The 144,179-nt window shown below is 34.0% G+C and overlaps 3 protein-coding genes and 1 pseudogene across 4 annotated transcripts; 3 read left to right on the top strand and 1 right to left on the bottom strand.

The window, feature by feature from the left end:
• The first annotated feature begins 45,994 nt into the window (after positions 1-45,994).
• On the top strand, positions 45,995-47,365 carry LOC111054267 (lipoamide acyltransferase component of branched-chain alpha-keto acid dehydrogenase complex, mitochondrial). Its single transcript, XM_022341255.2, has one exon. It carries the CDS (start codon positions 45,995-45,997, stop codon positions 47,363-47,365), a length of 1,371 nt encoding a protein of 456 aa, XP_022196947.1.
• Positions 47,366-58,965: 11,600 nt separating this feature from the next.
• LOC111054268 (protein obstructor-E) lies at positions 58,966-94,299 on the top strand. 2 transcript variants are annotated; one of them, XM_022341257.2, is made up of 5 exons: positions 58,966-59,110; positions 80,639-80,851; positions 83,484-83,672; positions 85,315-85,525; positions 92,913-94,299. In XM_022341257.2, exons 1-5 carry the CDS (start codon positions 59,053-59,055, stop codon positions 92,971-92,973), a joined length of 732 nt encoding a protein of 243 aa, XP_022196949.1. In that variant the 5' UTR covers positions 58,966-59,052; the 3' UTR covers positions 92,974-94,299. The 2 variants fall into 2 exon arrangements, with proteins under 2 accessions (XP_022196949.1, XP_022196944.1); XM_022341252.2 differs by lacking the exon at positions 92,913-94,299 and adding an exon at positions 87,345-88,853.
• An 11,821-nt stretch (positions 94,300-106,120) lies between these two features.
• LOC120352562 lies at positions 106,121-106,248 on the bottom strand (annotated as a pseudogene).
• Positions 106,249-107,149: 901 nt separating this feature from the next.
• LOC111054269 (protein obstructor-E-like) lies at positions 107,150-139,137 on the top strand. The gene is given in 6 exon segments (XM_039432349.1): positions 107,150-107,290; positions 130,635-130,862; positions 131,855-132,043; positions 133,531-133,578; positions 133,581-133,726; positions 137,995-139,137. Coding segments are annotated over 6 exon segments (891 nt in total). The 5' UTR covers positions 107,150-107,229; the 3' UTR covers positions 138,214-139,137.
• Positions 139,138-144,179: the final 5,042 nt, after the last annotated feature.

Here is a 144,179-nt window from a genome sequence, read left to right as displayed (position 1 = left end):
AGGGGGAAAGCTGGGAAACTGAAACTTGCTTCAATGAAATCAATGTGAATTTAGATGATAAAGTTGATAATTTTTACAGTAAACTAGTTAGCTACATAAAATCTTCCACTGATCAAATAAAAATTAAAAACAGGAATAGACCTCTAAAAAACTGGATCACTCCAGGACTTATTAGATCTATTAGGGAAAGAGACAAAATGCATAAAAAATTAAATAGTCAACCGTTCAATCAACAACTGCGGAATAAATACAAAACATACAGAAATACATTAAATAAACTTATAAAACAAACTAAATTCGATTATTATAGAAATAAAATATCGCTTTCCAAAGGTAATAGTAAGAAGACATGGGAATGTATTGAGGAAATTTTAGACAGAAAACGTGTGTATAAACCACCTGACATCGACCCGGAAACGCTGAATAAATATTTCTCTGAGGTAGGAAGAACTTATGCGGAGAGGATTGATACTGGGGATACATTGCAGTTGGTACATTCACAGAATTCACATTGTGATGCGACTAACACTCCAAATTCATTTTTTATGTACCCAACGAGCTCTGATGAGGTATTGCTTACTATTAAAGATTTAAAAACTAATTCTTCTCCTGGGGTGGATGGACTAGGAAATATATGCTTAAAAAATATATCAGAATACATAGCGAAGCCCTTGTCGATAATATTCAACAAATGATTTGAATTAGGCCATTTTCCATCTCATTTCAAAATTGCAAAAATAATCCCTCTGTATAAATCAGGTGCCGAAAAAGCTCCTGAGAACTACCGTCCCATAAGTCTTATTAGTAACCTATCTAAAATATTCGAGAAAATAATTAAAGTACGAATTATAAAATATCTAGAAAAATATCAATTTATAGCTGGTAATCAGTACGGGTTCCAGGAGGGTAAATCCACTGAAGACGCTATGACTGAACTGGTTAGAATAGTGACCGATAATTTCCAGAATAATAAAAAAACATTGTCAGTGTATCTGGACTTGGCTAAGGCCTATGATACCATTCCACACAATACCCTTCTGAACAAATTAGAGAGAATAGGTTTCCGTGGACCAGTTTTGAAGCTATTTAAAAGCTATTTGAGTAAAAGAATCCAGACTCTTGGTTCTAGTAAAGTTACACTGTCAGAATATGGCCTTCCACAGGGGACAGTAATCTCGCCGATTTTATTTTTGATCTATATTAATGATCTTTTGAGGATCCAAATGAATGGTTGTCATGCAATCTCCTTTGCTGATGATACAGCCCTAATATTTACAGCATCTAACTGGCGAGAGGTCAGGAGTTTGGCAGAATCTGGTCTGGCCCAAGTTAAGATGTGGCTAGATCACCACACTCTAACTTTAAATATAAGAAAAAGTGTTTTCATGATTTTCTCACCATCTGAAAGGTCCATACCTGCAGACATATTTCGTAACGGAATAAAAATTCACTCAGACTGCTGCGCCTATCATTATAACCATAGTGAAGGCTTACAGGAGGGAGGTGGAGACTGTGCATGTCAATCATTAGAGAGAGTGAGAGAGACCAAGTACTTAGGTGTGATATTAGATTCTCAACTAAAATGGAATACGCACATAAATAAGACTTGTCAAAAATTGAAACATATTATCCACAAGTTTTACAGATTGAACGGTCTGGGAGACTTATCTATTTTGAGATTAATATATTTCGATTATGCTCAGTCTGTATTCCAGTATGGGATTAGGGTTTGGGGTGGAGCATTGGACACACATTTCAACAAAATTTCCTTGATTCAGAGACATATAATAAAAGCTGCCCTTGGTCGACCCAGACGATACCCCACACATCTTATTTTTACAGAATTCCCAGTCTTAACAGTTAAACAACTTTATGTGAAAAATATTATACTTTATATAATTAAAAACAGAAACCTATTCACACCACAAATCAGAACTTATAATTTTCGAATGCAATCCAATTTCCAAATTAACAGAACTGACCTTACTGTATGCCGGAGACAATTCACATATATAAGCAATAGGTTGATCAATTTAATACCATCGAACCTAATTACAAGTAAGACAACAAAAACTAATATAAAAAAATAGCAGACTGGATCAAATCAATAAACATAGCTCATTTTATACACATATGAAGTTCTTTTAACAACTTTTTTTAAATAATTAGGTCCAAGTTCATTTCTTTTTTCTTTTTCACTTCAATAAATTTGTTAGTGTTGTATTTTGTTATTGATACTCGCTGCCAGCACACAAACCTTAGAGGTTTTGCAGGCAGCGCCTATATAATAAGTTTTATTATCAAAGTTTATTTTTATGTACCTATAGAAATTGTTTATATTAATGTGTAAAACTTTGTATTGTCTATTTTGATTTGTATTTTCGATATTATGGCAAATAAATTTGATTTGATTTGATTTGATATTTCCTGGACCATCTATTGACAATCAACAACTATGAAAAGATTGAATTCATCTTTGAAACACTGATTTATCCTATCTATTTTTTTTTAATTCAACACTTTACTGTTAGATATTACTACCAATTGATTGAGAAGATGTTTTGGGAATAATGAATGCTGCATGACTAAGCACATAGGAAGTCCGTATTCAGATGTAAATGAAAATATTGATTGTCAAATAAATTTCATGATTCACCAAATAAAGTAAAGTGTGACATGAGATACATTGACTTTTTGGCGGTACGAAGTTCGCCAGGTAAGCTAGTTGTAAATAAAGCTTCATTATTAATAGTCAACGCTGAAAAAAGACAGGCTCAATCACCAGGAATACTATAAATTCTATGAAGGACCATTAATTTTGAGTAGATTAATCACTTGCATTATGGACACTGGATACATTATGGACAATCAATACATTATGAAATTTATTAGCTACGAAATAAAAAACTCTGATTGAAGTGACCCCGACTACTACAATATGAATAACCATTTAGATCAAATATAAGGAATTACTCACATCTCTCATCCACTCGTACTTTTTGTTCACAAAATATTAACACAAAAATATGAGTTATATTGAATGAACTCACGGCTATTACACAAGATTGTCTTTTTCTGGCCGTGCTACAAATAAATGTAGGTTTATGTTTGACATCTTGTTTTTGTAATCTTGTTGTCTATTAAGAAATTTGCCAGAGTGATTTTTGTTTGCAATAAAATTTTAATTTGAAAAAAGAATTATCAACAAACTCCTATCCAAAGAAAATCTCTGTGCTCTATTCTAATCGGAATGTATGATACTCCATATATACAGCTGATAGAAGGCGCAAACCGAACTGGCCAAGCATACAACAATGGAATTACACGTGACAAGCTCGCGCTCTCAACGCAAAATTAATTTGATCAGCTGATTGATGAAACTATTTTAAGCTTTCCAATGATTACAACATAAATGTTAGAATATCATGTGTCAATTATCTGTTCCATATGGCGTTCACCTTACCATGTTCATAACATTACTAAATAGGATCCTTTTTCATCCTTTGAAAACCTTAGAGGCAAAATATCTCAAAATCCGTTCTTAGTGCGCGTCTAGCATGTTTGAAGAATATTTGTGCAATGTTTTGAGTCTGTAGGCCAATTAGTTTGAGCTGTAGTGTGATTTTACATGAAAATTTTCGAAAAATGCCCTCTCCTGGACCCCTCTCTGCTCATGGTCGGAATTTTTCTGCATAGATCTATTTTTTTTTTGTAGCTGAACAAAAAAGCTCCTTATGACTTTGCTGTGCAATGAGCGGTTAAAAAGTACAACATTTTTGGGGGGCACAGCTCCCTCAGGGGGGCAAATTTCTGAAAATCCTTGCTTAGTGGATGTTTTGAGGCTATCATCAACAATTGTGCAAAATTTCAAGTTTGTAGGCTCAGTAGTTTGGGCTGTGGTGTGATTTCAGTCTGTCGGGGCTTAGCTTTTTATAAATATAGAGAAGATATACATTTATATATAAAAGAATGATAATATTTTTCTTGCATTCTCCAAAAGATATAGCCAAAGTGATCTGAATTTGAACTCGTATCTGAAAACTTATTCTCATTGAAACTAAGTATTTCCAGGTGAATAGTACAGTTACTATATAAACATATATTTGATATATATAGTAACTGTAGTGAGTAGGAGAGAGTTGAGATGATATAATGCTCTACTGGTGAATTACATTTTTTGCAATTGACAATCAGCAGTAAGATTTTACAATATATAAAACAGTCCCCTATACCCAGATAAATATTATGAATATTAGAAAGAATTGTCAGTTGTCTTCTTCATTTTTTCATCAATCAGCATTGCAAATCTGAACCGTCATCATCATCTCCTTAGCATGGACTTGGAAATAAAAATAATTTTCACAATCAAGTAGAGCACAAAAGAAGTGGAAGGTGGACAGTACAGCATTTTCAATGCATTATAGATTGACAGATGATGTAAGGAGAAATTTGAAAAGAAACCGGTTCATAAATACTGTGTGAGTGTGTATGTGTGTGAGTGAGAGAGACAGGTGTATTGGTGTGAGTGTTTCCAAAGTGTGATGCAAGATCACACTTCACCTACAGGTAACATCTATGTAGCCTGTACTGAACCAATTATCCCAAAAATGAGACTGTCAATGGCAATTTAACAAGAAACAATTAGATTACTCATTTTTCGACCACAATATTTGACAGTTTGACAACCAGTGTCATCTTTGTTTCAAGGTACCTGGGATTCCGGACAGAATCCGGTCTAGGAAGAAAGTGGACTCATTACAATACACTTTTGAGGAGAAAATTATCTGTTGTCATAATTCCATGATTTTAATGAAAACTCCTGGATGAATGTTGAAGTTGAAATTGAAAATAATCAAATATAATATTGAGAGATGAAACACTGGATAAATCTCTTGAAAAACAATTACAATCACTCCAGTACTGAACAAGGACTCTACTACATAGAGAGTCATGACTGGCCTCACTACATTAACTTACATGGAAAGTCTTTAGCTCTACTACATCAATGGTCATATTTTTGTGTCGATGGAGAGAGTCAGTTTATCAAATTATTCCCCTGTCAATAGTGAGGTCCAGGTTATAATGGCAGTATTTGATCAACATTGGTGTTGCTATTCTTGTCTATCACTCCACAAACCAGATAGCGAGATCCTTTTCTAGCTCAGCATCGTTGCCAAATCGTTCTTCAACAATGTAGAAATATGATCAATAAGAATAATTATATTTAATCTCAATACCGTAATGGAAGTTTATTATTCAATAACTAAGAAAGGTTTTTCTTGATGAATAAAATATAATTGATTATTCTAAACAAGAATGAACAGTGTATATTACATCAGATATCATCTATTACCAGTATCATCTATCCTCTATAGATGGCAGCGGCAAGGCAGAAAATCGGCAACGTTGTTCTCCTATATTTTCCCACAGCCATTGTAACGTGGAACGTGGACCTCACTAAAGGCTAGATTTAATTATTTTTTGTTATTCTGATCTAGTCATTCTGTTTATCTAGTCGATACTCAAAAATATTACGGAGCTCCTGGAATTTTCCCAGAAATGAGGCTCATGTCAGTTGATAGGGCTTATAAATAGCTATCCATGGTATAAATTTGAAGGAAATCGTTAGAGCCGTTTTCGAGAAAACCGTGAAAAACATGGTTTTTTATTATCAGCCATTTTTCTCAATAATATTACGGAGCTCCTGGAATTTTCCCAGAAATAAGACTTATGTCAGTTGATAGGGCTTATAAATAGCTATCCATGGTATAGATTTGAAGAAAATCGTTAGAGCCGTTTTCGAGAAAAACGTGAAAAAACCATGTTTTTAGTAATTATCCACCATTTTTTCCGCCATCTTGAATCGAATTTTATTGAATTTCTTACTGTCGGATCCTTATGTTATAAGGACCATAAGTTTGAAATTTCAAGTCGATTGGTTAATTAGGAATGGAGTTATCGTGTTCACAGACATACACACATACACACACACACACACACACACACCACACACACACACACACACACACACACACCACACACACACACACACACACACACACACACACACACCACACACACACACACACACACACACACACACACACAAACACACACATACACACACACAGACCAACACCCAAAAATCATGTTTTTGGACTCAGGGGACCTTGAAACGTATAGAAAACTTGAAATTAGGGTACCTTAATTTTTTTGGAAAGTAATACTTTCCTTACCTATGGTAATAGGGCAAGGAAAGTAAAAATAAAGAAAACAATAATTATTATCATATGCATCCAATTTTGATGTATATTAAGTTACACACACATAGCATAGACAAATATTGTTTCCTCCACTCGATAAGCTATGTTCACATTCATCTCAGATTAGAATAAATAACCTTAAATTCTTCTACATTATAAAATTCATTCATACAGAACTATGCAACAGGAGATGGTACAATATTACGATCATTGATAGCTCTCATGATTGAGAGGTAGCCATTTGTGATTGTGGAAAGAGTTCGTTTAGTAGTATATAGGCCCCATATAGACCCAGTATTGATATAAATAAATGATATTGAGGATTATAGAAATTATGTAATCATCAGCTTAGTTGACTAAATTCACCTCCAGTTATCTTATTCACAATCTGATCAACAGAAAATAAAAGTACTAATATTTTTCATTGCTATACGGAAAGTTATTGCTGTATGTTATCACTTATAAATAGATAATTCACAAGAGACAGTGAAGTTTAGTATTGAGTGAGTAATAAGACTGGAACTAAACTTGTCACCTTTCACTGGCATGTCTGAAGACATCCAATCAGACTTCTGTTGATAGTGTTATTCATTGAAATAAAACAAATCACTATATTTCCACAAGTCACAAACAATTTGTAGTTCCAAGACCGCATTTCAAATAACATCGAAGCCGCTTTCAGTCTAGAATCTAGATCGTAAACGATATCAATTGATTAAAATTTTTACCATGAGCCTGTTTCAATTTCATGTCACATTGTTTCGTCTAGTGTCTAGAATAAACTTAAATCGTAAATCTATTGAATAATACATTAAATTCTCTCGTAAAACTATTCTTGACTTAACTTACTAAACTAAGTTTACTTACTAAACTATACCTACTTCTTTAACTTACTCGTGAATCTATTAATCATAAATTTCAATGGCTATCAATGCATTATAGTACCACTTCTAAGAATTCTCCATCCATCGACATCTATAATTTCCTCTTTTGCTCGTTATCGTATTTACATACGTGTCTCATCCTACTCAGATTTACTATTTTTCGGCTGAAAGCTCCTTGATTCGGAGTTTGAATGATTTGATTGAGTTGATCATTCTATCAATTTTCTCAGTAGCTGACTAGAATATCTTCGCTGTAAAATAATTCACATGATAATACAATCATTGACTTCTCTATTTCACATTTTTCAATCCCAATTGAAATTCACCTCCGATTCGCTTTATCACATCAGTAATCTCCAGTGAGATAATTTTATACATTTATGTGCGAAAAACTTTGATTTGAACTATCTGCTTCCCATTCAATTAAGTGGAAGTCCTTAAGTTAAAGTCGAATTCATTCACTCTTGGCTCAAATAGCTTGTTTACCTCTCAAAAATTGGGCCATTTTCGAATTTTATAAAAATCCTGGCTCTGTTCTAACTTCGAGTTCTAATTTGATCCATTTCCGAGACTGACAGTTTGTCATAGCATTTAGGTATTCTACAAAATTGGTATTATACCAATTAATAAATCCTGATGGCTGAAGTTGGAAATCCTATGAGACTCTCACAATTCCATAATCCATTGTCAATTGAGGTATTATTCGATCAACAATTCTAACTTTCTTCTTACAGTTTCTATCTTGGGTTCCATAGTTATATTCCAATTGAAGTGGTAGCTTTTTCCTTCTATGCGGTCCTATGCAAGTCAACATAAAACCTCGAGTAGGTCCTACCAGAGACAAATAAACAGAGATAACTAAACAGTATCTTTACTCTATAGTTCTACCTGAGGCAAATTTTCCCAAATATGAAACTCTTGTTGGAATAAGTGAACTTATAGTAGATTAGATGAGGTCTAAAATTATCTGTAGGTAGAGCAGTTAGTATTTTTTTCAAACAAACTTTCCAACGCAGTAGTGAAAGTACACCAACGCCCAAAACTCCATTTCAATCATTCGCTGAAGACTAAATACTTATATACTATAATATACCACTTATGTAGACACTACTAACTGCTACCATAAATTATGTCGTCAGTCGAGGGTCCACTCAAATACGCGTCTCGTCTCGCAAGCAAATAGAAATGTTTACTTGGTTCTTTCTCTCGCCGTTGCTCTCCTCTCGTCTCTTTTTCCTTTTCTTCGCTTACCTTTCCTCGATGTCAAGGTCAAGTTATAAGTGAGAGTGGAGAAAGGAACAATTGGTAATCTGTTTCCTCTGATCCTGATTCGTGTCACAGCTTGTTGATTACAGCGTGCAAGAGGTGGAGTCCCAACTCTGACCGTGCATTAGAGAATAGTCGGCAGGAAACCCTCTATGATACTGCATTTTCAAGTGTATCTTCTAGTATTTTCGTAGTATTATAGATTGAAATGAGCCTGTGAAAGAGTGTGAAGGTTTCCTATTACCCATTGCTTTTATTTGATAGTAAATTGAAATATGCAATGCATTTCATGAGAGCTAAGTTAGCCCAGTCAGCTTTCAGTGCCAACTAATTTTTTTTCAAATTTACTGTGAAATAAACATATAGTCCAGTCACTATATACATTGGTGCATGCAATTTATATTGTAGTTCTGATTTTTCAATATATTATTTGGGTACATAACAGAAGTCCAGAACCAATTTCAATGCAAAATTTCCTTGTGCTAGATACAGAGTGGCCCAAAAACTCGTATTTTCGGCTCATTTTCTGGTTTTCAGCTATTTCTGCCATATTGCTCTCGCCTTTTTTCTAGAATATGAAATTCTGAATAAAATGAGATCATTCAGAACTCTCTATCTCCAATGAGTACTGAGTTATGATTTTTCAAAAATGAGTGAAATTTGAAGAAAAAATCAATTTTGATGAATTTTAGTTTTTGATCAACAATATCTTCCGATTGTTACCATTTAGATGTATAATTCGAAATCACTCTGAGCTTATTTTTGTACTCTACAATCTGAGATCAGGTAGAGCGCTCTATCACATATAGATTTCTAGGTACACCTGACAACAATGTTCCTTGTATTGTGAAAAACAACTAAATTTTAGCTTCAACCATCATCACCAACTACATAGTCTCCACATTCATATTTTGCACAATGAAGTAAGTTTATAAGATTATGTTCTATGAGTATCACCCGTTAGATGCACTTCATTTCAGTATTTCCTAGAGGAGAGATGCGCTTAAGGACACCTCATGGATCAAAATTTCAAACACTTATATCTTCTGACACAATGCTCAGATTTCATCGTGCTACACTTCATTCTTCTCGGCTTGTCAAGACGGTCCAAAATCATTTGTGTTGTGACCATAAAGTATAGAATGTATAGGGTATTACATTCTATATTCTCTGGTTGTGACACTCCCTCTCAAAGAAGTGGTGCAGCTCATTGTAGCTGGGTAGCTTAATGCTAATGATGATGAAGTTTGAGAGAGAGTATGAGTAATTTGAATATGATTTTTTCAATTGCATTCTCTGGTTCAATACAATCATATAAATACTCCAATTTTCTTGGCATTTGCGTGCTCTGATTTAAAATAAGACTTTCCAATAAATAAAGGATGAGAAACAAAACCCAATCTCGGATAAGTATTGTTATATCGCCTATTTCAAGGTTATATTATCATTATGAGGCCTCACATTTTGCGCTCTTACTATAAAAGAAAACGCTCGCCAAGTTTGGAGCTTGACATGCGCCAATATTCGGTGAAATACAAAAATCGAATTCACTGAGACTTCTTCGTTCATAAATTCTATAACATTACATCCAAAATCAGCTTCCTTCGATCAGAGGAGATCAACCAATCAATTAATTCAATCAAAACCGAATTCCATCCAAGTGCAGTTCTGCCGTCAATGTGGAATGTCCGGTCCATGGCAAAGTATTCATGTTGAGTCAGCTACACAATAATAACAATGTCCAACAATAATAATCTAATAGTCCCGAGTTACAACAATCGTGCTATATACGCCCTATGACGTAACGATCTGACGGCAATATTCGTATTTTAGTGTCTTTACTAAGAGCTCGTTCTAGAGCAAGGCGGGTGGTATGAGAATCGACACGGCTTCGTATTGACAGCAAGCCAAAATGCTCGAATGTATGTCGCTTCTTGTAGGGAATCGAGTGTAGGAAAGAGAATAAGGCCCAGGGGCTCACTATTGGCCGGTCAGCGGGTGGTCCTCACCTGAAAATTATTATATATTGTACTATCATACTTCAAGCTATATACATATTGAAATCATATATGCTTGCTATTTCATATTACATTATTATTATTTTCTCTATACATTTTTACATCACATTCTAAGGTTTAAGGAGTAGCATATTGTTAAATAGCGTTAGTAGAATAGTTGACAGAGTAGTATGATCGTTCTGTCCACTTGGTTGAGTCGTTTACTATAAAATAGTAGTTGAGGTGGCCTGTAATCTATACCTATAAAACTAGAAGTAGCCTATATGATCCTTAATGATATAGATATAGTTCTATGCTGAGACCACACGTGATATTGACCATTGGTAACATGACCTTGGATAACCTCAGAATGAAGTAAAATGTGCTCCGAGCATCAATAGAATTTCTTAATTTAGGAGCAGCCATAAGTTGAAAGAGCTACCAAGGTTTAACGCTAAACATAATTAGTTACAAACCACCAGATGTGTTACAATCCGAGCTTAAACCATCAGATGATAATCATGCCACTGCCACTGGAGAAGTGGTGTTAGTAATATCTTAGTTTGATCGTGATTTCTTGAAAGTTATAACTAAACTATTTATTGAGGAACTAATAAGTTATTCCAGTAATGAGATCTGAAAATAAGGACGTAAGTGATTTACAAATGACCAACAAGAAAGATTAAACTCAGGTCTCCAGGTTTTTTGGCTAATGATAATAGTATTGTGCCTGAAATGATCTATTTATTTTTAAATTATAATTATTAATGATTAATTTTTATTTCATGCTGGAATTTTGCTTATTTTGAAAGTTTTGTTGAATTATTGTAGTATAGTCAACAAACGTGCTATAAAGTAAAATGTTTTGTGATTTACTGCTTATAGATACTTCTATCATAGTATTGCAATAATAAAAATATTTTAATTATTGTATGGTACTTTCTATTGTCATCCAATTGATAAAAAGTGTAATTATTGTATTTCGAAATTGTTTTGATGAAATAAACATCTTTATCTATATTCTATCTATTCTTTTGAGAGAAATGAGTATCCCTGATTAAAATTTATACAGATCATTCAAACTGAGTCAAAAATCTGGAAGCGGAAATGATGAAACCTCTGACATCTTAGCTTTGGTGTTTATCCTCATTTAATTATTGATTTCAGTAGAAGAAATTTAATGATAATCATAGGAAATTATCAAATCTGACTATTTATTTCTTTCAAAGTGGAAGACTCAATATTATCACAGAGAAGGAAGTGCATATCTATGATATTATTATAAGGGAATACACATTCATCTCATGTCAATAAAATGAGCAGAATGATGATAATTACTTCATAATATTCAAGTAGGCCTACTTTCAAAGGAAGAGTATTGATTTTTGCGGGGAAATTGATAACTCTTCTCCTTTAACTTACAACTGCCATGAGACTTCCATATTCAAAGAAAACATTATTCAAAGTGAAGTAGTAGGATAGATAATCGGGCAATCCACGTATTATGCAAGACTCAAATCACAATAAATATTGCATATAGAAAGGTTATTCTGAATAGCATAATTCTTGCATTTGGCTACCTGCAGACTTTTGAAATGGGAGGAAATGACTCTGTTTAAAGATGCCAATTAACGTCACTCTTGACATAACAATGACAAACTGTCACGTGGGTGAATAATTGATTCCCAATATATGTCGCCTACTCTCCATTATTATGCCAGTGGAAAAGGTGATGTAGCTTTCTTTCAAACTACTTTCATTGTATGATAATTATTATCATTCTTTAAACTTCTCGCAATGCTCTGGAGACGCAGTTATCTAATGTGAACTTTCTTCTCTCTAATAGTCACATCTAGTTCAATTCATCTTCATTCAATTTCAGTCTTCTTTCAACAACTCGCTCACATATTGATTCAATTAAGTATGGAGTGATTTTGATTAGCCTAGTGGAATAGTGCAATAACATATCAAAAAATGTTTGATATTTCTTTTTCACAGAATAAACGCAGTGTATGAAATATGCTGGTTTTATGAAACCAAATTAGGATGATATATTGATAGAAAGAGAATAAGTTGCTATTTGATTCATGAACATGTATAAATGAGTCAATAACTCTCTGAAGATAGTATAAGTGCTCTGTGCACTCGAAATTCGATTGAAGCAATTTTCAATTGCACTACACATAACTATAGGCTAACTTACCGCCAGAAAACAGAAATTAGCAATGGAGGTTTGATTCAATTTGCGAGGATGAACAACCTTAACGCCATATATGATGTGATTGGATATTGGAAGATTATAATTAGGAGGATTAAATTATGATTAGGATGAAAAGACTTAAGTGAACGAGTTCAACAAATAGTTTTCACTGTAATTCAATAATTTTTCGATACTTCCTTGATACCTTGAGTAGATTTTGGAATTATAAAGAATAGTATCGACTTCATTTTGAAATTAACTGTCAATTCTAACTCCAATATCACCCATTTTCTATGTCAACCTACTTCCTGGGTAGGGTACACCTTTTTTATTATGAAAACTGTCCTTTCAAGACAAATAGAAAACTATAATTATTATTTAACGAAAATCCTAAATAAATGCTGTAAATCACCCCCGAAGACCTCTGCTACTGCAGACATTGATAACAGGGTTAATAACAGCTAGATGGAAATTCGATGAGAACCACTATCCAAAAGTTAGTTGCCAGCCCCGGGAATCGAACCCGGTACCTCCTAATTGCTAGTCAGGAATGCTTACCCTTACACCAAACTGACAATCTCTGGATAGCAGCACTCATTTTATACGAAGCCATAGCGGCCAACCAGTTACAGATGGAATTAAATAGAGAATGCATTTATAGATTATTTAATTCCATCTGCATTCTCTATTTAATTCCATCTGTAAATAGAAAACTATTTATTGAAAGAGATGGCATAATTTTGTATCATCTTAGGATCCTCGCAGTTTACTAAAATGAAGTTTTGGTTTCAATGTGGAAGTTTTCTTAGAGAATATGACAACATATTTAACCCTCCACCTATTATATCAGAAACGAGCAGAGAATCTACTTGATTATTGTACACTTGGCTGGCAAGATATTTTTGATCGAGTTACGCAATTCATGATGTAAGCGTTGATAAATTATCTATTCGACCATAAATAACAGAAATTTTCAGTCGTTTACTTGTCCTTTGGGACTCAGATTAACGTTTAACCGGTTCCGTTGGCTTGATTATCGTACTCGAAATACCATTGAGAAGATGAGACTTCTCAAGACAAGAAGATGAATATGATGGCATGTCAAATCTAATTTCGAGATGAATCGGAACTTGCTCAGATCAAAGACATTTTAAAAGCGCGGGAATATTAATGTGTGTTTGAATATCTCAGTTCAGAATATTCACGTTAAACTTCAGACCTTGAATGTATTTTTCTCTTTTTCCCTATAGAAAAAACCGTCTCAATTTCAGAAATACTGAATCCTTTGATTCACCGTTTACAAGACAATGAGAGGAATAAGTAAAACTGTTTCTTGTGCAATGAAAACAAAGAAAAAGTTTACTTCACATAATTTTCAGATTTTAAAACTTGCAGGTATTTTCTAGCTCCAAATTATATAGAATAGAATATAAGTAGAATTGCTAGAGTAGTCTTTGAGAAAAACACTTCTTTACTCAAATATTATACTATTGGAAAGTCTTACCATAGGTGGTTCAGTAACACACTGGACAATCATTTCTATTCCAGCGAAAGGTTGCAACTGGCTAATATGATGAATGAAACAGAGACATTGGATTGTGGGAGGGGGTCAATACTATTATTATTAGAATGATTTTACATTGTGATGTTGGAAAGTTAAAAAACTCCCTACTGATTTTATTTTATTCACAAGCATATTATTATTTTTTGAAGCGATAAAACCTGCATGAGCTTCTTCTCATTCGGCTTTTGCTTGTATTGATTGAGTAATGGGAGCGATGAAGGTTTTAGGTGGGTTTCAAGCGGCCAGGGAGTCATTTAGAAGCTCATAACTGTCTGCTGGACTCATGTAGCAATCCTTCCATCGTTGTTCATTTGTTGAAAAATTATGTGACATTTTCTGTCATTCTAATATTTGTAACGAATCATTATTTTATTGCAATCTACATGGAAAACTGATTTCAATATAACAATAATTATTAATCACTTCTGCGAATATCTCTAGTTAGTTACTTTAGACATTTCATTAGATGAAGTTTCGGTTTGCGCCTGTTTGCCTGCTTTCTCAAACTAATAACTATTTGTTTATACATAGAATTACAATTACAGTAGAATTAGGAATATATTGTCAATATATTATATTGAATATATTCAATGTATAGATAAATAGATACTAGTTTACTATTCTCATGAGAGCATACTACTCGATAATACAATAACATTCTGACTGAGTTATATAAATTTCAGAGTTCTGTAAATCAGTAACACAGTAACACATTTCTTCATAACAAGTTTGGGTGTGGAAAATATAGTACGTGAGGATTAGTCAAGTTCAAACATCGAACTGTGCTGTGTTGACCAGCTTTACTTGTATTGCATGAGATTGCATCACACCCATCGGCTGCTATGAATGAAGATGCTCCACAACATTCAATTTGCTCCAGATTCGAGTGGAAACCAGTTTTGGCGATCTAGATGCGCGTGAAGCCCCTTATCGATCGACGTCCACTCTGATCATGCCCTTTCTGAAACAGAATTCACGCTTGAGCAACTAAATCAAACATTATTGTTGTGATTCTAGTTTGTTACTTTCAGTTTCAATTGATCATGTCTCCACTATGTTTCTCCCTTCCTTCAACTAGTTCTCGTTTTCTTTATCAACTCTTCTTCATTCTTCTATTCTCGCCTTGCGATTTCACCCGTTTTCTCTCCTCAATATCACCGTTATTAATTTTTGAACTCTAGTACGAAAGAGAACATTATTCAAGTGAATTGATGATTTCTGTTGTTTTCTTTCAATATTCTCTTCTCTCCTATCTACATGTCTACTTATTTGTTGCTATTGTATGGAGCATACTTTAAAATACGACAAAAAAAATCAACGAATAATCAAGAAGGGTTCACAGTTTTATGAGTTCCATTGATATTTTTCTGGTTCTCTCAAAAATCTTATCTACTAATTTTTTAATGTTCAAACTTCAATCTTTTGGGAAATTGTATGGAATGAACTTGAGAGTTTCTTTCCACTTGAAACTTCCTTCACCCCTGATGGTATTTTCAACCATGTAAGGTCTTTATCAACTTTACTATTACAGTAAGGTATTTCATCAATCTGAGATGAGCAAAATGAGATTGATTCAATTAATAATATTAAGATGAATAGTAAGAATTTCCCAATCAATCACAAAGTTCCAGTTACTCCATAATTTGTTGCACTTCCCTGTTAAATCACTTTTCATGATTGAGGTATCTCCTATTTCCTATTTATTTCAACAAACAAGAATCGACAAACTAATACCAGATAACTGCCTCATAGATTGCTATAGAGAATAGACATGAATTAGTTATTCTATGATGATACTCAAATTCATAGATGCAAACAGTTGTTGATCGAAAAGGAATTAATTTGCAGACAGAGCGATAGGTCAAGAGTCATTCTTGAGTGAGTTATGCAACAGAATTAATCGGGAAGGTGATGCTTGCATTCAATAATAAACGAATATAAAGCTTGCATCTGCTGTTTGGTGTTTGTAGGCTGCTCAAGCAACGTTCAACGACCCGTCCTTGTTCGAGCTCCTTGACATACATCCACTACAGCAGCTTTCCATCTTCATTGGCTTCCAGGATGCCACTAGACACCGATCTAATCTCTTTTATTTTTCAATAAACAAAGGCAAAATCTTACTCACTCAGTTCCTACTGAGACAGTCGTAAGCGTGAAGGGAATAAGCTAAATGCATGGATGTGTTAATAAATACGGAATCAATATTTGCTTGAATTTTCTTAATTCGACAGCTGTATGGAGGATATAATATTTAGGAAGAACTAAATCATGATGAATGTCAACTAAATAATGATGAATGTCAACTAAATCATGATGAATGTCAACTAAATAATGATGAATGTCAACTAAATCATGATGAATGTCAACTAAATAATGATGAATGACAAATTCAATCGCTCCAATTCTAATCTATAAGTCATATGAAAAATGTTGTCTTTTCTCCCAAGAAAAATCAATTATGAACAATTTCGGCATTCTCTCTAATATCTGAGTGACAGTGCTACCTGTATTTGCAAGATTGCAAGAGTTCTCTGATAACGAGGAGATAATTCTCTGTCACGAGAGTCCAAGAAACTGATGAAGTGATATGAATTTTGGAGCAGGCAGAGATGCCTGAATCCTGAACGGAAGAGAGAAATTATCTATCGGAATAGTAATTAATCAATAAAATAATTTTATTGAATGTCAATGTGACAGTCAAAAATTCTCTCACAATTTGTTTATGAATTGAGGGATAATGGAACTAAGTTAATGACATAATAAGCTTTTCTTTCATATGGTGCACAGTAGTATAATGAACAAAGGGAAGCAAGCTGACAGAAACTGACAATGGTTTTGAACTCATAAATATTTCACACTTCCGATTATGTTACGTAATTCTAATCCAAGATAATTTATGGAGGCGTCATTGGATGCCACTGATAATACTTTTACTTCTGTCTGTCTTTCATTTCCAGATCTCAAACTGATAAACAGCTTCCAGTCAAATCATGTGAAGATTTACTGTGATAAGCTATTTGAATTGCAATATGTGTCAATCCATTTGAGCAGCCGTTCATCAATAGTATTTCGCTGCATTTCACATTTCATTGAATAGAACTTTCGCTATAGAATGCAGAGAGGAAGTGCAGTGTTTATGCAATAAATTTGAGTATCTCAAAATCGAATACTCTGTCTAAGCAGTAGGAATACTCTGCTTTTCAGAATTTCGGTCATCTGAAGAATTTTAATTATCAGGTTACTGCTTATTTCAATCGAATTTTCACTGAGCTTGATCATAGCAATATTTCGATTTTGGCAAATAAAAAACTTACATAAGTTAATAAAATCAACTGTATTGAAAGAACAGTAGATTGTCAAATTTCACTAGAATTACAGACTTATTCCCAGTGGATTTGAATAGGCTATTAATGATTCTGATGTAGACAATCTTGTGCACCCTCAAAGCCTATTCCAGGGCACTCCTCCACAATATGCTTCACCCTCGGAACTGTTCCACACTTACGAAAAGGTAATACAGATTATAACAATAAAAATTATATATATGATGAGAACATATTAAATATCTTATTACAGAAATATAGGAGGTATCTGTAGTAAAAAAGGTATCTGTCGTAAGTTAAGTGAATTCCAATTGATCAAAATCGAGCTACATTAGAAATAATCCCAAACCCCGTCTGTGACTTAAAACACGCAAGCTCTACAATGCAAAGAGTAGTTCAAGATCATTCACAAAGGTTAACATCGATTGGAAACATCTAATTGTATGTTAAAGTGAATTATTGTTGTCAAACTGTCATGCTAACAGGACAAGTAGCCTACTAACGATACAAGCAAAGTAACAGAATCACTCCCATGGATGTTATGTGGGATGTATGGACAAGGACATGTGGATATGATTAATCATGTAAGTTGTAAGTTATAGTATGTTCTGGAAGTATATAATATGCTCCATTAAAGGCCATTTTTGAATTTTCAAATCCTGAATTTCAAAGATACTTGATTGAGTTGTCTGTCATTGTTACTAAAAACTCATTAAGTCTTATATTAAGTAATTGGGGTAGAAAGTATTCAATTACCTTGCTGGAATCGTTACTTACTCTCGCAGTACCTGTCCCAACATGAATGAATTGGATGAATCAGATCAATCATCTGAAAAGCCATCTCATAAATCAAAATAAAATTAATTGAGTTATATAATATGAGCTAATGTTCAATAAAATCCAAAAAAATTTACAAGTTTTAGTATTTTTCAGGTTTCAGGAGAAACATTCGGCATTACTATAGGCATTTCTATAGGCCTATAGATAGAACATCAAAAAAACATTGTTCAATAGGAATGTACCACGGATAATATAGAAAGGTCTATCGGTTTGATTAGGTTTTGTCTTCGTATTTATTTATTGACTTATTGTACAGTATTTGTACTAGACATCAAAAAACTGAGTGTGTTATCAGACTTAAAGAATAAGCTGGAACGTTCGCTCAAATTCATGACTTTACTGAGACAAATTCCTACCATGAGTATAGCACATATAACAATGGTAATATTCTATTTTATTCTAACAATAGTAATATTCTATTTTATAGCAAGTTCTCCAATATTATAATACGAGCACTTCATGCTTACCATCAATTTTCATCGCACCACAAATAAATTGAACCACATATTATATACATAGTAAGGTTTGCTCTACATTTCCTACAATAGAATTGCTATTTCAAGTCTGCATGGCTATTTATCTACTACACTAGAATTATTGTGGTTGCTCACCATCTGTCTCCTTCCTTGTAGTTCTGCGGTGAGAAACATCTTCATGCCTTCATTAAATAAGGCGGCAGTTGGCAGATAGTCGGCTGATTCATGCTAGGAACATCTCAAATCCTGAGTATTGTCTTAACACGTTTATTGAGTATGCTCAGCATAATTGCATTGCATGATCGCTGATAGTTCACCTACTTCAAGTCAGCTGTACGGTTTCTGGTAACTTGTGTTCATTTCCTTAATTTTGCTGCTCATCTCTGGTGACCTACTTACCTCTCAAGTTACGGAAGTTGGATGCTATTATTGGAGCTAGAATGTTAATAGTTTGACTGAACTCTTATCATGATAATTCTGTAATAATATTCATTAAGCCATAATAGTTTCAATGACTTGATTTGACTTGATCTTGATTTGCTTGCCATGTGGGGGGTCGAATACTCGAGTTTGAGGGGGGAGGGGGTTCAAAAGTTCTTCCCAAAAGTGCATCCCAAAGATATCAGCATTTATTGACATAACGCTTTTCTTTTTTCGGGATTTGGGATATTTTGTGGGTGTGAGTGATGATTTTTTGGAATAAAAGTAACCAGCCAAACCATTTCATTGTTATTCAATAGGTAGTCGATTACAATTGGATTTTGAAATTCATTGCACTTGAATGTCAATTATTGCATTAGATATTAGACGGCAACACAGATTTATCCAGTTTCACATCTTTCATTTGAACTCATATAATCATTCTGAATACAACTGGCATTTGTAGCTTCAGGTAGTCTTTACTCCACTTCGTATATCCAGAAGTGATTGAGAAATGTATCTAACCTGAGTTTTATACTCCATTGTTGAGCTACCAGTGAACGGGCATAATTTAAACGAATAACCATTGTACAATTGAAATCAAGTGAGCATTTTTACTGCGTCCATAATCACTAGTCGATATTGAAGTAGCAGCCCATTCACACAATAATAAAAACTGATTCCTAGAATCCTGATTCTAATCTTAAGCTTTTTCTGTTTGTTCCTATGAGTCGTATGAATCAATAAAAAAAACTGTATCAATTCTATTCTAGACCTGCTTTACTCAATCCAGATGAATGAACAGTCTATGAAAATGAGTTCATCAAGTTCTATTGACTAAGTAACAGAATGTCAATTATTATTAATTATAGGACGATATCATTGGAGAGAAGTACCGTTTGATGCATTATCTGTTTGATGGTTCTTCCGATTATAAGATAAGTTCAAGTGATAAGATTAATTTGATGAATCTAAGTCTATACTTACACCCAGAACACCCATTGAACGGGTACCGCTCGCTGGTTGGCTAATATCATCAACTTTTTGAAATGTGACAACAGGATTTATTTCGAGTGATCAAGATACATTCGAATTATGGTTCTATAAGTCATCTTTCCTCTTAGAAGATCCCACTGTACCCCCAACTATTGAAAAGTTATGGAATTAGTTTTAGCTCCACCAAAATAGTTCAGGAATTCAGGAATATTCTGATTACTTTCACTGAAGTTTTAGGTCCGGTTTCCGAGCTCGGGATTTAGCTAAGTTCTAGACTTCAAGCAGCTGGAGTGAGAAAATTAGCTTTCCAAAACGGGGCGTAGTCGCAGTTTTTAAAACACAAGAAGCAGTTTTTATTTTCTCATTTCTATAATTGGAAACGTTTTTCCTTGACGAAATTAAACATTTCTAAATAATTCAAAATAGCTGAAACTTTACACTATTTTCTCTTTATTTTATTTTGTATTTAATTTTCTAGTTTTTTTTTAATTTAATTCAACCGTGACTTTGACAATGACTACGACTACGCCCCGTTTCGGAAAGCTAATTTTCTTACTCCAGCTGTTAAAAGTCAAGAACTTAGCAAAATCTCTAGCTCGGAAACCGGCCTTAAAACTTTCAATTTCATAATCATTGGACAATCAACATGTCATTTCCACAAACTACATGACAACTGATGAAAGTCTCTTAGATTTGGAATGCAACTGAAAGCTACCAATAAAGCACTAGAATATAAAGGCAATGATAGTGGACAGGTATTTGATCATTGGCAGGGTGACCAAGAGAAGGTGCTAACTGTTTCCCTGCTGCTCACGCCAAGAATACTAATACTTTTTTGAGGAGCTATGAGCTGGCATCGTTGAGATCGTCGATTATTGGTTTACACGGTCGACAAAGTTTTGTTATGGAGTATGAGTATGGAGTATAGGTACAGAGAATCATGAAACAAGGCGCATGCTATAGGAACTATAGGTATGGTTTGTGATTATTGTCCATGTATTCATCACCACGGGTGGCAGAGGAAGCATATAGTCATGAGAGTAGAAGGGGAAGAAGTGTGGCACAGTGTATGCTTCTTGGATCGACCTTGTGAATGCGACTTTGGAGGCGATTGTGCGGAAGTGCAGACTGCGCTGTCCCAGGGCGATGCCCTCCAGGCAGCAGAGGAAGACGAGAAGGTGTGCCCAGCGCACACACATCCACCAAGAAGAAGAAGACGAAGAAGAAGAAGAGGAGGAGAAGTAGTGGAGGAAGAGTTGAAGGAGAAGAGGTGAAGAAGAGTGAGAAAGAGGTGGAGAAGTTGAAGAGATAAAAGAAGAAGAAGAAGAAGAAGAAGAGAAGTAGTGGAGGAAGAATGAGTTGAAGAAGAAGAGGAAAAGAAGAGTGAGAGAGAGGTGGAGAAGTTGAAGAGAGAAAAGAAGAAGAAGAAAAAGAAGAAGAAGAAGAGGAAGAAGAGGAAGAAGAAGAAGAAGAAGAAGAAGAAGAAGAAGAAGAAGAAGAAGAAGAAGAAGAAGACGAAGAAGACGAAGAAGAAGAAGAGGAGATGTAGTGGAGGAAGAATGAGTTGAAGGAGGAGAGGAGAAGAAAAGTGAGAAAGAGGTGGAGAAGTTGAAGAGATAAAAGAAGAAGAAGAAGAAGAACGAGAAGAGAAGTAGTGGAGGAAGAAGGAGTTGAAGGAGAAGAGGAGAAGAAGAGTGAGAAAATGGTGGAGAATTGAAGAGAGAAAAGAAGAAGAAGAAAAGAAGAAGAAGAAGAAGAAGAAGAAGAAGAAGAAGAAGAAGAAGAAGAAGAGAAGAAGAAGAAGAAGAAGAAGAAGAAGAAGAAGAAGAAGAAGAAGAAGAAGAAGAAGAAGAAGAGGAAGGAGAAGAAGAAGAACGAGGAGGAAGAGTTGGCAAAGTAGTTTGAAATAGGATTAAATAATAATGTTGTATACTGTTACTTATCTATGTATGTTACAATATAACAAATGATAAGGGGGAAGAGGTGGCCAGAATGAGGAGGAGGAGGAGGAGGAGTAAGCAGCCCATTCACTATTGACCAGTGGTCAATTTTATGATCCAACAAGCAATGTTTGATCCAACATTAGACTGTAAATGGGGCTCTTGAATGTTAGGATGTTGGAAGTGCAGTCGGACGAGTTTGATCAACTAGAGGTCCAATACGAAGATCCGTCATACGACTAGCATTCGTTTTCCATTGACTAGACTGAAATTGGAGAGCCAGTCCGAGCGTGCGTAGTGAAACATCCAACTAGTAGTCCTACAAGTAGTCAAACATTGTTAGAATACTAGTCGGATCTTCTTGTTAGGGTGCCTGTCCGTTACGAACGTTGGCGATCATTCTGGCTATTATTACTTTGTTGGTTGCGCTCCGGAACAATTGAATAGAGGTCTTTCCGAACCATGCTCTGAGGTTGGCCAACCAGGAAATTCTTCTCCTTCCTGGAGCTCTCCTGCCTCCTATTTTCCCTTGCAAGATGCTTTGCAATATTTCGTATCTCCCTTTACTGCGCATTATATGACCCAAATATTCAAGTTTCTGACATTTAATGTGGTTGACCAGTTCTGGGGCTGTATTCATCCTCCTCAGCATCTCATGATTGGTAATTCTATCTGTCCATGGAATCCTCAAGATTCTTCTGAAAAGCCATAATTCAAATGCATTGAGCCTGGATACTGTGTCCTCCTTCAGGGTCCATGATTCTACACCATACAGAAGCACTGAATACACATAACATTTAAGGAGCCTTAGCTTTGTACCTAGGGTGAGGTCATGGCTCCTGAAAACTGAAACCATTGTTGATAAAGCACTCTTGGCTTTTCCAATCCGACATCTAATCTCCTGAGAATTGTCCCATGACTCATTGATCATAGTCCCCAAGTAGGTGTATTGTGAGACTCGTTCAATTCTTGTCTGGTTGATGTTCAGGTTGACCCCTCCGATATTTTCTTTGCTAATGACCATGAGCTTTGTCTTGTTAGTATTTATATCAAGGCCATAGACTTCTCTTGTTTCTGTGATCCTATTCACTAAATTCTGCAGGCCACCAATTGAATCAGAGAACACTATGGTATCATCTGCATAACGGAAGTTCTTAAGTTTGACTCCATTTATTGAGATACCTTCATCTATGTCTCCAAGCGCTTCCCCAAAAATGTGTTCTGAGTACAGATTGAAAATAATTGGCGATAAGATGCAACCCTGCCTCACACCACGCAGGATCATCACCGGATCTGTATACTCTCCATCCACTCTGAGGACCGCAGACTGATTCCAGTAAAAGCTAGCTATTATTCTCAGGTCTTTTCCGTCAATGCCAGTTTTCTTCAGTATATCCATCATTTGCTCATGTCTAACATGTCTAACTAGTCGGATAGTAAATGCATTAGATTATATTTTTTATTTCTGTAGATCAGAATGAAATCTTGGCATTGATTCTAATATTATTATCACTTTTATTAAAGTTGATTATTAAATTAAAAGGAGGAAGACTAAGAGAACGAGCGAAGAAAGTAGGAAGAGGTGGTAGATGGGCAGAATAAGGAGAGCAGGTCTGAAAAGATGAGGAAGCAGAGCAGGTGAGGGAGGGGGAAGGAGGAGAGGGATGAGAAACATGGGATTAAGTAAAGGATGAAAATGAAGAAGGTGTAAGAAGACTTGGGGGTGAAGGATGATGAGGAATAGATTGAGGAGGAGAAGGAGGAGAAGAAGAAGAAGGTGAGGAGGAGGATCAATAGCAGGGAATAAAGAGAAGGACATGGAGGAAAAGAGGATTAACTATGACAAGGAATAGGTTGGGAATAAGAATTTGAAGGAGGAAGACGAAGATAATGTTAGAAGGAGGAGCTTGAGGAAGAGGAGGTAAGCTGGAAACTAGACGACCTAGCCGAAGTGTAGCAGCGGAGCATCAAGGCTGTTGAAGGTGATTTGCGTGCAGAATAATTGCACTAATAATGATGCAATGACAACTTCCCCAGTAGTCATGATCTGGAGCAATATGGCAAATGAGAACTGAGGGTGTGGTTTCTATCATATAGTAGGCTATAGCTTTCAACGATAGGTGATTCAGTCTTGCACTCATTTTGGGATTGGTTCGTGTATCGAAGAAGATAAGGGAAAGATAAGATTGAAGATTTCTCATCAGTGAGAAAATACCTAATTTCAAATATCATAGATGTAGTTTTCAACTCCACTTGGAATGAACCTTGTTTACTAAATAAGGAATATGTTAGGACTAGCTTCTAAATTTGACTTTCATATATTTTCCGAAAAACAATCGATGCATTTTATTGACAAGTATAGTGGAGGATAATCCTACTGAATTAAAATAGTCAGATAACGATAGGCCTTTGGATCCATAGTTTCGAGAAAAACTAAAATATGCTAAAATCATTTCCATATAAATATTCTAGCCGCAATTTTGAACCCCAATATGCATCGTACTTCTACTTGTCAGAGCAAGGGATGAACTATTTCACTTATTAAATAAGTAAGTTATCTTATTGATTTTCTTGTTGTGAATCTATCTAAATTAATTTTTTTCTTTAAATTGGACAGAAGGATCTAACAATGAATCTTGAACATCACATTTTTCAAGAGGAAAATTGGAGTAGTTATCCCATTAACATTATCCCTTCCGCTACTCACACACTAGCGTAGGAGGTAGAATGTAGGCTTTATCCTCAGCAAGATTGTTTTCAAATTCAAACACAAGTTTGGTCGTATAAAACAAATTACTGTTGATAAATAATTGAACGTGACAGATCAATAATTGAATTAATTTTCAATTCAGAAGCATGCGTAGGCTACAACGTCGGATCTAGAAAAAAGTTCCAATAATATTATATATTATTATACCATAATAATTATGTTGAATAATAATAATAGATAAGGAATCCAAATTAAATTATAATTAGTGTCGTTAACAATTACCGACTACCAAGACTGTAGACTGTAGAGTATGAAAATCACTCAGCTAGTTACAACTTGCTATTCTTATTACTGTGGTACATGTAAATCTGTTATGGTTTGGTTCTATACTTCCGCTACAATAGTCTCATATATACAGTATACTCCGATATATTTTCCATATTCTATGAAGTTTCATGTCTATTGGAGTAGTTGGGAGTTATAGTTACAGTTGAGGTTACAAAGCCACAGAGTTTAGTCTGTATACTTTGGTTGCTAATACAGTATTGATTGATATTCTTTGTTTATGCTTTTTTGAACTAGTCCAACATGAACTGATGCTGTTACTACCCACATATTCAATCATCATTAACTCAGCTCCATTAGTTATCCGCTTGAATACAACACAAATTTCATCAATAAATCAACAAATTCATTTAATAATATGTTTCTTGTGTCTGCTAGCTTGTTATTTGTTATTCAATTCCAATTTGATAATATTTCTATCAAGAACCAGCAAGACAGGAAGCCAGAGTGCGTCTGCGTAGACCAGCCTTGATCAGAGCAAAAAGAACATTCCAGACTTGTTAAACGTTAGACTATAGGCGTGCCTATCCAAACCAACCAGGAATGTCCGGAATGTATTGGACTAGTGTCATGATAACTATACACAATACACTGTAACTAGTTTTCAATGAAGCCTTCGCAGTTAACTGTTAGACTACTATCAGTTTATTATGGAAATATGACCTTTAAATTGAGTCGTTGCAGTGCAGAGAGTGCATGAACTATGCAACCAACGGCTCAGCTATTAACCTACCGGTTTCAGACGCCGTTTACTTGGAACCAATGATTAATCAAAATTATACTGATAATATCATTATAATTTCTTGTTCGTGAATTAATTTGATTGATAAAAAAGAATGTTATTAGAAGTTGCTGATTATTTGTGTAGAATTCCTTTATTATACAGAGAAGACAAGAAGAATTTGTAGAATCTACTAATTATGGAAATGTTCTTGATATACTTGGATAAATAATAGAAATGGATTAGATCATAGTGGGTAACTAGTCATCAAGACAAGTTTTGGAAGAGTTCACTAGTGCTTGTAGGTATAATGAACAACACTTAGTGTCTTGAATTTATGTCAAGATCATGGTAAGGGTGAGTTCAAAGAATATTGTGTGAATCAATCCAGGGTATGAACCGCATTGACTGAAAAATCTGCTCCCAATCTACATGGAATTCTCATATGCATTATAAATTCATATTTGTTCATTTTATCCACACATGCACAAAATCAACGCAATGATATACATCTATGTATTTACCATTCATTCATTGCACCTTAACATTCAAATTATTAAGGCAAGATTTGAAAGATGGTAGCATCCATTTACAAACAGGGAAGTTCCATTTTATGGAGAGGAATGTGGACCATTTTGGAACGTATTCAGATGACCAACATATGGAATTGAGAGCAATATAATGTAGAAAGCTTGATAGGTTGACTATATAGAGAAGCCTGAACCCCAAATAAATTCGAAGCAGATATTTTTAACCTTCTAGTGAGGGTGTGAACATTGCAATTTATTGTTCTTTCCTCAATCTTAAATAGACAAAACTTCCTAAATCTCCCTGTAAGGTGCAAACATGGTTTTGGGCCGTTCATTCATGTTGAATGGCTCAGCTTGTATATTCGATAGTACCTTATTTTATTTATTTAGAACAGTTGCTTTTTAGGAAATTATCCTATAGCAGGTTGGCATTATTTACAAAATTCAATTACAAAAGCAAACAAATCATTACAGAAAATATAGATCACATACTAATCTAAAGAGTTCATGACAATAATGTCTTAAATGAAAAATTTCATGGATATCACACTCATCACAGTACAATCAAAAGAAAAAAAAATCATAGTTCCTCAAATCATTGTTGGCACTTTAGACAGTCAAATCCACATCTTACTCGTTCAAACAGAATGAGCGAATTTTCAAGCACTGCTCCACAAAAGTCGATAAGATCTTCATATCTCGCGTCGTTAGTGTGGCGTGATTGCGGATCACGAGGTTCGGATCCAGTTCCTCAAATGCCGGAACTCTGCCAATGAGCCATGCTCGCGGTGCTGCATACTGTGGGCATGAGAATAGCACGTGCTCGACTGACTCCAGCTGTTGCAAGTTGCAGATGGAACACAACTGATCGGCTCTGATCTTATGGATGTTGCCCCTACTTGTGAGGTTGAATTGTCGTCTCGTGGCAAGTCGCAGCTGTATCATCAGCCTGATACAGTGAAAAGGCAGATTAAGACCGAAGTAAGCAGCCTCAGAATCATCAACTCCTCTCGGGACGTCAAAGAGGAGCGAAGCAGATCCATTGCACCTCTCAAGATCTTGAACTCTGAGCCTCATCTTGAAATCATGGAGTATGACCCTTTTATTCATCTGCCATTCTCGAACATCTCTGCTGAAGATGAGCTCTCCCCTGTTGACACCCTCCAGCAGCAACTTCAACTGGGACGCCCAATTATATCTGTGATCAACTGCACCCAGAGTAGATAATAATTGTGGGGACTGAGAAGAATTTTTGCGCAATTTCCCCCCCTCCCCCCTCCCCCACCCCCCTGAGTTTGCACAAATTCCCCCTCCCCCTCTCCCTCCCCCTCTCCTCTCCCTCTCCTTCTCCCTCACCCTCTCCTTCTCCCTCTCCCTCTCCCTCTCCCTCTCCCTCTCCTTATCTTATCTCCCCTCTCCCAGTGAGGACGAGGGGGATGAAGAGAGAGAGAGTGATCTTTCTCTCTCTCTCAGTGAGGGAAAAAAAATTTCCCTGAGGGAAAAAATAATTTCCCTTGTGAGGGAAAAAATAATTTCCCTGAGGAAAAAATAATTTCCCTTTCTACTGTCAGATTAAAGTGAATCCATCTAATAACTTATACTGTCAGATTAAAGTGAATCCATCTAATAACTTATACTGTAAAATTGCAAATAATTGGTTTGCTTTCCGCCCGACAGTTAAGAAAAATGTTCAATCAATAATATTTATATTGAAATTTTCTATGTGCTGTACAAACCTGCGGGAGTTACTTTTTTGGTAAGTGTGTTCTCCGAGAATATCTATAGTAAATTTAGTATGAACAAGCATTCCAAAAATGGCTATAGATATCCTCAGACCTATATCACTTGGTGTGGACAAATCATCATCATCAATATCGGTGCAGTTCTCTTAGGAAAATTCTATTTCCACTGACATTTAGTTCCCACGACCGAGAAAGAAAACTTTTAAGCTTATGCTTGTTTAGCACTAGAGAATACTCATTCGGCAATTTGATAATTTCCTTAAAGTCCCCCTCACTATCAATATCTATAATTTCAAGGTGAATTTCACCATTATCGGGAAATGTTACATTTGTTACTCTAAACCAATTGAAAAGAAAAAGGTCAAATCCCCAATTTGCTTGTGGGTCTGCATCAATTGAGAATTCATTAAAACTTGTGCAGTCAAAAATATAAGCAGTCATTTTCTCGTCTTATCAGTTCGAACGATTAGAACCAAATGACACCTCCTGCTGCAATTAACTTAATGGATACATACTACACTTTCCTTATCTAATGATGTTACGTAGTGAAATCCATCGCACATGCCAAGGTTATAGATAGAGAGAAATGGTGATTCGCCTCCTATGTGTTTCTCTCTCTCACACAAGCAGCAGACTGGCTTGCACCCAACTCGGGCCCCTGGCACGTTGCCGCTTTTCCTCTATTGCAAAAGCCATGTGTGTGATGAGAGAACTCGGCGAAGCTTGAGTATGTTCCTTTTTAATCCATCATTCGTATACTGCCAGATGTAAGTGAAACCATATGCCTCTCACCGCGTAGCGATCTCTGCATTACGAATGACGAGTAAAGGAGAGAATAGAAATCATGCCGTTCTCCACTTTGATCGGGCGTACGCTACTGCCAGTTTAAGTGAATCCATCATCCTCCTCGGCAGCTATGCGTTACAATGCTTACCGCTCGTTAAAGATTTTCTGTTTTCGGGGCTAATACAAAGCCAGCATATTGCCCAAGACCCATCTTAGATGTAATAAGATCTCCGACTTGCTCCTCAGTCAAATTATGTTGTTTAGCCTCTATCCAATTCATATTAAAACTAACTTTTGCGTAATTCCTTACAATATCATAGGCCATTTTGTGAATGAATAATTTAAGATAATCTATGAAAGCGGGTGAACATTGCAGTCTCATCACAGTTCCTTCCTCAGAAGTTGTAATCAAGGTTGCTATTTCATCGTGAACTATTTTCACAGCAAGTTCCAACTCATCTTTCTTAATAAAATCTTTTAAATCAGTTTTTTGTGCATACTGCTCTGTAATTTGTTTCATCAGAAGAGTAATACCATCCTTTGTAACGAATTGTTTAATCCCATCCAAAATATTAGCTTTTATTGCGTCTGCCATTCCGGATAATCTTTGTTCAAATTCTTCCTTAGTTATCGATTTACTAGTCAATTTCTGCAAAACAGTTTCTAAATATTGATTATCAATTACTGACGGTTGTGTTTCATTTACTTTAGTAAAAATTTCTGTACTAAGCTGTTTCAGTTTAGTATTAAGATAGTTTCTTAGGATATTATAAAGAATATAAAGCATAAATTGAACTATGATGAGAAGAAGAATAGACTTATTATACGTGCAAATGCAAATACTATGAAGATTGAAATTTATTCTGATAAGCCTATTGATTTAACACGTTCTGATTCGATTGCTAAGATACTAGGTTTTGATAATGTTGTTTTGCAAGCAAATAAATGGTATTATTCCAAACATTTGGTTAACATATCGAGCATTGACAGTATTCTTGTTGAATGTAATTTAGCATGTGGCAGCTATTCTAACGGAAAAGAAAAACATATAATCTACGAATTTTTGCCAAAGGTTCCTAGCGGTTATTTAATAAATGAAGTACCCTCTCCAATTATTTATGTACCTTTGAATACACGTCGAATTCAAACTATTAATGTAAAGGTAACAGACCAGAACGGATCGTTTATTGATTTCCGCGGAGATACAATTACAATTAGACTGCACATACGTGAAAAACAAAAGTAATGGGATATCTTATTTTCAACCCGCGTACACGTACTACGTGCAAGCATAATCAGGTCATTAGTAGAGAAAAGGTCGCGATAGCGTCAACATCTAGTAAAAATAATAATAGGGCATTATCAGCTAAAAGCGCGAGAACTTTGGAAAAATTAGGTTTTATAGTTGATTGGCGAAATGTCAGGAGGAGGGGCCGCAATTAGTGATATTCTGGATGTGGAGACAGAGCTTCAGTTTTATAATGACATAACCAAATTCCAATTTCATACACATACAGTGTATTCGGGTCAAGAGATAAAAAACTCTGATGAAGCTCGAATTGGAATAAATTCACTGGATGTGTATACTTTATCTTGTAAATCATTTATATTGATTGAGGGAACAGTTAGCTGCACAAAACCGGCAGCGCCTGCGATTACAGTAGCAGGGGAGGCGACTCAACCGGCTGGTGCGCCCATTGCGGCAGAGTATAAATTAAGCAGTAACGTAGTGGGCAACCTTTTTGATGAAATACGAAACGAATTAGCAGGTCAACAAATTTCCAAATCAAGATTAATTGGTTTAACTTCTACAATTAAAGCTATTCTTGTGAAGAACGCATCTGATAAAAACACATATCATTTAGCTGGTTTTGACAAAGCAGGATATGAGCTAACAGATAATAAATTCACTTTCTGTGTGCCGTTGAAATTAATCCTTCCATTTTTTGAAGATTTTCAAAGAATAATTTTAAACTTGAAACAAGAGCTTGTATTATTGAGGTCGCCCTCAGACCTCAATTGCATCGAGTCTGCAACCGGTACAGAGGTTAGTGTAAAAATTACTAAGCTCCAATGGCAGATGCCCTACATTACTTTAGAAGATCATGTGCGATTGAAATTTTTGAGACTGCTTGATGCTGACACTCCACTGAAATTAAGTTTCCGCCATTGGGAAATTTGTGAATTACCAAATTTGCAAAATTCACTTGTTCATTCTTGGTCAGTATGCACGACATCGAATTTTGATACTCCAAAATATATTATAATTGCATTTCAATCTGATCGAAAGAATAAAATTAAAAAATCAATATCTAATTTTGACAGCTGTGATATTTACAATGTTAAAGTATATTTGAATAGTGAGTATTATCCATACGAAAATCTGCTAGGTAAGAAGGAAGTTTTATACCGGATGTTCCTGGATTTCGCACCCTCGTATTATAATCATTCAATCAATAGCGAACTCGGAACAGAAATCGATTTTAAAACATTTTGTGAATCAACACCGCTGATTGTTGTAGATTGTTCACACCAACCAAGTCATTTGAAATCATCGACAGATGTTCGTATTGAAATGGAATTTAATAGTGCAGTACCTGCAAATACTTCTGCGTATTGCGTTTTAATTAGCAATCGTGTGATGGAGTACACGCCTCTCACGAGCATGGTGAAAGAAGTTCAGTAATTTGTTGATAGAGTGCATTACTGCATGCAATATTATATATAAGGTGTGTACTGCACCAAATGTAAGCCATTATCAGTTTTACCTTTGAACAGGAATCATGTCCTATTCTTTGTGTTCTGATATTTTGGACAAGCCACAAACTCGGACTGTTGGTATCCAGTGTGATCTCGATTCTGATATTTTGGAGAGTGAGAACGAAGCTCAAACTCAGACTGTACTTTGTGATCTTGATTCTGATATTTTGGACAAAGCTCAAACTCAGTCGTCAGTACTTTACGATATCGAATCTGATAGTTTCTATTATGAACCAAGGAGAAGCAGTACACCAATCCATAAGTCGGGAGAGGAGGTGGAAGAGGAGGTGGAGGAGCAGAAACGTGAGGAGGAGAAACAGAAAGGAGTGGACGACAAGCAGACGCCTACGAAAATTGCTACGGTTGATCTTCACTGGTTTAAACAAACTTGTAATCAAATTATTGTGAAAGAAATTGCTATTGTTGACGAGTGCAATAATTATGCTGTATTCCATTTCAAATCACCATTTGCAAAGATGGAATTGAGCGCAAAATTGTATAACGATGTAACATGGCTGGAACGTAACTATCATAAAATAAAATGGAGTGATGGAGATTTGGAATGGAATGAGACAATGATTTGTGATTACCTCGCAGGTTATGAAAATATTTTTACAAAAGGAACTGAGAAAGCAAAGTTTTTGAGAAGATTGCATTCTAACGTACAATGCATACCGGAGGACTTTCTCAAGCCCGATTTCAGCTTTTTCACCACTTCGTGGTGTTATGATGCATGTAAGATACATAAGTATAGACCCGATGGAAGGTGTGCTTTGTACAGTGCACAACATTATAATTCTTTGCTGTTTAAAAATATGTATCAAACAAATAATTTCTTGTGCGAGAATACTCGTATGAAAAGTATGAAATTGGCGCCTATGTATACGAATGCACAGAAAAGAAACTTTGCACGTTATGGATTCTTCTACAATGGAAAGGAATTACAGTGTGTTTATTGCTTGCATGCACTGAGATTGCATAAAGCTCGCACGTGTTGTCTGTCTACAATTATTAATGAAGAAAGACCGTTTAATTACTCTATAATAGTGCCCGCCTACACATAGTTTACTCCATTCGCTCGACAACTATGGATCCGACAAAGTGGTTAGCTGCTGACCACCAGTTGGAAGTGAGGTTAAAAAACTGCATAGACTGGTATGACGAATGCGAAATTGCAATTAAGAAATCATCTCGTGAAAATTATAGTTTGGCGAAACAATTAAAGGCTATTTTTCTAAGCACAGTTAATTTGAATGATATAAGAGACTATTTGTGCTATTACCGTCCACACAATTTGTCTATAGATAAATTAATTAAAATTGAAGATGAAGTTATGATGTATTGTTGTAGTGAAATGTTGTAAACAAATTTTTTAATTCAGATATTTCCTCGAACATTTTGTTTTAGTATCAGTGTAGACTTGATTGAGTGAGGTCACGAGGAGATACGCCCCCCTCAGAGACAACTGTGTTACAGCTAAGTGCACATTCCTACCTTATCAATTTTATTGTTCATAACTTAATCGAGGTCATGCAGTGTTTTAGCTTTGCAAAATTCAAAAAATTAACTCGCCTCTTGATGTCAATTTCATTCAATGAATTTGATTCTATTGCAAAAAATATTAAATTTTCAACAGGATTCCAAGGCGATGATGTTGATCTAGCGTTAACAAAAACAGAAAATGTACACTTTCCAATTTTATCTGAGATTTTCGAATTACTCGACATACTAGATACTGGCCATCTACATTATTGTAGTGCAAATGATTTCTCAACTATTGTTACAAATACCGATGAACTTTGGAAATGCTTGTATGACATTGCAGATAAAAAATGTAAAAGATCAACTTAGATCATTGACCTCTCTCTGTTAAAATATGTCAGACATCAATAAAGCTTGAGTATGTTCCCTCCAAGTTATATAGGTCTGAGGATATCTATAGCCATTTTTGGAATGCTTGTTCATACTAAATTTACTATAGATATTCTCGGAGAACACACTTACCAAAAAAGTAACGCCCGCAGGTTTGTACAGCACATAGAAAATTTCAATATAAATATTATTGATTGAACATTTTTCTTAACTGTCGGGCGGAAAGCAAACCAATTATTTGCAATTTTACAGTATAAGTTATTAGATGGATTCACTTTAATCTGACAGTATAAGTTATTAGATGGATTCACTTTAATCTGACAGTAGAAAGGGAAATTATTTTTTCCTCAGGGAAATTATTTCAGGAAATTATTATCAGGGAAATTGCGCAAAAATTCTTCTCAGTCCCCACAATTATTATCTACTACCCAGTCTTATCATCTCAGCCTGTCTAATGAAACAAATTTTTGGAAGACGATCATCATCCATTTTCAAAATCCGGATAACCCAGTTAATAGCCGCAGCAAAAATTAGGTAGGAAATGCAAACCTCCCCGACCTCCATGCGCAATGCTGCATTTGGGGTACACTGAGGCAAATGAAAAATCCTTCTGTAGAAGCTGGTTTGCACAGTTTCAAACTCATTCAAGAGTCGTAATCCCCATATGTGTGCACCATATTAGTATAAGTCAGTAGTACTGACTTGACCAATGCCATAAATATCTTCTTAATGCAAGAAATGGAGTTGGTTTTTGATTTTGCCAATGTTGAAACTGCATGACCGGCGGCTAGCCTTGACTTGCGAATGGACGCTCTAAGAGAAAGGTTTCCAAAAGAAGAACTGGAAATGGTGGATCCAAGGTAAACACAGGATTTAACAATTTCTATCTTGCTGCCATTGAAAAAAGAGAATCCCTCAACTGCTGCAGGTATTCGTCCACCTCTGCTGAATGGAACTATTTTAGTCTTCCCTTCATTGATCTTTAGTCTGTTGATGCTGCAGTATTCCTCTAGTGCATTAAGCTTTTTCTGTAGATCAACTGGAGAATGGGCAAACAGGATCAAGTCGTCAGCATAGAGCAGGAGCATCAAATCGGTTGATCCATCTATTGCTATACTATGGAGCCCCCTTGCTCTGAAGAACTCGTCGATGTCAGCCAAGAACAAAATGAACAATAGTGGACTGAGCGTTTCACCCTGAAGTACTCCTTCAGTAATTCCTATCTCATCTGAAAGCTCACCCTGAATCTTCACTTTCAGAGAGGCAAATTTTTACAGTTTTTGGATGATTCTCAGTAGTTTCGCACTCACACCCAATCTGAAAAGTTTCTCCCACAGCAGGCTATGCGAGATCGAATCAAATGCTCTCTGGAAATCCACCACGACAGCATACACTCTCCTCTTTGGCAGTCGTAGTTGAAACTGTACAGCTGACAGGCATACATAGACATTATCAAGGCATCCTCTTCCTTTTCTAAATCCTGCTTGGGTTTCAGGTATGAGGTTGAGGCTCTCTGCCCACAATTCAATTCTACCATTGATAATATATGTGAACAATTTTGTCAGGCAATTAACCAGAGCGATTGATCTGTAATTTCTACGGTCAAGGGAGTCACCCTTTTTATGAAGTAGGCTGATTAGCATTTCTGACCAGGCCGCAGGTAATTCCTCTCGATCCATAATTTTATTGAACAGAACTTCTATGTATAAGATCCAATTGGGTGGGAGGTCCTTGTAAATATCATTTGGTATCATGTCTGGTCCAGGGGATTTTCCATTCTTACTTCTGTTGATGCAGTGCAAGATCTCTTCAGTTTTAATGTATGCATCCATCTGACAGTGTGTAACGCCATGGAATACAATATTTACATAGCATCTTGGTGGGTAAATATTGGTCAAGAATTCGAACCATTCATTGATTTTTATCGGATTATCAGAAGTGACCCTTGTTCTGAGGGTGTGAACATTGCAATTTATTGTTTTTTCCTCAATCTTAAATAGACAAAACTTCCTAAATCTCCCTGTAAGGTGCAAACATGGTTTTGGGCCGTTCATTCATGTTAAATGGCTCAGCTTGTATATTCGATAGTACCTGTTATAATATATTATTATATGTGTGATATAATTAGCTGATAGAGCATGTCTCCATGTTGCTGTGTTTGTGCATAATATATTGGAGCAAGGCCGAGAATCAGGAAATACGCACCAAGCATTAATACATTGTGAGGGATATAGCTAATGTTATGTGTGTGAGAGAGAGAGAGTGAGTGAATGAGTGCGAGAGTGGGAAAGAGAAAAGGGGAGAAATCGCTAGAAAGAGATACAGTGAGAGCGTATGAGCGAGCTACAGTAAAATATAGAGAGAGTATATGTAAGAGACTGACACAACATTAGAGTGTGAGAGAGACACCAAGTGAGTGTGTAGAACAAATGTGTGAGAAGATACAAGAAATTGGAAAAAGGAGCCGACTCAGTTATTTACATGTTGAAGGATTGAAAGAGTCATGATAAACAAATTTTGGATTAATATGTCGAATTGGAGGTTGTGAGAGACAGAAGAAAGAAATGTTTAAAAGTCGAATGAGTGAAGGAGGAGAGGACAAATCGATTGTCGAGAGAGTGAAAGAGATGTGGAGTGGATAAACATGTGAGCTCTATTATGGAAAGCTAAGAAAATCCCAAAAATTGGTAGATCAATATGTGGAGGAAGAAGATTTCATGGTCACGCCAAGAAAAATATGAATAATAGGTTTACTAATTTCATAATCATTCAATGACATCATCAGTATCAGCCTACAATAGTGGAAAACGAACAATATTATAACTGCTCAGAACTGTTTTTGGAGATTATGTGCTTCTAAATTCAATTTTGAGGAAAATTGTTCATTTTTTGCGGAAGAACATTGCACTATTCATCGAATTGTAGAGAAAGGACTTTAGGATCAAGTGTTGGAGAAGGAGAGAATTAATTTTGTAGAGGTGGGAGAGAGTGAATGTTAATAGTGATGAATGAATGAACGAGTGAAAAAGAGAGAATTGGCTTCGACTGTGTTCTATACCGTTCATGCAACCAGCCACTTCTTCCGCAAACACAGGACCTCGGCAAGTGTGGAACTAGTTTGGGTTAGTCTGCTTGAGAATAACAGCTATGTAAGTCATTAGTACAGCCGGCAAGTGGTTGCTCGATATTTGAATATGTCCATGTTATACCGGACGATTACATAAAGAGGAATTCCGTAGGTAAACTTGGTCCGAAGTGAGGATATTATGTGGTTGCTGGACTAGAACACTACTTGTTGACGCCTGTGTGAGCCATTGAAGGTAGGCCTAGAGCAGGTGTTAATGAGAGACCGGTCAATGATTTGGCAGTAAAGGTTGCAAGTATTCATGTAAAATGGTATGAACCGTATGGGCCGTATTCATGCACGATACCGTACTAAAGTCTAGACCAGAACACTCTACTTCACTTGCCAAAGCCATCTATAGTGCGATAAGGTATAAGGAAGATCAATGATTTTTTCTGGAAATGGTGGTGCGACAGCCATGGAAACATAAGAAGCTGTATTAATCAATTCAGTGTTCATAAAATGGGATTAAGTTGAGTTTGACAGACGCTGTATATGATTTTTGTATCAATCAATCAATAAACAATCCTTTGTACTTGTTGCTGAGCAACATTTAGAACTCATAAGGTCTTCATTGCTTGGTTTGTTATAGGCAACAAAAATCAAATTCAGCTGAGATCAGTATAATATTAATGTTTTATTTAATACCCAATTACCAAAGCATTGATAAACTTTTTGTCTTGATTATTGAAGTCACATAAGTATCATCAGTAAGGAACTCTTGAAAAGTAAGTCAATTTGGTTGACATTTTCCAACTGAGAACAGAATGAGGAAAAATTAAGTATAAATAATTGTGATTGTCTATGCTATTGTGAAAAGAATTTATAATGGGAGGAATGAGATACTGCTGTACATAAGGGTACCAAAAAGGACATGATAGTCATTGGTTTGTAAGTAGTATCTATTTTCTAAGATTATTTTATACTATACATTCAGACAATTTTGAGTTTTTCAAAAATAACAGAATATTATCTAATTTGTTCATTTCTGACAATGAACTGAAACATTTATTTTTTATAAATCCCATGCTTGTATTTTAGCAAGAACTCAAGGAACACTGAACAATATAGAAATTTCCAATTTATGATAGTCAATCAATATTAATCAATTAGATTGAACAAGTTACATTGAATTCCAAGACTTCTGGTAATAGTAAATTGAGATGAATTGTTCAGTGGATTGTGGATATGATACTGAAAACTGAATTGTCGTCTGGAACAATGGGCTAAACATATATTATTTCTTTTGATAAATACTCAAGGCTGAACACGAATAATAATTTGAATAAGATACATGGATTAAACAATACACATTTGCTGTCATAATCTGATTTACATGATATTGATGATGACTCATCGCATACTTTTGGGTGCGGTGATAAGTTGGACCGAGTGTCTCGGAATTGCCAAGGACATCCAGTCTCACCATCTGAATCCGCTATGCACTTTTCATTACCGAGTTTTATTCCTGAACGAAATAGGTCACAATCACAAATTTCTACTTAATTTAGAATAAAGGATGACTGTACGCGATATCTAATAGAAAAGACGCAGACTAATAGGGAAATAAGAAATGAGAATCAATAATATCTTGCAAATCAGTTATATCATCTAATGAATCAAGTATTCCAAGTGAAGTTAAATTTCAGTCAAAACTTTTAACCTGAATGATAAATTTAATAAATTTAATCCAACAATTTGACCAAGTCATGCTCCAAGCATCACACTAGCCTGCTGGTGTTGTTATTACTTGATAATATCATAAAGAAAGACTACACAAGCAAATTCCTGAATGTTTATTCAATGGTAACGTGCCAGGATGATTTCTACGAAGTATGAATGACATAATGCCGTACTCATAGTCTAAACCTCTACACAAAATATGTAGAAACTCAGTATGAGTGTGAACGACGCCAATATAGTTCAATATGTACTTCACAAAAAAATAATATAAACTAACAATAAAATAATTCTCTGAATTCACGTAAATCACAACTCCTCTGTTGAATTGATTTATCCCACTTATCGATCATAAAGACTCAATTTTAAGAGATGCTCTTGGAATAAGTGTGAGAGTTCTGATAATCTAACCATCTCTACAACTTTTTTGACAAATATGGTACTTACATTATAGTCCAGGAATGAATTTGCGCAAAACTTAACTAAACTCTTATTAATTTATTGTCAGGGAAAAGTCTCTGAGAAAAATTAAAAAACAACATTCATGATAGGTAGTTTAAATGTGTGAATAAATAAACTTTCTTCAGATCAGATATTTCAAGGAACAATATCATTTAAAAAAAGCCGATTGTAACAGAATAACAACGGATGCAGTGATATTGGTGAATTTCACCTTTGTAGAGATTGGCAAACGTGTAGTGTAGCGCGTGCATGTATGTTGATGTGTAGAGGTGGATGTTCTTCAGCACAAATATCATCTTCAATGCTCCTCAATATTATTGCAACAGATTTTGTCGTGAATCACGATTAGAAGAATATCAAACGTATATTGTTGCGGTTTGACTCAGCCTTGAACTATATTTCTGTGCAGAAAGTTTGATTCAGCTCCACGAACAACAACCAACCAACCAACGGATCGTGGAGACATTTTTGTCGAGAAAATAATTATGTCTTAAAAATGAAAATGAAGATTGTAAATAATCCATGAATGAATAAGTATAGAAAGATCGGCAAGTCACGCCCTCCCTAGTAACGGTAATTTTCATAACTCTTGATGTTGCAAAAGCTCTTACTGTTTGTTTTACACAATTCTACTTGTATACTTTATTAGACATTAATCTGATTTGTGGAATTCGTTGGTGAATGATGGCAAATGATATCTTGTGATGTGTATGCTTCAAGCGATCAATCAAAACTAGTCTCATTGTACTTGAAAGTTATGTGAAAGAGGTGAGTAGCAAGAAACACTCATTAAGTATGGGGAACGTCATAATCAACACTCTACAGAGACGAATCTACAAGCAAGAAAAATTTTAAGATTTCTGAAATGGGATTTCAACTATATTTGTTTTATATAGGCCCCAGTGGGTTTAGTATTTAAAGATCTATTTGTACAAAATACGAATTTTCGTAGATCTACTTGCTCGTTGTTACAAGTAGACCTGACCTACTTGACGACTAGGAGGGGATCATAATAATAATATTGTTGTCAAATTAATATAATTTTTATGAATGGGTCCAAGTATCGTGGATTTCTGTTCGTGAAATTCAATTGAAATTGCTTCCCAATTGAATAGTATATTAACTAATTACCAACACACACACAATTTTTCGAATAATCCTAGTATTCAAAAGTGCACTTTTCTCTTCATATTCCAGTAATAACCAAAATGCGATTTCTCCTTCTTTTTTCGGAACCAAATAGGGTAGCAAAAGTTGAAATTAGAATTCAGAATATTGAAACAAGATGGTATAAAATCTCAAGTAGAACTTAAAATTTCTGGAAAATTACTAAACAGTGTGCCTTATTGATAAATCTTCAGTGAAGAAAAGTAAGCCTACGAAAAAAACACTTTCAAGTTCTCCGACGACCACCGACCACCCAAGGTGGAGATTCTTGTTCGTATCTCGTGGAATTGTTCGTATCTTGATGAATCTCGTTGGAGATTCATCCTCCGAAATGAAATTCAGAAATTTTCTCTGATAAAAGAAGTATAACAAGACTAGTAGGATAGAAGAAACATATACTATATTTGCATATGTGGCAAGTAATAAGTCAGTAGTGACTTGCGAACGATACAATACAATAGCAAGGGCAATAGATAGAGCGCGATACTACGGTGCTGCATGTTGCCTTGAACTCTCAGACCTTAGCATTTCCTTCCCTTCAACCCACAAGTTCAGTCTGCCATGTAAAAGCATACAGCGGTCAGCACTGAATCATTGTGCTTTCAACATCTATCGATTAGAATATTTATTTCGTCTCTTAGCACTTTTGCAAACCTATAAATTCATTCATTTTGAACCTGGAGTTTCGTTAGTTCTGGTTTGTTTGCGATAACAACACGCAAAATCAGGTTTCGCATTTAGATGTGACGAAATTTTCATAAATTAGAATTAATGTGTTCAAGTGCTATGTGCCAATGAGTTTGATTATATCGGTTAAAACGTATTAGGTGTGACCCTGCTTAACTTTCATACACGGATATACGAATATTTCGTAAAAGGCTTATCAAAGCTACAACTATTTGATATATTTGATGTCACATAGTACAATAATCGTGAATTTCTATGAGATAAAATTTGTAGTTTCTTTATTATAGTCCAGTCAACGAAAGATTATAGAGGGAAAAGTATGGAACACAATTTTCAACTCCACAAATCTTTTAAGGATAGTAAGAGGATTGACATATCAAAAGTCCTCACCCCTACCCCCTGTGCTAAAGGGGTGGGGGTGGTTTGAAAGTATCATTTTTCATTTTTCGCTTCTATCTCGGAAACTAAGCATCTTATGAACATTTTTGTTCTGTGCAAACTTGAAGCTTACAAAATAACCAACAAGTTTTATCCTCTACATTTTCTTCATATCTCTCATAGTTTCTGAGATATCCGCTCTTGAAGGTGAAATATTTTTCGAAAAACACTTCTGCCTTCAATTTTTTCATCTTTTCGGCCTTATAATTTTTGAGCGATTGATGAAAAAAATCTGTGCTGATTATGAGCATCAAATTATCTTCAATTTTATGTAGTTTTTCACTATTTTACGCACTTCCCTACGACTGTTGCAGCGGTTTCAGTGTTGAGAGTGAAATTTTCTGTTCAGCAACAATAGATCAGTTGACAATGAAATTTGGAGGGAATGTTTGGAACACAATTTTCGACTATGCAGCTTTGTTGACACAAGTTTGGAGGTGAGCATATCAAAAATCCCAACCCCTAAATCATGTGCTGAATGGATGAGGGTGGTTCGAAAGTTGCATTTTCCACTTATTACTTACATGCTTATATCTTGGAAACAATGTGTTCTATTGACATAATCAACTCCATAAAAATGAAGCTTAATAAATTTTCTACAAGTTTTGTTCGATAGAGGTTTTCGATAAATATGATACTTTTTTGAGATATTTATGTTCTAAAGAGATGCATTTTCGAAAAACAACTTATTCTCCCATTTTTTCGCTCTTTCAAGTCTTATAACTTTTCAACAATTGATGGAACAAGAATGTGCTAATAACAAGATGGTGGAGCATTAAATTATCTTTCATTTCATGTATAATTCGACCATTTAACGCATTCCCATACAACTGTTGCAGCAGTTTTAGTTTTGAGTGTCAAATCTCAAGTTTTACAACAAGTGAATTTCTTCGAATATCACTATTCTGTCATCATAAATTGGCAGTGTGCTTCAGTATGAACATTCATATTGAATACCTATTGGAACATAAACACATAGGGGGTGTTTCTAAACTTCCTACCAAACAAAGAATCTCAAAACTGAAACTGCTGCAACAGTCGTATGGGAATGCGTTAAATGGTCGAATTATACATGAAATGGAAGATAATTTAATGCTCTACAATCTCGTGATTAGCACATCCTTGTTTCATCAATTGCTAAAACTTGTTGGTAATTCTTTGAGCCTTAATTTTGCACAGAACACAAATGTTCATTAGATGCATAGTTTCCAAGATAGAAGCGAAAAATGAAAAAATGGTACTTTCAAACCACCCCCACCCCTTTAGCACAGGGAATAGGGGTGAGGACTTTTGATATGGTAATCCTCTCACTATCCTCAAAAGAGGTGTGGAGTTGAAAATTGTTTTCCAAACTTTTCTCTCTATGCTTTTATTTAAGCATTCGTTGCCTGGACTATCAGGAGTATAGAAGATTTGATCACATGTAGACAGAATAATATAGTTTACATCATTTTTATTTCCCATTTGGACGAACTATTTTTTTTTTTTTGAGATTTGATTCAGAATGAGATTGATAGATATCAAGTAGTTCGACAAATATATGATGCCTTTCATCGTTATTAAATTATTATTTTATTATAACAATCATAGTCTTGTGAATAATATTTTCATCCTCCATATTCGATTATTATAATAGGTTCAATATCACAAACTATTTTTATATAGTCTATAGTTCATAAAATAGTATCATAGTACCCTTTTTTAGAATTAATAAAAAATAATAGATTAAAAACACAAATTAAAAATACTAGTTTCGATGTTCCACATCATCTTCAGGTATTAAAAATCCTCTTTCTAATCTATTATTCTATATTAATTTCAAAAAAGTGTACTATAATACTATTTTATAAATGAAAATAAGTAGCCCTGAATACATACATTTTCAGCTTATAAGTCGAGTGAGGAACATATTAATAATGTGTGAATTAATTTCATCAACAATCAACAACTCAATTTTCACTTCACAAACGAGTGTTCACACTTTCAGACATACAATCCCATTCTAGAGGTCAATGAAAAGAGATTTGACCAATTGTACAGAGCTGATTGAATCAGAGCGATTGACTAAGGCGATGTTTCAATTATTGTTGGCTGGCAATTCATTTCAGAGGTTTAATGATTGAGTACTTTTGTTGAAGGTTCATTACATTGTGGGTGGGGTCATTGAACGATCCAGTCTCCTTTCATCAGCTAGACCTGGGTAGTCACTTCGGACAAATGCATGCATTCGTCACTCTCACTCTTTGTACGGGAGAAGGAATGAAGACGAAGATAAATTTAATTTGTATTGAATATCAATACTTTTTCACTATTAATTTCAAACTTGAATTTTAAAATACTCATAAATTGGAACTATTATAACTACACCTTTTCCAACTGTATTTGAGAAAGTATCAATAAATTGAGAATAGTGAATTTTATTTGAGAAAGTATAATTTCAATTTGAGAACATACGATTTGAAATCGAGAAGTTGTCAGTTGTAATATTGGGAAATGCTTTTAAAAAACCAGTACTTCCAGTACTTATATTTTCATAGCTGTACTCATATAAAATAATATGATAATATATTTAATATTTCAATAAAATGTTTAGTTTTTGAATAAAACATAGTTTTCAAGCCCCAATATCCATTGAAGAATTGCGAAGAGTGAATGTCTTGATCAAGAGATTCAATTGATTGATGATAGAGTTAAATTGTGCCGTAAACATAGAGAATTTGATCTTCATCGAGTGCAATGTTTCACAAAATTTTTGGAGACAAAAGTCGCGTTGCCAATACATACATAGGGATAATTCTCATTAATCATTCGTAAACAGTACAGGGGAAATACTTTCACCATTGAAAATATTAATTTCCCCCATGCAAAGCCTATGATAGTAATTGGAATACTGTGTACGTAGTACAGTATCCTTTCGGCAGTAGCTGCCTAATTTTGACCTTACTTCAACCTTATTTCAAAAACCGGAGCTGGAGAACTCGTTCATGAACTATTGCACTGATTTTGAAATCCCCAGCTTGTGAATTAGAGCTTCATAGATTACTCCGTAATGGATGAATGAGTCAGAATCAAAATTTTGAGACAGACAGCTCTGCTGAAATCATATGTCAAGGCGTAAGGCATTCTAGGTACATTGGCTAGTCGCACGCGACGTGACGTGTCATGACGTGAAGTGACATGAGTCTACTATACGAATGACTACACTATACAGAGTGGGTGAAAAGTCCGAGAACGGCTTAATATCTCATACACGAAGGTAATTTGACGATGGTGTGATTGGGGATCCCACTAAAATTGAAAATACTACTTTACTATGACTTCAAAAATCTCGTTCGCCATCTTGGATCAGCCATATTGAATGCAACTTTGTTTTTTTAAATAGGAAGGTGGTCATGTGATACATGATTTCGATACGGAATTTCAAGAAAAAATGAATGACGAAAACCGCATATCGATATCTCAAACCGTTTCGAAGATATTCACATTATTAATCAATACTATTCAAAGCAAAAAGGGAAGAAAAAAGTATGAGAACGGCTCAGTATCTGATAAAAAAATGTGATTTTAAGGTGATGAAACCTGTCAAAAGTAACCGTCGAATGAACCCACATGCAAACCCACTAATGGACAACGACTCGAGGATCTAGTCACCAGTAAGAACTCGCTACGCTTGTTTAAAGATAATGGATTAAATAAGACAGCCTATGGAATACTGTCTTTCAAGAATAAGCCACCAATATTGTTATAACGAATAAAAATATTTCCTGATAGAGACTTCTCAAGACGACAAATCACGCGATTTAACAATAATTATTATTGTATTATCTTGAAACTTGTCAAGGGTATCACAATAAACTGTGAATCCGTTTTTCGTCAATAAAATAGTGGTTATGACGGTCGAATGCATGGCTATTTTGTTTCGAATAGATTATGTAAATGAATAACCCCTGACCTGAATACTACTATCGTCAGACGATAACAGCACTCAAAAATTCATTCTGGTTTAATATCCATAGAGTACAATTATGATGGATGGGAAATTATATACTACTGAATATCCCTTTTCTCAAAATTGTGGTATTATTGGTGGAATCGGTAATAAAAAGGACACGGTTTCGGCAATTCACATTCTAAAAACTCCTCTATTCACTCTTCAAAATATTAAAAAACAGCAATCCTAAAAATAAATAATGTATAAAAGTAAAGTATAAGCGTCTAAGTAACTGTCAATAATAATATAGGTGTTTAGTACAATGTAGTTCTCAACGCAAATAAGAACAAAAATATATTTTACTGGACTTGATTTCCCCTGAATCAAATAATTATGTATGTCTGAGATAAAATAAAAATTTCATCCAGTTCCCTCTTATATTATATGACGCCATGTTCAAACTCATGTTTAAACTAATAATAGTGGTAGCACTTTAAAGAAAAGGCCTACTCATAATCTACATGTATTGAAAATTATTAACAAGAGTAATTGATAATAATTATATCAAATTGGACTATCCATTTGTCCAATTCTGTAGTCTACTAGAACGAGTATTCTTGTGAATAGAATTATTATAGTGGGGGAATGGAATTAGAATCAGACAGTGTATCTCCCAACTCCAAACACATTTTATTGAAACCAGCTTATCTTATCAAAAGACTAACTTCTTCGCGGTTATCAAAGTTCCTACAATAAGAAATGAATGAAACTCGATCAAGTAGTTCAATTCTTGTTTACAGTTTTGGCAACACTGTTTAACTGCTGCGGCCCGTCTAATGTTAATCATTGTCACTAGTTTCAGTCGAGACAATGGCGGCGCGTATATTTGTCATCAGTTGTGGCTGTCGTCATTTTCAAAAGCGCGCCGGTTTTTACAAAATTAATTCCGAATTCGGTTTTCGTTTTGGAAAACAACGCGGATTCCGTACATGTGCGGCGGACTTGAAAATAGTTCAGTTTTGCTTGTCGGATATCGGTGAAGGAATACGCGAAGTGAAAGTGAAGGATTGGCACGTGAAAATCGACGATAAGGTGGCTCAGTTCGATAAAATCTGCGATGTGGAGAGTGATAAGGCCACTGTTGAAATCACCAGTCGGTATGATGGGGTTATCACCAAGCTGTACCACGAAATAGACGATACTGCTAAAGTTGGGGAGCCCTTGGTTGACATAGAAATAGCGGACGATGTTAAATCTCCAATAAGTGAAAACAAAACACCAGAGAGCATTAGTAAAAGTGATGAGGAACCAACGAAAAAAATTGTCGAAGTAAGTCGAGAAAATGTGGAGGACAATGACGATGATTATTTGAAACAAATTCTAGCAAACAAATCATTAGCAACTCCAGCGGTACGTAGGATAGCTTCCGAGAACAAAATCAAACTCAATGAAATAAAAGCCACAGGAAAAAATAACAGAGTTTTAAAGGAGGACATTCTAGCACATTTGCAGAAAATCAAGTCACCCTCAATCAGTGAAACATCCACGGAGCCATGTGTGGTGAAACCTATAACAGGTATGACAAGGACTATGGTTAAAACCATGACAAAATCTAACGATATTCCAGTGTTCCATTTTAGTGACGAAATTGATGTCACGAAAATTGTAGAGTTGAGGAGTAGGATACACGAGTTAATTGGAGTGAAGTTCACATATCTTCCGTTTATCATGAAAGCGTTATCGAAAGGGTTGTTAGAGTACCCAATTTTGAATACTTCCATTGACGATAAATGTGAGAATATTGCGTTCAAATCGTTCCATAACATCGGTATAGCTGTGGATACTCCCAATGGTTTGGTGGTGCCCAATGTGAAGAACGTTGAAAAACTTTCAATTCAACAAATTTCCCAGAACGTTCAACGACTTCAAGAGTTGGGTAAAAGTGGAAAGCTTAGTGTTAAGGATCTTACCGGAGGGACAATTAGTATTTCAAATATTGGAGCTATAGGTGGTGTTAGTGGAGTGCCGTTAATACTACCACCAGAAGTAGCCATTATTTCGGTAGGGAGGATTCAGAAGTTACCGCGGTTCGACGAGAATGATAACGTTATCAAGACGCATATGATCAACTTCACATGGACGGCTGATCATCGTATAGTTGATGGTGCCACTGTGGCCAGGTGCTCACAGCTCATCAAGAAGTACCTTGAAAATCCTGAGCTCATCATGATGGACTTGTGAGTCGATTCAATTGAATTTAGGTCATCATAAATGCTCACAACTCTGGAGTACCTCATGAACTCTGAACTATTCATAATGAACTTTTAATTTGTGAGTAGAAAAAAATTCATAATTATTCATAAAATTTCGCGACTGGAAGAAACTGTTCATAAATGATAATTGAAAGCAATAAGAATTGTCATAGCATTACAACAATGATCAATATCGTAATAACTAAAGTGAAAATTAGATTCTGGAATCTGTAAATACACGAACTCAATAATATATTACACATCTTGATATGATGGAAAATGTTGATAATTGAAATTAAATTATTTCGAAAAAATGTTTAGTCCCATTCTCCCTGACATACTGGGTATCTGTGTAGCTCAAGAATACGACTTGAATGGGGTATAAGGGTTTAAATTATAATGATCGCCATGAATGAAAATATTGACATCAATTAACAATAAAGAGGAAGCATTCAAATATTTAGTTATAGAATATTCATAATCAACATCATTAATAACACGTAGGCATACTTCTATTCAGACCTTAGCATAATAATGCTCAATAGAACTCAACCAAAATATTCAAGAATATAACAATTGCTTCTCAACGAACAGTTTTGAGAACTGCAATAATCTGAGGTAGAATAGAGTGGATCTTATCTTGTTGGGTCTTTAACCTCAGTCACAAAATATTATAAGATTACAGGAGCGTTTAAGTTCAAGGTTATTGTACACTTTTTCAGTGATGAAAGTCCGCTAGAATTTTCTGAAATGTCACTAGATTTCTAGCAGTCCAACTCGCTTGTTGGTTCAATTAATTGTTTATATAGATTGAAAAGTATTGTTGAGTACAATAGGAAAAATACTGAGCAAGTCAATTCAACAAGTCTTGAAATATTTAGGTTCAGTTGTGTACGCCTATCAAAATAAATCGCGCTTTAATGACGTCATTCAACAGAACTAATGAACGAATTGATGACGATGACATCACTTTATCACGGTTGAATTTGATAGACGTACTTAATTGAAGAAAATTCCTCTGTATGAGAATAGAAGGAAAAATAAATTTAATAGAACGTAATTTCATGTACGATTAGGATTTTGCACGATGACTGATAACGTTCTTCTCAATCTGAGTTATCATTATTATTTTCTTATTTTGATCATCTATATGATAAGAGAGAGAAGGGTTGTGTTTGTTCGTATCGAAAGATTCAAAACATGTCAACTTGTGGATTGCATACCGGAAAAAAGAGAATGATTTATAACTCCAAATTTTGCACATACATTCTAAAAATATCAATCTCGTGCACCTCGAAGCCCAAATTTCAATTTTCCTTCAATTTTTCAGAATTAATGTCTAAATTCTATTCATGGAACAGGAAATAATATTGAAATGTCCATAACATAAAATCTAGAGAGAGAGAGTAACTTTTCGGAGCAATTGTTAATTTTGTCAGGTTGGCAGTAAGTTGAGGATGGTTTCTAATCACGATTTGAGTTCTGTCATTTTATAAGGTTAGCACCAATGCACCTAAAATACATTGTATTCTAGGTACCTTGGTTAGCACTAATAACTTATTCAAAATACATTTTATTAAAAAATAATTTGATTGACCACTGCTTCTATATTCTCGGCAATATAGATAATATCTCAATGTTTCAGAAACGAAATTTCATGACGGGAATTATCTTTTCATTCCCGTAGAGAAGCACGGGTGACCTGCTAGTCTTATATAAAATCTATTACCACATTCTGGCACGATATTTATCATAAGGGCAAACAATGTTGAAGCTTTTTCACTCTTCATAAAGTTTCAAAAGAGGAGCAGTCTTAGAAGATAGGAAATAACGTTTTACAACTTTGACTATAAGATAGTAGATGAGAGTAACATTCATAATTTACTGATAATTTGAGTCATTGTTCTATGTAGGAGATGGGAAAGGCAGGTTAGAAAAAGTGTAAAAATTTTAGTGTATCGTTGCTGAATGAAAAGTCAAGGGAATCAATTGACCGTTACTTTTCTATGTGCAAACTAATCAAAACTCATGAAACGTAGACCACGTACATGAAGTTTTGTGAGTTACGCTCATGAAGAGGAACCGTTAAAAAGAAACACTTATTTGGCCGCTTGGCTAGCTTGTCGCCAGTCACAACTCACAGTTTCCGGATGGAAAAAATACACTATGTTTGTATGCAAAAAAGCACCAGCCTACCCAGCAGAATGCAGCTGTTTATCCATATGGTTGAGAAGACTTGATAGATTTATAAAATTTATAAGGATTTGAATGAATTTTGAGGCAATCTGAATTGGTTCCAGTTTCCTTTGTACCAGTTGCCAGATCACTTTATTCTAAAATTGAGCGTTCATTGTGCAGTGGCTGAAGAATGTCTGTTCTCCGTTTCTAAGTCAAAGAAAATAGAAAGCCATATAACACACCTCTAAATTCTCAATATTGGCATTTTTCTCAATCTTGATTTTCATCTTGCAATATAATTTTTGTTTCCATTGGAACTTTTAGATAATTTGAATTTAATAATATCACTAAATTAATAGAGAGCTTTTTTCCAAAAAGATAACTAGACCCACAATTCACGAAAAATGAAGAGAACTGATAACTGATTGTTTCTTAAAAGTTTCTGATGAACACTGTTCAGTATAGAAAAACAATCAAGTTGGGAGAAACTCTCTCAATCCAAAACGATATTGTGATATCAGTTCACATTTCAGCTAATCAAATGAAAACACTATCTAGGAATATTCCAACATTGATTTGTTTGAGTTGACCCTTGGTTCACTCGTCCAATGGGAATACGCTCATTACTCTAACTTATAAATTCTAGTCACCTCCAGTCTTGTTGTCATATTCCACTTTAGTTAGTTAATTTTGATAGTTAACTTCGGAATGCATAAAAGTCGACGTAAACAGAGATAATAGTAAGTCCATGATAAAACCTACAACTGCCGATGATGCCTTGAGTATCCATTGATGATGCCTTGCCATCAACTGCCGATGATGCATTCAATAAAAGTACTGTATCTAGATAGAATAAGGTGATTTTGATAGTGAAAATGCTAATAGCTCCGATCAATAACAGAGAACATTGTCAGCTTTGAGAATTGATCTTCATCAACCTACTTCAAAATCTACAGATAATCTCTCAATGTTTATTAATTTCCAAGTTCACAACGACCCACGTCATCATTAAGAAAACATTTTCAAATTTGCATTTTTTAGTTTCTGTGAGGAACTTTTCTGGGTGTTGTAGCCTACCAGTTAATCCAGCAATCTCAGGGATCCAAATGTCATACAACTTGAAAATTTGTCCAATCTGTTCACAGTATGATTGAGCAGCTTCAAAATGGTATAACAACATTAAAATTTCGACCCAGTTATCAGTAATCGGATTTGTAAGATTATTTATGCGACACTTGGCAAAACCTTGACAGTTGTTGTCGACAATCGACACTCTGTCAAGGCGACAGAAACAATCAGCTTGCGCGAATTTCCAGTCACATAGGAGTATGTGGGTCACCACACACCAGCAATCAACAGACTGCACTGCAATGAACTTGATGCCATCTACTTCCTTAATGAACGTATGGTAATCAATGCGGAAAGGTAACATGCAGTCAACAATCTGTATTGGTGTTAATAATGATAGTAATGTTGACTTTGTTTAGGTAAGTGAGAAGGTATGTTTGCAAACTTTGTGTGATGACTGATGTCATGCACTTATGGAAGCGCGTTATTTATCATCTTCATATCAGATTTTCTGATATCTTCGATATAGTCTGCCGTCTTCATGGAACAGTAGGGGTATTCACAATGTTTTTATAGCCAGCTAAAGTGCTATTTGATAACTCTGGATTGTAAACGCCACATCTAAAACCATATTAGCTAACTGCAATAGCGGTCCAAGCGGATAATTTGTGTAACTCAGAATTTATAACCTCACTTTTGCTACCAAATATGACCAAAACAAAAATATGACCGCCGTTTTAACAGAGCTAGCTAGAGTAGGCGGACTCAAACCAGCGCTATCTGCTATCTCGTATGCTTATTTTTTTCTAATGTACTATTATAGCATTGAATTAACACAGACTTATTAAATAGCTGGAGTTAGCGAATAACTCGACTTAGCCAGCTTACTCCAACATTGTGAATACCCCTACTATATATAGTCCAAGAGATATTACTTTTAACATTAATAGGTAAAACTGATTTCTCCTTCCACAGTTTGCAGCATGGGCAGAGTAGTGGGGAGAAGTAAGCATCCTGCACACAATATTGGATACTGACACAAAAGTAGGAAGAATGCTGTTAGTGGGAGTGATTAGTGAAGGAAAGAGCATCGGGCCTCTCTGTCTTCCAGAAAGTGCCGTGTAGAAAGAAATATATCTCGGACTATAGTTTGAAGAGTTATCCCAAGAGTATATTTTGGTTGAAGTTTAGTATGTAGAGCTTCTTCAATCATAACATTAAAAAAAAAAAACGAAACGAGGGTCGTGGTTGATGCCCACATAAGCTATAGGCTTCTGCATGGGTAATTTATATAGAATGATGATGATAAATGGCAACAGCTTCAGGTAGGCTCCGAACCAACTGGAAAAGTTTTTTTTCCAACTTGGAAGACATTCAGCAGAATCGGCTCCTCAAGCAGTCATCTCTCCAATGAGAGTTGAGGAGCATGTGGCTTGACTTATCTGAGCGATACGATGATAGCAAGAACTGCTTCCCATGCATGTACTTTTCACCAGGTGTTTGTTTTAAGTAACTATGTAATCTGTATAAACAGTGTCTACAATATTATAAATAAATAGAAAACATTTCTAATGCATATTGTAAAGCGTTTTTTAACGGCTTCACATATGTAGAGTGAATCTTGTACTAATTCAACGGTGTAGAGGTTATAAATTTTGTAACTGCGTGCGTGGACGCTGAGTGTACACCAGACGGATTGACTCACTACAAGATTCAATACAATTGTCGGAATCGCAGGAGGCCTAAACGCTCGCTCACCCTTGATTCTTCTTATGACAGATTGTATGGTGATGAAGTTTTTATAAATAGTGTAGCGGACGCTAAACACTGAATTCGGATACCTTAAAATTATTACCTGTGAAGAATGAGCATACAAAATCATACAGGTCGAGCAAAAATCCCGATGTAGATAATTTACGGGACTGCGTCTCTAATAAGTTCTGAAGGATTAAAATATGGTATTTGGACCAAATATCATTCAGAATATATTTCGAGAACAGTCTTGTCGGGTTTTAAGCTCTATTGTAGGAAATTATATGATCTCTGGCTGCATCTGCTGTACTGTTGATGTATTCGCTCCTAAGTCGAGGTTGGTAACAGATAAAAGCTGATATATGAGCAGGTAAGGACAAAGAACAAATATCTCGATCTGACCCCACTCACTACATCCACTTAGACCTGTTCCAATATCCAGCTTAATTCAATTATTTCAATGATCGTATTCGATCGGTTCTGGATGATATAGAACGTATCAGACACAATAATTGACAGGCTTGAGAAATAATTGAACTCAGAAAACGAATTAACAAAATTGAAATATATTGTAATAAAATATATGATCTCGCAGTGCAGATTCAGAATATGATTTACAGATTGAAAGTGGTTTAACATTAACAAAAATGATTAGCAATTTTTTTGTACTTGCATGATGCCATGCAAGATCCGACAGAATTTTACAATTGATAAAATTCAACAGTTTTGAAAAAATAGTGAAAAATGAATAAAAAATGTTTTTTAAAATTGTTCGGGTCGTGGTTCTGGCAGCGGAGGATAGTTAATCAACTACAAATTCTTAGAAATTCTATATGAATAAATTCTAGGCTCTTAATAACTAAAAGCGCTTGTCGGCGTGGCCAATAATTTAACGAAGAAAATTTTATATTTTTCTGCACTGAAATATTTTCGAAGCGTAGATTGGGGCCCCTTTAAACTTATAACTCACGTGAAATTCCTTGGCGGTCGTGGTTTTCTTCTTTAGATCAAAATCGTTTGGTCGGCAGCAATCCAGGCTTCGGTCTCAGCACGTGGGGAATTTTAATTTAAATATCTCCTTCACCAAATTAATTAAGGGATAATTTAACTTTAAACTTTTAATTTATCGATTGATGAAAATAGATTTACAAATAACAAATAGATTAGCCTAAAATATTGGCTCACAAATAAAACATATAAAATCGAACGAAAATCTTACAGATAGGTCTTGGTAACTATAACGAGATCTGAACGGTGAGGATTACAAAGGGAAGTGCCGTCTTTTCTCTAAGCTTCTTGGCTAGAACCTTTCTTCTGAGAATCTCGGTGTAATAATTTGCATGAAAATTTGCCATTGGTAGAACGATTGTGACGTAGACGTGACGTCAGTGGCAAGCAGTAGAATATAATTCCTTTAATTACAATAATAACTCAATTTGTATAATTCTTACAACTGCTTAATCTCCTAGACATAGTTCCTCTCATACAATGTACATGTGCTAGCGTATATGATAAGGCAGGTTTGTTGTCTGATAGTAGATTAACATGTGTTGTTTTCAAACGATCACCCTTTTTGGTGCTATTTCTATGCGCTATGATTGGCTTAGGCTTGCCAAAGAGATTTAATCACCATGTGGTTCAGTTGAAGTAATAGTTAATAAATTAATATTCTTATACAATTTTTATTATGTTTGAGACTGTTATAATTAATTTCTGCCGTTTTATCAATAATATAATGTTCATGTTATGACCTAGTTAGTTACAATAATACTTGACATTATAATATATTTTTTTAAGTAATAAATAATTTCAACAATAATACATACATTTTATTTTTTATTCGAAATTCTTGGTCCTTTATTGATAGTTTTTACTTTTTTAGACATAAAATTATAGCTTGCATGAATCTAGCATGACATTTTAAAATTCGTTGAATCAGTCAGCTGTGTTTGGGCTGCTTTAAAACATCTGATCGGTAGTAAACAAAGTGTAACCTCAAATTCAATGAGCAATTCATAAATGGTTTGTGCTTTATTTGCAGAATAATTATAATTTTATTAAATAACTTTCTAAAAAATATTCAGTACAGAACGGTACTCTTATCTAATGTACAGTTACTGATAAGGAAGCTTTATCGCTCGGTCGCTAACCATTCCTATGTATAATTATGAAAAACTAAATACCAGAGTTAAAAAAGTCTATTCATAGGGGATGCTTGCAAAAGGTCCGGATCCATATCTCTTCTAAGTTACGATTGGTATTGTGAACAAAGAAGAAATTAATAGAAAACGTAATCTGTTAGCTAAGTTATAAGTCAAGGTTTCACAGGTAAATTAATTTTTCAATTGATCTGAAATCAAGATAATTTGAATCTGATCCGAAGAAGTAAGTTGAGGCTACTCTGAACTATACGGAAATCTCCTTAGAACTTGGATGTTATAAGAACTTCAACTTTATTCATGTACGGGAGTCACAGGGTCACTTATGGTAATTATAAACATAAATCGGTAATTAATACAAGTGAAATTTTGTAGTCTTGATTGAGTTCAGTTTCCTAGTAACTAAGACCGTATATTAATCTAGTTCCTGTAGTTAAACATTGTGAACGGGGAAATATCCAAGATGCTTTAGGAATACTGCCAAGTAGTTCATGTTAACTCTGTCAATGAAATATTATGCAAATCACGATAAAGCGATAATAAATTCAATTATAATGGGTAATTACCATTGGGTACCTCTTTTAAACTTTTTCACATAAACACATACTAGTTTCAGCAGTCCTGCGATTTTCAAGTGTCCTTTTTCAAAATAATTACTAAAACGAGATACTCCACGAAGAGCATAATTCTTTCATGATAATGAATGCTGAGACTAGTAGCGTTTTTGTAAAAAAGTTTAAAAAGTTTACTAGTTATTCCTATAATAATTAAACAATTCAAGTAAATTAAATTACTTCATTAGAAATTTATGAATTCAATTACGAACATTAATTCAGGAAAACTCAATTGATTTTGAAAATGTAATTCAAAATTCAAAGGATATTATTCAAGTAGATTATGCAAATGCAAATCACGATAAAGCAATAATAATTTATTATTTTACGAGAATGAAATCTGGAAACTAATTGTGTTTCAAAATAAAATTCAAAATTTTAATAATATTTATATTAAATTTTCCTGTACTGAAGAACCTATGTTGTATATTGTTTATACTCTTCCGTGTGGCGTTCAAGAAGTTTAGGACATTTAACTCATTATTTTATATTCCAAACTCAAACACAAGAGCTAAAACAATAGAATGAAATGGAAGAAGATAGAACAAGAATGATATGGAGCGAGACAAATATAGCCTGATTCTCGGAGAAACTGTACCATTTCTTGGTAATACACTAGATTATTTACAAACCAGTTTGTGGGAGATGATATCCTAGTTGATGGATGATGAATATGATAATCACCCAATTATCACTGATCGGTTTCATTATGGAGAAAGTTTATTATGTAAAGTGTAGAGATGTTCCATATTGAATTATGGAGTGAATCCACCAAGATGGTAATAAAACAATTTCTCTACAAGAATATGCAACCAAAATGCGTGAGTCATATTTACAATAATATTGATATTATTATTTAATTAATCACAACAAATTACGATAGATTAATGAAGGCAAGCAAGATTTGTACCCAAAACTGATTTTCTTTTAGATCTAGATAGTAAGATAGCAACGTAAATATTGATAAGTTATCATTATTGATATGTTTTTGCTAGAATTTATGAGCTCTGCGAATCAGAATAGTACAGTTTCTGCGGATAAGGCCCTTGGATGGAGGATAAGGAGCATTTAGATTTTCTTTCAAAGCTTGAAAAAGATTTGAATGCAGTATTAGACATTTCAACTTGTCTTCAACAACATTTTAAAAGCCCTGAAGCTCAATCACCAGACCACAACTCGGACTGAAAACCGGATATAAAATCTAAACAAACAAGATTAGGTTTATCTCAGGCGTTAAGAAGCTCCAGTCTATTTATTTTCCATTGGGTTCTAATTATTTATTTGTGGTCACTTTTGCGCGCTCTGTACAAATTAATGTAAATGCAGACAAGTTGAGAGATTAACAGTTGATAGCCTATTTGGATTAGTGAACAAATTGATGTCTAGATGTGAGAGCTTCTGAATTTTAGTTAAGAATATTGTTATTTTCAATGCTTCGTATTTGGTTTTCGATTTATGTAGAAAATTGAACCACGGAAATATAATCTTATGAAAGAGACTATTTATGAAAACTGTATAATATACTTGAATATAGAATTCAAATCAACATCAATAGAAAATGATCCAGTTGCCATTATTCGATAATGAATTTATTAAAGATGTCATTTTTTTAGTAAATTTTCGATTATTATAATAGAGCATGATTCACTAAGCGTTAGATTACGTTCAAGGAAGTTGAAAGAGAATATTGTATTAGATTTCCAATTGACGCAATTATGATAGTAATCAGTTGGATTAAGCAACATCGTGATGTGCCTTGATTAAATATATCAACTGTGCTTTATTATCACAACAGACTTATTATTTTAAAATTGAATGATTCGCTATTGTTTACAATAATACGAATAAAATCCAACATGATTGGGGTTGATTTTGAATGAGAGTATAAGAGATCCTCCCTTGAGAAGTGTTGAAGGGAGTTCACTTCCTCCATTGTGAAGGACAATTATTGAACTTCAATTATATTATTGTTAGGTGAGACATATGAGGGTTCAACTAAATTTCCTCCCAGAATTTACTGCATTTAATTATTGCATCTTTGCTGTTCTGTCATTTTTCTGTTCTCTATTTTCTTCTATTCTCTGATTGCATATGGAATATCACGTATTTCTGAATCAGTCGAGATAATGACTAATTTAAACTACATCCCACATTGTTTCTAGAATTCTTATAAAATTATCAGCAGAAATTACTAGTCATAATTATTATTACTGATTTGAATCGCAGAACTGACTCACCGCAGTTACAGGAACTTTAATTAAGAATTTAGTTAATCCCTGGAATTCTGTTGTTATGAATCACTAAAAACTGGTTGTGAATTTAAAATTGGAAATTTATTAACTCCGAAAGGAAAACAGTAATAATAGAAGAAACAACTTGTTCTGTGGAATCAATTATATGAGAAAAGTGATAAATCACTGAATAGAAGATACAGAAAATAGAGACTGGATTGGCAACACTACTGACTTATTCAAAAAATTTTTGAGTAATTATTACCGCTTGCAAATTATCAATATCAATATTACCATTATAAATATCTATTGAACTCTAGATAGTTTAAAGGCGTGGTAACATGAAATAGTTTTTCAAAAATGTCCAATAAATCAGGTATTAATATGACCATTTCACGTCTCAATATCACGTCTCAATATTATCAATATAGATATTGGGAGAATACATTTCAAAATATGATGATTACATTTATGATGATACAGTCATGATGATACATTTCAAAATAACTGATTAGTGACATACTCATTATGAGAATAATCAAAACTGAACTGCAGAGATTGTATGGAGTGAACGCTGCAGGCCACTTGATATGTCAAGTTCAAGTTACTCTGCGCAAAATCAATGAAGGGTGCAAGAGGAGAGACTCCTGGAGATTATTGATGAGGACCCAAAAATGTTCAATCTGTCGCTTGCGCATTCAACCAGTTACATACATCAGCAGCTCAACTCCACACTGGTTGAAGGCAAGGACTGAGCTCATTTTGCTGAACAAGTGTACTCTTTCAGTCGGGATGTTAGAATTTGCTCTCTGTATAATTTGAAAGTAGAGGAAGATGTACCATATTTTATAGCGAGATGTCCTGTTCTGGCTGAAATTCGGAGAAGGCACCAAGAAGAGGCTATTCTGTCTAGACTGGAATCACGATCACACCTAAATGGGCAGGATTGGCAGGCTCAATACTGGACAGGTACTTCTAGGATGCCTAGTAGTAATACCTGGTCCAGGAATTCAATGTCTCATTACATTGAATCCAAGCTCTCCAAAGAAAAAACTCTGAAATTTGAAATTTACCTTTTACTTGAAATAATGTTCAACTTTCCTCCCCATCTAAAGTGTGCCCATATTATAACTATTAATAATCTCCTCCATTCATCTTTTCATAGGAGATTATTATTAATAGTTATAATAAGGGCACACTTTAGATGGGGAGGGAAGTTCCTAATATATTAGAAAATCCTACATTTCACCATCGTGTGTCACTAATAATTAATCTACGACAATCTTGAGTAATAATTGATGGATAAATTTGAGAGTACTTCAATCGTATGTGTGCTCATATTATACATATTGTTGATCTGCATTATTGAATACAGTATTACAAACTGAGAAATTAATTCTAAAGTGGAATGGGAGATTCATAAACTATGATTATATCAACAGTAGGAAATCAAATCTTCCATCAATCACACGAAAATGATCTAAATTATTATTAATTGAGAAGTGAATTGAAGAAGACACCCCCGATGGAACGTGGTGAGCCGGTGAGAGTCGGCCGAAAAGTGAGAGAGTCTAGAGCGGAGGGGTGGAGAGTGGAAGGAGGTATATAAGAACCGGCTGACTACGGCAGCGCCCAGTCTATCTGAAGTGAGTGTGATTCCCTGGAAAGCAAAGCATGGCTCGAACGACGTTAGTGGTATTTTCAGCATTTGCTGCCGCATTAATAGCAGTTGGTATGTATTCAATCATTTCATAACATCCATATTGCATACTTACAATATTGCAATCATATTTACAATTGCCTCTGGCTTTAATATTATACAATTGCTTCAATTTGATAACATATTGCTGGATAGATAGCCTACAATCACTTCTTAGATGCCTTAAGATATTGTTATCCTGTTCCATTCAATATGTGAAATTTAAATTCCATCCTTACATCCATAATATCAACATAAATGACATTGATAAAAGTTTTTATTTGTAGCACATTGAATCTGAATTTTGTATAAATCATACTGCACCCTTGTAATTGAGAGCCTTTAACATTAATCAGAGATTATGATCTGGTTATGGACAATAATCTTGTGAAAATTTAGATTGCATTCTTGAAACATATGCCTAGTAACAATAAATTGACAAGAGGCTCTTGCAATCATAGTCAATCTAGTCGTAATATCGGTGAGAGTTGTTGCATGCAACAGAAAGTGTTTAAGCAAGAGAGTTGAATGTGAGATAGGAAGTGTGATTTCGGGCGACTTCAATTTTTGAAAAGCTTGATGCAAGCTCACTTAGATTGTAAGATTGTAAGCCCACTTTGATTAGAGTGATACCTTCCTAAAAGCAATTGTAATTATGGCTGGCTGTGACATCAATTATGTGGACTAATATTGAACAAAAGTGGTTACTGGGTTGAATATGAGGGAGGAAGTTTAACTTTAGGAGACGAATGAATGAGCCTGTTGAAAGCTTCATTTGAATGACTTCGAAGTAAAATTTCAAATTAATTTCCAGGAGTGTCCTAATCTCATACATTCAAATGTAAATTTATATGATATTTCAAGTTGCTAAGACAACACTACGAGTATTTAAAAGTTTTTATTTGTAGCACATTGAATCTGAATTTTGTATAAATCATACTGCACCCTTGTAATTGAGAGCCTTTAACATTAATCAGAGATTATGATCTGGTTATGGACAATAATCTTGTGAAAATTTAGATTGCATTCTTGAAACATATGCCTAGTAACAATAAATTGACCAGAGGCTCTTGCAATCATAGTCAATCTAGTCGTAATATCGGTGAGAGTTGTTGCATGCAACAGAAAGTGTTTAAGCAAGAGAGTTGAATGTGAGATAGGAAGTGTGATTTCGGGCGACTTCAATTTTTGAAAAGCTTGATGCAAGCTCACTTAGATTGTAAGATTGTAAGCCCACTTTGATTAGAGTGATACCTTCCTAAAAGCAATTGTAATTATGGCTGGCTGTGACATCAATTATGTGGACTAATATTGAACAAAAGTGGTTACTGGGTTGAATATGAGGGAGGAAGTTTAACTTTAGGAGACGAATGAATGAGCCTGTTGAAAGCTTCATTTGAATGACTTCGAAGTAAAATTTCAAATTAATTTCCAGGAGTGTCCTAATCTCATACATTCAAATGTAAATTTATATGATATTTTAAGTTGCTAAGACAACACTACGAGTATTTCCAAGTTTCTGTCGTGTGGAGACTTCAGAATAAATTTGAAATTTGTGGACTACTACAGTTACCGACTGAATAGTAAAATATTACATAGTTGAATCGAAATTCGATAATATCAATATCAATTGATTTGTAATGAATTGAAAAGTGCATAAAATTTGTTAATACTGGATGAAACATGGTAAACTATCAAATGGGTCAGTATAATCAGATACCGAGTGTTTCTATTTTTATTGTAAAACCGAATTGAATTGGTGACTTGAGTGGAAGTGAAATGTGCAATGATGGATTTGATGTAGGATGAACAATGAACGTAATGAGGTTGAGATTTGACCATCGGATCACGGAGGAATACTGGATATAGAACTGAGTGGTGAGGCGTCAGGGGGTTGAATATAGTGGAAACGATTTGAAATCCACGGAAAAAGAAAAAAACAATAATCAAGGTTTATATTGAAAATGATGTTGACTAAAAAGCATCGCAATCTTACCACGTTCCCTACTTTCCACCGGTGGTTCGGGGTCCATCAAAAGCTTAGTTATCTCTAATCATCATGCATGATTCAGCTCTAGGTAATGTGGGTATCGCTTTCAAGAAAAGCGAGATATGTTCATTTCAGTGAAATGATAATGGAAATTTGTATTTTGGATCTAGTGTCCTGGCTGCGGAATAATCTCAATTTCAAATCTACGAAGCACACCCTTCTCCCTACAAAGCATTTCTCTCATGGATGAGAAAAATCATATAGAATACAAATAGCAAATACAGCTATTCGAATGATAAAACAACCCTTTAAAACTGTTTATTCCATTTCAAAATCCAGTTCTGAATTTCATCCAAGAATGATAATTTGATCTGTAAGCCGGTTTGCAAGCTATTTTCATCCACTTATTGATTGACAGGTACCACAACATTTCACCAGTAAACACAGTGTTTGTAAACAGATTATTACCTCTGTTTATTCTTGGGAAACAGTGGTTGTTATTTTTTCAAGTGAAGAAATCAGATTCGTCAGATGACTCAATAGCCGTTAGCTATATTCAAGGTTTGTATACAGGGATAGATGGACAGATAGATCGATATATATTCAATATTCTCCACTCAAATCTATATAGGTATACTATTCCTTGGCCTATGCTAGAGTCGCTGGAGAATCGACATGAATCCAAGGATTTGAGCTTGCTGCATATGATAAATCGTGTCGCTTTTCATATTGAACGTGGCTTGTATGATGCAGATTATAATAGAGCACCCTCTGGCAGCAAAACCAGTCCGCTGACCAGAAGAAGACAAGCAGGCAGACAGTTTTGCAAGCCGGCCATCCTTGAAAAGTTTTTATATCGCGCCATACTTGTCTACTATTAATATTTATGTCCCGGGGCACATCCACCCAGCAACGACCTCGGACCTGGCTCTGGTTCACTGCTGTAAGGAAGGCATTCCGAAATTACTTGTGCGCAGTCGCATCAAGGCCGCAAGCGACACTGAGCCATCTCGTGGGACGCAACAAGCGACACGCATCCAAGGGGTTTCCATATTGCTCTTCGTGCAAACATGTCGTTTCATACAGCGACTCGACAGTAGTTGTCGACTTTGATAAGGCCTTCGACAAGGTACACAACAACACTGAACCTGTAAACAATTAATCACCGAATTCGATAAATAAACAACAACAGTAGTACGCCGGCGTTTTGATAATTCTTTAGGTGGCCCAGTTACACCATCAATTTCCAAGGACTTTGTACATATAATACTGCGGTGTTCTAAGAAGCTGCACCCCAGTGATTCATCGATAGTAAATACGGTAAATGAATAGAGAGTGCAGTTTGATGCGTCAACACGTGTTCTTATTGATAATCATGAACACCAAACTTATAAAATAATAATGCTGAAGAAAGAACATTTCAAGGTCATGGTGGAAACTTGTGTAACTTGTGTAGCAAAGTATAGCTTCACACCAGAAAAAATATTGATAACATACTTCTTATAATTTTCCAGGGTTATCACAAAGGACTTACATTATAAATTTTGATAGTATCATTTAATGGTGTCATCGGAAGGAATTGGTTGGTCAGTACTGAATGATACCTGACCCACAAAAAAAGGAGGAAATTATATAAATCCAACACATCTGTATAAAGATCACATCGATATTAATATAGAATAAGATCAATTTATTATTCAACTCTTAAGATGAAATAGAATACGTATTGTAGTGAAGACGGAGAGAAATGAACGAATGGATGATATAATGATAATTATACGTAAAGATTATTAAATATGAAGTGAAATTATCTTAGGCGAATAACAACGTCACAAGCATATTTAATTAAAGGACTTCGATGTTGTAGATCTACGCATGTCAAGGTCAAATATTTCTCATAGATTACACATTAGACTCACTCCATTCTGCTTCAAAAATATTTCAAATGACCTTCAACTCCAGAATAGTATTCGGTGGTAAATATATTCTGGTAGATCCCAAAATAGTTAGAGGAAGTTTTATAAATATTCGAAAACGTAGTAAACAAGAGAATGGTCCTGAATATTTTGCACAAATACAAGAAACAATTAGTGTTTCTGTTAGTAGAAGCTCACATTGTGTCGGTTCGTTCACCTAGCTTTGCTATGTGCGCGCGCGTTGCTGGCGAAAGGACACTTGAATTGGAGCAAGTCGTTGATGGGTGAAAGTAAGAGTGCTGGCTGCTGGCTGCTGGCTTGCTCTTGCTTGATGACGTACCGTCAGACGATCGTACGGAGAACGTCACTCCGATATTTTGTTAACTGAACTGTGAAAACGAGCATATTCCATGCCAGCTGAAGGCTACACAACAACATGACCTGTTATCATGGAATATGAGGTATTTTTCAACTAGAAATAGTCTTCTTGAATGAGGCATTACATGCACAACCTTAAGGTTAAACCTGGAAGCTGGAAGGTAACACATGTGAAGTTCAGAATGTTAACAACCATTATTGTTGAAATGTATCAATAATTTAGTGCATCAAGGAAAAAACAGATCAATGGATAAACAAAACGTCCCGATAGGGATAAATTCAAGAGGAAATCGACTTGAGGATATCATTGATGAAAAGGGACGAATTTGGTTCAAAAGAAATCAATATTCTCAATTTATGTCATTGACATTTTATCCATAAGTCGTTCTATTTCTTGTTTGATTTTTAAATTATTAATAAACCTTCGTAATTTTCGTCAATTGTATTTCTTCATGCATAGATGAATAAATTTCAGCTTCTTGTTATTATTTTGAATATTCGATGAACATTTAGATAATTAAGGTGAATCGGATTGAAGGTGACTGCACTTTCACGCAAATAATTCGTCTTTATTGTTGATCAGAAACGAGCACTCACAATCGGGTTATTAGATTTGTCGAATATTTTTGTGTTTGTAGTATGACAATAATTGAACAAATCCCCAGGAGCTGCCAACATTCTATTGGAACGCAGGAAGTGTCTTGATGGAAATAACCTCTAATTAAACAATCCACTTCCATGACAGTGACAAAAACGCAGCGCTCCAATTGATCAGCCAATTACCTAGCGGCTTTAAACTTTCTGGGCATCATGCTTCGATAATTAAAAACACAAGCAACTGCACCAATCATTGCTCGTGTTGTGGATTTTTTAGCCAGTCGCGTCAAACTGCGATTTCCGTATATTTTGCGAAAGTTTACCTTTATATTTGCGCAGCGCATTGTTGGCAATTGCGGCCAATTATCATTGTATACCGTTTGGCGAAATTCTTTTGTTCCAAGTTTCAGTAAACCTGTATTCAAGTATTCGGTTCGCATATAACAAACAACTGTAAACTCCTCAACTCCTTATTGAATCGGTGCTAATTGAAATCCAGTCATCCTTGTAACAGAGCAACATAGCTGCCTCCTATTGGAGCATTTCGTTACTCTGAATACAATGCTAACCAAATTGGAACTTCCGTGGGCTGAACAAGGATGAAAACAAGCTTTTGATGTCAACATTATCACTTTTCTTTGGCCTGTCATTAAGTACTTCCACCTTGAAAAGTGGGTATTTGAGCGCTGCTGTGACTGGATGCTTTTTATTGGAGAGCATGTCTCTAATTGGGGACTGAATTGTTGTTACCTTATGTCATTATTATTGTTGGACGACTAGATTCAAGTACAAGTAGCTTACTGAAGTAGTTTTCACTTACTACCATTGTATTGGAGGTTGATTTTTTACAATTTCTTTCCAAGTACATAGCAAGTGAGAGTTGACTTATGTCTTTCACCTAAAGATCTGATTAATTTATTCATGTACCATCTATTTTCTGAATCATTCAAGGAATATTGAAAAAATGTTTGGTTCATTCCCAGATCAATTACTAGCTGCTAAATAATCAAAATGAAGCCTGGATCATTATCCGTACATGATATCATTACTGGTATACTCATGTTATGTCATGATTATCTAATTACAACATGTAGAAACATTCATGCTTCACCAAGACAAACACACAATTCATAGAAGTAAAACACAGACGAAAATGAAAGTTGGAATAATTTAGAACCGGAAAATTCCTTGTTAATTATATCTTTCACATTGTTATGAACGTTTGTAGGGTTATCGACATTTCAAAAGCTGTTTCATGATGTGTTTATTTCACACTTCATAGCTAAACATGCACGCATTGAGATAGAGCTAGTTTGCATATGCATGCTTCAAATGCTATATTGCAAAATGGTAAGATTAATTAAATGGGATATGCATTGAAGGTGATTAGGTGAATGCAAATGAAGATAGGAATTACAAACTCATCAGATAGAGATATATTTGTAGAGATGAGATATATGAATTAATTGGAGAACATTATGCGTATCTAAAAAGTTGAGATATACGTTGATTATGCATTTTTGACTGAGTTGCTGTTCAACTTCAAGCTGTAGTGCTCAAATAGGAATATGAATAGCAATCATTCAAATTGATTGTCCAATTGAATCGATTGAGAAATTTTAGTCAGATTATTATAAAACTGAGTTGGGCCTACGTTGTAATTATGTAGAATATGAATTAATTGAAGATATTCACATCTCAATTTTTATGGTTAAAATCCAATTGAACAATTTGTGGGCCTATATATTTATTGTAGATTGACAAATAATCTATTGTGAATCTCACCATAATGATCTCACCCAGTTCATTATCTCACTTATACATTTAGAATTTATCCATGAACAATTTTTTATCTCAGCAGTTGAGAGCTGATCTCAAGTAAAATTACTCAAGGATAAATCTTACTTGAAAAATTATCAATTTTAAAGGTCAACTGCTATTTTTTGCTCTATTAAGCGGCTTCAAAGTGAGTCTTAGTTTTATCTTAAATTTCACAACTTTTTTAATTTGCTCCAATTTCATGCATCCGAGAGTCTGAGACCATCTTTTTCAATCATTTTCTTAACTTCTTGATTTATGAGAAATTCTGGATAAAATTAAAATGAACTTCATAGAAGAATCACTCGATTTGTAACGTGATGAAATGGAGGAAAACAGCGTAAAGCAATGACAGTGGAGCCATCAGAGGATGGAGGAAAGTTGGTGTGATAGCGCAGAAACGAATTGCTCCTGTTAGTTTCATTAATTACTTTTTCTGGCTTTCAACTCCACCGAAAGCTTCCGCGTTTGGGTGTCACAGCTTCTTGCCTGCGTGAAATACCGTACTTTCTTTTCCGCCGAAATACGGTTCACTCTGTTCAACACCAAAACATTCACTCAGTATACGCTCGTTTGAATTTGCCTATTATGAACATATACCTGTTAAATGTGCAGAGTCCAAGACCTTTCACTGCGGCCATCTTGATCATAGCCGCTCGAAGTTGGTAGCTGGATTAATATCTAGAATAATCGTTCAAGGATGATAGCTGCACCAGCAGCTAGTGCTTATCATGTAGTCGTTATCTTCAAGTCTCATAAAAAAAACAGCGAATCTCCTGATAATAATTATTTCCAAGACTTAATAGTAATTCATTGAAAACAGTTGAGCGAGACCGTCTTCAAGACATATCTTACAACATGATCGTAAGCAAAGTATGTAGTAATAGGAGTCTTCTTGATAATAAATAGAAATGCATTACTCTGCAGCTAAGCATCTCAACTGAGCAATTTCTTTCTAACTTATATGATCTTGGAGCATAAATTGGTCCACCAAACCATAAAAGCTGTAAATTATTCATTGTAAATTTATAATCGGAGTAGGCGACCTCTTATACCAATGAAAACGCATGAGCTTCAACAATAAATTTCGAACGATACTCTTGATAAATTCTACTGATATTTTTCCATAGAGTTAAGTGCAGAGGGTTTTGATAGTTTAGTTTTCAAGAGCTCGTTGAACATAAATTCTCAGCGGAATGATTATTAAATTATTATTTATATTAAATCCAGTTTACTGACTCAATATAGTGGACTTTGCAATCGAACTCAACAATATAAATTATAATCTGGAACCTATGCTAAAAAACGGAGTTACGATGTAGGATCCAACTATGAAAGTTGTAATATAGTGTTGGTGATACAAGATTGATTTCTTCATCACGTAAACTAAATATTTTAGTATAAGAATAGAATGAAGAATTATGAATTTTCACTCGTGATCTGGCAAGTGATATAATTCAGCTCTGAGGAGGCCATTGTACGTTGAAGAGGGACCAATATTGTGACGTGTTAAAAAGTACATCGCCATTGTATCACAGTTCACAACAGAAATTACAAATCACTGTACCAAGGACGTACATGTACCTGATGCTCTATTGTCAGACTAGGCAATTGGCTGTCACTGATCTTACGTGAAATAGGCAATCTTCGCTATGAGGTTGCTAGAAGAGTTAAGAGAACTGGTGAGGAGGTGAGTGTGAGAGAGAGAAAAACGGATAGAGTCAAAGGAGAGTGCTGGATAAAGAAAGGTATCGAGAAGGCAGGACAGTGCTCCTTCTGAACAAGCATGTCTTACCATGGTATTGTCCACACTCATGTTATGCAGAAAGGTAGGCTATGCTGTACTGCCCTGCACCGCTGCATATTACGATGAGTGGGCTACCGAACTTGTAATGTACTTGTAATGTAACTGATATTGAACAATTTAATCAATGTTCTGTAATGAATTGCTCTGTATTTTTTGGATTTCGAATACCATCATTATTGAATAATTGAATGTGAATAATTTAAGTTTGTTATTGAAATATCATGTTATACGAGGAAAGTGAGTTATAGCTTGGAGGAATGTCAGGCTTTAAATGTGGCATAGTATGTCCACCAAAGTAATAGGAAATCTATGTATGTATTGGCGCATTACCAATTCAAGTGAATAACCAATTTTGCCCTGTATGCATATCAACTAAATCAAGTGTTATATAACATTTTTTGTGACACAATTTTTTGTCAGTAACGTTATACAGATATGGAGCGCAGGAGCAACAATTAAACATGACTACAATATTTTATTGTTCGAGTAATAGTTGGGGCGGTACAACTTTCGTTCAGGAAGTAGTTAGAGAAACATTTCCTATTTGCATTAAATTATAATCCAAGACGTAAGTGGTTATATTAAGTATTTGAAGTATTCAATTATTTCTCCAGTTCGAAATGGTACCGTGGAACTCGAAGAACAAAATGCAACTGAAAGCTCTTAAAATTAAGAGGGTTTACAACTTGATAAGGAGTGATAACAAATTAAATATAGAGGAATGATAAAGTAATCTATAAAAGAGATAATGCTTGTGATTGGACAAAAAAGAAGAATCCGTGAGTTGAATGAGAATTTAAAGTTCGTCCAACAGAATTGTCCTTTACTGAGAGACATTGCCAGACATGGAATGTAGCATGCTCGGAATGATATGAATTATGAATTTGCTTCAGAATATGGTTTCTCTTGAACTGCCAATGACTCAATGTTTCAAGAGCTTGCCAACCTTATCCCTCTCGGAATAATCAATGATGCTGCCAATTTCAACAGGAAAAAATGATAATTGGGCTATTAGTTGAGCGTGTTGTTAAGTGGGAAAGACAGTTTATTACTGTGTTTCAATGTTGTACTTCATCCGTCTTGATACAGTTCCATTTGAGAAGGTGACCTCAGAAAACGGATAGAGATATAACTGGAACCAGTTTAGCATCGTATTTTATCAAACAGATAAGCAACATAGATTGAGTTTTATAGCATCATCAGACATCTTGAATTCGAAGTTGTCAAGGTCGTCTTCTAGAACTTTTGAAATTAGCTTGAAGCTCCACAGAAGGCAGTCAAACTTTTTTCCTGAGGTGATATGTGAATGAGTGAGCACTTGTAACATTGAGTCATTGGCAGTTCAAGTGAAATTATATTCTGAAAAAATCATATATCACTCGTAATTTACCCTTGAGCATTAACAGCGATTAGCTGGAATTAATATATATATATATATATATATATATAATATATATATATATATATATATATATATTTCACCTACCAGTGAGAATCAGTGGTCCTCTTTGAAATTTTTATCATCTACCATTTACGGATTAGGCAGTATGCCTGTTCCACATCTTTCTTGGTCACCTCAAGCTTCGGTTTTCTACTGGACAATATTGCAACGCTTGGCTCGGTAATCTATCATCCTCCATTCTTTCAACATGGCTCAGATTTTCCTTATTCGGATTTTATTACATAATTGATTCATTGAACAGTTTATATGTTGAATGAGCAAAGATCACAAAGCTTTGATTACTAAGGAACTAAACTCAATCTTCACCAGATGACTTTCACTAATTTCCTGAACAGTTTATGGAAATAAAGGAAAACTTTTGGTTAAAATGGAATTTATCCTTGTGTCAGTAGTGGGGAAATCCTCTTAGCTGTCTGATTGAGAAGCAGTATGAACAGGTCTCATTCAATGATAAAAATACTACATCTGTACCAATTTTCAAATACTGCAATTAAATTTTCTGAAAGTTTCAAATTGATACTGCTGCAGTAGGTTAATCTGGAGAGATATTATTGTCTATCCTCATATTCAAAATATTCATTTCCATGATTCTTTATTTTATTATTTGATTATAGATTCTTTATTTGACGAATTTGATCAACAGATTTCATATTTAAACTGATGCACTACATTACTTAAGATAATAATCTGCTTATCAATATCACATTATTGGTTAACGGTAAATGTACCGAATAGAACTGTAGAACAGATTATTATTTTGTGAGATTTGAGAATACTCATAGCAAAGTAATTCTGGTGCTGTAAAGTATGTTAGATTACTAGATAGATCACTTATGAAGACTCGTAGAAATAGAAATCTGATTAAGAATCACATTATGAAGATTATCAAGAATCTCTTCGCTAAATTCTCAAATTTTGTCAACAGCATTAAGCGAAGAATAAAATGTGAATACATTCACCTTGTGCCACAAAACATTGACAGAAAGCCTCTGCTGAGGAAGACGACCTATCCGGTGGCGAGATGAAGAAACCGAATTCGTTTGAATTGAAAATAAGCTGGTGAAAAACCGTACCACTAATTTCAATCTTACGAAACCGCTTGTTATTTTTTCTGCTATCGCCAACTACTGAAAAGAAAGCTGATTGCCGTTTAAGACATCTTCCCTTTCCCTCACACTCATTACAACTTGACGCTAGAACGCCTGAATAGGAGAAAACTCCGCCTCAACCGAGCAGAAAAAACACTGAAGGAAATTGCAATCTTGATAGGATAAAGCTACAATCAATTAGGAGATCACTGCATTAATTGAAGCGAGATATTAATTGAGAAAAGGGATGGATGCATTTTTTCCATTATTCTCCACGGTCCACTTCCACATTCAGCTTTCATCCTTATCAAAGTCGACCATTCGGTTATAATGAGACAATGAGAGAGAATCCTCTTAGCATAGAGGATAGAGCTACCACTTTCTCATAAAAATGGGCTAATTGGAACGATGATCTCCAAAGTCATTCTTCCCTCACTCTCTTAAACTCTTTTTCACATCCTCTTTGTCACAGCTTTACTGTTCCATGTAGATACTTCACATCTATATACCGATAATAGCATTAGCATAATAAATATTTTTGCATCTCATCATTAAATTTTTCAATTATCTTGCTTCTCTCTCTATTTTCAGCTATCTTTAAGCTGCGTTTACACCAAAGTTGATAACAATATGTTAATAACTTAATCCTTACAGATTGAACATATCTTATCATACACATGATGAACATATGTGTTTGTCAAATCCCGTTCAATCCAATAGAATCTATAAGGATTATTTTATTAACATTTTGTTTATAACTTTGGTGTAAAACCAGCTTTTAAATTAACCCTGTTTTTAAATTTTCCAGAATAATACTTTTCTCCAATTGATGTTTAAATTGTTGATTTGGAATGATACTTTTTATCTAAATGAGGAATTTCATGATCCAACCACATGATTAGCACATTTCATCTGATCTAAGGTACTTTTCACTCACTAATCGTTTTAAGTAAACATTCTTGGTAATAATAAAGTTTCCGTAAAGGTATCTTTAATGATCTACATCATCAATATAAACTCATGTTACAAGTTCGATGTTTGAAATGGTAATAAAAATATTATTGGATTTGTGTGCTCTAACTTTCATTCTCATCTTCAAACTATTTTGAAATGAAAGATTACGGATGATTGAAAACTAATCCGCCTGAATTTGTTTAATCCGTCAAATTGTGAACTAGTTATTACTACGCGCATAACAAATTCATAGAACTAGTTCATGATTTGTGCTCTGGTACAAAAACCAGTTTATTACAAAATAACGGGTACTTCTCACCTTAACCTCGTAAATAGACTAATTATAAGTTGATACCGTTGATAGTTATAATGGGACAAATCGAATAAAATAATGAATGAATAATAAATGAAGACTCCCTTCAGGCCAAATTAAACTTGAATTGGTGGCCTGAGGATAAATAATAATTATTGCATAGGCCCTATTATTTTTCAAGCTAGAACTATAATATTATAATAAGCCTAACTATTTTTGTAGCTTCTTGCAGCCAGTTTTAATTGAATTGAACAATGTTGTTATTGTAGCTGTCAGGTTTCTTAATATGTAGTCTAACAGTAACTATTACCATAAAGATATTTAAGATTGTTTGTCTCCGCTATAAGTCTACGTAATGCTGTGATGAACTCTTGAACACAAGAAATAACAGTGTAATGTGTGAGCATGTTATGAATCTATTCTGTTCTTGTATACATATCATTTATGATAATTAATTCATAAGAAACTATTCTATTTACTATTCTACTCTGTTATCATTTATATTGCGATGCATTTCTTTCAATTGATTTTTCTGATACAAATATCGCTATTTGGAGTTTCATAGAATGTGATCAAATCTGAATTACAATTATTAGATTTCACAATTAACATTTTCTTCAGAAATAAAAAGGTTCACTTAATAAATTGATTATTATAAAAATGATATGAGAGCAGAATGCTAAACTCAATCTTGAAGATCTGAATCTTAGAAAAAATTAATATCACTCCATCAGTTATCATTACAACATTTTACGTCAGTGTCACTCTATTATTCTTTCACTTCCACTGGAATCTTCCTATTATTGATAACTCAACACTCCATCAATCACTTATCATCTACAGCCTCTTGACAGCTGCTCCTCAATTAAATCACTTCAATAAAGTTTGAATGCATCGCTCGATCGATTTTTTTCCGATGATTATTTGTCATGTATTCAAAAACCTATATCAAGTAAAATGGTGGATTTCAAACTTGGATAAAATGCTTCAAAAGAAGTTAGTATCATCAATATTCTTGGAAGCTTGGATCATTTTTGAATATCCCAGTGCGTTCACTACATTCCAAGCTCAATCATGATACTCGTAGCAGTACACTCTTCAACTGCTGAATAATCAAGTGCCTATTTAGTTGATTCTTTCGCAGTCCTTATATGAGAACTATTAGTCGATACTAGATGCATTTCTTCATGTTTTCGAATGGCGTTCATGCTCTGAAAGGCGGAAATCTTCAACTGCCCACAAATAGCTTAACGGTATCCGTGCGATCAACTAGTCAGCAACAAGGTCGTTGATGCTCAAATGCCTCTTACAACACAACATACCAACTCAACATAATGGCAATTACTTAAAGGCAAAACACACCAATTAATCGAGGAGTCAGTTGTTCTTGTATTGAACGTTTAATACTTGGGCCTGTTTTTCAGCAATCATCTAGTGGATTACCAATTATAGGTCTGCAAATTACATTATATAGGTAGTTGCAAATTTTATGTTTTGTAAGAATCATCAAGTTTGCATAAATTGCAATGATGGACAATGAAGGACAATGGAGTTTTGATGAAAAGTTGACTTTTGAATAAAATTGCAGGTGATGAAAAATCGTCTTTGTGAGTGCCATTTCCATTCAGTTATTGATTAGTTTCATAATCAGGGATAATCTTAGAGACTATTGTATCACAGGCAACATAAATCCACAAGGAAGATTGATGGAAATATGAAGGACTTGGAAAGAAGATTGGAAATTGGAAAATGTGGGCGAGATTTGAAGAGAGAGATCGCAAAGAATTTCAAAGAAGACTATCATGTACAGACTGATAAAAATCCAGCTAATTCTCATACTAAAATGTATAAGGGGAATGAATTGAATACGAGGATACTAGAACGTGGAAATTTTTCCTTTGTTGAAGTCATGTTCTGCACTAATGACCTAATAAATAAAATAATCTAGATTGTGCGTGGTGTACGACAACATTAGGTAATTCACCTTGATCCTAGAAGTGTCGCATTACTGCAATCAACACAGAAGTACGATATGTATTATGCCGCTAATCTCTCGCCTTGACATATAGGTCCAAATATATTGCATTTGTATCAGCTTCCCGTTTCCATAATAGGAGATTCCACTTGCCTAATTCTCAGTTCCTACTATGATAAGACATGGCACAAAATGATTGTGTAGTTGAGATAAAGTTGATTTTAAAGTAATTGTTTGTTGAAGTTTTATCTTGATAAAATAATAATTATTAATCACATTATTGTAACAGATACTTTCTTAATCAATACCCTACTGGTCTCTCTACAAATTTAATTATACCGATAGCATTGAATTGATTCGTATGCATCATACAAAAATGCAATTCATGAATTTCCTGTTTATTCAAACAATGAGAAGTTAATATTGTTCTAATTTATCCATCAAGCAGATAAAAATAAAATAATTGGCTCAGAAACTTTATAACTTAGAGATAGATTCATGAAACATATTCGTAATTGGAGAATTTCAAATTGATTATAGAATATTCCTAAGCCTAAATCAATGAACTTTACAACTTGGAATTTGATAATTCAGAATCGTGATTTTGGTCACACGAGATTGAAATCTAGTCAGATAAAGGTCGCATATTTGAGAGTTAATAGAGCCTACTCACGTTACAAGGTGTGCCTTCATCTTTAGGATTGTGATATCGACTGAAATAGCTATATTTATTCAAAACAGCCATGAAATTAAGTTCTACAATAGAATTCTGTAATTATAGTGAGGCATTTAGAAAGTGCGATCACGAATTTATTTTCAATATTTTTATAATCAAGCCTGCGTGTATGACAACAATGTACACTCTAATCACTATATCTGCATTCTTATAGTTGAGAAAGTCAGCCTCATAATCAATGTGATGGATTTGAATTCATGTTTTCGACTATCTTATTCCTCAACATATTACAATGGAATTATTATTGCTCGAATATATATAGAATGATCATAACTATTTCCAAAGTTGGGCTAGGAAATGAAGAACAATCAAGGATGCAACGAATACAATACTTTTTTTCTCCTCAAATGCGAATTTCTTTTTATCTGTACTGGTGAATGCATGATTGTCATGGTTAGTCATTATAACCAGAAGATGTAGTTATACATCAAAGTGTACTATATCTTATACCTAATGTTATTCAGTTTATAAATACGAAGTATCATGAATCTATAATACTACTTCGAATCAAGCTTTTGAAATATACAGTCTGATGACTCCTGACATACACTAATGTAGATGATTGAATTAATGCGGATGATGTGATCATCGATATATTTTATACTCCAATCAAATTCTTGCAATGCAAAAAACTACCTCCTCAGGCTACCTGCTCCAATACACGAGTATTCGATAAATAGAATAATTACTAAAAATTAACTATATAAATGTTATAGAAACGGTTCTATTATCAATCTCTATCATGCTGTATAACTATTTTCAGTAATATTCTCCATTACTTTCTCCTATTAGGCCCATCATGGATACATCTTCACCATAGATAGATGGATGGATGAAAGGAATTATTGAAAATTGTTTGTCTCCAGCTGAACCTTTATCCTCTTTCCTAAGTCGAGGATAATAGTAAAGTATTATAGTTACTCTGGGCCATTTTATATTATAATCTTACAATATCCAATAATATCTTCAGGGTAGCATCTTGATCTAATCAGCATTCAGGACAGCTTCCAAGAACAGTCTAGCCACTGATCCAGGAACCGATAGTGAAATCTGGTCGGAACAAGTTCTGAGACCGAATTACCCATAAGTGCGCGCCAGGTATGTGGTCCACTACACCACTAGCCTAGAGACCCACTACCACCAAAGTACAAAGCACGCCAGAGAAGTTATCGAGAATTACATAAATTACATAAACAAAAGATAAACCAGTTTTGAGCGGTAATATTGGAGCCTGCGGGCTGGAGGCTGGAGCACAAGTTACATAAAGCTTCTCTCAGAAGTCACAAGACGACTGCATTCCTCAAGAAGTGCCACCGCCTGACTGGACATTAGGTCACTAGTGCCTCATCCACCTGTCAATTAACAACAATGTCACTTCTAATCCTTATTGATACCCCTTTAACATGATGAAACTGATTAGATTTCAATGGAAGATTCTTTAACTATATTAATTAATACAGTCATTCTAACTTCAACTTATCATGATACTGTACTTCCACTATGTATGTTCAAATGATATCGAAAAACTGTGATATCAATATGGTTAAACAAATTAATGTTTGAAGCCTAATCATAAGAATAATTACAATCGAGGGGCAATTGATTTCTCAACGCCTCTCAATTACATTGACGTTTGATATATCATTGAAGTTCAAAATCATTTGAAATTTCTATTTTTATTAATGTAGTGACAAAGTCTTTTAATTTTTTTTTCATGAATGCTTTAAATTTTCTATAATTATGTAAGAATTATTGTTTTTCTAGCAATTTTCGGAATTAAAAAGTCTTAAGACTTCATAGATTCCTGAATCGGGCAAAATACTCACTACTCGGGAAAAGCCGAGATGTTTGATTACTAAGGATTCTAATGATTACACACAGAGTTCAAGAACACTGAACATCAGATGGTGTAGAAATGATTTCTATAAACGAACACATTCACTGTTACGTTTGGTTGGAACTTCCTTCTCGGAGCCAAATCACGAAATAGCATGCTTCACTCTCCTTGTCCATAAGCGTCCGATTAAGTTTCATATCACGTTGGCAATAAAATAGTAATTCATGAGAAGAGTCTTACTGGAACGTTACATCTTTGGCAACAACATACATCACGTGCTTTGAATGACTTAACAATTTCTACTCAAGTTTCAGAGGAGCAGAATACTTGAAGAAGTAGAATTCTTGTAAAGAGTACAGACTCAACATGTCTACATCTCTATGACTCTTGATGGTTTCTAAGAAAGATACAAGTTGAATAGATGGAAATTCTCAATACTAAATAATAACTGACTAATTAACTAAATAACATACTCTAGAGAAATTCATCCCCTTTAGCATTAAGAATCAGAAAAATAGTTAGCAATAGAGTCTTCAGGTGGCAAGAGGCAAGAAATACATGTTTATTATGGCAGGAAAATAATATGATTCCAATAAAAGTTAACTGAAATATAAAGTGATGAGAAATGAAATCATTCATATCAAGACTTTTCAAATTAAATTTCACACTAACAAAAATCTTTAGCAATGGGGTTTCCAGGGGCCTAGGAATGTCACTGGTGACACATGCTCATAATGTCAAGAGACATACCATATACACATATGTACACACAGTGTACGGGTACATGATCTGAGACAGCAGCCTCCCCTACCTCCCACTACCCCTTTCCCCTCAGCTCGCGCACCAGTTGTGCAACAGTGATGTAACAACAACTTCAAAAGGTTATATACTTGGATAACGGCAACCAGGCTACAGGAACAGTGTTACTAGAAAGTGACTGTCTATTTCTGGCAAAGGCGGCATCGACATAGCCAAGTTGACTGTAGCAACCAGTGAGTGTATTTGCACTGTCACCTCCTACTCCCACTTCAACGATTTACAACTTTTTCCATCCAACGCCCTCCAATTCATGCGCTGTCGCTCTGTTCTACGCGCCCAAAACGACCAACCCATCGCTGATTGGTCAATTCATTACATCTGGAACGCAAGAGATAGACAAATTGTTGTCACCGGCACCGGAATACCGGTGTGAGCTGAAAGTTCAGTTCCTACTTCCCATTGAAGTTCTATCACAAAATTGACCCACTTGACAAGTAGTGTTATGTCATGATTCATCTCATGTAATCCATGTTTGTGTGACATTGTATTTAAATACCCGTCTTAACATTTTAATATCCATAACTTGCCAGAGGTAGCAAGGTTTGAAGTTCGGGAAGTATGTGAATCTTCAAAACTCGTGAAGTGGCAGGATTAAAATTTAGGAATATGAAGGAACTGCAAGGTATCAATCGATAGTGGAAGTCGGATGTGGTACTGTATTAACAAACGACGTGAGAGATCATAATCAAATGATCAATCATCATCACTGTGGAAACTGACCCCAATTGATTACTGTATTGATTAAATTAATATTATTATTGATTACCTCTTTGAGCTGATCCTAATTAGAATAATATATCAGATTGAACAGTTGTAGAAAACAAGATCACACAGTATGTAAGAGAGCAGCATTATATAAGGTGGGAGAAAGATTATATAAATAAAAATATGAATAATTCATTGGAAACGAGACGACTGAGTGACAGACCACGTGACACGAGGAAAAATAGACCAAGAGCCGCAGTCGCCAACGACTTAAAAACAAGTTACGGTCGCACTGGCGATAATATGTATGAAACTACGTATGGATATCGACGTATTTAACACGTAACTAACGCCAAAAAGACGAAACGAGTCGAACAATATTATATCATACGCCGCAAACATTTATACTAATGATTTTCTCACACGTGATTCACGTAACAATAACTCAAGGCGTGTCCGCACCGACTGGTTTTTGAATACGCATGATTGCAAATGATCACAGCAGGCAGGAAATAAGAGTGCGCCAATATTAATCAGGTCGAGACGTGTGCTTACTATGTCTGGGTAACTGGAGGAATGTTTTTTGTGAACCATTACTATCGAAGACGGGCTATTGATTATTGACAATATTTAAGTGAGAGACTATATAGATTCTAGACAAAAGGGAATTATAATTTCTATAACTTACATCGATATTCAACTAAACAGAAATACTTTTTGAGACTTGGTACATAATTTGCTTGTTCTGTCTAGAAAATATGTTTTGAAGGTGTAGCAAAAGGTGTTGAAATCTTCCATAATTTGTAAATGTGATTCAATAATATCTTAATCGTTTCAAATTTGAACAACTGAATCTGTAACTCTTCTCATTGCATGAAACTTATTTTTGTACTGTAATATTAAAGTTCAACATTGATATGCAGACATTGTACATTAGCATCAGCATGTGCGTGACACTTCCTGTAGGATTTAGATGCATCGATAATATTATGCCAAAGGCCTACCCGAGTTTCCGTTAGCAGTTGACTACGTGGAGACGTTTTCCTGGCCGATATTCATCATGCTCATATAATAGACTCTGTAAAACGAACAAGGGATGTTAGTTACCGTACCTACAGTTGTTTAAAACTTGGTTGGAGAACTGTAGGTCAAATCCGATTGACAAATGTTCAGCTAATAATCGTGGATTTTTTAAACTGATTGAGGAATAATCTGGAACCTGTTTCATGGAAACTTCAGAGTCCTGCAATACAGATAAGAGCTAATACTGAAGAACTTGTATGAGGATTTTCTCCTTACATTGTAAGAAATAAGAATATGTATGGAGCCCTGAAATATGATTTAATAAAATAAAAAGGTACTCGATAACTTTTATTGTGCTTCAATTTCTACGGAGGAAAGTGAGTATTTAAGCGAAGGGCTATTTCCAATGTATTAATCGGATTTATAGAAGAATAATCTTGAAACATTGGAAAATCACTTATTTTATCCTTATTACTTTCTTCTATTCCTTTAAATCTTTCTCTGTATCTCTTGACGTTTTTTGGTTGAGGCTGGGTACTAAACCTTAGTTGCCAACGAACTCGATATTAATGTTCTGTCGTTATCAAGAGAAAATTCAATGACATAATTAACCAAAATCCTTATTCATTATTACTTACCTCCATAATCTTTAAAAACTCTTCTAGTTTAATGAAATAATTCATCTCATTCACAAAATGCAGTTCTGCAAGTTGAGCATGAAGTATTTGACACTTTAGTCCGGGATCGAATGAAAACCGAAACAGAAGTTTGTATTGGGCCACTCAACCACGGCAGACAAAACAACAATTAAAAAGTATGCACTCTTGTCAGTGGAGCGATACATACCTACGAGATACATAACAGGCAGACAGAAAAATCTGAAACGAAAGTTATAATCGGTTTCTCAATCTCATGATCAAGCCGATGGAATTACGTAATAATTTCACTTTCTTTGGGCCTGCCTACCTCAAATTAGTTGTGTCGCTAAGAATTGAATGTGGTGTGTTACAGACTATAGAGTTATATATATACACATGTATATAGATCTTTGGCTTCAATATGTTCTAAGTAGGCTAATCGATATTTATTCATAAGCCTCGAGTTGAGAGTCGATCGCCAGATATTAATCGAAGTTGTTGCCTGCTCTTGTAGGCCCTCGGTGCAGCCGATTTTAATAGTATAGGTTTATTCACATTATTTCCAAGACCAGCAACGTAATTATAGTTGAGGTTAATGAATAATGTAGGCGCCAAGACAAGTCGATTAATATTCATCATAAAATGGGAATTGAAGGAATATAAAAACCTACGATGGACTCCAAGAATGTTTGCATAAAAATCAAATTGCGTATGTGTGGAAACTAAAAAAGTATAGCCCTATAAATCTAGTTTAGTTTAAAAACATCATGCCCAAAGCATTTCACAAATACATTTTGAAGCTAACTAAATACAACCACACCTGTCTTATTTGTTTCATGTTGCCATCTATTTATTAAATGGTAGGAAAAAATTGTATAAATCCAGTGAAACCCCGTTTGAAGTATGAGACTTGTAATCAAATCCAATCTAATACTGGGAATAGCATTATTTATACAGTTATCATCAATTTCCCATTGACCCTTTCAACAAATTTCTTAAACTTAGTATCTCAGTTGCCAACAGAGCTTTATGTACTTTTCAACCTTCTATTTAAATTAAATGCAATTTGAAAAATGAATAATGCCATTTACATTTCGAATAGGATGTGTCTTATTTTTGATCCAAACTTTATCTATAAACATAAAGTATATAAACTTGGATATCCAGGTGACAATGATATTATGCAGAAGATAATACCCCGGTACTTCTTGCTATGAAGTTAGAACATACAGTTCAGTTGTGGACGCGTTTCAAACAATAATTGCTTACATAAGCAAAAACAATACGAACATAACAATAAAGTAGCCTATTCATATTATGTACGGTTATATTTTAGTTGGCTATAAATATTGTGGTGTAGTCTCAAGTGCCTACAACCAAAGGCAATAGAATTTATTTCGAATGCAGTCCATTTGTTTGCACTGAAACGCACCACATTGGTTGTTTTTGCCTTTCACAAGAAATAAACTTTGCGGCTTACTAAAGGTTATCTTCTATTGTTTCAGGCTCAGCCCAAAAAGAGGACTTCAAGTGTCCCGATGACTACGGCTTCTACCCTCACTCTTCCTCCTGCGATAAGTATTTTAAATGTGACAACGGTGTCTCAGAGCTGAAGACTTGTGGCAACGGACTTGCTTTCGACGACACCGACCCCAAATACCTCAAGGAGAACTGTGACTACATCCACAATGTCGACTGTGGAGACAGGAGAACACTTGGTATGATTATAAAACAACAGTAATTTATTGGAAATTCAATCACTATCCAAGACACAAGTTCAGAAGTATTTTAACTTGAAATATTTTTAAATTATTCATAACTGATGTCTTATTGGTATGCTAATCCATGAAGTCAAGGGCATTTCACTACCGTCAACTGGGGTGGCTTTGAACAGCGGGGTGAGTTTGAACACAAGATTTCTCCAATTTCTGTCGTTTGTGGGGTGAGATTGAGCAGCGACCAGCTGTTGCCTTTTGTTGTGTTTAACCTGGTTGCACAAAAGCCGTTTAAATTTTAACAGTGATTAATTCAACCAGAATAAATCAGAGAAGGCCTTTTTGATAGTACGGCTTTTCTGATTGATTCTCGTGGAATTAATCATGATTAAAATTTGTGTAAAATCTCGGAAATTCTAACCTATGAATGATGTTTGGTGAATTTGAAGACACATTTGAAATAAAATTTCTTTGGAAATTTGTTCCAAAAAACTTGTGGTGTCAGCTGGCACAACATTCTTTTGGCCTGATATTGAAGATTCATCAATATTGTCCATCAGGCTGATATCCCAACCCCAAAAAGGGACAGACCTATTTTTAATGTTAAATTTGGCAATTATAATATTAATTAATAATTTGATAATAAATTTGTGTCTCTTAAGCCCTATATATTTTTCAATTTTATAATGATTCATAGTCCAAACAAATTCTTCTATCTAAAAAATCATGAATTTTCTCTAATTTTCCGTAAATTTTTCAAATTATCTAATTATTTTGGTACGGTAGTGATTTGGATAATAATTATCCAAAAGATAATTATTATCTTCATTCATAAGCTACTTGCTTAAGGATAACGTTTTAGAGGTGGTAGATTGAACATTTGATCGTTTTTACAGGTGAATAATCCATATTTTATGATGTGTTCAAACTCACCCCTCTGCTGGGTGAGATTGAACAGTACCATTTTTCTCTTTTTTTGAAAAAATAAAATTTTGGTAGCTTTTATGTTATATGTATCATAAAGTACACTAAATTCGGGTACTTTTTGGAAAAATGTCCAATGCTATAAGATAGAATTATAAAGTTTGTTTTGAATCTTAATGGTGGATTTGTGATCAAGCTAGCCAATCAAAATCGTGACAATATTTTAGTTTTTAAGAGACTTTTTGAAATCATCTGAACCACTTGAATCATGAGAACTAGTTGCGGCTGTTCAAAAATTCTAGTATTCTGCAGTGCTCTAGTGAATGATAACAATATACATAGTGTCCTCCACGAAAGGTGTAACAGCCATAAACCATAGCTCAACATGGAATTTGTTTTTAGAAATTAATGGCTGAAAATAATTTTGAAAACTATTGGTTATAATATAATATATCTTCAAATCTTCTATTTCAATGTGAATATGTCACATCCTTCACAATAAGTCCCAATATCCTCCTCTAAACAACATTCAAGTAGGTAACAATCATAATACTGTATTATAAAAGTACATCCTTGTAATATTTTTTCCAGTACTTTATTACTTTCATGATAAAATTTAGAATTTAGATTTCTCCATCATAAAACATTGAATGTTTGAATAGGTTCTTCTTCATTCAATTGAAAATATAGAGCAATAGCTACAATAAATTGTACAAAATAGCACTATAAATATGACAATTTACAGCGATAACAGTTGTAGATAACTGAATAGTTGGAAAAATATGTTTACGTCCGTACTTGATTAATAGTTTTTGAAAGACATGAATTGTTTTGATTGATGTGGGACAGCTTGAGTCAATTGTGTTTGTAGCCTTTGTTTTGTGTTATTTTTTAACCCATGAAGAACTTCTACTGAATCTGCGTTCTAAACCATTCAGAGCAGATATCAAACAGACAAATAAAATAAACATCAACTATTTCTGTACATGTCACATTCAAAGTGGATGTGTGTCAGTTGTACTCTCTATCAACTATAGGCCTATTCCCAATGGGTAAGATAGCCTACAATAACTATATAACCAATCTCTATAAAAGTATAATCAATGTACCTTCGAAAAGGTTATACCAACTCAATTCCAAAATATTTTTCCTATCTGTAAAATAAGTGATAAGTTCCAAATTTCCAATGCTATAAGATAGAATTATAAAGTTTGTTTTGAATCTTAATGGTGGATTTGTTCGAGCTAGCCAATCAAAATCGTGACAGTCAATAATCATACTGTGGTTATATTATATTTACTGTAGGGTAGGTTGCCTACTTGAACATTCCAAATCGAACACTCGCAAAAATATCTTATTCAGGGGCGCATTATAAAAAAGGAATATTCGAGACATTATTAGCCCATATAATATAGTAGAATAATAGACAATATTATTAGCCCATTCCAATTCTAGAACTGTGATGGGGAGATAAACATTCATTAATTGGAGTGGTGTGGGCTATAGCTGTGGCACTGCAATTTCTTGAATTTGGCTAGGTCTATCTAGCTGAAATTATATTAATTAACCTACATTATAAATTTATTATAATTGAACGATCACAATATGTGATTGTACTGATAAGCCTACATTATCAATTTATTATAATAATTGAACGATATGCAATATTGTATACATAAGTGATATTATAAATTTGTAATAACTTGAACAGAGCCAGCAGTAAGCACGCCCCACTGCCCGCGATTGTACGGAATCTTCCCTGATGACAGCAAGTGTGACACATTCTGGAACTGCTGGAACGGAGAGGCCAGTCGCTACCAGTGCTCGCCAGGTCTCGCCTACGACAGGGAAGCCCGTGTCTGCATGTGGGCCGACCAGGTGCCTGAGTGCAAAATTGAAGGTGAGAGCTACAAAAATAAATACAGTTTCAAACAAAGACAATGTTATATTGTCGTGTCGGCATACTACTTAGGACTACGGACTATCCAAGGATTTTTTTGTGATGAGCCTCGGCAATATAAGAGAGCAATATTTCAAAAATACAATATTTCAAAATATGAGGATGGAGTGAGCCAGTTACACCTAATTTATACATTTGAAAAATTTTGTTTTTTGAACAGTTCCAGAATATTTGCGAATTTGCAAAGACTAGTTAGTGCAAATCAAGGCTGGTGATCAGTGCATTAGAAAAATGGAAGTCTCTGGAGTCTGTACAACTATAATATCTTTCCCCACAGATATAAGTGATAATCAAATTAGTGATTATAATAATATTATCATATAATAAGAGTAATATTATTAGCTGATGGAAGTTTTTTAAAGTAAATGTGTTACCAATAAGGAATTGACGCTTTGAAAATAATTGCACTGAAATTAATCATCTGAGCACTGTTGCAGAGAACTTAAAATTCCATAGTATTCTGAATTCAATAGATCTGAGATATGGATGCTTTGAACAGCATTTTCAGAAAATATACAATCATTCATTATTCTCAACATGTTTGGATGGATAACTTATTAAATAAGCCACGCGATAATTGAACACCACACATAGCCTAATAAAGTTGTAGCCGTCCAAGTATGACGTAAAGCCTACAACATACAAATACATTTTATCAGGATAATTTGATACGGTTACCATAAAAAATCACCACTTCGTTCTTCGTTGGTGAAGTGGGAAGGAGCTGGAGCTGTCAATCGATTTTATTGAGTGCTATAATAATTGATTCTCAGCTACAATGAAATACTTTCTCTAATAAGTGTCAAGTTTTCACTGCAACCAGACATTGGCAATATATTTGTTTTGTCAGATTTCAATTGGAATATGGCATAACATGCTATCAATCTGTTTATTATATATAATGTCTTATGTGATTGTCTGCTTTTAGAGATAATGAATTCTCTCGATAAAATTGGTAATTTCTACTTTAATAAGAACCATTAAAAATATTTCCTGTATCATTTGAATACACTTATAGGGTGTAAAGTGAACCATTAAATGCACCTGAAGTATTTTTTCTTCAAGTCAATTCTTTAAATTTTATTTATTTGGAGAAAAATTCATTTCACTAAATTCAGTAAACCTGGGCATAGAATAAAATAAATTTAAAATCGTATAAGTTTTCTCTGGCCTGGGTTGAAGACCAAACATTGAAGATACTTGAAGAAACAGTCAGAAAATACTCCAAAATTTTCATAATTCCATTCCTCTATTTTATCTATGATCTATTCAACATTATCATGTTTATGATTTATCGATTGAATAGATAGATGAAGAGTATTCCGACTTCCAGAGTGCGGTATAGTACCTATTATATTTATTTTTTCTTGATAATTATTGGAACTTTAATTTTGATTTAAGCGAAAGTGATTGATTAATTACCTGGGATATTCTTTCTCATGGTCTTTCTATTCTGTGTCATATAGGTATTATTACTCATCCCTCATCATGATTCAAATCTTTACATTTTTTACAAATAATAACATTTCATATTTCCATGATTGACATTTCTCATTAAAGACGTTTTTCATTGCTTGAACAGAGGTTGCCAACGGATTCAACTGCCCAGCTCCAGGTGAAGTGTCAAATGCCGGATCGTTCTCGAGGCATCCCCACCCCGACGACTGCAGGAAGTACTACATCTGCCTTGAGGGAACACCCAGAGAGTACGGCTGCCCCATCGGAACCGTCTTCAAGATCGGAGACAGCGACGGATCAGGCAACTGTGAGGATCCCGAGGATGTCCCAGGCTGGTATGTAGCCATTTTCACATAATATATCCTATCAATTCTCAGGTAGATACGATTAAGATTCTCTGGGAGTTAGGCCTATATCCAAAGCTGTGGATGGTCAATGCCAGACAAAATTTTTCAACCATGCCAAATAAGTATTTTCCACCATTGAATCCTTCAGACCAAAATATATATATTAACTATGAAATTATATTATCTGTCCAGATTTTAATTAATCTCTGTTCTCGAAATGAGATGTGTATGACACCAAAAAGAAAACATAGGTGTACCTCCTCTATTCTTATTCTATGATAATCCGTATGATATTTTTCATGTAAAACATCTTACTATTTTCCTAATTACTTTTTCTACTCATAAAAAGTTGTAAATAATTTTCAATTTTTGAATTTAAATAATATCAATTACTGAATGTATATGAATAGCATGCAACTTCTGAAATGCACGTTAAAACTAACATCAGCATTTCTAATTTGTTTTTGAAAGCACCCAGTAAACATTGAACACTTTCAATAATTACTGTATTTTTCAATTAGAATGTAAGCATGAATACTGGTTGATTATTTCCTTCTTCTATTCTGTCGATATAAGTGCTCAGTATATATTTTCCATTCAAATTTTAGTAGGCTACTTGCTTGGCATTGAAAAACTATTCAGAATACAGAATGCGTACACTCCAAAATGAATATTAAAAATAAATATCATTAAGATACTATATTTTACTACTATGAATACAGAATCTTACAAATAAATATAATGCTTGGGCCACTACCACTTAGATTTAGATGTAATTCATATTATGGAATTTAATAATATGGTGGTAATTTAATTTGATTTAAATTATATTATTTAAAATTAATAAAATTATTATTACATGTAAATCTAGGTGGTAGTGCTTGGGTCCATGCATTTTTGAAAAATAAACTAATGGGCATGAAGTAATCAGTAAAGTTGCGTTTACAACAAAGTTATTAATGAAATGTTAATAACTTAATTCTTATAGATTCTTTTAGATTGAACGGAACTTGACAAACACATATTATGTTCATCATGTCTATGATAAGTTATGTTCAATCTAATAGAATCTATAAGGATTAAGTTATTAACATTTTTTTTGTTAATAACTGTGGTGTAAACCCAGCTTTAGATGAACATTTTTTATAAAACACTGGATTGAAGAAGAAACCACTACAGCATAGGTACTCAGTGTACTATGAACATTACAAGCATTATAAAAAGGGGAAACAGGATAAATAGATTTAATTTTAATATAATCTATTATACTATCTCCTATTGCTCCATAAGGGTGAGAACAAACATATTTCACATGACTTCTAGATTCTCAAAATATTTATAATATTTATTCATTTATATACCCATGCTGTATCACAAAAGTTTTGAAACTGAATCATAAACACATAAAGTTCATTCACACAAACAAATAGGTATAATGTATATTATCACATCAAAATACCAGTGGAATATCACCACTTTCAATCAAAGTATAAATAACAATCTTCTTTAAATTTTGTTTCTCTTCTGTACAAACTGACTACAACTAAAATAACAATGAATACGGTTTTATATAGCATGTCTAATGAGTATTGTGTGATATTCAATAGCCTACCTAATAAATCTAAGTCTGTTTTTTCATGAATGCTGTTTTTCTTGTGTGAACTGTCACTTTTTAACTGTAATATGCACGACTACATTTTTCTTTCTTTCTTTTTCTCTTTCTTGCCCCTTTGCCAACATGATGACCTTAACCCTACCTGACCGAATCCCACCCTAACCTGATCAAAATCTGACCTGCAATCCACAGCGAGGACTACTACGGAGACCTGGACCTGAAGAGCATCCGCAAGAGTGAGCTCCTCAGCGGTGGACCCAATGTTGGCAAATCCTCCGCCTCCAGCAGCAGCAAGAACGCCGGAGGTGCCGCCCCCAGTAAGCAGTCCCGCCCCCAGGCTCAGAGCCCAAGGCCGGCTTCACCCTCCCCAAGGCCGCCTTCAAACAAGGACCTCTATGACGACGCCAACTAAGTGCTGTTTCCAAGGCGTTGAACTTTTGAGCAACCTAAGTGATCCTCATGTGATCCTTGACATGTGGTCGGTCTTTGCAGACCAAAAATACCTGAACAGTGTTAAACTGGATCATAATGTATACTAAATTTTTCAGCTTGAGTGATCCTCAAGTGATCTTTGATACGGTCTTCTCAGACTTATCAAATCTGAACAGTGCTTTAGCTTTTAATAGCAATGTAATTTGAAATAGATTTCTCCAAGATGAGGTAGGATTCAACTTCACTCTAGTAAAGTGTAATAATATCAAAAAGCTCCTTATAGTAGGAATAGGACATTTTCACTGTTCGATTTTCATATAAGCTGGGTTACCTTTTTTGGACGGGTCTACCGGAAAATGAAAATTATACGGAAGGCTTATTAGTCTATTTATACAATTATTCAATAGCTATTGAGCTGCAATTGATTTTTTTCTAAATTCTAATAATAATTTTGTAGTTGGAGTATTATGATGAGTTATAGTTTGTTATTTCCAAACGCCTGTGTGTAGTTTATAGTCACATTCCAACAAATTTTATTTTTAAAGACTATTTCTAATGAATTTTGTATTCATTACAAATAATGTAAATAACCAATGAGAGTTAAGTAGAAAACAACGAAATGTATTTAATTGGTATGACACATGAATGTTGAAAATGTTGTATTTTGTTATTATTTCCCCAGTTGTAACAAACTGTTAAGGGAGTGACTTCAAATTCATTCAAGTAGTGAACGTCGACATTTTAATTCTGATTATTTCTTACAAGAAAGGTTTTTTTTTTACTAAAAAAGATTGTCTGATTTTGAAGTCACCCCAAGTTATATGACAAAGTCAAGTTTTTTACAACTGATCATAAGAGCAAATATTGATGAACTTCCATTTATACATAGTTTATTAAAATTGTTGTATTATTCATACAGTAGATAGATATTGCTATTCCATTATTATTTATGTACAATAGTATTAATTTATATAATTCAATATCTCCTATAGATGCCAATTCTAGTTTTATTAAGTTTATAGAAATTTCAATTTCTATTTATCATCAGAAAATGTTTTTTCAGACATTGCGATATTACAAAAGAATGTGAGATTTTTTACTTCAAACTATTGTATATCCATATTCACTTCTCATTTTGTATTCAGTATTATTTCAGAATCCACTTTTGTTGAGTACAATGTAAAGAATCTAGATTTTAGAAAACTCAGTTTAAAATTACAGTTTGTAATATTTGTGTCATTAAAATTCTAAAAAAAACATCAAACTATCGGTTTTGCGTTTTCAATGCCTCTTCTTCGGTGTAAAAAAATCTTTTCCAATTAATAATATAAATCAGATGGAAAGTACCTAATCAATTGAACAATGAACCAAGCTATACAAATTTGGAATCACATTTTACAGTAGATCAATATAAGCCTGCAATCAATTAATCACATTGTGGAGATATTATACAAGGTGTCATCAACTATCCAACAAACTTTTAAAAATTATTTCTGTGTGAATGAAATATGAAAATCAATACGGCACTAATAGTAAAAATAAATGAACATTTGGCAAACATGCACTCTATGCTATCAGTTTTGCTCCTACTAGGCCTACTGTTTTATAAGGGCTCTAGTTCATTTTATGAACAATATCTATGGGGTGTTAAATTGGTAAAAACTTTCAGGACATATCGAGTTGATGTGACTGTTACAATGTTTTAAAATTGCAGAATGCTCGAAATAAATTTGTTTCTTACTTCAAATCAATAACAATTCATTGAGCAGTAATTCTAGGCACAGCAATTATTTCCCATAAATAAATTATTGAGGTAGGTAAAGTGCCGTATCAATACTTGGCAGAGCTGCAATTAAATTACTTTATAGCTAAAATACTATGAAACTGCAATTGAGAATTGGATGAAGAATTCAGTACTTTATTAAAACACACATAGATTTTATGTCTCACTGAAAATGACACCATAGATATTAAAATATGTTCGTGCTTTTCTCTCAATAAATTTGTGATATTTGATTACCTACATGCTACATCTCTGAGTTATCAATATGAATAAATAATCTTAAAATGTATAAATTCAGGGCTACTTTCTTGCATTCATAAAATACAATAATTAAAGTAGAATTATAGTACCCTTTGAAATTAATATAATAATAATGTATTTATTTATTAATGAATACAATCACAAATCATATGAAGGAACAACAGGCTTTGCCCAAAACTATTCCATTCCAAAATTAAATAATGTTATAATTTGCATTCTTATTCTATTATTTTATTAATGTCAAAGAATACTATAATTCTATTTTATGAATGAATAGTCTATTCAATTAATCAATTCATCCCATCATACAATGTGTCAGGAGTCAAAAAAATGTAGTACCTAATTTAAAATTAATCTTGATTGGATTGTTCCACTGGATGTATTGAAGTACTCTTCAAATTATTGACAATAACAGTTGAAAGCTTCATACAAAAAGAAAAACATGTTATAAATTCAATCTTGATTTTACCAAAAATTCAATTTGAACAGATCTTTAATATAGATAATTTGGTGGAATTTATCACTTGTTATAACATAGTCTCCATCATCAATGTGGATACCTATTAAAGAGATCTTCCAATCTGAATGGATCATGGAGAAAAGTGTACCGTAATCTCTCTCTCTCTATCTCTCAATCTCTTCCAATATGAAAACCTGATTCACTCCTCAAACACTTCTGAAATGTAAGTATAAACAATGATGACTTTCTAACGAAATATTCTGAGCATGATATTATGATAATAAACAGCACGTAGAGCATGATTTCAAGTTGGAATATTCTTCACTCTTCTGTCTTTGGTCATTCCTCCTCTACTTATAAACCCTAATAGTTATAAAAATAATCCAATTCCAATTCACATTCCTTCACTTTTCTTTGTCTCAATGACAAATTCACATCAATACATTTACATGTAGGCCTACAGGCATCAGTGATCTATTGTTTTTATCACTTAAATTCTGTATAAAAATGTTCCCATTTGATAAAAAATCTTGGAAAGAGTTGAATTTCATTAGAGAGGTACTCACCATCAACCTCATAGATCCTCCGATCAGTTCATTAAGTGCATTTTCTGACTAAGAATAGGACTGCAATATTTGTGGTAATAGTATAAGCAGTAGTCAGCATTTTCGAAAACAGCACTACAGGAGCGGGAAGTCATTGAGAATATATTGCAAACGTTAAAATTGAAAATATCATTATGAAACAACTGAAATCTTCCTTACCCCTTCCTTTTAACCCTATTCATTCATTTAGCATCAATTCAAATTTATTCAATGTCAATCAATTCATTAAGTGAGAATAAATTATTTAGATTTGAAATTAAATTACCGTACTTTCATCTATGAATAAAAAATTATATCTTTCTAGAGTTAAATAACATTTCGTAAAGCTATTTTATATCCCTTGTGTGAAGAATTTTATGCAACAATAAAATGCGATATCATACAAGATGGTTTTTCAAAAAAAAGTTATTCAATACGGTATGGATTTTCTTTTGTCTTCCTTTCACTCAAACTATGATAATACGTATTATAAGTATATAGAAGACAAAGGAAAATCCATACCGTATCGAATAACTTTTTAGATTAAAAATACTTCATATGCATTAGGTAATCAAAAGAGAAAAGAATAGATACATTTGGGACTGAGAGAAATTATAACTATGCCACTTTCAAAATCAGAACAGAAGTAATGGCACATTCTGTACACGTAATATTTTTATTCTGATGCAACCGTTAAGGTTGGAATATTGAACATAAAATATTCAGGGGTGCGCCCCCCCTCATTCGCCAAAGCACCTCACGCCTAAATTCAATTTAGTGAAAATTCAGCTCCTACCCCCTCCCCCTATTACCAATAATTTTTCCCTCCTGATTATTTTTTCTGATAAGCACCCATCATTCTGAATCCGAGTTTTGAGAAAATTAGATCGAATTTACTCTGTCGATAATTTTCTTGCCATTTTGTATCATGTGACACTAAAGTTTAATCATAGTCATAGCTTTCCATCCAATCAACGGTCGGTAAGAGACAAACGTAGTAGAATGAGATTGGATCAAATAAAAGAGAAAAACTAGAAATCTATTTTCAATGAGTAATAAATTTGATAGACTTCATGCAGCGATCGAACCACATGTGAGACCTTGGAATGAAATTCAAGGTGATTTTTTCTTCTCATGAGTCGCCCCCATGGTACTTTTATTTTATTAATTTTTCTAGAGCTTTTAATAATGATCTTGTCAATCTGCAACCTACAATTTATAATAGTGCAGAATAATTATATTTTCCATTGTTCTTGTTGTGTTCTATAAGTTTCTTATATAGTGCTACATTGGCAAACTTCTGATGCTGTATATTTCAGCTAATTTATCATTTCAAAAGGTTAGGAGATGATATGAAAATTTTGGACCTAGGCTTTATTTTAGTTTGATGAATAAAAACCGCTTCTCAGTTCAATCATTTTGCGGAGAAAAATCTTCCTCCTGTCAATACACAAGGAAACAACTATTGGAGAAAAAAATAAAATCTAGCAAAACCATATACCGTACTGTATTTCATCACAGCAACTGTTTTACAGAAGTCTTTCACCTTTTCAAAATATTAAATTTGATAGTTTCAGGATCACTATCCTCAAATGTGAAGAACAATAATCGACATTGTATTAAGAAGTTATTTGTGTTATATTATTGACAGAATTGATCCATTGACTCCCGTTTCCAGCTTATTGAAAACAAAAAACGTTTTTCAAGCATTCAAAGCATGTTTCCATCTTCATTGTGTGAAACTATTTACTAGCTCATATTCTATAAATGGTGAGCTATTCTCACTCAAGATATTCTTGGTGCAAATCTAGCTGCATAATTGATTACATCTAGATGATTACAAGCTTTTAATCAAATCCTGAACTCAGTGATAGACATAAATATGAAACTTGAAAATGGCCAAAGGCCGAAACTAGTTGTTTGAAATAAAAGGGTACTTCATGTTTCTATATTGTTTTTAATAATTTTAATGAAGTAGCCCATACAAGTGGAGTGATTTTACATGAATATGATATATTATGATATTCAAACTCAATTTCTACGCTCGAGAGCTGAAAATAATAATGCCGTTTACTATTAAAAATAGTTGAAATACTTGTAATAAAAATGCCTGTACTTATTCAAAACGACATATTCAGTCCAATATTTGATGAGAAATCTTAATACATTTTTAAAATTGATATGTTTTATCAAAAATAATATAACAAAAAAATATTGATGTTTGTTTATTTGTATTGCAGTGAGGATTATTACGGAGAAGTGGATCTTAAAGCATTGAGGAAGCTTGGATTGAGGAAATGAAAATACATACCTACTTGAGCTACAACCAGACTGAGAGTGACAACTTATTTTCTAAGTAACTGTAGTATAGACCTATTATTTACTCTGGATTGTACTGATTGAAGTTCGTAGGTTTGCATAAATTTGCAGACATTATAGGAAACAAATAAGTTGCAAAAGTCGCTTAACCATTATATATGTATCACGGATTGAGATATTGTAAATTTAAAAAAATGATTTTCCTATAATATAAAATGGTATCTTATAATATAAAGTACAGTATTTATACTATATATTATTGTTTCTCGTATGAACGAACAAACCCTACAATATAGTTTGTCATTTATTAGGATCTCTATTTATAAACCTCATCATGAGAAAAATGTACCAATTCAAGAATAGTGATTCAATAATAATTTCTATAGCAATGGAATATATTTTTTGATATAATTAATTTCCTCATATTACTGTATGAATTGGAAAAGTTAAAAAACTTGAAGAGTTTGAAGAAGTTTATACGGATTCATTTACTCAGTTACTCTACACAACCCAAAGTAATATTCCCTTGCTTACTTGTATCTAATGCATAGAGGAGGATTGAAATAATATCCACTGAAGATCTCGATATCTTGAGATATGATTGGTCAAGCGACTTTTGAAACAATGAAAATAGTTTATGTACATAGATAATAAATTTAGATAGGATATAGAATTCTCAAGTTTTGTAAATAACATAAATTAATTGGTATTTTTGTGAATTAAAATGTATTGATAAATACTGTAATTGCATGAGTGGCATAATCTTGTGTGCAAGGCATGAAACTCAGCTAAGCACTTTATAAAATAAAAAAACTTCTACATAGAATAGAAGTTGAGTTGATAATGATCATAGATTCTTTTCAAACTATAGAACGACTATGCTATGTAGCCTACTCGGCTACCATATTATGAAATATATTAATTATTGCAGCCAACTTTTTAAAATGATAGATAAGCAGGACAACTTGTTCAGGTCAGCACACTACAGAGAATCCGCAGTCACAAAGATTTCTTGAAGTTCTTACTTTATCAACAAAAATAAGGTAAATAAGTTGGATGACATATTTATGAATGTGAAAGATATGTTTCATAATTCAAGAATAAACTAGAATATGAATTAATTATATTATTTGCAGTAAATGTAGGATTTGACTAATTTCTCACATTGATTATTTTTTTTATCTATTCATCCTGGTATGTGACTGATGCTTAACTGATTTTATGCTTTGAACACTTTTGTTTTGTGTTATTTTCTCCAAGTGACATTAAGTTTATTTTGTACCAAATAAAGTTATCTAATATAATAAGCATAGCAGATTTCATTTTATCTCCTTCTTTCCTCTTTGAGCTATGATTTCATGTACATGGTAAACTATGGAATATAGAATACGGTAATAAAATATGCAAAATCTTATAAATGAATGGAATTTGGTATTCTATTTGAAGCGTTTTTAAAAACATTCCCATCAAATAATAATTGAAATAAATTAAGATGATCCTTCAATTATAAGAATAAATTTATCAATCGGACTCCAAAAGGAACAAAACTTTCCACCTCTCGAAAAAAAACTCTAGTAAACACGGTTGAGATCAAGATTTTATGTATTTGGAAAGTTATTGGCCTCAAAATACGATAATTTCCATTGTTGGAGAGGTGTGCCTATGACTATAACCACAGCCTACTCATAGGAACTAAATCAATAAGAGGTGGCTGTGCTGAATATTTTATTTGAAATATACAACAATATAATTATTTGTGCCAGGAGAATATAATATTCATAACTTAATCTTATCTTGAATTTGTTTTTCTGGCAGATAGTCCAGTCACTATATACATTGGTGCTTGCAATTTATATTGTAGTTCTGATTTTTTAATATATTATTTGGATACATGAGAGAAGTCCAGAACCAATTTCTTCTTGCAAAATTTTCTTGTGCTATATACTGAGTGGCCCAAAAACCTCGTATTTTCGGTTCCTTTTCTAGTTTTCAGCTTTCTGTCAAATCCAGTGATCGGACAGAAAAATTTGCTCCCGCCTTTTTTAAGATTATAAAATTTTGAATGAAATGAGATCATTCGGAACTCTTTATCTCCAATGAGTACTGAGTTATAATTTTTCACGAATGAGTGACATTTAAAGAAAAAATCAATTTTGATTATATTTAGTATTTGATCAACAATATATCTCGATTGTTACAATCTAGATGTAAAATTCAAAATCCCTCTGGGCGTAATTTTGTGCTCTACAATCTGGGACTAGGTAGAGCGCTCTATCTCATATATAGATCATCTCTCTATCATATATAGATTTCCAGGTACACCTGACAACAATGCTCCTTGTATTGTGAAAACACCTGATTTTTAGCTACAACCATCATCATCATCTATATTGTCCTCACAGTAATATTTCGCACAATGATATAAGTTCATGAGATTATGTTCTATGAGAATCACCCGTTAGATGCACTTCATTTCAGTATTTCCTAGTGGAGAGGCGCGCTTAAGGACACCTTAAGGATCAAAATTTTATCACATATAACTTTTGACACAAAGCTCGGATCTCATCGTACTACACTTCATTCTTCTCGGTTCGTCAAGGCGGGATCAAAATCATGAATCACGAGTCTAATTCGGTCGAAAAATGGAAAATTTATTGTTGTGTACTTAAGCCCATATCCCCATACACAAAAAATTGCCAATTTCTATATTCAAAGCTGCATCTCTTGTGAAATTTTCACAATACAAGGAGCATTGTTTCTGTCCGATCACTGGATTTGGCGGAAATAACTGAAAACTGGAAAATGAACCGAAAATACGAGGTTTTTGGGTCACTCTGTATATAGCACAAGGAAATTTTGCATGAAGAATTTGGTTCTGGACTTCTCTAATATATCCAAATAATATATTAAAAAATCAGAACTACAATATAAATTGCAAGCACACCCCCTTTTTATGTCTATATTGACTGGACTAAGAGACCTCTTGATAGATTATAAGCTAATTCAGTTTCAAATTGTACAAATAGAAAAATAATGTGAGGATGATCTTACTAATGTCTATTAGACATGAATAAATTTCATGACATGACGATTAATAAGTAATCAATTTGTTACATAAATATGGCTACCACTTTTATCAGAATTATCAAGTACCTTACTGTATATTTTATTATTGCGTGACATGTTTCAGCTCATTAGTCCTTATAAAATGGTTAGCATATTTGATAATGCTATTACATTACGGTTAACACAATCATTTCATAATGATATACAAACACGTCATTAATAAAAAAATACAAAACTGGTAACTTGATTTTTTTATTCCAATTAATAAATCATTTCATGGATTTATTCAATCAAGAATTATAAACTTCAATTTCTAGAATAATTGAAGGTAAGAAACCGACGGTGGTTCAGATGTTTCATTATGATTGAATTTTATTCTCAATACGGTATTCATTCATCATAGACTACTCTAATTTTGAAGATTTAATTCAAAGGAAATTGAATGATAAAATCGGAAATTGTAACTAGTTTGAGTTGAACAATAGGAAAGTGAATTATGTCAAGAATAATTATTTGCAATTGTGATGGTTTGTAAATTGTATACATCTCAATAACATTGATTATTTCTGAAATTATATGAACTCTTTTATGATCAATCTACTCCTTAATATTGTTCAAATTATAATCAGGAAAAAAGTAACTTCATAGTTTCAAGTTTTCTGTACAGGTAGCCCACTGTATATTTTTTAATAAAAAAATTTTCATTAATATTTCTTGTGAAGTTTCGAGAAATGAATCTGTACTTCTTTAGTATAATCATCCAATAAAATACAATGGGATGACATTGAGAAAATATAAAACTGACTTATTACATATTATTCAGATAGATCGAATTTGTCGCATTCGAATATCGTGGTACCCTATTATATTTCTTCATCATTATTTCCTTGTTAGAGACATTCATGTCCTTCTTATCCAGGAGCATAAGCATTTGATTTTTTTATCAACAATCTCGTTCACTAATGAATATAATAATGATGAAGGACTAATCTGGGTATCATGTTTGGAGAATTTTCATTCCTTCCTTCTTTATTATCAACATAACAAAAATTCAACATTGTACTCATAGATTTGAGAATTATTTCTATGTATATATATCATGTGAAATATTCCATAGAAGAACATACCTACCCATTCCAAGTACCTCTGTGTTCGATTTATGACTATCACTCTAGACTCCACTCAGTGGCGGCTCTCAGATGGCCATGGCTAGCTATTAATTGATCTCTATTTTATTGATATTGAATGAGATATTAGCTTTAAGAATAGAATTAAGGATAGAATTTTTAATTTTAAAGAATAGAGCTATTTTTAAATAAATGCTCTTACTAATTTTTCAAAAGAAGTAGGTTTTTCTGACATGATGTGTATCAATCATCTTCTTTTTTTATCATGAACTAGCAGAGCACCCGTGCTTCGCTACGGGAATTGAAAGATAATCTTTTTTAACATTTATAATCTAATAAAATTAGTAGAATTGATGGTGATGTTGTGAAATCTCTCCATAATAAGAAAACAAAGATATTATTTATAATCTAAATCCGACCAAAATTGTTATAATCGTTTTTGAGATTAGGCCACAACTTGGCATGAAAATTATTGAGTCAAATCATGTGTTGGAAGTGTTCTGTAGAAGAGTAGTCTAATTGCAGCGAATTTTGTAGGATATGAGGCGGGGCTTAAGAGTCGCCCTCGACTTTATTCATTGGCAATCAATATTTCCCGTTGACAGTTATCAAATTAGCAGTGATCATGTTATTTTTGCTTTGGCAATTGAAGATTGAAATCCAAATTAGGTAGATTCGGAATTTGATGACTCTGGTATCCATGGATCTCTTGCTTATTCCGGAATTTTTGGCATAGCCTGTCGCTTACTTTTCGTTTCACTCATCCAAAAGTGTAAAAGCAGTCAATCCACTGATTCTTTCTTCCATGGAAGTCCATTCATACATAAGAGTCCATTTATAATAGTATAACATTTATTGTGGCTGATTTCACATGTCCTAAACTCTACAATCATAAATATTAAAGTGGGATCATTTTAATGTGAATTTGCATAAATCTGAATAGAGTTTATCCAATTGCTTTGATTATTGACTACCATTATATGATTTCTTTCTTTGATCTTAGCTTGAAACCAAAAGCTTAGGGATGAAAACTAACATGTAACTCAATTTAATTTCTATCTCAATTAACAACTTTAGAATTTACTTGTGATCTATCAATATCAATAGGTTTGTCTTGTGTCGTAATAACATCATGAAGGGAAATGGGAGTAGCTGATGGAATATTATGTCTTTTTCGATTTAGTTTTTAGCTGATTTTGGAACATGAAAATATCAGGCCCAGTAGCAAAAAAGCATGTTCAATTTCAATCAGGATTAAATTTCATGAGAATTAATCAGAGAATAGTTTTTTTCAATAGAATGCTTCTCTGATTGGTTCTCGTGGTATTTAGTCCAGATTATGAATTAACAGACAGTGCAACTGTCTCTCTCAAGGCCATGGCTGCATACAAACATAGAGCAACAGAGGAACCAATAAAACAGAAGCTGAAGAAATAATTAGTCGCATTTCTATCACCCGACAATGAACATTACATTCAACTACCATATGTTTGGAGAGATCGATTTTAAATTTCTTTTGCTATCATCTGGTCACTTTCTGAACCTATTCTTCCAGATGTTCCATGAATACTGCAATGTTTTAAAATAAGGTCGCCAAATTTGGTAACTCAACTACAGCTATTATAATGTTTTTTTTATTTGCTCACACTTTCTTACGTTCTCAACAGACTATGGAAAACTTTTTTCTGATCAGCTGCTACTTGAGGGACCAATAATCCTTTCTCTTGGTAGTTCAACGAATTATCCCAGAGTTTATTTTATTTTATTCATTTAATCATTCAGAATCACACAACTTACAGAAAAGTACCACAGGCTTATAAGCCCAAAACGGTTCCAATTCTAATCTATTCAACAGTCCAAATAATGTAGCTAGGTTATGTGTCACTTAACATTCATCAATTAAACACTCAATTTATAATTCAAAACACACAAAAATCATTTTTAAATTGAAAAAAATACTTCCCAATTAAATTAAATCAATCACATTTAATTGAAAATTCCAAACTTTGAAAAACTATAACATTTTGAGACCGAAAAGACTAACACACTTTTTAGAACTTATCACAGCTGGTTGAGAAGAGAGAACTTATTACAGAGTTGAGACCTGTTCCGGAATAATGTTTTTTGTTGCAAGCACAATATATTCCTGATTTAATCAAAATCGTTAGAGCCGTTTTCGAGATCCGTCCGACATAGATACATACATCCACAAACACACATATTCAAACAAATTGCTTTCTTAAGGTAGGCGCACAGAGATCGTCATCGGACGGACGGCACGCATCGGACGGATCGGATGATTAGATTTGTATGCGTATAGGTATGCGCACTCCAATTGAAAACCATGCATCAAATCTAATCGTCCGATCCGTCCGATGCGTGCCGTCCGTCCGATGATGATCTGTGTGCGTCTACCTTTAGTGTAATTATTAACTTCAATTATTATGATTTCATTCAATGAGAGCTTATTTCACGCAAATAATAACTGCTGGTATCAAAAGCAGAAATGTCAAACATGATTGAAATTGAAACAGAAGCTATCATGAACATTATTTTCTTCATCTGATCTAAAGTAACCCGATTATGGTAAGATTCACATCAATGTGTCAGCATTGTTTGAATGGGGAGCATTGATGCTATTAATGAGGAACACTGACAGTCAACGAACTGTTATACATATTCTCCAATATTTTTATCGAAAGCTACCTTCTATTTTCTTTGGTAAAACAATCAATGTTTGGGAATAATTGATTCATGGGAAAAGCGTCTTACTTCTATGCAAGATATTTTCACATTAGGAAAAGCAACAACAGCTATTTGGCCGTTTTAATAAACAACCCCTTTCGTTCGCCCAAGTTAAATTTTGGCCGAATTCCCTCATTCTTCACAAACATATTCCACAACGGACACTTCTGAAGTTTTTAAAATACCCCTTCAAGCAGTTTTTGCGATCTGTCGAAAAGACTAACACACTTTTTAGAACTTATCACAGCTGGTTGAGAAGAGAGAACTTATTACAGAGTTGAGACCTGTTCCGGAATAATGTTTTTTGTTGCAAGCACAATATATTCCTGATTTAATCAAAATCGTTAGAGCCGTTTTCGAGATCCGTCCGACATAGATACATATATCCACAAACACACATATTCAAACAAATTGCTTTCTTAAGGTAGGCGCACAGAGATCGTCATCGGACGGACGGCACGCATCGGACGGATCGGATGATTAGATTTGTATGCGTATAGGTATGCGCACTCCACTTGAAAACCATGCATCAAATCTAATCGTCCGATCCGTCCGATGCGTGCCGTCCGTCCGATGACGATCTGTGTGCGTCTACCTTTAGTGTAATTATTAACTTCAATTATTATTATTTCATTCAATGAGAGCTTATTTCACGCAAATAATAACTGCTGGCATCAAAAGCAGAAATGTCAAACATGATTGAAATTGAAACAGAAGCTATCAATGAACATTATTTTCTTCATCTGATCTAAAGTAACCGGATTATGGTAAGATTCACATCAATGTGTCAGCATTGTTTGAATGGGGAGCATTGATGCTATTAATGAGGAATACTGACAGTCAACGAACTGTTATACATATTCTCCAATATTTTTATCGAAAGCTACCTTATATTTTCTTTGGTAAAACAATCAATGTTTGGGAATAATTGATTCATGGGAAAAGCGTCTTACTTCTATGCAAGATATTTTCACATTAGGAAAAGCAACAACAGCTATTTGGCCGTTTTAATAAACAACCCCTTTCTTTCGCCCAAGTTAAATTTTGGCCGAATTCCCTCATTCTTCACAAACATATTCCACAACGGACACTTCTGAAGTTTTTAAAATACCCCTTCAAGCAGTTTTCGCGATCTGTCGGATATACAAACAAAATTAGTCTTGATAGAATAGGATCAATTGATAGAAGAAGCAACTCCCGTCATTAAAGTTTTTTTATGAAAAATAAAAATTATCTATACTCCCAGGAATAGCTCTGATTGAATCAGCAGTACCCAATCAATTTGTTCTCGATAAATGCATTTTAATTCATTCTTCAACTTGGTGCCAACCTAATGAAATAATCTCAACTTAATGCCAACCTGACAAAATTATTAATTGGTCGCCAGTTATCAACTGTCTCGAATAGGTACTCTCTCTAGATTATAGTTCTATAGTAACATATGATATGGACATCTCAATTATAATTACGAGATTGGGAGAAGAAGAATATACATGCTAAAAGACGAACTTTAAACCCTTAAAAACCACCCTTAGAGTTGAAATATCGCCAAAAGATTTCTTAGTGAGCACCTACGACGTATAAGGAAGCTATATTCTAAGGTTTGTTGCAATCCATCCAGTAGTTTTCCAGAAATCGTGATCAGTGAGATAAGAATTTTATAAGTATAGATTTAACAGTAAACATTACTGTTAGAATAGAATTCTCTCAGCATTGATAGAAAAATAAAGGGAGGTTTTAGTGGAGGTTACTGAAGGGGAAAACATTTTTCATTTTTTCCATCCTACATGAACAATACCAAACACCACCACCCCCCCAAACCCTTTGAGCCGTCCCTGAACCTGAAAGTACTAGCAGGTTGCAGAAAGAAGCAATGAGCCCTCTCTTCTACCAAAATACAAGTGAGTCCTACTATTTGAAGACACACTCTATTTTAGTGATCAAAAATAAAAAACACATTTAGAAATACAAACTTCCATAGAATAAAGAATAATATACCTTACAGAAATATTCCAAATGGAATATCAACAAACTCAGCTGGATTTCAGGTAAAGTCTATATGATTCAATTATTAAATAACTCAGCATCATTTATATACAATACAAAAAAAGAGGTGACACACATGGTACTCTGCAGCTAATCTCAAAAACTTGTCAAAAACTAACTTTAGATTTAGAAAACTCAATCTTCGTGTTTGGATGGTATGTGTTATCAGAGAGGAAAGAATACATTTCACTAGATTCATATAGCTATGGTAACAATCACCCATCCACCATCCAGCAGCTATGCGAAATAATTTTGTCAAAAATTCCCCCCACAACCAAGAACAAACACCATGCGTCCAGCTAGCTGCTAATATGCAGAAAAAGACAAAAAGGAAATTCGCTCAATCGTTTTCAATACAAAACGTCCCAAAATTTAAAGAGGATGCTCCCTGGACACCTTGGTAGTCGCTAACCAATAGCGACGTTTCCCGCCCTTGGGGGGAGTCCCCTGGTGCACGGCGAGGTAGCGGTCATCGACGTCCAATCATCTTAAATAAGAAGAAGAATTCTTACATTTTTTTACCTTGAACTGTTTAAATATCAAAGCTATTATAAAATTCTGAAGGACACTCGAAATACTATATTATATTCAAATGCTATTTCATTTTTGTGAAGTGACAATATCAATTTGCCGTTTGTTTTTTCTATTATAATTATCTAATGACTCTAAATTGTCTTGTGTTCTTATTTACAAGTCGTATCATTAGATCCCCTTCCTTCTGTATTGTTTTAATCGTTCGAGTGAAGCAATACAGTTCGAAACGATTTGTAGTCTACATTTTTATTGGTTGTGTTTTCAAGTACATATTTTTTAATTTCATGTCTCTACTAAAGAGTTAAACTGTGGTATTTGTTTATTTAAATTTCGAGAGTCGTTCCCTAATAATGAACGTGACGCCTTGGCTATTTTTAACTCATATTGCTAACTCATTTTCAATATTGCTATTTTTAAATTTAAATTTTCTAATTCAACTTTCTCAATTTATTAGCATTCAGTAAGTGTGGATCAATACACTATTTATCGAACGCTATCGGTTGGTGGTGAGAAACAATGATCCAAGAGACACTGGCTGCAAAATGTGAAACTATAGATGTCACTCTCATTACGTACGGTACCGTATTCTTTACTTTTGTTATGTTTCACTTTGTTGAGATTAGCGTATGTTTTTTGTGGAAGAGTGTTGTTTTACATTCTTAAATATTTTAATTTTAATTCTCAAATATTTTGAGTTGAGTAGTTCTGAATTTATTAGGTTTTTAAGTTGTTTTCGATCAAAAGAAGTGTTTTGTGCTCAGCACGATAATTATCAATCATGCTTAAATTCGATAAAATTCATCATTACAATTTTTCTACAATGACACAAAATACCACTAAGAAGCACAAACCACGATAGCGTTATTCCCATGGATTGTTGTTAATTAGATTGTTCTGCTGAATGTATTTCACTATTCTACGATGTCGGTGTTAGTCCTTTCATTCTCCCACATAGCACAGAACAGAATTATAGTTGACTGCAAAGCATCCATAGCCTGAGACCAGATACGGTTGAATTGCGTTATTCTTTCACGACTCTTTGTTCTAACCATCATCACGACAAGCTCATTAAAAGTTTATAATTAAGGATCTCTCTGATGATGTTACTGAGATGACTGAATGTAGGGACTATAGATCCCTTTTGTATGCTCTTGCAGAATTTGCTCCTATAGATGTAAACCAGGAAGCAATTATTCTGTAGATGTTATTTTATAATAATTTGTATTTTGTAATTTTCATTGGGCTGAAGAGCACACCTAAATTTCTCAGCCAACTGTTTGCAGTCGTTGTGGAGTTGATAGATTTTGGTGACAATCAATGCAAAACCTTAATGTTTAAATTATTTGGATTGTTTAAAATTTATGAATTACAATAATTGCCTTATTTAAATAAAGTCGGCTCAACTTCAAATTTCCATTGAAATTTATGGCAATAAGAGAGCTTTTTGTAAGGTTGCCATTAAACCAAAAACCAACTTACCGATGCATAAAAATTTGGCTTAGAGCTTAGTTTTAAACATTAGCGCTAGTGTTATTCCAATAAAACAGATCTCAATAGTTCCATTCTATTGCTATTCATTCCATGTTCGGTGTCACACATCGAACTCTATTCTAAAATCACTTTCTTTTTCCATTATTCTTTATTAATTCCTCTACGTGAATCATCTTTCTCAGTTCCAAATGGTGGAAATCTTGAGCAGGCTGTTTAAAAATTAGCGCATGATTCATTAAAATTGTGGACTAGACAGATAAGACTTATCATGATCATTATAACTATCTATATTTCATTTTTATTCTTATAACAATGGCACTGTGAGTTTTGCGTGCAATGTGAAGAAACCAAGCCTGGTTCGCACGCATAATTGATGGTAATAAGAGGTTGACTTTCCTTTTCATGTAAATCGTATTGCAAGATTTAAGCCAAATCAGAGTTTCCCAAAGTATGGTCCAGAAGTCCAGTGTACGAATACTCGAGAATTGTCAAAGAATCAGCGGATGTTTTTCATAAAAATATGCACATTGCATTTTTCATTAAAGGAGAATATTCTAGTTGCTTTTTCTACAAAAAATTCTTTATACCTGAAGTGAGCATTAATTTACAGTTCAATCGAAGAGCTCAAGATATCATGTTGTTCTTAAGCAGCTTCCCATAAGAATTTGAAATTTAAGGTAAATTTGCTTCCTATATTAATTCTTTCCTTACTTCAAGAAGGTTTTTCAAACTTTAAAAAACAGAATGAATGATCTCCACAGAAATTTGAGTAGATTTTCACTGTCACATTATTGATTTTGAAGCTATTTAAGAAAGCCTTTCTTCTCCACGGTTAACGTTTATTTTTTGTATATTATTAGATAATATAATTATTTTCTGTATATTATAAGATCATTTTGAAATATGTAAGGATGTACTGTTTATGCTACTAACATAAATATAGCAGATTTCCACTTCAATTAGTTACTATATTCATAATTCATCATGCTGCATTTTACGAGATATAATTTATTGCGCCTCTTCGTTCAAAAACTTGTAATAATCTAGAAAAATGGTGTTGTAACCAATATGATAAATATGCCTTCCAGCTAACAGCTTATGTATTCAAAACGCATATGTCCTCCACACTAATCCGTAGACAGTTTAGTAGCTAAGCAGAGCTTTCTTTTGTAAGAAAGCAGCTTGGAGCTTCTTCTAAGCCGAAAATAGTGAAGAAACCAAACGTTTCCAAAGAAAGAACTCATTTCCTATTATATTATTGGTTTTACGTAACGTCATTACAGCAGTGGATACTGTATGAGTCATGGTACAAGAGATTATGCAAGTTCGAGCAGTGACATATTCCTTGTATTATAAATAAGTTGGGGAACTACAATAAATTCTGATAAGTGGAATGATGCTCATACATTTCAACTATATTTGTACATATTTGGATGTACCAACCAGGGTCAATTCCATAGAGCTACAGGGTATCCGGTTTATTGAAATCGATGCAGCTCGTAGCATTTTAGAGTGAATACGAAGTGAACATAGGAAAGCATTTTGGCATTTGAAGTGTATTATTAGCTTTCTTACTGATGATGATTCAGTCAGAACCTTGTAGGTGAGAGTACATTGACATTTAGCATCCGATGAATCTGCTTCAAATATGATATTTTTAAGTAAATTTGAATGATTGGAGTAAGCTGTTGCTAAAAGCACAGATACATCAGACAAACCTTGTCTGTGATAAAAGTCCTCAGATTAGTGTGGAGGACATACTACTATATTAGATTAAATTAGATGTTGTATGAAAGATATATTTATCATATCAAGAGAATATATTCAAAAGTAATTGAAAACCTCCATTGATTGGTTTGCTGAAGTAGTTGAACTAATTAGAGTAACTTCGGAAAGCTGCAAAGGCCAAGACTATGGAATATACTAAGATGGTGATAGAAAGTGCTCAACAAATCAACAGAATGTATAAAGAAGTTTATTTTCACAATTTGTCACTTCCTATAGTAAGACAAAAACGTATTTGACAGACTAGCGTCGAAAATTACATACTTCGTGATTTAATTACTGTAGTGTGATCATACTTCTCATGATCTTCAATAGACTGAATCAAATCAGTGTTTGATTGTGCGCCCGAGATGCCCACATTTGGGGCATTCGCAGGGGTCAACCAAATCGCAGTGCAATGACAAGGCCCTACCCTGGGGGAACAGCCTTCTTGATCACGGTAACCCCCATCCCAGGAAAGTATTCTTTCAATTATGATTCAAATCACTTATATTCCTACATACAGCGACCTCCAGTTCATGGGAGGAATTAATAAGTCAATGTATGTAGGCTACTGTCTTGTCACTTTTAAAAATCAATTTTCTCATGAATTACGACACACAAATTTTCAAAACATGGGTCTTCTACAAGTTCACAAACTGAGAAAAACATAAAAACTTTCCGATCAACCAATTTGGGTTCAACCGATATGGGACTTGTGGCAGTTGATAGAGCTTAACAATGACTATCTAAGGTATGAATCTGATCAAAAAAATCGTTGGAGCCATTTTCGAGAAAATCGCGAAAAACCCTGTTTTTGACAACATTTTCGCCATTGTAGCCGCCATCTTGAATTGCATTTGATCGAAATTGTTCGTGTCGGATCCTTATAGGGGAAGGACCTTAAGTTCCAAATTTCAAGTCATTCCGTTTATTGGGAGATGAGAAATATATATATATATATATATATATATATATATATATAATATATATATATATATATATATATATATATATATATATATACAGACCAATACCCAAGCAAAAACCACTTTTTCGGACTCAGGGGACCTTGAAACGTATAGAAATTTAGAAATTGGGGTACCTTAATTTTTTTCGGAAAACAATACTTTCCTTACCTATGGTAATAGGGCAAGGAAAGTAATAAACACTCAACCGTTTCAGAGTAGTATTTCTAAATTCTACAACAATTTAGGCTACTATTGATTAAAGATTTCTGGTATATAGTTTGGCTAAGGACTGAGACCAGACTCCCTGAGTATTTTAACTATAATCTGTTATAAATTATCCTAAAAACAATTTTCTTTTGTATGATAAGCGCCCCGAACCGCGAGAAAGCTATCCAGCATCCACCACCGCTGGAGTTTTGGTCACGTGACAGCGGCTACGGCCAACCAGAATGTGAGCGAGACTCCAGCTCTGCAGTTGTAGACCGACACTCACCATGGCTACAGCAATGAATGTGATCCGGCTTGCCGCCTCCCTACTAGCTCTCATATCAACAGGTAAAAACAACACTATTCTTATTCAATTGTTGCATCCTGGAATTCTCTACACATAATTCTCTCATGCTTTTAAGAATAAACTATCGATGTTTGACAGTAAACATATATAACAAGCAATTTTGAGTAGTTAAAATGTAATAATTCATATAAACTTTCAAGAATTTTCATATGAACTGAAACATACATTTCAATTTTAACATGCTATCGTGTAATTATTTATTCTGTTCATATGATGAGTAAATTATTATATTTTTCATTGAAATAGTGCTTTTTATTGAATTATAGTGCTTTTGAAATTGTAGCCACCGGTATTTCTATTACCACCGGTATTCATTCAAATTATTAATGCTCATATTAGTACTTTTCATTATCTTGTACTCTTAGCGCAATTTACTCTAAATGCAATTTCTTATCGCATTTCTATCAATTTTCAAGGTCTTCTAGATAATTAGAGTGTAATTTAGTACCATGGCTACTGAAATTGTTACACCTTTGTTCGATTTGTTAAGAGTAATAGTGGTCCGGTTATTCTTATTGAAATTATTGCCCCTTATCATTATTGAAGAACTTAAAATGACTAAACCTATAACTTACTACTACCCTACTTGGAATTTGTTGAAAGTTGATGTCTCTTCACTTATGATCATTTCATCTTCTTGATAATCAATGTAATTAAAGGTGAAATGGAAATGAGTTCTGTAGTTAGAAAAGATGAATCTTTTCTATCTAGTGAACATTCTGATTTTTAATTACCTTTAGTCAAAACCGATATGTGTCTCAAAATCACATACAGTATTTGATCAATGTTTATAAGTAGTCAATGCATTAATCGGGGTGATACAACTGAAAATGGTATCCTATTTTAATTCTATTACTGTATTTAAAATTTCAATGTAGCCTAATGGGAAATGGGAAATTGAAAGTCAAATCTTTCATTACGGGAAAAAATAGTAGCTTAGCTCAAGCACAAGTCTTCAGTTTTTTTTAATCTGGCAGTTTAGTTGCATGAAGTTAACTAGTAGTTGCTGGGAGTGTAATTGAGTTGCACTGGGATCATTCGTCGCATCAGAGACAGAGAAAAGATAGGCTATAAGGCTTATATTTCATCTCTGATACCATGTATCACCTTTACTTACACTGTCAGAGCTCATATTTTATCTCTGGTCGCGTTTAATCTCTGATCAGTCTCAGGTCAATCATTATTGAATAGTGATATAGACGGGTATTTCGAGCAGGGAATGGATGAAAAAAATTGGAAACTTGTGGATTTTAATGAGTTACTCATTTTTGCTCATAGACTTATCGTCCTTGGAAAGTATCGCCGATGAATGAAATTATAATGAGCAGATGATGGAGAATTTTCCCGTAGTTGTCTTTGAATCTTCAAGGTTACCAATGTACCTATTTGTGCGAATGCAGTTAGAAACCTGTTTTCAACAGAATTGATATTGCTATTCATGCCGGTTGCATCGCAATTAGCAATGTACAATATCTAAATTGAAATTAACAGTATTGCCAAGTGTAGATTATAATCTTTACAATTCCCTTGTAAGGAGCTTCAGCTCCAACCCTCGAACCCTCTCTAAAGGTTACCAAATATAAGTCACATTTCAAATGACAGGGAAGTGAAATACACTTTTGAATTTAGATTAGCATGGTCCAAGATAAGGCTATTTCCTGGCTTCAAGATAAGTACATGGATTTCTATCAAAATTTTCCATTAGAATATTACAATAGTTCACAATGAATTTTTAATGAATTACTCTCATTCCATCATTTTTGCTAGAACAAATAGAATGGAAAAGTTATTTGTACACTTTGGGAGAAATTGCTAATACAAAGTAATTTTTTTAATAATCTATCACTTTAATAGCCTTCTCTTGTTCTTTATAAGTTGATCAAGTGATTTGAATAGCTCAATAAAAAAATGAAACCATCGTGAATATTAATTTAAAAATAATTAAATGACAATAAAATCAAAATCAATTCAATATCGAATGTTGTGTTGCATATAATTATTGAGAAATCATCAATTTAGTACATAACTTTAGAATAGTTATGTGATAGTACATAGGTATAGATTAGAGCTCTTTAAATGTAAGCCTTTACTCATCGCCAAAAATCGTTGATCCATTTACAGGTATATTTCAAATTTATTGTCAACAAGCTACCGTATCACTAATTATAAATAATCATCATCGTTCATAAGAAGATATTCTTATACTACTTTCTTTACTCATTGGTTAAATTTTGTTAATTAGTCGGTGTATACAGAGTAATTAACGTTCACTAAATGAAGAAAGTGTACAGTTTTTCTGGAAGGTATGTTTGTTTCTCTCGTACAACCAGGAAGTAGGCGGGAGAAAGGGTAATAACTACACAAGGAAGGTCATGTTAATGTCAATGAGAGATCATACATGCCACAAAAATAAAGTCAACTTTCTCATGTTTATAGGAAGTGTAGGAGGAAAGTTATAATTATTCACAGTTCTGAAGCGTGAAGTTATCAGTCGTATAAGTTAATATATCATTCAACTAAGCTGAACAAGATATATTACGAAACAGACGTTTCCAAAACGGTTCTCAAGCAATGCTTGACTGTAAAGTTAAACTTCAGCTAAAAACTGTCTTGAAAATCGTTTCTAATATGGCCCGACATTTTGAAGCATGAAGCATGAGGATAGTATCAAATAATGTGAATGAACAAGAAGTGTCTGACTTGGTTTAATCAGGCAAAGTGAAAGACTTTGGTGGCATTAATCCGCGCCTATTTTTTATCACATCAACCCTTTCCAGTATTGTTATGAGAGGATGAAAGAGATGCAGTAAGATCTACATTTCGGTACTTAAGGAGAATAATCATTGTATCAAAACTTATTACAGTTCTACTTGGCTCCCTAGCATCACTGAATTTATTGTAAAGCTTTGTTTCTAGGCAAACAACTTCAAGAGGGATACTCTCTGAAATGCGTGGAATGTGTAAGAATGTGGGGAAAAGAAAAGTGGAAAATATTATCATAACTTTTCACAAGAGAGCACTATGTAGGCTATTCAAGTATAAAACTCTCCACTTATATTAGTTTTTCACATCTATTCGTTGATAATAATTTATTTGGAATGAAATAAATAGATGGATAGATATGGATAGATATCTGTGTCGAGGTTGCTAGAGACAGCATATTCGTATTATATTAGGCAGAATATATTTGTCCTTTTGTTCAATAGTTGTCATTAGAATCAGATCTCAGTCCTTGTTTCTGTTGTTGTTGATGGTGTTGTTGCTGTTGTTCTTGTAGCAGCGGTGGGTACTTGACTGAGCACATTCGATTTTGTAAGTCAACTCTTGTCACCTCTGCTGCTTTGCAAGTACCTTTACAAGACGAGTACCCTTCTGAGAAGCGATTTGATAGTGCTGTTGACCTGGGAGTCTAAGCATAAGGCATGTTATCAAATGAATAATACAACAAGCTTGTGTAACAAAATCATTGGACGCACGCTGCATTGCATAATGGCGTCTGACTAGTCCCTAGTCTGTCTCATCTCATCCAGTTTGTAATCGTAGAACAAAGGCGCTTGCGCGCTGCAGGCCACTTCTAATCAACAAATTTCGTCACCGAGGTGCGCTTCTTCGGAGCGTCGCCAGCCGCTGCGGTTCGCTTTCAAAACGCGTCTGCGGTTGTCTCAGGGAATAAGAGAATAAAGAATGAGTGAGAGATAACGAGACACAATCGAAAAGAGTGAGAGTGTGAGGATGTAGAGATAAGAGAGATGGAGAGAGAACTTTACAACTGGGATGTTTGCGGTGATGGTGGTTGAGTAGAGATTGTTGTGATAGTGGTTGCAGGTTTTCAAGTTGAAGATCTCAACCACAAACTCTTAACGATGACGATGGAGTGGCTTTGACTAAAGATTTAATTTATTCATGATGTCTGATTATTGTATCATCATCTTAATTGAATCATTCTTTGAAGTCTACAATTTCTAGATTGTCTTCTCATCATAATCGGTGCAATAGTTCGAGTGGAAGATGCCAATCTCAAGCTTGGTTATGATCAAAGACTCTAACTTATTGGCTAAGTGTAGTCACTGTTGTGGTACTGTACCATTATTGAAACTTATTGATTGATAGAGTTTTGTAAGGTGATGAATTCCAATTTATTTATCTCAATTTTCACAACATTACATTTCATCAAGTACATATATAAAACCTCTCTAGCTATTTAGCTATTTGAGAGGTATACAGTTAGAAAATTTGCAGACAATAATTCTTTTATAACTCTTTGATAATTCCAATGAACACAACAGAAGTTCGAAACAGTTCAGTGCAGATTGTCGGTGCACTTTTGTAGCATCCCACTACAATAAAGAACAAACAATAAAGTTCCCAAATTTCAATTTTAAAATTTGAATTGAGTGTAATAAGTGTATCAAAATTAAATTCCTCCATAATCATGATCAAATTTTTAAGTCATAAACATGAAACTTTTGGAGTCTTTCAGGGTTTTCAAAGTGAGAAATATTATCCAGAAACTATCAACGATGCTTCCAAATGGCTATGATCGAAAATGATTGGACCATTGACTTTATAATCATTAGAAGTGTTCTACTAGTTAGTAGCTATCCAACCCCTTGGAAGAATGACTATTTTAGATCAACTCCATTTCAAATAACGATAGTTATAAGCAAAATAAATTCCTTGTAGCTCGGAACTCACTTGAAGCTTTAAATGTATATGAATATCGAAATTATAATACAAACGGGTTTCAAATCATTGAAATGAATAATATTCGAACGTGGTTATCAATCTCTTCATCTCTATGTTTAATAGTATTATATTGGTGATTCACTATCAAAATACTTCAACACTTTTCGTTCAAATAATGTGGATTTCAAAGTGAAATTAAAGATAAAGATGTTCTACTCTGACGGAGATGGACCTCTTTTGAATTAGTCTGTTTTGGTTAAAATATGAAATTAGATCACGCACTATTAGCCACGCGTTTCCAGTGGAACGAAAAACAGTTCTAAGGTCAAGAGGAGTACTTTTCAAAGCGGGCTGAAATCGGAACTACTCTACATTCACTTTCACTTCCAACCAACAAACTGTTTTATTATTAATTAGAATAATTCGATCTGAGAAAGTATATCAGGTGTCATGGTTGCCTTTTTCACTTCGTAGAAAGATATCCTAGTGAATGTCACGCATGAAGCCATGAACCATGTGACTGCTGAATATTTACTTATGTGGGTGGCTTTAGACGATGATGAGAAAATCTTACGGTTGATGAATGTATGTCCTGAACCGTCAGAATATAGAATTGGAAGAAAATAATTCAAACTGTTTGCATATTCCCAAGAAATCACGCACAGGCCTGAGTATTATGTGAGAATCAACCAAAGCATGAAAAAGATGTGTTTTTGTAAGCCACATTATATAAAATACATATTGAATTTAACCTGGAAATTACCTCATTTTATGACAGTACTCCGTCTAGTGCCCCGGCAATGAGAAAAGGAAGGAAGATGAAAAGCTACCTTCTCTCTTAGAAATATGAGCCTGCAGTATGGAACAATCTATCCGTGATTATAACTGAATTAATAGACTTGAAATTAATGAAGGTGTGCACTGTGCAATCCAATACCGGTATTATAATGGAAAGTGAATGTTCATGAAGTTCATGGTCACTATTCAATGCACAATTCAGCATTCTTTAGTTTGCAGGAGCGGAATACATCACTCGTATTCTTATCAATACATCGCAATCGCAATACATTACAACCGAGCAGTTTGGCAAATTCAATGTAAAGTATCTACATATAAAGAAACATTATCCAAAGCTTACAATTTCGTTGGATATGGAATTTGATAAAATTATTCAATGATTGAGAGGAACTCCACAAGAATTCGATAATGAATAATCTAGCTCATTCTGTGAGAAATGAGTATTTGATCAACTCTTCCACTCGGCTTGAAATGCTTTTACAGGTTGCCAACCTATGGCAGCCTGTAACACCTATAGCAATCTATTAGAGCCAACAATAACGAATTATAAACTTATAATTTTTGCGTATAGGCGAATTATAAAAGGATAAAAATCATCATCAATAGTTGTGATGGAACATATAAATACATATTAATCATTGACTAAATATCAATGTGTATATACAATTGTTTTCAGAGTACTTTTTCCTTTATGTAAATATTGTGAAATTCGTTGTTTTTTTTTTTAAATTCGTCAAAACAGCTGTTCTACAGATGAAATATCTTGACTATGACTGTGTTCTTTTTATAAACTGCTCTACCTACCCACGGTATATGGAAGAAGAAAAAGTAAAAACCGTGTTCCTACCTACCTCATGCACGAGAAGGAGGTTGCAAAGTCCATTTCTCAAGGATTGGGTGGACCCCCCATTAGTACCCCAGGAAAAAGACTCATGTCAGTTGATAGAGCTAATAAATAACTATACAGGGTATGGATTTGAAAAAAATCGTTAGAGCCGGTTTTGAGAAAATCGTGAAAAACATGGTTTTTAAGTAACTGTCATTTTTCTCAAGAATATTACGGAGCTCCTGCAATTTTCACAGAAATGAGACTCATGTCAGTTGATAGGGCTTATAAATAGCTATCCATGGTATAAATTTGAAGAAAATCGTTAGAGCCGTTTTCGAGAAAACCGTGAAAAACATGGTTTTTTAGTCATTATCCGCCATTTTTCTCAATAATATTACGGAGCTCCTGAAATTTTCCCTGAAATGAGACTCATTTCAGTTGATAGGGCTTATAAATAGCTATCCATGGTATGAATTTGAAGAAAATCGTTAGAGCCATTTTCGAGAAAAACGTGAAAAACATGGTTTTTTAGTAATTATCCGCCATTTTTTCCGCCATCTTGAATTGAATTTTATTGAATTTCTTATTGTCGGGTCCTCATGGTATAAGGACCTTAAGTTTAAAATTTCAAGTCAATCGGTTAATTAGGAATGGAGTTATCGTGTTCACAGACATACACACATACACACACACACACACACACACACACACCACACACACACACACACACACACACCACACACACACACATACACACACACAGACCAATACCCAAAAATCATGTTTTTGGACTCAGGGGACCTTGAAACGTATAGAAAACTTGAAATTGGGGTACCTTAATTTTTTTTGGAAAGCAATACTTTCCTTACCTATGGTAGTAGGGCAAGGAAAGTAAAAATGATTATATAATATTTTCATATAATATAAAATATTTATATCGATCCGTTACCATGCGATGAACCTAGCTATAAACCGTTCCACTTATATTGAAAATCCACTATTAATCCATTGAAATATAGTTGTAAAGTATCAAATTTGGGTAAATAAAAAGCCCTAACAGAAACAGTAATAGGTCTGAAAATAAAGTAACCGGCTAATATCGCCAAATAGATAATAACTAAGATTAGATAGCATCAGCCTGTTCTGGCTAAATGGTACAAAAAACCTAAAAAGGATTTGAAGGAATTTTATTGCTCATAAATAGATTATTATATAAAATATTTGAAGATTGAGGTTATGTACATGTATTCACGGATCGGTGACCTAGAGATCGATCAAACCGAGAAACGTAGAATCTGACCAAAACCCCTTGGCAGAGCTTTATTGCAATCAGATGGTGTGCAATGTGAAAAAACACCTGATCACGTGGCTAATTATTAGGTAGCATGGAATTAATATTAATGTATAGAATATTAGCTAGCATGTAAAGAGCATAAATAAAAACCAAATAAAAATAATTAATGTATTCAGGAAATAAGAGGTACCAGGCGCATGAATACAGAATAAAATTTGCATGCACCAATAGTAAAACGGCAGTTAATAGGCGGCAACTGTAGGCCAATTCAAAAATATTTCTATATATTTATATAAATGTACTAGATTTTGTGTTAAAACTTTGTATAGTCTATGTTATCGATATGGCTCGAATGCAAAGAAATGATTAATCATACAATCTAAGCAATATTTTGGCATTTTTTGTAAGATCTATTTGACCCTAAATGGCGGAGGACTAAGATATTCAAATTTTATGCTAATTTGAAAGTCGGAAATAGGATCTGTAAAACTTGAGAAAGGAGAACCAGCACTCGCCAACCAAATGCCACCGAGAGAGGACCCCAAATATTGTAGAGCGTAGTACCTTGATAATGATTTTGTAAAAGTTAAAGTTAAATTAAATTATTAAATTTCTTAAAAGACTTCGTGATGCTATTGTGAAGCAGAAGTCATTTTCATTTTTTAAATAAATTTATAACCCCTTGGAGGAGACGATTCCGGCTACCATATTCCCGGACCACATGGAGTTGGATCGACATCGGCGGCTTACAAGAAGATTTTCGACACGTGAGTGATTAATATTGAATTAGTGATGGGCGCCCTAGTGCTTCGAATTAATCTGATGATCAAAGCTAGCTCGCCGAAAGGGTTTTTATTATAAATTAAGAAATTAATAAGAGTAATACTTGCGCAAGTAAAATTAGTATTAAAGGTATTTTATTGAAAGAAAAATATAGATCAATATTTCAGGAATTTCTATTAAATCAAAGAAGTACAAAATCTAGGCTATTAAAACATATGCATATGATATTTAATTTTTGCAATATAATTTGCGATAGTTTATTATAGCTCTAATTCACTAGATGAATGGCTCTACCTATTCCGTCAGGTGCCGAATCTTGCACCCTGAGATAAAAATATATATTCGATATGAAGAAATCTACTAAGTACTAGAGATTTTAATATATATATTTGGATTATTAGTGGCTAATTTATCAAGCTGATCTTAAAGCACACATTTTTAATTGAATTATCCAAGTCGACAAGTATTAGCAAGCGCATATCGCAGCTACATGCAACAGAATGCATATGATTTTAAGATAAAGGCGCATGGTAATGATTCGTGCCATAAATCTAGAATATAAAGTTTAGCCTGTGATATTTTTATTGATTTCAATTATTGTTCTATTTTTATATTATATTTTTATCGCTCTATATATATTTTTTGCCTCGATTTATTTTTTGCATTATTTGTGTAATATATGTATGAAACGTTTATGGTGTGCAATTTATTTATTATTCCTCAACACTATTGTATAAGTATCATATTTATATATATTTATTTTTTATTGAATTACAAGAGTTATAGGAGAAGCCCATACCTAGGCCTATCAAGATTTTTTAAGACTGAATACTATTAGAAAACCACTACCTATTTATATAATTATATCAAATCTCATGCTTTACCGACTGATGCCAAGCAGGAGGCTAATCGTTATTTAAATATAAAGAATAACGTGACATAGTATGAAGCGGTGCCCAACTGTCCATACTATGAGCACGAACACTATGAGAGTCATGATGAATCCACTGGATTTTATGAAGCTTTACCCGTAATATGATCACTACAAGAGATTCTTAATAAATCCACTACACTTTTGATTGATTTTAACGACTGTACCATCAATCTCAGTATCCGACAGCTCGCTTATAACTTGAGCACTTTCTATTCTGTTGCAAAGGTACCTCATTTATCATCCACAACCCATAGCAACACTTACAATTCGTTTTATCATGGCCAATTTCTCCACCCATTACCTGACATCTCCTCGTAGTTGGTACATTTCACTTTCTTTACGATGCGGCAAGTCATAACCGTTTCCCCAGTAATCTTTCAAATCTTTCTTCACCGTGTGACAGATTGCGATTCGTGTTGTTCATCCTTCAGAACGATGTAGGTACACGTCGTAATTGGCAAAATGTCACTCATCCAATATGTCCTTTTACGAGAAACTGTTCGGTTTTGGCGTTCCGAGAATTGACTTCCTATTTACTCTCATCAACTTCCTTATTGATCCCTTAATACGATATCTGTTGATCCGATAGATTTCCACTTATTCCGCTAATATTTTTGAAACAAGATGATCTTAGAGTAATCTGAGCTGAATTTTCAAAATGTAAATGGGAAATTTGTAGGCTTGAATATATTTTAGATTGCCAATGAGCTCAGTTATTTTAAAATTAGGGTTGACATTTCTTCAGCAAAGGAATCGTGGTGTAACTCATGTTCAATTGTATAAGAATTTAGTATTCTATTTAGTAAACCTGATGATTAAGATTCAGCCTACCTCTTGATTTTTATCTATTGCTCCAGAATGGAGCAATAATAAAATGCAATCGGCAAATGATAGCTCGTTATTGTTTGTTCGCACTTCTATGAACACTCATGAAGAGTAACGAAGTGTACTTGAAAAATTAGTAGTGATTGATGCGTTTGAAGGAATAGATCTCTCAGTTGACATTCTCTAATGGAATTGGAGAGTAGTGATCCGTGGTCAGACTGCTCGCTTTGTGGGCCTATTTCAATTGAATTAATATATTATTCTTATGGAAGAAGATGCGTTATCATTGTTCTTATGTTGGTTCATGTATGGGTAACAGGGTAAGATTTGTAGCAGCTTGACTCTCAGCACAGTATCTCCTGATCCCCCCTCCTCTCCTCTCTCAACAACTATTTTGCTGGAGAAAGTTGTGAGGTGTAGTTAAATGACGGCAAAACAGTTCGCAAAACGCCTTGGGCAACTTTAGTTTTAGTTCCAAGTTATTAGCTTATGCAAAGCATTCTCATGTTTGGCACACGACATTCAGATTAGTCAGGAACGTTTTGTGCACTTCAGAGCTCTATCAACCTCTTATAACAGTTCTCTTTTTATTTGAATTACATGAGATAATTGTAAATAGATAGTAGGTGGTTATTAATCAAAAGTTAAGAAGATGAAAATTGATATGAATTTTGATCTCCCAGTTTAACGAGAGTAGCGAGTTCTTACGGATGATTGGAGCCACGAGTCGTCCGTTTGTAGTTTGTTCGACGATTACTTTCTATTACTTTTATTGATCAACCTCAAATTCTCAACACATATTCCTTCGAGTCATTCTACAGATAACGATAGTTGGCCAACGAAATTGACTCACTTCTTCATCTTTTTTAAGGATTTGACAGGATAAAATTGGAAGTGCACAAGTAAAAAATCTGTAGTGACTTATCATTGAGCTGACTGCTGATTCTTGTTTTGGGAGTTTAATACACTGTCTGTCAATTCGCCGACTTGTGATTTGAGCTGTCTGTTAGGCCTACCCATACTGAGGCCCATGCACCAACTCGGTTTATCGGAGAAAGAATGAAACCAGTGCTCGTTTTAACCCAGAATGAAACATATTATAATTAATGCAACTCTATTTTCATGTAATCGTGGATTAGCGGTGAACTTAGATGGTGCAAATGGATCAGAGAGTTTACCAAAACGGAGTAAACTATTTAAAGTTCTACAAGTGCGGATTTCAAAATCAGTTCATGAGCGAGTTCTGCAAACCGAGGGGCTTACTAGTAATGTCTTAAATTCATTCATCTCATTATTGGGAAGCTCTACAACATTTTTTAATTATAAGAGTGAATTTTAAAGGATTCAATAACTATTCTATCCAACCTTCTCGATGTACGAGTCTACTTGAAGTAATAGTTTACCATTTTCCTCAAGAATTCTTGCATTCTTGGTTATACAGCGAGATGTAACAACAACCTTCAGGAATCTTCACTAGTACGATAATGAAAAAGAAAATAATGCGACTTTACACTTCAAACGGTTTTCCTATTTGAATAGGAATAAAATCAATATATATGTTTGCGGACAATCCCTTGTAAACATCAACATAATATAGATCTCTATTCCATGTAACATTTTATTACAAAACCTTCAGTCAATATTACTACTACATTGTCATTTATCTTGAATATTGTGAGCCATTAACAGATTTCAAAATTCTAATGGAATTCTGTGGAGGTGGATTTTGTGAAAGCTGAAGTTATATGCAGAAATATTGAATAATCACCAGTCATTAACATTCCTTCCTGTAAATGAGTGTTTGATTTGTAAGAAACATGTAACTTTGTAAACATGAGCTCAACGATTACTAGAAATCATCATTAGCTTGTGAACACTATTTATAATGCATTGATTTTCTTATAGGTCAGTATACCCTGAAGCGTTTTGTAGTAGATAAACCGACAGATAGTCCGAGAATCCAGCCTAGCTTATATTGATATATCATGATTATTAATATTTGATATTATTTGTTTCTTAGACCAACTCGTTGACCCAACTATGTCAAAATAGTCTGAAGCCCTGGTTGTATTTACCAGTCCGAGTCAAGAAAATACAAATCAAATGCTATGGATGTATGGACTTACCTATGCAAGTTTAAACAATAGGCTAATAGGCATCATTGGAATTGTTGGTGGGCTCGAAGACCTTTGACAACTTGGCAATTAGTAGCTTATTTTTTCGGGTCTGAGGGCTGAACTATGAGAGGCGCATAATAAAACATGTTTTCTATAAATTGGAATGTATTGAATATTTTCAATTCAAACAAGTCACCACACGCTTTAGGATTTGAGAATTTTTGATAAATTCTAAGGCATCAAGCAACGAAAATATAAGTTTAATCATTTCCCCGGTTTCGATTTCAGGATCTAAGGAACTGAAATTTCAGATATCAAGATTAAAGTTGTGTTCTCTCACAATACATCAGATTCAAAAGAGCTTAATACTCGTATTATCCTTATCGTCACCGGTTGAATCACTGGTTAGTAGGTACCTACTCATGTGGTGATGAAATAATATTGAGCCCCATAAGTTGTAATAGCTAACGCGTTGTGTCATAAGTTCCATATTGATTCTTATAGTTGAAAGCAAGCAGCCTGATCAGTTAAGCTTGTTTTGTAACCTTGCTCACGTGAACTGAATGTAAAATTAATATACTCAATAAGGAAGAGAATGCTTAGAAAGTTAGTTGACAATCGTGCTGGGTATAGCAGCAGGTCCCAGAAAGAATCTGGGGTCATAGACATTGTGACCTTTATGACATTATTTAGTTTATCAATTTAATAGGTGCCTTAAAACTCCAACAGCCTCTACTTGAATGCTCACATAAACTTTGTGCCAACCTTAATTTGTCAAAATAGATATAAATCTATACCTTGTATAGTTTCAAATTTTATATCTCATTACACACTTCATTGACCCCATTACTGATGTAATCATCGCCTCTAGTGATGAATCACGTCAACTGGTTCCATTCAACAAGTTCATCGAGTTCTGTTTATTAAACTGAAACTGGTTGCTTCTGATCATTATCCGAATTCCATTTCATTCATTTATTTTTCTTGTCTGTTTGAACAAGTTTTAATAATCTGGAGTTGGAGAAGAAAATATTGAATCAAGCTGTTCTCCGAACTGGTTGGGTACATTTCTTTTGTATAATCTTGTCTTTAGAGGAATAAAAATTTCTGAGCCATTTAGTGAGAAAAACTTATCATCAGCTATTAATTTGTGACGGTACGCACCGATACGCATCTCTGAGAGCGAGAGGGTGAGCGTGAGAGAAAGAAAATGGGGGGAAAACTATTAAATTAATCGTTAATCGTTAATCGTAGAACATCGTTATAACTAAAGCGACAATATCAATTTTTGTTGAGATTGTCATCGTGCGTGGTTTTATTTTTATTTTTTTTAAGTAGTGGCTATCTTTAAACCTACTCGCATCTCCTATATAGTGAATAATCTCATTTTTTATTGAAAATATGAGAAAAATACTCAACTAAAATCTTTAAAATTTCTCTAAGAACGAGTTTTGAGGAGATATATAATTATTTTGGGGTAGGACCCTCGTACCCGGATCCCCTCTCCAGAACCTCCGAACCTAGTTTGGCTGGCTCCAAACTTACAGATCAAAATCTGCGATCAAAATTACGTTTTAATAATCTAGCTTCAGAGCTGGACCTCATTTTATTATGTGAATAATTTGAATTAAATATGTGTTTTAGTTATGTCGTTCAAGAATAACAACAGAAATTAATACAGGAGGGAACATTTTTGTTATTTTATCATGCTTATTCAGGTCAGGTTACTTATTCTTGGTTACCTGCTGCTATGTTGTTGTTTGTTAACAAGAGCAATTTGACTGCCAATTAGAAAGAGATGCGAAGAAAATTAGATTCGCCGTCAACAGTCGGTCCAATCGTGAGAACAAAAGTGAAAGTGTATAGCAAGCTCACAAGAAGAAGTTATAGAGGAGTGACATACAGGCACAATATAGTACTCTTTATCGAACAATTTTGTCAACTCTAATAGAGAAATAATCAATGTAGGTAATGGATTGAGATAATGTCTTGATTCTAATGTGAGGAACTACCTAAAACATTGAAAAAGGTAAAAATTGATAGGATAAGCATCAGTTCATGACATTCTCTTCTCTCCATCTTCACACTACTTATTAGGGGAATGAATTACAAATATCAGAGTACTTGCTTCTCCATAATAAGCGGTTAGCACCAAAAATGTTCCTGAAGAAAACACAGTTATTAAATTTATTAAACCAGATTCCTTACGATTCTTTTGGATTTTCAAAGAGTGGTTACTCTTAGTAATTTGTAGTTGAGAAAACATTATTTCATTGTATTACCAGGTGGAATTGAATTGTAGATGGGACAATCTATGATATTTACGAAATCTCTTGTGAATCGAATATTCATGTGTACTGGAAAAAATTTACTTCACTAGTGATTGTTCTTTTCTATCTGAGAGTTCAGAAATATATTTTAATATAATTATGATTAGATTTCTATAATCAATATTGATGAATCAAGCAACAACTAATGTTATGAGTGAGAGATCTGTGATTCAATTTGAAAATTTATTCATCCATTCTTCTCATCCTGTACAATTATTATTATACTTGAGCCCAGTTTCTAAGACACATATTAAATCCAATCAACCATTAAACCTATTGATTCGATATAGATTCAATGGTCCATTTAATAAGTGCCCCAGAAACCGGAAATTGGGGTAAAGTTATCTTTCCAAAACTATCCTATCAATTTATACATATCCCACGATATCCCCCTTATCCTATACTATTAAACGAGCAATTTTTGTTTAAATGTTTAGATGTTTATAGGTTTGTATTTTACCGGATCTCAAAAACGCTCTAACGATTCTCACGAAATTCAGAACATAGTAGGTTTATAATATAAAAATTCGATTGCACTAGGTCTCATCCCTGGGGAAACTCGCTGAAGGACATTAAAAGGATAATTATTATTCATCCTTGGAAAAACAGCTGATAATAATTATTTCGTCGTCTGTTGATGATGGAAGTGAGTGAGTGAGTTCATGTGTGTGGGACTGTCAAAATTATGACTCAGCTGTTGAACTTTTGTAATCATTCAATCAGGTACTTAGTGCCGGTTGCAAAAAAGGCGGGTTATTTTTAATCCTGATTAATTCCAGTAGAACCATCTTTTTGAAATGGTCTTCTCTGATTTGGTTAACGTAAAATTATTCAGGATTAAAATTCAACCGGCTTTTGTGCAACCGGGCCTTTGTGAGGGAAATTTTTGCATTCCTCTGGGAATTAATCTCAATTCACTGTGATTAGATAGAACATTTCTGTATGAAATATGAATTTTATGATATAATAATCCGCAAATACGTTGCTTTCTCTAAAGAAAACCTGCGATAATACTGTCGGGGAAAGACATTTTAGGATATGATTATCCATTATGTTAAGGTTAGTAGAAACAATAATAATGATTTGAAGAATTATATAAACGATTTGTTTTTCTTATTTAAAGATTTCAAAACACTGATTTCTTGAGATTCAACAAAAAGTAACAAACTTTAAATGTTGAATTGATAACCTTTCAAACATTATAATTACAGTGACTGTATTATCAGTACTACAGTACATGATGATTATCATGATCTTCTCCACAAACGGAGGAGACCATCTCCTCATTCAGAGACTATTTAACGGACTGATAATAATAGATAATGATAAAAAAATGGTTGATAATGGGATGGGGATGGTAATGAATATTATTATAATTATATATCTTATATTATTGTAAAAGAGTGTCCTGCACTCAATCCCTGATGCGATAGGCTTTGAAGGAAGAGCAAAAAATACTCAGAGAACAAAGGAACTGAAGTTTAGCTTATGGCTAGAAGCCAACATAAAAACATGATTTGCTTGCTTGCTTCTCAACTTTTAGCCTAGCAATGTGCATTGGTGAAGGCTTGTTCGAACCACAATGGCCACAATAGTTTCACAATCAGCTTGTAAATATTTATCCTTAAGGCAAAGCTGAGCGTGAGCTGATTATCTCAAGTCTTTTCTCTGATAAAAAAGGAAGGATAAGAGGAAGAAGAGTTAAAACAAGAAAAAGAGATAAGTAATAGAGATAGTAGAAATCGTGAGAAAACCGTTCAAATGCTACATTGAAGCAAATGAAGTGGATTGGTACACACATCGACATGTGTGTTTCAGAAATTACTTCTTTTAATAAGTTTGGGAAATTCAATTGTTTCAGTGAAAAGAAAATGTAGGTATTTGGTTGGGGATGATGCCCACAAGCATGTGCTTGCGAGGTATAATGATGATATGATTTGATTCACAGTTTTAGGTGTATAACTAATCACTGAGAAGTGATCTTCAAGATCATTGAGTTAATTGACTGAAATTTTCCCTTCGCAGTCACCATTCTAATTTGAGTTCCGAGAACACGTCACTTGTAAAATATGAGCTACTACATATGTTTATAATCACTAGGGCAATTTTTCTCTCCAATTGAAATAGCGTTGTACACGAACATTATTGTTGGAAAGGACGAAATATTGCTACGACAATATTATAGTCGATTTAAATCGCAGTAAGAACAGTACTATAATGTCTTATTCAGTGTAGGCGAAGATTAATTAAATGAGAAATAAGAAGAGAAGAATAACAATGAAAAAGATATCGTATTAGAGCTCATGTTAGAGATTGAGAATGTGGTTACTCATGAACTGGAGCAGTTCAAAGCTCAAATAAAACTTTGAACTCTGAATACTATAATAACTATGTTGAGAGTTTTATAGAGAGCACTCAACACAGTTTCTCAAAGCTAAAACTTTAAACCGTTTTTAAATTGGCATTAATTTTTAGAGCAACTCTCAGGCAATACGAGTATTTAGAGCTACCCGCTACCCCTGAATAGCAAAGCAATAAAAGACAAGAGTAATGTGTTCAATGAAGCAGATAATAGGTACCCACTTGAGAGTTTAAGATTTTTATTACAGAATTGAAATACTAACCTATCACCCAGTCTCAATGGGATTGAAGGATTTCAGAGTTCTGTACTGAAGTTGACTTCTCAGACGTACCTCGTCTTTTTATTCGTGAAGGTTACTTTTATAATCCTCTTTTTTGTGCAAAGTACAATAGGTAGGTACTCTTCTTTTCTCTTGACCTTGAAACACGGTTGCCGGCTCTATGAAACGTTTCGCTTTTTTGTGCAGATTCTCTCCTCACCCAATTCATTGTACAATACTTTCCCTGTCGTTGTTATCCATGAGATTATTGTCATCTACTTTCAAAATATTGAACTTACTAAAGTAGTGAGCTTCAGCTAGTTTGCATTATCAACTTCATTTAAATGCTTGTAAAACGAATCAAAAGAATGTACTTTTATCAAAAAGATCATGAACTTCAATGTTTGCAAAAAGATACGAGTTCCAAACTTCTACAACAATGACCTGATCTTATTTATCAAGTGTAGTTGGATGAATGAAATCTTCAATATCTCAATTGAGATGTTGCAGCAATCAATGAGGAATCCTCAACACAGATTCCAATAATGTATTCGTGTAGGTAGAAGCCATCTATAGGATATAAATTAAAAAAAAATTATTAATATATATAAATGTCATTGAATTGCAAGCTTTTAAGTTTACATTGTGATAAATAAAATTATTTTTCCTTCTCACTTTCGTTCTGTGAATTTTTTAAAATTTCCTGTTATTCTGGGTCACTCTTTATCTTGGTTTCGATAGCTTTTTCTCGTATTTTCAGAACAACATGAAGCCTATCATTCAGTTCAATTTCGTCTCAACCAAAATCAAACCCTGACCGAACTTGAGACTTAGTTATTGATGAAGGAAATGCGTAATTCTATAACTACTGCAGTCGCAGGACGGCCATGTCGACTTGTCTCATCAGACGAGAGGTTATCGTCTTCTTAGTTTTTTCTCATATTTTCAAACCAACGTGAAGCCTATTATTGAGTTGAATTTTGTCTTAACCAAAATCAAACTCTGACCGAACTTGAGGCTAAGTTATTGATGAAGGAAATGCGTCATAACAACTGCAGTCACAGAACGGCCATGTCGACTTGTCTCATCAGAGAAGAGGTTATCGACTTCTTAGTTTGATCGTTTTTCTCATATTTTCAAAACAACATGGAATCCATTATTCTGATGAATTTTGATTCAACCTAAACTCAAACTCTGACCGAACTTCAGGCTAAGTTATTGATGAAGGAAATGCGTCATTCTATAACAACTGCAGTCGCAGAACGGCCATGTCGACTTTTCTCATCAGAGCAGAGGTTATCGACTCCTTCAAGTACGACGACTGCTGCTGTAACATAGGAGACCGTCTACAAGCAGCATACATAATACCCTTGGCCCTAATCCCGGTCCAACAATGGTGAGCAGATCCCACATTCTAGATAATAATAACGCCGCTGCAATCTATAGGCTACAAGAATAGTAATATGGATGTAACGCTGATGCTTTTGTTCAAGCTTGAGGTATTTTGCGCTCCTCTGGGGCATCAGACTTCAATCTCATCCTAACAATTCAATTATTCTGGAGAGGGTCACAGGATGTACCCCAAGTTCGATTAATTAGATACATTAATTATCGCGATGAAATTAAAGTGATTTTCCGGTGTAGGGGACGTGGTATGGATTTTTTTATTTTTGTTGCTTATTTATACGAGTGGGCTACATATCATTAAAATTATTGGAAAAAATAAGTGAACACTCAACACTATTTCTTTCTAGAATTGCCAACTGTCTCTAGAAGAATGAGCTGCAGTTTACAGTGATTTACAGTAAAAAAGCATCAACTTTATTTCTCTCTTTGATGACGACTTTTAATCAATAGTTCCATAATTATTTATACAGCAATTAGTCAAAAACGAAAAATATATCATTGTGTTTCAATTATTTCAGTAGCCCTAAGAATAAAAATGAATAATTAATAATTACAATACCAATACAATCTAAATTGAATCTTATTTATGAGAGATCCCAAATATTGTTGACCATTGAATCCTATTTTAAATATTGGGGATAAAGCTCAAAAATATCCGCTTCTGATCCTTCTTTTCATGGCCATTCTTATATTTCCGAAAAAGTTATTACAGCTAATAGTATAAAATTGTGAACATAAGCTGAACGTTAACAAATTCAATGATGTATGAGTTATCATGGAATTATGGCCGGATTTACAAAATCCTTGTCACCTACTGATTTGTATCCTTGTCACCACCTAGACTATTTTTCAAATAATTGTAGGGAAATTTATATGAATTTAATCCTCTATTGTAGAATATTTCAATAGATTTTATTTTTAAATTCAGATGCCCTCTCTTCAATTACTGTACAGTGAGAGAGCAGTTAACTGAGAGTAATGAGATGAGTCATTTGGAGATGAAGATCAACTGGTTATTTTTATGCAGCGATTACTGTACTTGTGATTCCCGGAAAGAACAGAAGGTCGTCAGTTTTTCAAAGAGTTAACTGTATTATTTCAAACGGGATTTATAATAACACTGATAACATGATAACAATTATCGAGAAACTTACAACGGTGTTTTAACCATATCATCACTTCACGTTAGCATTTAGCAATTTACGATAGCATTTAACGTTAGCATTTTTTGTGAGTAGCGGTAACTATTGAAACATTGAATTATCTTTCTGACATTCAATTCGCCGACAGCCGATACCTCTGTGGTAATATTCAAATTGGAAGAATATTATTAATTCAGAGAGCAATATTAAAATATGAGTCATCATTACTTTTTCTGTATTCAAGGAGATGATAGAAATTGTTTGATATGTATACCGATTGAGATAATTAATAAACTGTTTCTAAAATATTAACTTTGTCCAAAACCAACTGGTACATCAAAGTGTCAGTTACTTCCAGGTACTGCGTTTTCTATAGAAAACGTTTACTATCCACATGAAAGCATTATATGGAATTGGAAAAATTGAATGGGAATGATTTGAAATGAAAAAGGATGAGATTACAAGACCAAAGAAAGCAAATTTATTGCACTCAAGAAAAATATTTATCTATTGTACCTTGTCTGTCTTGGGAGATATGACGAGATGAAACAATTATTATTATTATTATCCGGAAAAATGGTTCCACAAAAATTATCTTCTTCAGATTCAACTCCATCAAATTCATCTTAACGCATAAACATCAGCTATTCAATTCTGTTGTCAATATTCGCAGTTACAAAACTCTTCACGTCAGGATTTTCGTTCAAAATTTATGATTACCGGTACGACAGTCGTTCTCAGTTTATGCTTTATGGCGATTTTGAATACGAGAATGCTGCAGTCATTCTTTGAACTGCACTTCGCCAATGCTTTGCCATCTTCTCTCTTTTTCGCTCCCGTTGTGTTCTCGTTCTTACGCAATGAATGCGGCAAACACAGGAGAACAACACTCTCTCTTTCAAAAAGAAGCGAAGCCTTCTTGGCATGACTTGGCCTAAACCGCCCGACACACCCGCTTTCTTCTGTTCGTGAATATTCTCTCAGTTCACCAATTCTAATAACCATAATTGTCTGCCTTCGACATTTAAAAAGAACGCGAAAATGTTTCTCGTGCGTGGAATGGTGGAAATTTGAAGTGTGGATACATTTATAGTATAATAATCAGTACATATGAATGTATTATTGTTCGCTTCAGGCCAGTCATGTTACGCCACAAGAGGTTGTGACCTGCTGAACCCTGAACTTTACAGGAGCCGACACAAGTCAGCCACTATATCATTACAAATATTATGGAAAGGTCAGTTATTGAGGAATTGAGTACCAAATTCCTGAGCGTTCGAAAAAATAGTTATTGAACCAAGTTTAAATTGGAATTTAAGACGGATTTTGAAATGGTAGGGTCTACCAAAAACTTTGGGCCTCCTATAGCCTTCACCAAGTAGCATTTGATGAGGGGTATTGTTATCTTAAATTTTTGGAACTCATGGGGGGGTTGTAACCTGGAAAAACCCCCCTTCGCTACGCCACTGTAATATGATGCAGTAATGAATCCCTCTTGAAATAATTTCATTCAAAGATTAGAAGTTTTTTTAACAAATTGGGGTTCAGTTCGGGAGCTCTCTCATTTCAGCATAACAATCCAACAATGAAAACGGGATACTATTTTGAAGATAAAACAGATAGCCTACCTCTTCTGTAATCTAATCTTATAAAACAATGAAAAATCAATCAATTGGAAATTGTGGTCTCATTCTTTGAAGTATACACACGCATTATTTTGAAGAATCAAACTCTGCTCATATTGAACTTCAATGTATGAAAATTACTCGAGTCCAAAGAAAAATTTGTTGCACTAGATTCAAAAATCAAGTAAAGCTGAACTTCCTCTTGAAATAAACTCTATCCAATATTTGGACCTTCTTCATGCTTACGCCAATATCAACGTTTTTTATCACGTATCGATAGGCTTATATCATCCATCGTAATAATTATTGATTTTTTTGTGATTGTAATTTATTCCTTCCATGAATCTATTTTAGAGGATATTGTTTTCAAAGTACACATAGTATAGTAATGGGAGAATTAAGTAAACTAAAAATGAATACATTCACTTTACCCACATTCAAGTTTATTACTCAAAGAATTTTCATTATGTTTCCTATTTCCCCAAAATTCAAGATTCGTCAATGCTCTCTATTTTTTAACTGAATATTCTCTACCTGATTTTCTGTTCCTGTTACAACTACTTGTGAAACTAATGAAGAATCTTCATGATGACAATATAATATCGCTTAATACTACTAATAGTGGTAACATTTTGAGATCCATTCTGGCATTCTGGATTTATATTCTGGACATCACTACTTCTCCCAAATGGTACAATATGAAGCTAGGGATGTGAAAATAGTAATTCAATCCATTCTTAACATTACAGTGAGTACATATTAAATTAGGTATACAGTCGCCATAGAATCTATTCAAAATATGAATAATTGTACTTGACCAGATAGACTTGACTTGGCTTGACTTGAATATGTCTGAAAAAGACGAAAACGCAATATATATAATCCATTCGATTTACAACAAGAGTTGCAGATTTACAGAAGACCATCTCTCTATTTTATGGTAAGCATAGTCTTAAGCGTATAACAAGGCTAAAAATTCACAGTAGACCATTTTTTTGCTTCTCGCATCCCCTCCATTATCTCTCCAGTCTTCCTCTCACAAACCTCTGCATCCCATCTCTTTTAGAACATCCTTTACCTCATTACCTGGCTCTTACCTATGCTACTTAGTAGGATATAGTTTCTTTTACATTCATCTGCTCTCTTATTTCTCCATTCCTTACTTTATCCAATAGTGATAGGCCGGCGCAGCTTCTCCAATATATCATTTCGGCGGCAAGCAATTTTTCAGAATGTCTTTAATTCATGATCCATTCCTCGGATCCATACATCAATGTCGGCTCTATCATAGTCTGATATATGTTTGTTTTTGTCTTTCTTGTTCCATAACGTGTTTTATTTCATCTCCATGGATGAACATATCTTTACTCGGGCGTTACAATAAATGAGGATAGTATAGACAATGGAGGTATTTCAAATAATATAAAAAAAGGAAGAAGCATTATCAAATTATCATATTAGTGTTTACAAGTTTGTGTTTCTTGAATGGTTCCAAATTTTCTTAAATAACTCAATATTATTCGTAACAAGTGGTAATTGAGTGAAATTTTTCCAATTAATTTATTAATTCAAACCATCTAAATTCAAAATTTATAGTTTTAATGTTTATTTTGGACTAAAATCTCATAAAAATTGTACACGTGAAATTCTAACCTTATCTTGGACTTTATCACTTATAAATTTGGAAGAAAAATAGCACAAGGACTACCTTATTTTTTTATCTTTCAATGTTATTACATTAGTGTCATTTGCATTGTAAATAAATAAATAAAATAATAAATAAATAACAAAGCATTGCATCCAATTCTGTGAAATGGAACACTAACAGTAGACCACCAAATTAACAGTAGACAAAATTCATTGTTATGATGAATTAGCTCATAACTTTATTATTGGATTTTTTAAATTATGAATGATTTTTGTTGTGGCTACAGTCAGTGGACAACAAGGACAGAAGAATGTGCAGGAAGACCCGTGCAAGGTGAAGAGTCGAGTTGTGGCCGATGCGACGTACTGCGACAGATACTGGGAGTGTGTGAATGGCCAGCCCGAGCTCTACGACTGCCCCAACGGACTCGTCTACGCCGGAAAGAACCGCGGAGTCACCGAGGGCTGTGACTACCCCTGGAGGGCCAACTATTGCGAAGACAAGACGCAAGCAAGTCAGTACAAATCTAACTCAGTACAAATCTAAGTCATTTTTTCTATATTAATCATATTAATAGGTATATAAGTCATATAATCCATACTCAGACGAATAATCAACAAAATAGACCGTTGAATAATAATTTAGGTATAATCAACCAAATTAACAGTTATAAATTGTATAACAGAGAGAATAAACCAGAGAATGATGAAGAAACTAGGTAGAACTAGAAAAATGAACTACTTTATATTCAAAAACGTTATTTACAAACCAATATAAACAGAAGTGATAAATCAGTATCAATTATCAAGTCATTCATAATATTATTTCTTCACAATTTATTTTCAATAACTAATTACGCACTCGCAATCTAAAGAAGTTGGTTATGGTTTAGTTGAACAGCAACTTGTAAACATAACATAGTCTTCGCGTCAATGATTATGTAGTGGATATGATAATGTAGTCCACTTGATTAGCCTATTAACTTGAAATTCTTTCTGTGATGTGTAGTTGTGGAGCTGATATATTGCCTTACCGGTTGATAATCAAATTAAAAAACAAAACAAATTCATCTAGTAACATAAAATTAGTACAATACAAAATATAAAATTGAAGAATTATATTTATAAATGTATCCTAGAAAGCGTATTCTTTAGAATTGCCCGAACAAACAATATAAAGTCAGTTGTTGTAATAATATCACAATTGGTGACCAATATTTATTATCATACATAGAGATTGAATCAGGAAGACTTAGTGACTCAAGGAGGCTAAATTGAACTCAACAGCTTAACCAATAGAACGATATTGAAGTGATGCTTGAGTTCTAGGTATTTTGTAAAATACTGGTAAATCACTCCAAACATCAAGCAATCATTCCAATCGGAGAATCTACCTGGTTATTCCATTATTAATGTTAAATATTCACTTGATTAATTAATCAGTTGTATAGGAGAGAGTTGAATATATTTTTTATATAAAATGTTAAATTGTATTGGTGTGTTGTAGATGGTCCAATAGGCCGAGAACACTGCGACTGGCTGTATGGCATTTTCGGACACGAGACATCATGCACCAGGTATTGGACATGCTGGAATGGAACCGCCACTGAACAGCTCTGCATCGGTGGATTGCTCTACAACGAGAACACTCACTCTTGTGATTGGCCTGAGAACGTCGATGGATGCCAGAAACATCGTGAGTATCTCAGATTCTCTTCATTTTCGAGCTATTTCTCAATGACGCCACTTTATTATATTTATCAATACTGTCTACTGGATAATTTCAATAGGGCTACTTAATTTGTTGATTAATAGAAAATAATTTCATACTACCCTTTTGTTTTCGAATCTTCTCTATATAAAACAGAACAGTTTAGGCGAAGGAAATGCCGAATGGCTTTTCCGAAAATAGGAAAAGCCATTAGGAAAAGCCAATAGGAAAAGCCATAGGAAAAGCCAAGCGAAAACAGAATGGCTTGAAAATGCCGAAACATTTGTTGAAGCATAGTAGTTGTGTTTTATATAGACAATATTTGGAAACAAAAGGGTACTATGGAATTATCTTTCATTAATATTGCTTTTAGAATTATTGTGAAATAACTGGTTGATTGAGAATCCACCAAATATTTTCTAACGGAACCAGAATATTTTTAACTTAAAATTATAAAGTTTGAATTATTGTCATCACATAATTGAGCATTCTTTCAGCAATTTGACATTATTGGACAGTAAGGCATTTCATATTGTGCAATGTGACAAAGAAAGACTGCAAATTCATTAGCCACAAAATCAAATGGAGAAAACCGAGGGTAATAGGAGAGGTTAGCCGACTAGACTAAGGCTTTAGAATCACCACTACTTAGTATTACGTGATAAAAGCAATGATAAAGGTGTGATTGGCCAAAACTAGTCGTGTCTAAGATAAAATAAAAAAAGTACTATATATAGCCTACTCCGTGCAAATATTCTTCAGACTTGGAGGAATTTGCGGCGCAGAGAAATGGAGGGAGATCAGCCAATTGCAGTGATGGATTGAGTCATAGGTGGAAGCGTAGTTGTCAATTTGTCGAATAGAGTCAGTCGAGTCTGTGATTGCAGAGAGGAAACTTCCTAGTAAAATAAGCGCTTGAACACTCACTGGAAATTAGAGAACGCTGGCCGGTACACAACGGCAACATAGCCGCTGTTGTATCCCTGCCGCTGTATGCCTTCTCTGCTGCGCATGTCCATCCCAAGTCCGAAGTTAATTTGAACGGAGTATAGTTAGTCTAAGGCTGGCCACTAACGGTAGGACATGCATGGTAATCATGTACACACACATGTTCATTATGCATTTTGGTCGTCAGCGAGAAAGAGGCTTCTACCATAAAATAAACAACCAATAAGAATGGATAAACCACTGGAAAATTACAAATTATAATGACACAAAAATAATTTAACCTCAAATAGACAGACTGTCTACTAACTTTGACACCAATGTATTGACATGATTGTGTTCACACCTGTTAATCATGCATGTCCTGTCGTTAGTGGCCAGCTTAAGAGAAAATAAAACTAGGGTACCGGTACTAGAAAGTCCAAGTAGGTAACTATAGGTGATGAAAGTTTCTATGGCGTTGTCTATGAATGTTATGGCAATAAAATAATATTTATTTATTTTGATGAATGTTTGTTGTGTTGCAGCGCTGTGTAACGACGATGCGAATGGAAACGTGCCGCTGGGGAAGTCGTGCACCGCTACTGGCAGTGCCAGGGTGGCTACCCGCGACTGCAGCGCTGCCCCGCCATGCTGGTCTTCGACCGTCGCTCGCTGCGGTGTGTCGTCCCCCCCACTGAGGACTGCGAAGTACCCACCACACCCCCTCCAGCACCTGGCGAGGTATGCTACTCAATCATGTTCTCATCAGATTGCTATAATAATAATTGCGAATTGTTATAATTTTTATTACGTACGCCAAAATACAAATTACAAGAGTATATAATAATCACATAATTGAGTAATGATTACTAGAAGTAATTATCAAATTATATTTTATTTTCACTGTTCAATAGTTATTTCAAATATCCAATGAGAGCTATAAATTTGAAAGAGGAGTTACCACATTTTTTTCTCTCCCTATCATTTTGATGGTGAAAAGAATTAAGTGTATAAAGTTATATAAATACTGTAGAAATAAGGACTTCTGCTTATGCTACAACATTAATTGGATATTTGAAATGGCTATTATACAGTATTAATATTTCGGCAGTTGGTTAACTGAAACTTATAACAACATCTTCCATCTAAGAATGATTTGAGATGAAATTTTTTTATTTTTCTCTGTAGAGACGTTCACACTAGACACAGATATGTTGTGGGAATTTCTCCATATTAAGAGAATGAAAAATATCTCTATACTTATAAAAGGCTAAGCCCAGACAGACTGAAATCACACCACAGCCCAAACTATCTTCTCTATACTTATAAAAGGCTAAGCCCAGACAGACTGAAATCACACCACAGCCCAAACTACTGAGCCTAAAAGCTTGAAATTTTGCACGATTGTTTATGGTAGCCTGAAAACATGCACTAAGAAAGGATTTTCAGAAATCTGCCCCCCTGAGGGAGCTGGGGCCCCCCCAAAATTTTGTACTTTTGAACCGCTCATTTCACAGCAAAGTCATGAGGAACTTTTTTGTTCAGCTACGAAGAAAAATTAGATCTATGCAGAAAAATCTCGATCAGGAGCACAGGGGGGTCCAGGAGAGGGAATTTTTCAAAAATTTTGATGTAAAATCACACTACAGCTCAAACTAATTGTCCTACAGACTTGAAACTTTGCACAAATATTCTTCAAACATGCTAGACGCGCACTAAGAACGGATTTTGAGATATTTTGCCTGTAAGGGTTTCAAAGGATGGAAAAGGATCCTATTAAGTAAGGTTATGAACATGGTAAGGTGAGTGCCATATGGAAATGAGATAATTTATTTATTGACATGTGATATTCTAACATATGTTGTAATCATTGGAAATAACAAAATAATATGATAGAAATTCAAAAAAGAACATCTGTTCTGTTATTGCTTTCTACCTGATTCCACTCAACCTCAATAATAATTGTTCTGATAATTGATAAATATGTTAATAATATTATAATTATTGATATAATAAAAGTATTGTTTTGATAATTAATTATTATCATTAATATAATAATAGTATTGTTTTGGTAATCAATAAATATTTTTATTTTCACAAACTCTGTATAATTTATAATGATGAATGTGAAACAGCTGCATCAAAGAAATTATCTCAAAAACATATGTTTAGGAAAACCATAGTTTTGAACTTCGTTTTCCTGATGCAATGTATAAGCCTACACGTGGCATGTATTATTAATTTTTCAGCTAGAAAAGTTTTTTGAGACTGCTAAATAAACGTCTACAGTTTTATCAATGCTGTATCAGCAATATGAAAACGCATGCAGTTAATATGTCTTTAATAAAGGTGTTGATATCTACATGATAATTATTCTCTACCATTTTTATTTAATTAAAATTTCAAAATTATTCAAGCCTTTATACTGTAGAATGATTGACTCACTGTACAGTCAGTCGAAAATTTTAATATTGAAATGAGGGGTATTTTGGCAAGCTGAACAAAAAAGTGAGGTCCTATGCACATTTTTGATATTATTTCTTCAAATGAAAAATGAGTTTTGTGGGTTGTCAAAACTCCCCTTGAAAGAGAACTATTCATTTTATCCTATCTTTTAGTAAAATAACAATGATTTCTGCATTGAATAACATCTATCTTGCCAACAAGAATCGAGCTCTTTGTGAATTTAGATATGACCTACACTTTAGATTTATATCATTCATTACGTCAAGTTTTCATTTTGTCAAGTTTTAAAATAGACCCTTGCGAAGCACGGGTTCTTGCTAGTATACTTATAAATATTTCCTCCATTCCACGTTTATAGAAGAAGATTACTGGTAGGTATTGTGATCGATTAGGCCTACTTTCTCCTACTATACTGTAGGAGATATATACTGTATGGATTATAGAATTTAGAATTAAACACAGAACACAGATTTCATTAGAAAGATTTTCAATGATTATTTAAGCTAGTAGGACCCCCTAATTTTGAGAATGGAAAATTGATTTTCTAAATAGAATTTTCAAAAATGTACCTATTCAATACTTGATTCTCCTTTAGAGTTTTCAACTGAATAATTCTAGATTGAGTACAGTTTACTTATTTTATGGTAACAAGTCAAATATGAAAGTGATAAACTGAGAACTGCTCAGAAATCTCTATTCTTCCCTAATTTCTTACATTATTTGAAGATTATAAGAATTAAAAGTTTGTTAGGAATTCGAATTAAGTTGAAAAATCTGGTGTGGTACACTCACACAACTTTCCTTGCTCATTGAACTGTAAGCCTCATTCTTAAACGAGAATAATTTAGTGGAATAACATAATGACGACTGGCGGAAAAATATTTGCAACTACAATCAGACTACTGTGTGTGTGTATAATTATATATATATAATTGTTTTCAGAGTACTTTTTCCTTTGTGTAAATTGTGAAATTCGATTATTTTTTTAAAAGTCGTCAAAACAGCTGCTCTACAGATGAAATATCTCGACTGTGAGTGTGTTCTTTTTATAAACTGCTCTACCTACCTACCTCATGCACCAGAAGGAGGTTACAAAGTCCATTTCTCAAGGATGGGGTGGACCCCCCATTAGTTTCCCAGGAAAAAGACTCATACCAGAGGATAGAGCTGATGAATAACTATACAGAGTATGAATATGAAAAAAATCGGTCAAGTAATTTTTGAGAAAATCGTGAAAAACATGGTTTTTTGGTAATTATCTGCCATTTTTCTCAAGAATATTACGGAGCTCCTGCAATTTTCCCAAAAATGAGACTCATGTCAGTTGATGAGGCTTATAAATAGCTATCTATGGTATAAATTTGAAGAAAATCGTTGAAGCCGTTTTCGAGAAAACCGTGAAAAACCTGGTTTTTTAGTCATTATCCGCCATTTTTCTCAAGAATATTACGGAGCTCCTGCAATTTTCCCAAAAATGAGACTCATGTCAGTTGATGAGGCTTATAAATAGCTATCTATGGTATAAATTTGAAGAAAATCGTTAGAGCCGTTTTTGAGAAAAACGTGAAAAACATGGTTTTTTAGTAATTATCCGCCATTTATTCCGCCATCTTGAATTTAATTTTATTGAATTTCTTATTGTCGGATCCTTATGGTATAAGGACCTTAAGTTTAAAATTTCAAGTCAATCGGTAAATTAGGAATGGAGTTATCGTGTTCACAGACATACACACACACACATACACACACACACACACACACACACACACCACACAACACACACACACACACACACACACAACACACACACACACACACACACACACACACACACACACACACACACACACACACACACACACACACACACACACACACACACACACACACACACACACACACACATACACACACACACAGACCAACACCCAAAAATCATGTTTTTGGACTCAGGGGACCTTGAAACGTATAGAAAACTTGAAATTAGGGTACCTTAATTTTTTTGGAAAGCAATACTTTCCTTACCTATGGTAATAGGGCAAGGAAAGTAAAAATTAGGGTACCTTAATTTTTTTTGGAAAGCAATACTTTCCTTACCTATGGTAATAGGGCAAGGAAAGTAAAAATGTGGGTTGAGACATTTGTTAGATTGCAACCCAGCGAACGCATAGCCACATATTTTGATTAATATTTTCATATTATCATTGTATATCTGAATTATAATATTGGTGTTCTAGCAATAGAAGTATTCAAAGAAATAAAATTCATCTAATGGAATAAAGCTTCATTTAACTTGACTTGATTGTTGGAGAGACTCAAAACCAATTAATTATTATTAAGAAAAAGTGAATTAGAAATCCTTTCACTTGCAAATCAAGCAAGGGTTTTATTATTTGACTGTTTCGAGAATGCTTTTACAGTTGAACATATTTTGCTGTCAAGATTGAAGAAAACCACATCGTGGACTCATCAGGTATATTCCCAGTGTATTGAATAGATTTTTTCATTAACAATTTGGAATTAATTTTGTTTAATATTTGCAGGAAGAGGACGGTGAACAAAATCTACCAGTTCAGCCACCAAAACCAATCAATGGCAGACAACAACAGAACTACCAACAGCCACCACCCCAACAACAACAGCAACAGCAGCAGCAACAGTCACAACAGCAGTACAGAAGGAGCGAAGACCTACCACCAAACCTGCCCAATCTCCCTCAGGGAGCAATTCCCATCCCTGTCAGGGCGCGAGCCAGGAATTAAAAAGTAACAAGAAAGACTTCTTGGCGATGACTCTGGACTAAAATCATCACAGCATCATTGAATCATCAAGATCATCACCAAATCATCAGTATTTTCAAACTGTAGTATAATGTTAGTTGAATGTATAAAATGTGTAAATTTTCCTATGTTGAACAACTTAATTTACTTGAGTCTCGATTATCAAATTTGAGTTCACTGTCGAATAATCACTTTCAATAAATTGATGAGAGAATTCATTCAAGAGAGACAGAGAGGATGAAAGGTGCAGAAAAAGATAAGGTGCACATTACTCGGTGATTCAATTATAAGATTAATATTGATAGAAAACAAATTTGAAGATAAAACACTTTCTGAAAAATATTTCTGATTCTTCAATTATTCAACTTTAAAACTTAATTGCTTTATTGCACACTTTAACTTTCAGTAAGATAAAATTCAGTCAAGTAAATAATTTTTCATTTATAATGGAGGTTTTAAAGCTATTGTGGCTAATTTCAAATATAAATAGATTAAATAATTACAGATTCAGATTCCATTATTCAGTTTTCTTGAATAACATTAGGTAGTTATCTAATTAAATTGAAATTACTTAGATCACAATTATATGTTAATTCATGTGCAAAGCAAATGATAAATTACATATTTATTTTTTTCTATTTTCATTCAAATTGAAAATGAGTTTAATATATGCGTGTATTTTCCAATTTTCAATAGGCTGTTTTGGAAAAATTGACTCATTTATCACTCACAAAGGATGAAAACACTATTTTTAATACAGAATAATGAATACAATTTTTTGTATTCCTATAAGTATGTAATTTACTTCATCTATTAGTAGTATAGTTTATTTTTATACTGATATAATTGTTAAGTTATAGAATTATAAGTTAGATTAAGAATAAAATAAAAAATGAAACCCCAAAATATGTTGTTTGATTTCTTACCTCTTGATTGCATTTATTTTTACGTTTCATTAATTTTTTTATTATTAATAATGCCGCTACTTTTTATCAAGGCACTTCAAGTAGTTATACCAATCAACTAAAAATATTGTCATGAACATTGCAGTCTCACTATAATAATCAATAGTTGAATCATTTTTTCCCGATCAGACATTGTTGTTGTAATGGAAAGATATCGAATAAAGCCAGAAAATGATAATATCATATTATGAGAAGAGAAAATAAAGTAGATTGCATTAAAAAATTATAATATTGATTCAGGAAAAAATTACGGAGCCACAAACTCCATATTCATTGTACAATCTATATACAATATAACATCAATTGTATAACAAATCTGATTTGATAACCTGATACCTGGGTGTCTTGTTGAAGGCAATTATGATTCAACAGGATAATATAATTACAATTAAATTAACAATATAATTACAATTAAAGCTAACATAATCAGTTGGGACCTTCCTACATTTCCCAAACACAAAAATGATAAATGATTGTGTAGCCTTACGGGAATGAAAAATAAAAAATAGATAATTCATACATTCATAGAACTGGTAGTTCTGTGAACAGTAGATCTATAGTCTTGTAAACGGAGGGGGATTGTTTCTTCTCTTCTCTAATATTTGCTAAAGTTTACTGCTATCAATTCATCTACCGGTATTTGAATCCTCTATTGGTTGGGAGCTTTAAGTGGATTCGTTCATTCAAATGCACAGATTATCATCATTATCTAATTGTCACCTAGTTTAGCAACTAGCAACTACGAGCCAGGAACTTCAATGAAAAATACTAATAAAATTTAACTTCAGGTTTATTGAACTCTAAATAGGTAGAACGAATTAATAAAAGTCAGGTAACATGTCAAATTTTCAAACAGAACAAAGTTAATCAGCAATCGATTCAGGTCAAGAAGACATACTCATTTTTTCCCGATCAGACATTGTTGTTGTAATGGAAAGATATCGAATAAAGCCAGAAAATGATAATATCATATTATGAGAAGAGAAAATAAAGTAGATTGCATTAAAAAATTATAATATTGATTCAGGAAAAAATTACGGAGCCACAAACTCCATATTCATTGTACAATCTATATACAATATAACATCAATGTATAACAAATCTGATTTAATAACCTGATACCTGGGTGTCTTGTTGAAGGCAATTATGATTCAACAGGATAATATAATTACAATTAAATTAACAATATAATTACAATTAAAGCTAACATAATCAGTTGGGACCTTCCTACATTTCCCAAACACAAAAATGATAAATGATTGTGTAGCCTTACGGGAATGAAAAATAAAAAATACATAATTCATACATTCATAGAACTGGTAGTTCTGTGAACAGTAGACCTCGCGCAGTTATAACGACGTCCCAAACTATAAGCACATCCACACTGAAACACTAACTATTTATTTGATCAGATCATGCTTACACAAGATTTAATTATCATATATAACGCTTTCCGGAATTTAGCGCGAGAAAACCAGGTGTCGAGAAAGACATCTAGGCGCCCAGACGAGCTGTTATAAGTTCTTTGCATCCTATTTAATAGTGCATAAAAATCTGGTGTGGCGCACTCACACCATGGCGCACTTAAACCATGTAATAAGATCTATAGATAAAATTACAATATTCATTCAGATCAATAGTCTTGTAAAGGGAGGGGGATTGTTTCTTCTCTTCTCTAATATTTGCTAAAGTTTACTGCTATCAATTCATCTACCGGTATTTGAATCCTCTATTGGTTGGGAGCTTTAAGTGGATTCGTTCATTCAAATGCACAGATTATCATCATTATCTAATTGTCACCTATTTTAGCAACTAGCAACTACGAGCCAGGAACTTCAATGAAAAATACTAATAAAATTTAACTTCAGGTTTATTGAACTCTAAATAGGTAGAACGAATTAATAAAAGTCAGGTAACATGTCAAATTTTCAAACAGAACAAAGTTAATCAGCAATCGATTCAGGTCAAGAAGATATACTCAATTTTTAATCTATACATTTTGGGAACCTGCTAACTTGCTGCATTTAAATTTGGGCCTCGGTCATTCTATGAAATTAAATTATGAGCTTAATAAGAAAAACAACAAAAGTTCGGCACTCACCATTTCAACAATATTCAAACTTGGACTCTTCAGAAACACTCACTATAAAACTCACTATACTTGAACTCGCACGCACAAATAATTTCCTGATTCTACTCCTACTAACTCTATAAAATTTGGTTTCCTATTCAACTAGATAAAAATTACTGATAACTGAAAACATAACAATTTGTCCCTCTGAATGGGAAATGGGCCCATTCAGAGGACCGAGGCTCGCACACCGTTACATGTTTTCCCAGTTACGTCTCAATTCCAACTGTGGCCTTTTCACTGAAAATTATTCCCCCTCCACGAGCGTTGAGCATAACTTCCAGTGGAAAAGCCAAAGCTGCAAAAGGTCAATGGTCGTACAATTCCCAAATACAGTAGCTTTTTCGACAAGAAATTGAAACTGCATTTGAAAAATGCCCAAAAATTGCTTTAATTTCGACAACTAAGCAACAAGTTAGCAAATTCAAACAAGACAGAGTCAATTCTCACACTAAAAACGCAGGGTTCAACAAACAGTAAAATCAAAGTTCATTTCATTTCAAAAACCTGGAAAATAATATAAGATACACACAAACAACTACAATAATACCCACTCAATATCACACTATTACAGTCTATTTTACAACCCTTCTATTACACCCTCCTAAGCCTTCAGTCTTCAACTTATTATTGAAGGATTCCCATACATATGATTCACTCTGTATTATATTTATATAAATTGAAAACATCAACAATATAGTCACCCAGCTTAGCTAAGTTCAGACGGTGCTTAATTATAAAGTTGTTTCCTACAATTTTTCATTGAGTTTTCAATGCATTTCTCAAACAAATATCTGTAATTGATAGGATTAGATACATAATTGAAATCAACCGGAGATTGAATCAATCTCTTTTGACCTTTGATCGAAGGAAGCACAAGCCAAATGAAAAATGCAGAATGCTGAGGAAATGCAGAAAAATGCTGGAAAACTCATGAAAAACGCTGAAGCCCGCCTTTTTTGTGTCGTATCATTGGTATTAGTTCAAAACCCTTTTAATACAATATTATTTCTACACCTTAGCTGAACTTCTCAACCAAATTCGAAAATTTGCTGTTCTCCAAAAAGCTTAGAAAACGCAGAAAATGCAGATTTTAGGCGTATAAGTTGATTTTTTTTGTTAAATATCCATGGCAATCAAATCTCATTTGCCCCACCCGAAATCAAATCCTGGCTACGAGCCAGACTGATCAAATTATTTGCAGCTCAAAAAGCAAGAAGACAGAGACAGATGAAATTTTCTGTGTAGTAGTGGAGGTGATATTTTGGCAGATGATATTCATATCAAATAAAAATACTAGAAATTATCACAACCACTTATTCCAAATAAGTTAAAATAAATGGTTGTGAAATTTCTGCAACTGCAAAATATTGATAGAATGACATCTCTATATATAAAAATGAATATCTGTTTGTGTGATAGTTTGTTTGTTATCTATAGACTCGAATACTACTTGACAGAACGGCATGAAACTTTGGGAATATGTTGTGTGAATATTGGGGATGGTTTCTGACCAGAAATTTTAATAGGACGGCTAATAATAATTATATATATATATATCCATTTTACAGACCTATGTTTTCGAAATTGTCGGCCGAGCGGCTAACGTAGAACGGGAAGATCATCATGATTCAAGATCATGTTGTGATAATATGATTTACCATCTAAACTTACCAGCTGTAATAAACACATCACTCTGTGATAAAATTGTTTACTGGTATTAAAACGGTAGTTTTAAGCACATAGGAAGTCTGTATTGAGATGTAAATGGAAATATTGATTGTAAGTAGATAAATTTCATGATTCACCAAATAAAGTCAAGTGTGACATGAGATACATTGACTTTTTGGCGGTACAAAGTTCGCCGGGTAAGCCAGTAGTCTATATTTTTACATATCTTAAAAAAAAAAATATATATATATATATAAATAAATAAAAATCGAGCGTCAAATTTTGACATTCAATAACTTTTTTATGTGTGCACCGAATTTGATGATTTTTGTTTAGTTGTGTTTGTTATGTTCAGGAGCAGGTTTATGGCCTATCAAATTTATGATCAGACTCCAGAACTCTTCCCTACGGTCCTTCAAAATTTACATATAGTCCTTATGGAAGAAGATTTGTGAGCTGACCACACACAGAAATAAAAATCAGCTGTTATAATCATTGCGTCATCCAACTGCCGTCGGTAGATCTATTTTTCTATTTTTTTCTATCTACTGATTCACAAAATTTTAATTCTAATAATAATGCCGCTGTGCGAACGACGTCCAAACTTGGGTCGTAGAACTCGAAATGCTGTAAATTTAGAATATGCACGGGAAAATCAGCAGCAAGGAGATATACCATTCAATTTCTCAGCAAGATGCATTCAACTATATTTAAAAATACAAACTGCTGTACAACTAACTAAGCACATATGAAGTCCATATTGAGATATAAAATACTGATTGTTGGATAATTTTCATAAAAATATAATGCGTCAGAGGAGGCGCGGCTTGGTGATACAAAGTGTTGATCTTATGGAGATTGCCTTATCACACCGTTCCACGCCATGTCCGATTCAGTGTGTTGAGTTCTTTCATTCAAACCAATGCAAAATGCCGCATCGCGCCTCCTAAGGTGTGCATCCAGCTTTGTCATGAGATGCATTAACTATTTGGCGGTACAAAGTTCGCCGGGCCAGCTAGTATAAAATAATTATCCAATGAAGTACATAATACCTTTTAATTTTTTTCAAAAAATATGAAAAATTGCGAAAGTAACAATAAATTGTTAATTTGCATAAACACATTATTATTCATGACAGAACACATGTTTTGTGATTTACAAAATTATTCAATGGAAGTGGA

The sequence above is a fragment of the Nilaparvata lugens genome, chromosome 7 (genome assembly GCF_014356525.2).
Source record: "Nilaparvata lugens isolate BPH chromosome 7, ASM1435652v1, whole genome shotgun sequence".
Classification (NCBI taxonomy): Eukaryota; Metazoa; Arthropoda; class Insecta; order Hemiptera; family Delphacidae; genus Nilaparvata; species Nilaparvata lugens.
Note: the sequence above shows the minus strand (reverse complement) of the source record. Positions and strands in the feature narration are given on the sequence as shown.

What these genes read in the sequence shown, in the direction of transcription:
- LOC111054267 (XM_022341255.2), top strand. Translation starts at nt 45,995, where the DNA reads ATGGCGGCGCGTATATTTGTCATCAGTTGTGGCTGTCGTCATTTTCAA.
- LOC111054268 (XM_022341252.2), top strand. Translation starts at nt 59,053, where the DNA reads ATGGCTCGAACGACGTTAGTGGTATTTTCAGCATTTGCTGCCGCATTA. An exon ending in TGCCGCATTAATAGCAGTTG is followed by an intron (nt 59,111 to 80,638) that starts GTATGTATTCAA and finishes CTATTGTTTCAG; the next exon opens with GCTCAGCCCAAAAAGAGGAC. An exon ending in GCCTGAGTGCAAAATTGAAG is followed by an intron (nt 83,673 to 85,314) that starts GTGAGAGCTACA and finishes TTGCTTGAACAG; the next exon opens with AGGTTGCCAACGGATTCAAC.